At 52.1% G+C, this 142601-nt stretch overlaps 3 protein-coding genes across 4 annotated transcripts; 1 reads left to right on the top strand and 2 right to left on the bottom strand.

Moving 5' to 3' along the window:
- Positions 1-26716: 26716 nt before the first annotated feature.
- Positions 26717-119217, bottom strand: LOC132390339 (uncharacterized). The gene is made up of 2 exons (XM_059962948.1): positions 118773-119217; positions 26717-28134 (listed from the first exon to the last, which is right to left on the bottom strand). The coding sequence occupies exons 1-2, from the start codon at positions 119215-119217 to the stop codon at positions 27842-27844; spliced, it is 738 nt and encodes a 245-aa protein (XP_059818931.1). The 3' UTR covers positions 26717-27841.
- LOC132390341 (gamma-aminobutyric acid receptor-associated protein-like) lies at positions 118899-139427 on the top strand. 2 transcript variants are annotated; one of them, XM_059962950.1, is made up of 5 exons: positions 119069-119305; positions 122172-122250; positions 123174-123292; positions 138050-138134; positions 139409-139427. In XM_059962950.1, the coding sequence occupies exons 1-4, from the start codon at positions 119216-119218 to the stop codon at positions 138113-138115; spliced, it is 354 nt and encodes a 117-aa protein (XP_059818933.1). In that variant the 5' UTR covers positions 119069-119215; the 3' UTR covers positions 138116-138134; positions 139409-139427. The 2 variants fall into 2 exon arrangements, with proteins under 2 accessions (XP_059818934.1, XP_059818933.1); XM_059962951.1 differs by lacking the exon at positions 139409-139427 and having other exon boundaries at positions 118899-119305; positions 138050-139383.
- LOC132390340 (uncharacterized) lies at positions 123299-133552 on the bottom strand. The gene is made up of 2 exons (XM_059962949.1): positions 133300-133552; positions 123299-133159 (listed from the first exon to the last, which is right to left on the bottom strand). Exon 2 carries the CDS (start codon positions 124529-124531, stop codon positions 123620-123622), a length of 912 nt encoding a protein of 303 aa, XP_059818932.1. The 5' UTR covers positions 124532-133159; positions 133300-133552; the 3' UTR covers positions 123299-123619.
- Positions 139428-142601: the final 3174 nt, after the last annotated feature.

Here is a 142601-nt window from a genome sequence, read left to right as displayed (position 1 = left end):
AGAGGATGTTTCCTGTAGTGTGGGAGTCTAGGACCAGAGGACACAGATAGAGTGGATGTGGAGAGGATGTTTCCTATAGTGGGGGAGTCTAAGACAAGTGGATACAGACAGAGTGGATGTGGAGAGGATGTTTCCTGTAGTGGGGGAGTCTAGGACCAGAGGACACAGATAGAGTGGATGTGGAGAGGATGTTTCCTATAGTGAGGGAGTCTAGGACCAGAGGACACAGATAGAGTGGATGTGGAATGGACGTTTCCTATACTGGGGAGTCTGGGACCAGAGGACACCGATAGACTGGATGTGGAGAGGATGTTTCCTTTAGTGGGGGAGTCTAGGACCAGAGATCACAGATAGAGTGGATGTGGTGAGGATGTTTCCTATAGTGGGGGAGTCTAGGACCAGAGGACACAAATAGAGTGGATTTGGAGAGGATGTTTCCTTTAGTGGGGAGTCTAGGACCAGAGGACACAGATAGAGTGGATGTGTTGAGGATGTTTCCTGTAGTGGGGGAGTCTAGGACCAGAGGACACAGATAGAGTGGATGTGGAGAGGATGTTTCCTATAGTGGAGGAGTCTAGGACCGGACGTCACAGATAGAGTGGATGTGGAATGGACGTTTCCTATACTGGGGAGTCTGGGACCAGAGGACACCGATAGACTGGATGTGGAGAGGATGTTTCCTTTAGTGGGGGAGTCTAGGACCAGAGATCACAGATAGAGTGGATGTGGTGAGGATGTTTCCTATAGTGGGGGAGTCTAGGACCAGAGGACACAAATAGAGTGGATTTGGAGAGGATGTTTCCTTTAGTGGGGAGTCTAGGACCAGAGGACACAGATAGAGTGGATGTGGTGAGGATGTTTCCTGTAGTGGGGGAGTCTAGGACCAGAGGACACAGATAGAGTGGGTGTGGAGAGGATGTTTCCTATAGTGGAGGAGTCTAGGACCGGACGTCACAGATAGAGTGGATGTGGAATGGACGTTTCCTATACTGGGGAGTCTAGGACCAGAGGACACAGATAGAGTGGATGTGGAGAGGATGTTTCCTATAGTGGGGTAGTCTAGGACCAGAGGACTCAGATAGAGTGGATGTGGAGAGGATGCTTCCTGTAGTGGGGGAGTCTAGGACCAGAGGACACAGATAGAGTGGATGTGGAGAGGATGCTTCCTGTAGTGGGGGTGTCTAGGACCAGAGGACACAGATAGAGTGGATGTGGAGAGGATGTTTCCTATAGTGGAGGAGTCTAGGACCGGACGTCACAGATAGAGTGGATGTGGAATGGACGTTTCCTATACTGGGGAGTCTGGGACCAGAGGACACCGATAGACTGGATGTGGAGAGGATGTTTCCTTTAGTGGGGGAGTCTAGGACCAGAGATCACAGATAGAGTGGATGTGGTGAGGATGTTTCCTATAGTGGGGGAGTCTAGGACCAGAGGACACAAATAGAGTGGATTTGGAGAGGATGTTTCCTTTAGTGGGGAGTCTAGGACCAGAGGACACAGATAGAGTGGATGTGGTGACGATTTTTCCTATAGCAGGGGAGTCTAGGTCCAGGGGGCACAGATAGAGTGGATGTGGAGAGGATGTTTCCTATAGTGGTGGAGTCTAGGACCAGAGGACACAGATAGAGTGGATGTGGTGACGATTTTTCCTGTAGTGGGGGAGTCTAGGACCAGAGGACACAGATAGAGTGGATGTGGAGAGGATGTTTCCTATGGTGGGGGAGTCTAGGACCAGAGTACACAGATTGAGTGGATGTGGAGAGGATGTTTCCTGCAGTGGGGGAGTCTAGGACCAGAGGACACAGATAGAGTGGATGTGGAGAGGATGTTTCCTGAGTTGGGGGAGTCTAGGACCAGAGGACACAGAGAGAGTGGATGTGGAGAGGATGTTTCCTGTAGTGGGGGAGTCTAGGACCAGAGGACACAGATAGAGTGGATGTGGAGAGGATGTTTCCTATAGTGAGGGAGTCTAGGACCAGAGGACACAGATAGAGTGGATGTGGAATGGACGTTTCCTATACTGGGGAGTCTGGGACCAGAGGACACCGATAGACTGGATGTGGAGAGGATGTTTCCTTTAGTGGGGGAGTCTAGGACCAGAGATCACAGATAGAGTGGATGTGGTGAGGATGTTTCCTATAGTGGGGGAGTCTAGGACCAGAGGACACAAATAGAGTGGATTTGGAGAGGATGTTTCCTTTAGTGGGGAGTCTAGGACCAGAGGACACAGATAGAGTGGATGTGGTGAGGATGTTTCCTGTAGTGGGGGAGTCTAGGACCAGAGGACACAGATAGAGTGGATGTGGAGAGGATGTTTCCTATAGTGGAGGAGTCTAGGACCGGACGTCACAGATAGAGTGGATGTGGAGAGGATGCTTCCTGTAGTGGGGGAGTCTAGGACCAGAGGACACAGATAGAGTGGATGTGGAGAGGATGCTTCCTGTAGTGGGGGTGTCTAGGACCAGAGGACACAGATAGAGTGGATGTGGAGAGGATGTTTCCTATAGTGGAGGAGTCTAGGACCGGACGTCACAGATAGAGTGGATGTGGAATGGACGTTTCCTATACTGGGGAGTCTGGGACCAGAGGACACCGATAGACTGGATGTGGAGAGGATGTTTCCTTTAGTGGGGGAGTCTAGGACCAGAGATCACAGATAGAGTGGATGTGGTGAGGATGTTTCCTATAGTGGGGGAGTCTAGGACCAGAGGACACAAATAGAGTGGATTTGGAGAGGATGTTTCCTTTAGTGGGGAGTCTAGGACCAGAGGACACAGATAGAGTGGATGTGGTGACGATTTTTCCTATAGCAGGGGAGTCTAGGTCCAGGGGGCACAGATAGAGTGGATGTGGAGAGGATGTTTCCTATAGTGGTGGAGTCTAGGACCAGAGGACACAGATAGAGTGGATGTGGTGACGATTTTTCCTGTAGTGGGGGAGTCTAGGACCAGAGGACACAGATAGAGTGGATGTGGAGAGGATGTTTCCTATGGTGGGGGAGTCTAGGACCAGAGTACACAGATTGAGTGGATGTGGAGAGGATGTTTCCTGCAGTGGGGGAGTCTAGGACCAGAGGACACAGATAGAGTGGATGTGGAGAGGATGTTTCCTGAGTTGGGGGAGTCTAGGACCAGAGGACACAGAGAGAGTGGATGTGGAGAGGATGTTTCCTATAGTGGGGGAGTCTAGGACCAGAGGACACAGATAGAGTGGATGTGGTGACGATTTTTCCTATAGCAGGGGAGTCTAGGTCCAGGGGGCACAGATAGAGTGGATGTGGAGAGGATGTTTCCTATAGTGGTGGAGTCTAGGACCAGAGGACACAGATAGAGTGGATGTGGTGACGATTTTTCCTGTAGTGGGGGAGTCTAGGACCAGAGGACACAGATAGAGTGGATGTGGAGAGGATGTTTCCTATGGTGGGGGAGACTAGGACCAGAGTACACAGATTGAGTGGATGTGGAGAGAGTGTTTCCAGTAGTGGGGGATTCAAGGACCAGAGGACACAGATAGAGTGTATGTGGAGAGGATGTTTCCTATACTGGGGAGTCTAGGACCAGAGGACACAGATAGAGTGGATGTGGAGAGGATGTTCCCTGTAGTGGGGGAGTCTAGGACCAGAGGACACAGTTAGAGTGGATGTGGAGAGGATGTTTCCTATAGCAAGGGAGTCTAGGACCAGGGGACACAGATAGAGTGGATGTGGAGAGGATGTTTCCTATAGTGGTGGAGTCTAGGACCAGAGGACACAGATAGAGTGGATGTGGAGAGGGTGTTTCCTATAGTGGGGGAGTCTAGGACCAGAGGACACAGATAGTGTGGATGTGGAGAGGATGTTTCCTGTAGTTGGGGAGTCTAGGACCAGAGGACACAGATAGCGTGGATGTAGAGAGGATGTTTCCTTTAGTGGGGGAGTCTAGGACCAGAGAACACAGATAGAGTGGATGTGGTGAGGATGTTTCCTATAGTGGGGGAGTCTAGGACCAGAGGACACAGATAGAGTGGATGTGGAGAGGATGTTTCCTGTAGTGGGGGAGTCTAGGACCAAAGGACACAGGTAGAGTGGATGTGCAGAGGATGTTTCTTGTAGTGGGGGAGTCGAGGACCAGAGGACACAGAGAGAGTGGATGTGGAGAGTATGTTTCCTGTAGTGGGGGATTCTAGGACCAGAGGACACAGATAGAGTGGATGTGGAGAGGATGTTTCCTATAGTGGGGGAGTCTAGGACCAGAGGACACCGATAGAGTGGATGTGGAAAGTATGTTTCCTGTAGTGGGGGAGTCTAGGACCAGAGAACACAGATAGAGTGGATGTGGAGAGGATGTTTCCTATAGTGGGGGAGTCTAGGACCAGAGGACACAGATAGAGTGGATGTGGAGAGAGTGTTTCCAGTAGTGGGGGAGTCAAGGACCAGAGGACACAGATAGAGTGTATGTGGAGAGGATGTTTCCTATACTGGGGAGTCTCGGACCAGAGGACACAGATAGAGTGGATGTGGAGAGGATATTTCTTATAGTGGGGGAGTCAAGGTCCAGAGTACACAGATAGAGTGGATGTGGAGATGATGTTTCCTATAGTGGGCGAGTCTAGGACCAGAGGACAGAGATAGAGTGGATGTGGAGAGGATGTTTCCTATACTGGGGAGTCTAGGACCACAGGACACAGATAGAGTGGATGTGGAGAGGATGTTTCCTGTAGTGGGGGAGTCTAGGACCAGAGGACACTGATAGAGTGGATGTGGAGAGGATGTTTCCTGTAGTGGGGGAGTCTAGGACCAGAGGACACAGATAGAGTGGATGTGGAGAGGATGTTTCCTGTAGTGGGGGAGTCTAGGACCAGAGGACACAGATAGAGTGGATGTAGAGAGGATGTTTCCTGATTTGGGGGAGTCTAGGACCAGAGGACACAGATAGAGTGGATGTGGAGAGGATGTTTCCTATAGTGGTGGAGTCTAGGACCAGAGGACACAGATAGAGTGGATGTGGAGAGGATTTTTCCTGTAGTGGGGAGTCTAGGACCAGAGGACAGAGATAGAGCGGATGTGGAAAGGATATTTCCTATAGTGGGGGAGTCTAGGACCAGAGTACACAGATAGAGTGGATGTGGAGAGGGTGTTTCCTATAGTGGGGGAGTCTAGGACAAGAGGACACAGATAGAATGGATGTGGAGAGGATGTTTCCTATAGTGGGGGAGTCTAGGACCAGAGGACACCGATAGTGTGGATGTGGAGAGGATGTTTCCTGTAGTTGGGGAGTCTAGGACCAGAGGACACAGATAGCGTGGATGTAGAGAGGATGTTTCCTTTAGTGGTGGAGTCTAGGACCAGAGAACACAGATAGAGTGGATGTGGTGAGGATGTTTCCTATGGTGGGGGAGTCTAGGACCAGAGTACACAGATAGAGTGGATGTGGAGAGAGTGTTTCCAGTAGTGGGGGAGTCAAGGACCAGAGGACACAGATAGAGTGTATGTGGAGAGGATGTTTCCTATACTGGGGAGTCTACGACCAGAGGACACAGATAGAGTGGATGTGGAGAGGATGTTTCCTGTAGTGGGGGAGTCTAGGACCAGAGGACACTGATAGAGTGGATGTGGAGAGGATGTTTCCTGTAGTGGGGGAGTCTAGGACCTGAGGACACAGATAGAGTGGATGTGGAGAGGATGTTTCCTATAGTGGGGGAGTCTAAGACAAGTGGACACAGACAGAGTGGATGTGGAGAGGATGTTTCCTGTAGTGGGGGAGTCTAGGACCAGAGGACACAGATAGAGTGGATGTGGAGAGGATGTTTCCTGAGTTGGGGGAGTCTAGGACCAGAGGACACAGACAGAGTGGACGTGGAGAGGATGTTTCCTATAGCAGGGGAGTCTAGGACCAGGGGACACAGATAGAGTGGATGTGGAGAGGATGTTTCCTATAGTGGTGGAGTCTAGGACCAGAGGACACAGATAGAGTGGATGTGGAGAGGATTTTTCCTGTAGTGGGGAGTCTAGGACCAGAGGACAGAGATAGAGCGGATGTGGAAAGGATATTTCCCATAGCCGGGGAGTCTAGGACCAGAGTACACAGATAGAGTGGATGTGGAGAGGGTGTTTCCTATAGTGGGGGAGTCTAGGACAAGAGGACACAGATAGGGTGGATGTGGAGAGGATGTTTCCTATAGTGGGGGAGTCTAGGACCAGAGGACACAGATAGTGTGGATGTGGAGAGGATGTTTCCTGTAGTTGGGGAGTCTAGGACCAGAGGACACAGATAGCGTGGACGTAGAGAGGATGTTTCCTTTAGTGGGGGAGTCTAGGACCAGAGAACACAGATAGAATGGATGTGGTGAGGATGTTTCCTATGGTGGGGGAGTCTAGGACCAGAGTACACAGATAGAGTGGATGTGGAGAGAGTGTTTCCTATACTGGGGAGTCTAGGACCAGAGGACACAGATAGAGTGGATGTGGAGAGGATGTTTCTTATAGTGGGGGAGTCAAGGTCCAGAGTACACAGATAGAGTGGATGTGGAGATGATGTTTCCTATAGTGGGCGAGTCTAGGACCAGAGGACAGAGATAGAGTGGATGTGGAGAGGATGTTTCCTATACTGGGGAGTCTAGGACCAGGGGACACAGATAGAGTGGATGTGGAGAGGATGTTTCCTATAGTGGTGGAGTCTAGGACCAGAGGACACAGATAGAGTGGATGTGGAGAGGATTTTTCCTGTTGTGGGGAGTCTAGGACCAGAGGACAGAGATAGAGCGGATGTGGAAAGGATATTTCCTATAGTGGGGGAGTCTAGGACCAGAGTACACAGATAGAGTGGATGTGGAGAGGGTGTTTCCTGTCATGGGGGAGTCTAGGACCAGAGGACAGAGATAGAGTGGATGTGGAGAGGATGTTTCCTATAGTGGGGGAGTCTAGGACCAGAGGACACAGATAGTGTGGATGTGGAGAGGATGTTTCCTGTAGTTCGGGAGTCTAGGACCAGAGGACACAAATAGCGTGGATGTAGAGAGGATGTTTCCTTTAGTGGGGGAGTCTAGGACCAGAGAACACAGATAGAGTGGATCTGGAGAGAATGTTTCCTGTAGTGGGGGAGTCTAGGACCAAAGGACACAGGTAGAGTGGATGTGCAGAGGATGTTTCTTGTAGTGGGGGAGTCGAGGACCAGAGGACACAGAGAGAGTGCATGTGGAGAGGGTGTTTCCTGTAGTGAGGGAGTCTAGGACCAGAGGGCACCGATAAAGTGGATGTGGAGAGTATGTTTCCTATAGTGGGGGAGTCTAAGACAAGAGGACACAGACAGAGTGGATGTGGAGAGGATGTTTCCTGCAGTGGGGGAGTCTAGGACCAGAGGACACAGATAGAGTGGATGTGGAGAGGATGTTTCCTGAGTTGGGGGAGTCTAGGACCAGAGGACACAGTTAGAGTGGATGTGGTGAGGATGTTTCCTATAGCAGGGGAGTCTAGGACCAGGGGACACAGATAGAGTGGATGTGGAGAGGATGTTTCCTATAGTGGTGGAGTCTAGGACCAGAGGACACAGATAGAGTGGATGTGGAGAGGATTTTTCCTGTAGTGGGGAGTCTAGGACCAGAGGACAGAGATAGAGCGGATGTGGAAAGGATATTTCCTATAGTGGGGAAGTCTAGGACCAGAGTACACAGATAGAGTGGATGTGGAGAGGGTGTTTCCTGTCATGGGGGAGTCTAGGACCAGAGGACACAGATAGAGTGGATGTGGAGAGGATGTTTCCTATAGTGGGGGAGTCTAGGACCAGAGGACACAGATAGTGTGGATGTGGAGAGGATGTTTCCTGTAGTGGGGGAGTCTAGGACCAGAGGACACAGATAGAGTGGATGTGGAGAGGATGTTTCCTGTAGTGGGGCAGTCTAGGACCAGAGGACACAGATAGAGTGGATGTGGAGAGGATGTTTCCTGTAGTGGGGGAGTCTAGGACCAGAGGACACAGATAGAGTGGATGCGGAGAGGATGTTTCCTATAGTGGGGGAGTCTAGGACCAGAGGACAGAGATAGAGTGGATGTGGAGAGGATGTTTCCTATACTGGGGAGTCTAGGACCAGAGGACACAGATAGAGTGGATGCGGAGAGGATATTTCCTGTAGTGGGGGAGTCTAGGACAAGAGGACACAGATAGAGTGGATGCGGAGAGGATGTTTCCTGTAGTGGGGTGTCTAGGACCAGAGGACACAGATAGAGTGGATGTGGAGAGGATGTTTCCTATAGTGGGGGAGTCTAGGACCAGAGGACAGAGATAGAGTGGATGTGGAGAGGATGTTTCCTATACTGGGGAGTCTAGGACCAGAGGACACAGATAGAGTGGATGTGGAGAGGATGTTTCCTTTAGTGCTGGTGTCTAGGACCAGAGGACACAGAGTGGATGTGGAGAGGATGTTTCCTATAGTGGGGGAGTCTAAGAATAGAGGACACAGACAGAGTGGATGTGGAGAGGATGTTTCCTGTAGTAGGGGAGTCTAGGACCAGAGGACACAGATAGAGTGGATGTGGAGAGGATGTTTCCTCAGTTGGGGGAGTCTAGGACCAGAGTACACAGATAGAGTGAATGTGGAGAGGATGTTTCCTGTCGTGGGGGAGTCTAGGACCAGAGGACACAGGTAGAGTGGATGCGCAGAGGATGTTTCTTGTAGTGGGGGAGTCGAGGACCAGAGGACACAGAGATAGTGGATGTGGAGAGGGTGTTTCCTGTAGTGAGGGAGTCTAGGACCAGAGGACACCGATAGAGTGGATGTGGAGAATATGTTTCCGGTAGTGGGGAGTCTAGGACCAGAGGACACAGATAGAGTGGATGTGGAGAGAGTGTTTCCAGTAGTGGGGGAGTCAAGGACCAGAGGACAGAGATAGAGTGTATGTGGAGAGGATGTTTCCTATACTGGGGAGTCTAGGACCAGAGGACACAGATAGAGTGGATGTGGAGAGGATGTTTCTTATAGTGGGGGAGTCAAGGTCCAGAGTACACAGATAGAGTGGATGTGGAGATGATGTTTCCTATAGTGGGCGAGTCTAGGACCAGAGGACAGAGATAGAGTGGATGTGGAGAGGATGTTTCCTATACTGGGGAGTCTAGGACCAGGGGAGACAGATAGAGTGGATGTCGAGAGGATGTTTCCTATAGTGGTGGAGTCTAGGACCAGAGGACACAGATAGAGTGGATGTGGAGAGAATTTTTCCTGTTGTGGGGAGTCTAGGACCAGAGGACAGAGATAGAGCGGATGTGGAAAGGATATTTCCTATAGTGGGGGAGTCTAGGACCAGAGTACACAGATAGAGTGGATGTGGAGAGGGTGTTTCCTGTCATGGGGGAGTCTAGGACCAGAGGACAGAGATAGAGTGGATGTGGAGAGGATGTTTCCTATAGTGGGGGAGTCTAGGACCAGAGGACACAGATAGTGTGGATGTGGAGAGGATGTTTCCTGTAGTTCGGGAGTCTAGGACCAGAGGACACAAATAGCGTGGATGTAGAGAGGATGTTTCCTTTAGTGGGGGAGTCTAGGACCAGAGAACACAGATAGAGTGGATCTGGAGAGAATGTTTCCTGTAGTGGGGGAGTCTAGGACCAAAGGACACAGGTAGAGTGGATGTGCAGAGGATGTTTCTTGTAGTGGGGGAGTCGAGGACCAGAGGACACAGAGAGAGTGCATGTGGAGAGGGTGTTTCCTGTAGTGAGGGAGTCTAGGACCAGAGGGCACCGATAAAGTTGATGTGGAGAGTATGTTTCCTATAGTGGGGGAGTCTAAGACAAGAGGACACAGACAGAGTGGATGTGGAGAGGATGTTTCCTGCAGTGGGGGAGTCTAGGACCAGAGGACACAGATAGAGTGGATGTGGAGAGGATGTTTCCTGAGTTGGGGGAGTCTAGGACCAGAGGACACAGTTAGAGTGGATGTGGTGAGGATGTTTCCTATAGCAGGGGAGTCTAGGACCAGAGGACACAGTTAGAGTGGATGTGGTGAGGATGTTTCCTATAGCAGGGGAGTCTAGGACCAGAGGACACAGATAGAGTGGATGTGGAGAGGATTTTTCCTGTAATGGGGAGTCTAGGACCAGAGGACAGAGATAGAGCGGATGTGGAAAGGATATTTCCTATAGTGGGGAAGTCTAGGACCAGAGTACACAGATAGAGTGGATGTGGAGAGGGTGTTTCCTGTCATGGGGGAGTCTAGGACCAGAGGACACAGATAGAGTGGATGTGGAGAGGATGTTTCCTATAGTGGGGGAGTCTAGGACCAGAGGACACAGATAGTGTGGATGTGGAGAGGATGTTTCCTGTAGTTGGGGAGTCTAGGACCAGAGGACACAGATAGCGTGGATGTAGAGAGGATGTTTCCTTTAGTAGGGGAGTCTAGGACCAGAGAACACAGATAGAGTGGATGTGGTGAGGATGTTTCCTATAGTGGGGGAGTCTAGGACCAGAGGACACAGATAGAGTGGATGTGGAGAGGATGTTTCCTGTAGTGGGGGAGTCTAGGATCAAAGGACACAGGTAGAGTGGATGTGCAGAGGATGTTTCTTGTAGTGGGGGAGTCTAGGACCAGAGGACACCGATAGAGTGGATGTGGAGAATATGTTTCCTGTAGTGGGGGATTCTAGGACCAGAGGACACAGATAGAGTGGATGTGGAGAGGATGTTTCCTGTAGTGGGGGAGTCTAGGACCAGAGGACACAGATAGAGTGGATGTGGAGAGGATGTTTCCTGTAGTGTGGCAGTCTAGGACCAGAGGACACAGATAGAGTGGATGTGGAGAGAATGTTTCCTGTAGTGGGGGAGTCTAGGACCAGAGGACACAGATAGAGTGGATGCGGAGAGGATGTTTCCTATAGTGGGGGAGTCTAGGACCAGAGGACAGAGATAGAGTGGATGTGGAGAGGATGTTTCCTATACTGGGGAGTCTAGGACCAGAGGACACAGATAGAGTGGATGCGGAGAGGATATTTCCTGTAGTGGGGGAGTCTAGGAAAAGAGGACACAGATAGAGTGGATGTGGAGAGGATGTTTCCTGTAGTTCGGGAGTCTAGGACCAGAGGACACAAATAGCGTGGATGTAGAGAGGATGTTTCCTTTAGTGGGGGAGTCTAGGACCAGAGAACACAGATAGAGTGGATCTGGAGAGAATGTTTCCTGTAGTGGGGGAGTCAATGACCAAAGGACACAGGTAGAGTGGATGTGCAGAGGATGTTTCTTGTAGTGGGGGAGTCGAGGACCAGAGGACACAGAGAGAGTGCATGTGGAGAGGGTGTTTCCTGTAGTGAGGGAGTCTAGGACCAGAGGGCACCGATAAAGTGGATGTGGAGAGTATGTTTCCTATAGTGGGGGAGTCTAAGACAAGAGGACACAGACAGAGTGGATGTGGAGAGGATGTTTCCTGCAGTGGGGGAGTCTAGGACCAGAGGACACAGATAGAGTGGATGTGGAGAGGATGTTTCCTGAGTTGGGGGAGTCTAGGACCAGAGGACACAGTTAGAGTGGATGTGGTGAGGATGTTTCCTATAGCAGGGGAGTCTAGGACCAGAGGACACAGTTAGAGTGGATGTGCTGAGGATGTTTCCTATAGCAGGGGAGTCTAGGACCAGAGGACACAGATAGAGTGGATGTGGAGAGGATTTTTCCTGTAGTGGGGAGTCTAGGACCAGAGGACAGAGATAGAGCGGATGTGGAAAGGATATTTCCTATAGTGGGGAAGTCTAGGACCAGAGTACACAGATAGAGTGGATGTGGAGAGGGTGTTTCCTGTCATGGGGGAGTCTAGGACCAGAGGGTACAGATAGAGTGGATGTGGAGAGGATGTTTCCTATAGTGGGGGAGTCTAGGACCAGAGGACACAGATAGTGTGGATGTGGAGAGGATGTTTCCTGTAGTTGGGGAGTCTAGGACCAGAGGACACAGATAGCGTGGATGTAGAGAGGATGTTTCCTTTAGTAGGGGAGTCTAGGAACAGAGAACACAGATAGAGTGGATGTGGTGAGGATGTTTCCTATAGTGGGGGAGTCTAGGACCAGAGGACACAGATAGAGTGGATGTGGAGAGGATGTTTCCTGTAGTGGGGGAGTCTAGGATCAAAGGACACAGGTAGAGTGGATGTGCAGAGGATGTTTCTTGTAGTGGGGGAGTCTAGGACCAGAGGACACCGATAGAGTGGATGTGGAGAATATGTTTCCTGTAGTGGGGGATTCTAGGACCAGAGGACACAGATAGAGTGGATGTGGAGAGGATGTTTCCTGTAGTGGGGGAGTCTAGGACCAGAGGACACAGATAGAGTGGATGTGGAGAGGATGTTTCCTGTAGTGGGGCAGTCTAGGACCAGAGGACACAGATAGAGTGGATGTGGAGAGGATGTTTCCTGTAGTGGGGGAGTCTAGGACCAGAGGACACAGATAGAGTGGATGCGGAGAGGATGTTTCCTATAGTGGGGGAGTCTAGGACCAGAGGACAGAGATAGAGTGGATGTGGAGAGGATGTTTCCTATACTGGGGAGTCTAGGACCAGAGGACACAGATAGAGTGGATGTGGAGAGGATGTTTCCTTTAGTGCTGGTGTCTAGGACCAGAGGACACAGAGTGGATGTGGAGAGGATGTTTCCTATAGAGGGGGAGTCTAAGAATAGAGGACACAGACAGAGTGGATGTGGAGAGGATGTTTCTTGTAGTAGGGGAGTCTAGGACCAGAGGACACAGATAGAGTGGATGTGGAGAGGATGTTTCCTCAGTTGGGGGAGTCTAGGACCAGAGTACACAGATAGAGTGAATGTGGAGAGGGTGTTTCCTGTCGTGGGGGAGTCTAGGACCAGAGGACACAGGTAGAGTGGATGCGCAGAGGATGTTTCTTGTAGTGGGGGAGTCGAGGACCAGAGGACACAGAGATAGTGGATGTGGAGAGGGTGTTTCCTGTAGTGAGGGAGTCTAGGACCAGAGGACACCGATAGAGTGGATGTGGAGAATATGTTTCCGGTAGTGGGGAGTCTAGCACCAGAGGACACAGATAGAGTGGATGTGGAGAGGATGTTTCCTATAGTGGGGGAGTCTAGGACCAGAGGACAGAGATAGAGTGGATGTGGAGAGGATGTTTCCTATACTGGGGAGTCTAGGACCAGAGTACACAGATAGAGTGGATGTGGAGAGGATGTTTCCTTTAGTGTTGGTGTCTAGGACCAGAGGACACAGAGTGGATGTGGAGAGGATGTTTCCTATAGTGGGGGAGTCTAGGACCAGAGGACACAGATAGAGTGGATGTGGAGAGGATGTTTCCTGTAGTGGGGGAGTCTAGGACCAGAGGACACAGATAGAGTGGATGTGGAGAGGATGTTTCCTATAGTGGGGGAGTCTAAGACTAGAGGACACAGACAGAGTGGATGTGGAGAGGATGTTTCCTGTAGTGGGGGAGTCTAGGACCAGAGGACACAGATAGAGTGGATGTGGAGATGATGTTTCCTGCAGTGGGGGAGTCTAGGACCAGAGGACACAGATAGAGTGGATGTGGAGAGGATGTTTCCTGTAGTGGGGGAGTCTAGGACCAGAGGACACAGAGAGAGTGGATGTGGAGAGGATGTTTCCTATAGTGGGGGAGTCTAGGACCAGAGGACACAGATAGAGTGGATGTGGTGACGATTTTTCCTGTAGTGGGGGAGTCTAGGACCAGAGGACACAGATAGAGTGGATGTGGAGAGGATGTTTCCTATGGTGGGGGAGTCTAGGACCAGAGTACACAGATTGAGTGGATGTGGAGAGAGTGTTTCCAGTAGTGGGGGATTCAAGGACCAGAGGACACAGATAGAGTGTATGTGGAGAGGATGTTTCCTATAGTGGGGGAGTCTAGGACCAGAGGACACTGATAGAGTGGATGTGGAGAGGATGTTTCCTATAGTGGGGGAGTCTTGGACCAGAGGACACAGATAGAGTGGATGTGGAGAGGATGTTTCCTGTAGTGGGGGAGTCTAGGACCAGAGGACACAGATAGAGTGGATGTGGAGAGGATGTTTCCTGTAGTGGGGGAGTCTAGGACCAGAGGACACTGATAGAGTGGATGTGGAGAGGATGTTTCCTATAGTGGGGGAGTCTAGGACCAGAGGACACAGATAGAGTGGATGTGGAGAGGATGTTTCCTGCAGTGGGGGAGTCTAGGACCAGAGGACACAGATAGAGTGGATGTGGAGAGGATGTTTCCTATAGTGCGGGAGTCTAAGACAAGAGGACACAGACAGAGTGGACGTGGAGAGGATGTTTCCTGTAGTGGGGGAGTCTAGGACCAGAGGACACAGATAGAGTGGATGTGGAGAGGATGTTTCCTGAGTTGGGGGAGTCTAGGACCAGAGGACACAGTTAGAGTGGATGTGGAGAGGATGTTTCCTATAGCAAGGGAGTCTAGGACCAGGGGACACAGATAGAGTGGATGTGGAGAGGATGTTTCCTATAGTGGTGGAGTCTAGGACCAGAGGACACAGATAGAGTGGATGTGGAGAGGGTGTTTCCTGTCATGGGGGAGTCTAGGACCAGAGGACACAGATAGAGTGGATGTGGAGAGGATGTTTCCTATAGTGGGGGAGTCTAGGACCAGAGGACACAGATAGTGTGGATGTGGAGTGGATGTTTCCTGTAGTTGGGGAGTCTAGGACCAGAGGACACAGATAGCGTGGATGTAGAGAGGATGTTTCCTTTAGTGGGGGAGTCTAGGACCAGAGAACACAGATAGAGTGGATGTGGTGAGGATGTTTCCTATAGTGGGGGAGTCTAGGACCAGAGGACACAGATAGAGTGGATGTGGAGAGGATGTTTCCTGTAGTGGGGGAGTCTAGGACCAAAGGACACAGGTAGAGTGGATGTGCAGAGGATGTTTCTTGTAGTGGGGGAGTCGAGGACCAGAGGACACAGAGAGAGTGGATGTGGAGAGTATGTTTCCTGTAGTGGGGGATTCTAGGACCAGAGGACACAGATAGAGTGGATGTGGAGAGGATGTTTCCTATAGTGGGGGAGTCTAGGACCAGAGGACACCGATAGAGTGGATGTGGAAAGTATGTTTCCTGTAGTGGGGGAGTCTAGGACCAGAGAACACAGATAGAGTGGATGTGGAGAGGATGTTTCCTATGGTGGGGGAGTCAAGGACCAGAGTACACAGATAGAGTGGATGTGGAGAGAGTGTTTCCAGTAGTGGGGGAGTCAAGGACCAGAGTACACAGATAGAGTGGATGTGGAGAGAGTGTTTCCAGTAGTGGGGGAGTCAAGGACCACAGATAGAGTGGATGTGGAGAGGATATTTCTTATAGTGGGGGAGTCAAGGTCCAGAGTACACAGATAGAGTGGATGTGGAGATGATGTTTCCTATAGTGGGCGAGTCTAGGACCAGAGGACAGAGATAGAGTGGATGTGGAGAGGATGTTTCCTATACTGGGGAGTCTAGGACCACAGGACACAGATAGAGTGGATGTGGAGAGGATGTTTCCTGTAGTGGGGGAGTCTAGGACCAGAGGACACTGATAGAGTGGATGTGGAGAGGATGTTTCCTGTAGTGGGGGAGTCTAGGACCAGAGGACACAGATAGAGTGGATGTGGAGAGGATGTTTCCTGTAGTGGGGGAGTCTAGGACCAGAGGACACAGATAGAGTGGATGTAGAGAGGTTGTTTCCTGATTTGGGGGAGTCTAGGACCAGAGGACACAGATAGAGTGGATGTGGAGAGGATGTTTCCTATAGTGGTGGAGTCTAGGACCAGAGGACACAGATAGAGTGGATGTGGAGAGGATTTTTCCTGTAGTGGGGAGTCTAGGACCAGAGGACAGAGATAGAGCGGATGTGGAAAGGATATTTCCTATAGTGGGGGAGTCTAGGACCAGAGTACACAGATAGAGTGGATGTGGAGAGGGTGTTTCCTATAGTGGGGGAGTCTAGGACAAGAGGACACAGATAAAGTGGATGTGGAGAGGATGTTTCCTATAGTGGGGGAGTCTAGGACCAGAGGACACCGATAGTGTGGATGTGGAGAGGATGTTTCCTGTAGTTGGGGAGTCTAGGACCAGAGGACACAGATAGCGTGGATGTAGAGAGGATGTTTCCTTTAGTGGTGGAGTCTAGGACCAGAGAACACAGATAGAGTGGATGTGGTGAGGATGTTTCCTATGGTGGGGGAGTCTAGGACCAGAGTACACAGATAGAGGTGATGTGGAGAGAGTGTTTCCAGTAGTGGGGGAGTCAAGGACCAGAGGACACAGATAGAGTGTATGTGGAGAGGATGTTTCCTATACTGGGGAGTCTACGACCAGAGGACACAGATAGAGTGGATGTGGAGAGGATGTTTCCTGTAGTGGGGGAGTCTAGGACCAGAGGACACTGATAGAGTGGATGTGGAGAGGATGTTTCCTGTAGTGGGGGAGTCTAGGACCAGAGGACACAGATAGAGTGGATGTGGAGAGGATGTTTCCTATAGTGGGGGAGTCTAAGACAAGTGGATACAGACAGAGTGGATGTGGAGAGGATGTTTCCTGTAGTGGGGGAGTCTAGGACCAGAGGACACAGATAGAGTGGATGTGGAGAGGATGTTTCCTATAGTGAGGGAGTCTAGGACCAGAGGACACAGATAGAGTGGATGTGGAATGGACGTTTCCTATACTGGGGAGTCTGGGACCAGAGGACACCGATAGACTGGATGTGGAGAGGATGTTTCCTTTAGTGGGGGAGTCTAGGACCAGAGATCACAGATAGAGTGGATGTGGTGAGGATGTTTCCTATAGTGGGGGAGTCTAGGACCAGAGGACACAAATAGAGTGGATTTGGAGAGGATGTTTCCTTTAGTGGGGAGTCTAGGACCAGAGGACACAGATAGAGTGGATGTGGTGAGGATGTTTCCTGTAGTGGGGGAGTCTAGGACCAGAGGACACAGATAGAGTGGATGTGGAGAGGATGTTTCCTATAGTGGAGGAGTCTAGGACCGGACGTCACAGATAGAGTGGATGTGGAATGGACGTTTCCTATACTGGGGAGTCTAGGACCAGAGGACACAGATAGAGTGGATGTGGAGAGGATGTTTCCTATAGTGGGGTAGTCTAGGACCAGAGGACTCAGATAGAGTGGATGTGGAGAGGATGCTTCCTGTAGTGGGGGAGTCTAGGACCAGAGGACACAGATAGAGTGGATGTGGAGAGGATGCTTCCTGTAGTGGGGGAGTCTAGGACCAGAGGACACTGATAGAGTGGATGTGGAAAGGATGTTTCCTATAGTGGAGGTCTAGGACCAGAGAACACATATAGAGTGGAAGTGGAGAGGATGTTTCCTGTAGTGGGGGAGTCTAGGACCACAGATAGAGCGGATGTGGAAAGGATATTTCCTATAATGGGGGAGTCTAGGACCAGAGTACACAGATAGAGTGGATGTGGAGAGGGTGTTTCCTGTTGTGGGGAGTCTAGGACCAGAGGACACAGAGAGAGTGTATGTGGAGAGGATGTTTCCTATAGTTGTGGAGTCTAGGACCAGAGGACACAGATAGAGTGGATGTGGAGAGGATTTTTCCTGTAGTGGGGAGTCTAGGACCAGAGGACACAGAGAGAGTGGATGTGGAGAGGATGTTTCCTATAGTGGGTGAGTCTAGGACCAGAGGACACAGATAGAGTGGATGTGGTGAGGATTTTTCCTGTAGTGGGGGAGTCTAGGACCAGAGGACACAGATAGAATGGATGTGGAGAGGATGTTTCCTATGGTGGGGGAGTCTAGGACCAGAGGACACAGATAGAGTGGATGTGGAGAGGATGTTTCTTATAGTGGGGGAGTCAAGGTCCAGAGTACACAGATAGAGTGGATGCAGAGAGGATGTTTCCTGTAGTGGGGGAGTCTAGGACCAAAGGACACAGATAGAGTGGATGCAGAGAGGATGTTTCCTGTAGTGGGGTGTCTAGGACCAGAGGATACAGATAGAGTGGATGTGGAGAGGATTTTTCCTATAGTGAGGGAGTCTAGGACCATAGGACAGAGATAGAGTGGATGTGGAGAGGATGTTTCCTATACTGGGGAGTCTAGGACCAGAGGACACAGATAGAGTGGATGTGGAGAGGATGTTTCCTTTAGTGCTGGTGTCTAGGACCAGAGGACACAGAGTGGATGTGGAGAGGATGTTTCCTATAGTGGGGGAGTCTAGGACCAGAGGACACAGATAGAGTGGATGTGGCGAGGATGTTTCCTGTAGTGGGGGAGTCTAGGACCAGAGAACACAGATAGAGTGGATGTGGAGAGGATGATTCCTGTAGTGGGGGAGTCTAGGACCAGAGGACACAGATAGAGTGGATGTGGAGAGGATGTTTCCTGAGTTGGGGGAGTCTAGGACCAGAGGACACAGTTAGAGTGGATGTGGAGAGGATGTTTCCTATAGCAGGGAAGTCTAGGACCAGGGGACACAGATAGTGGATGTGGAGAGGATGTTTCCTATAGTGGTGGAGTCTAGGACCAGAGGACACAGATAGAGTGGATGTGGAGAGGACTTTTCCTGTAGTGGGGAGTCTAGGACCAGAGGACAGAGATAGAGCGGATGTGGAAAGGATATTTCCTATAGTGGGGGAGTCTAGGACCAGAGTACACAGATAGAGTGGACGTGGAGAGGGTGTTTCCTGTCGTGGCGGAGTCTAGGACCAGAGGACACAGATAGAGTGGATGTGGAGAGGATGTTTCCTATAGTGGGGGAGTCTAGGACCAGAGGACACAGATAGTGTGGATGTGGAGAGGATGTTTCCTGTAGTTGGGGAGTCTAGGACCAGAGGACACAGATGGAGTGGATGTGGAGAGGATGTTTCCTTTAGTGGGGGAGTCTAGGACCAGAGGACACAGATAGAGTGGATGTGGAGAGGATGTTTCCTGTAGTGGGGGAGTCTAGGACCAAAGGACACAGGTAGAGTGGATGCGCAGAGGATGTTTCTTGTAGTGGGGGAGTCGAGGACCAGAGGACACAGAGATAGTGGATGTGGAGAGGGTGTTTCCTGTAGTGAGGGAGTCTAGGACCAGAGGACACCGATAGAGTGGATGTGGAGAATATGTTTCCTGTAGTGGGGGATTCTCGGACCAGAGGACACAGATAGAGTGGATGTGGAGAGGATGTTTCCTATAGTGGGGGAGTCTAGGACCAGAGAACACAGAGAGAGTGGATGTGATGAGGATGTTTCCTATAGTGAGGGAGTCTAGGACCAGAGGACACAGATAGAGTGGATGTGGAATGGACGTTTCCTATACTGGGGAGTCTGGGACCAGAGGACACCGATAGACTGGATGTGGAGAGGATGTTTCCTATAGTGGAGGAGTCTAGGACCGGACGTCACAGATAGAGTGGATGTGGAATGGACGTTTCCTATACTGGGGAGTCTAGGACCAGAGGACACAGATAGAGTGGATGTGGAGAGGATGTTTCCTATAGTGGGGTAGTCTAGGACCAGAGGACACAGATAGAGTGGATGTGGAGAGGATGCTTCCTGTAGTGGGGGAGTCTAGGAGCAGAGGACACTGATAGAGTGGATGTGGAGAGGATGTTTCCTATAGTGGGGGAGTCTAGGACCAGAGAACACATATAGATTGGAAGTGGAGAGGATGTTTCCTGTAGTGGGGGAGTCTAGGACCAGAGGACACAGAGAGAGTGGATGTGGAGAGGATGTTTCCTATAGTGGGGGAGTCTAAGACCAGAGGACACAGTTAGAGTGGATGTGGAGAGGATGTTTCTTGTAGTGGGGGAGTCGAGGACCAGAGGACTCAGATAGAGTGGATGTGGAGAGGTTGTTTCCTGTAGTGGGGGAGTCTAGGACCAGAGGACACCGATAGAGTGGATGTGGAGAGGATGTTTCCTGTAGTGGGGGATTCTAGGACCAGAGGACACAGATAGAGTGGATGTGGAGAGGTTGTTTCCTGTAGTGGGGGAGTCTAGGACCAGAGGACACCGATAGAGTGGATGTGGAGAGGATGTTTCCTGTAGAGAGGGAGTCTAGGACCAGAGGACACAGATAGAGTGGATGTGGAGAGGATGTTTCCTGTAGTGGGGGAGTCTAGGACCAGAGGACACAGATAGAGTGGATGTGGAGAGGATGTTTCCTGTAGTGGGGGAGAACAACGGTTCAGAATGAAAGGACATGAGGAGGAATTTCTTAATGCGGAGGCTGGTTAACGTGTGGACTCTGCTGCCACCGACGGTGTGGAATCCGAGTGACTGGGTCTGTTTAAAGTGGCGGTTGACAGGTTTTCGATTAGTAAGCGGTTATACGTCTCGGGACGACGGCAAGAGAGGGGAAAATAAGTCAGCGTTGACGGAAGGGAGTCGACGGTCTGATTCTGCTCCCGTCTGATGATGTCTGACATCAATGCAGGGACAAGCACAACCTCCATCCCTCTCTCAACTCCAAATGAGTGGAGTGAGCAGATCCCTCCGTGCGCCTCCTCCCTCTGCTCAGCTCGCACCCTCTGCCTCGAGTCCAGCGGCCTGAACTGAACGCGGTCATAATCCAGAAATGATTGTCTCTCCCTCTCTCTCCGTTTCCCCATCCCTCCCTTTCACTCTCTCCTTCTCTCCCTCCCATTTTCCATCTGTCTCTCCCTCTCTGCCTCTCCCTCCATTTCTGTTCTCTCAATCTCTCTTGAACTCTTACTGTCTCTTTCTCCCTCTGTCTCTCTCCCATCTCTCCCCCCCTCTCTCTATTTCATTCTCCACACTCTCTCTGTCTCTCTGATTCACTCTGTTTTTCTCCATCTGTACCTATCTCTCTCGCTCTTTCTCCCTCTTTCTCTCCCTCTCCCTTTCTCTCTAATTCATTCTCCACACTCTCTATATCTCTGTCTCTCGTCTCTCTCATTCACTCTGTTTTTCTCCCTGTACCTGTCTCTCTCCCTCGCTCTTTCTCCCTCTTTCTCTCCCTCTCCCTCTCTCTCTATTTCATTCTCCACTCTCTATACCTCTCTCTGTCTCTCTTTCACTCTGTTTTTCTCCATCTGTACCTGTCTCTCTCCCTCGCTCTTTCTCCCTCTCCCTCTCTCTCTATTTGATTCTCCACTCTCTACACCTCTCTCTGTCTCTCTTTCACTCTGTTTTTCTCCATCTGTACCTGTCTCTCTCCCTCGCTCTTTCTCCCTCTCCCTCTCTCTCTATTTCATTCTCCACTCTCTATACCTCTCTCTGTCTCTCTTTCACTCTGTTTTTCTCCATCTGTACCTGTCTCTCTCCCTCGCTCTTTCTCCCTCTCCCTCTCTCTCTATTTCATTCTCCACTCTCTATACCTCTCTCTGTCTCTCTCATTCACTCTTTCTCCATCAGTACCCGTCTCTCTCCCTCGCTCTTTCTCCCTCTCTCTCGCTCACTCTGTCTCTCTCCATCTTTGCCTCCCCTCTCTCTATCTCGTTTTCACTCCCTCCTTCTCCTCTCTCCCTCTGTCCACCCTGACTCTGTTTCTCACTCTCTGTATCTTCCTCTCTGCCCTTCTCATTCTCACTGGCTCTCCCCCCCTCTCCCCTCTCCTCTCTCCCTTTCCCCACCCTGACTCTCGACCTCACTCCCTGTACCTCTCTCTTTCACTCCAACTCTGTCACTCTTATTGTCAATGTCTCTCCATATAACCATATACCAATCACAGCATGGAAACAAGACATCTCGGCCCTTCTAGTCCGTGCCGAACGCTTACTCTCACCTAGTCCCACTGGCCCATATAACCATATCACAATTACAGCACGGAAACAGGCCGTCTCGGCCCTTCTAGTCCGTGCCGAACGCTTACTCTCACCTAGTCCCACTGGCCCATATAACCATATCACAATTACAGCACGGAAACAGGCCGTCTCGGCCCTTCTAGTCCGTGCCGAACGCTTACTCTCACCTAGTCCCACTGGCCCATATAACCATATCACAATTACAGCACGGAAACAGGCCGTCTCGGTCCTTCTAGTCCATGCCGAACGCTGACTCTCACCTAGTCCCACTGGCCCATATAACCATATCACAATTACAGCTCGGAAACAGGCCATCTCAGCCCTTCTAGTCCGTGCCGAACTCTGACTCTCACCTAGTCCCACTGGCCCATATAACCATATCACAATTACAGCTCGGAAACAGGCCATCTCAGCCCTTCTAGTCCGTGCCGAACTCTGACTCTCACCTAGTCCCACTGGCCCATATAACCATATCACAATTACAGCACGGAAACAGGCCATCTCGGCCTTTCTAGTCCGTGCCAAACGCTTACTCTCACCTAGTCCCACTGGCCCATATAACCATATTACAATTACAGCACGGAAACAGGCCATCTCGGCCTTTCTAGTCCGTGCCAAACGCTTACTCTCACCTAGTCCCACTGGCCCATATTACCATATCACAATTACACACGGAAACAGGCCATCTCGGCCCTTCTAGTCCGTGCCGAACGCTGACTCTCACCTAGTCCCACCGACCCGCACTCAGCCCATAACCCTCCATTCCTTTCCTGTCCATATACCTATCCAATTTTACTTTATATGACAATACCGACCCTGCCTCTGCCACTTCTACTGGAAGCTCGTTCCACACAGCTATCACTCTCTGAGTGAAGAAACTCCCCCTCGTGTTACCCCTAAACCTTTGCCCCCTAACTCTAATCTCATGTCCTCTTGTTTGAATCTCCCCTACTCTCAATGGAAAAAGCCAATCCACATCAACTCTATCCATCCCCCTCATAATTTTAAATACCTCTGTCAAGTCCCCCCTCAACCTTCTACGCTCCAAAGAATAAAGACCTAACTTGTTCAACCTTTCCCTGTAACTTCGGTGCTGAAACCCAGGTAACGTTCTAGTAAATCTCCTCTGTACTCTCTCAATTTTGTTGACATCTTTCCTATAAATCAGTGACCAGAACTGTACAAAATACTCCAAATTCAGCCTCACCAATGCCTTGTACAATTTTAACGTTACATCCCAACTCCTATACTCAATGCTCTGATTTATAAAGGCCAGCATACCAAAAGCTTTCTTCACCACCCTATCCACATGGGATTCCACCTTCAGGGAACTATGCACCATTATTCCGAGATCACTCTGTTCTTCAATGCCCTACCATCTACCATTGTATGTCATATTTTGATCAGTCCTACCAAAATGTAGCACCTCACACTTATCAGCATTAAACTCCATCTGCCATCGTTCAGCCCACTCCTCTAACTGGTCCAAATTTCTCTGGGGTTCTCCAACCCTACCACCTTAAATTCCTCCATATACCTGTCTAGTAGTCTCTTAAACTTCACTAGTGTATCTGCCTCCACCACTGAGTCAGGCAGTGCATTCCACGCACCAACCACTCTCTGAGTGAAAAACCTTCCTCTAATATCCCCCTTGAACTTCCCTCCCCTCACCTTACAGCCACGTCCTCTTGTACTGAGCAGTGGTGCCCTGGGGAAGAGGTGCTGGCTGTCCACTCTATCTATTCCTCTTAATATCTTGTACACCTCTACCATGTCTCCTCTCGTCCTCCTTCTCTCCAGAGAGTAAAGCCCTAGCTCCCTTAATGTCTGATCATCATGCACACTCTCTAAACCAGGCAGCATCCTGGTAAACCTCCTCTGTTCCCTTTCCAATACTTCCACATTGAGGCGACCAGAACTGGACACAGTACTCCAAGTGTGGCCCAACCAGAGTTTTATAGAGCTGCATCATTACCCCGTGACTCGTAAACTCTATCCATTGACTTATGAAAGCTAACACCCCATAAGCTGTCGTAACTACCCTATCTACCTGTGAGGCAACTTTCAGGGATCTGTGGACATGTACCCCCAGATCCCTCTGCTCCTCCACACTACCCAGTATCCTGCCATTTACTTTGTACTCTGCCTTGGAGTTTGTCCTTCCAAAATGAACCACCTCACACTTCTCCGGGTTGAACTCCATCTGCCACTTCTCAGCCCACTTCTACATCCTATCAATGTCTCTCTGCCATCTTCGACAATCGTCTACACTCTCCACAACACCAACAACCTTTGTGTCGTCTGCTAACATCCTTCTAACCACACGTCCGGGTCGTTAACTTCTGCATCTTCTCCCCAGAGAGTAAAGCCCCTGTGTACCCTTCCAGGTTCCTGCTGGCCCTCTCCCTCTCGCTGGTGGCGTGCGGAGGAGCTCTGAGGTGCGTAAGGTGCTGTGTGAGGCAGGGGGCCGAGGCAGGAGGGCGAGGCTCACGCCCCCTCGAGGTGACCGTCATCACGCTGGAGCAAGACAACACCATCCACAGCAGCATGCAGAACACCATCTCCTGTGAGTGTGTGATGGGACGGTGTGGAGGGAGTTTCACTCTGTGTCTGACCCCAGGAGTGTGTGATGGGACGGTGTGGGGGGAGATTCACTCTGTGTCTGACCCCGGGAGTGTGTGATGGGACGGTGTGGAGGGAGATTCACTCTGTGTCTGACCCCGGGAGTGTGTGATGCGACGGTGTGGAGGGAGTTTCACTCTGTGTCTGACCCCGGGAGTGTGTGATGGGACAGTGTGGAGGGAGATTCACTCTGTGTCTGACCCCGGGAGTGTGTGATGGGATGGTGTGGAGGGAGATTCACTCTATGTCTGACCCCGGGAGTGTGTGATGGGACAGTGTGGAGGGAGATTCACTCTGTGTCTGACCCCGGGAGTGTGTGATGCGACGGTGTGGAGGGAGATTCACTCTGTGTCTGACCCCGGGACGGTGTGGACGGAGATTCACTCTGTGTCTGACCCCGGGAGTGTGTGATGGGACAGTGTGGAGGGAGATTCACTCTGTGTCTGACCCCCGGAGTGTGTGATGGGACGGTGTGGAGGGAGATTCACTCTGTGTCTGACCCCGTGAGTGTGTGATGGGACGGTGAGGAGGGAGATTCACTCTGTGTCTGACCCCGGGAGTGTGTGATGGGACGGTGCGGAGGGAGATTCACTCTTAGTCTGACCCCGGGAGTGTGTGACGGGACGGTGAGGAGGGAGATTCACTCTGTGTCTGACCCGGGAGTGTGTGATGGGACGGTGTGGAGGGAGATTCACTCTGTGTCTGACACTAGGAGTGTGTGATGGGACGGTGGGGAGGGAGATTCACTCTGTCTGACCCTGGGAATGTGTGATGGGACAGTGTGGAGGGAGCCCCCGGGTGTGTGTGACGGGGCAGAGTGGACCCTGTGCCTCACCTCCTCCGTTCTCCTGCAGCCATCCAGTCTCTGTTCCTGCCGAACAGCCGGCGTCTCTTCACGGTGACCCGGTGCCAGAACCCTCTGCCCGGGAGCGAGGCCCCGCCCTGCCACGAGAACTCCCCGGCCGCGTCCACGTAGCCGGGCTCGCGGGGAGCGCCTCCCTCCTCGTCACTGCAGGATGGAAGTGGAATTTGAATCGGCAGTTGAGACCGCCAAGCAGGTCCAGTCTGCGGACGAGAGATCCGGGGTTAAGGATTAGCGGGGTCGTGCGAAGCGATGAAATCAATCTCACATGTTATAAATCAGTAAATAAAGCTTTGCTGTCTAAAGATTCGGAGATGCGAGGGGGGTATTCTTGAACCGGTGAGGGTGCGTGCCCTGAGGCCCACAAGATGGCAGTGAAGATGAGCAGAAGGCACGTGCCTGGAAGGTGAGGGACGTCGGCACCCAAGGACGCCCCCTCAGTGCTGGGCAGACTCAAGGCCATGGAACCGTACAGTGATGGCGCACTCCGTGAATTGGGAGATCGGCGCCCAGGGCGTTCGGACACGCGGAGGTGGAGGGGAGCGGGCTGTCCCTCAATCGTTGAGTGTGGCTCTTTAAGCTTGCTGGATGGGCCTTAATAACAACAGTAAAACGTGGAAAAGACCGTGCACAATACCCTATCCGCCCCACAGGTGGTTTTCTACTCCTGCACTCCATAGTGGGGCCACACGTATCCCTCTAAACCTTTCCTATCCATGTCCCTGTCCGAGTGTCGTTAACGTACCCGCCTCGACCACTTCCTCCGGCAGCTCCTTCCACAGACGGACCACCCGTATCCCTCTAAACCTTTCCTATCCGTGTCCCTGTCCGAGTGTCGTTAATGTACCCGCCTCGACCACTTCCTCCGGCAGCTCCTTCCACAGACGGACCACCCGTATCCCTCTGAACCTTTCCTATCCGCGTCCCTGTCCGAGTGTCGTTAATGTACCCGCCTCGACCACTTCCTCCGGCAGCTCCTTCCACAGACGGACCACCCGTATCCCTCTAAACCTTTCCTATCCGTGTCCCTATCCGAGTGTCGTTAATGTACCTGCCTCGACCACTTCCTCCGGCAGCTCCTTCCACAGACGGACCACCCGTATCCCTCTAAACCTTTCCTCTCCGTGTCCCTGTCCGAATGTCGTTAATGTACCCGCCTCGACCACTTCCTCCGGCAGCTCCTTCCACAGACGGACCACCTGTATCCCTCTGAACCTTTCCTATCCGTGTCCCAGTCCGAGTGTCGTTAATGTACCCGCCTCGACCACTTCCTCCGGCAGCTCCTTCCACAGACGGACCACTCGTATCCCTCTGAACCTTTCCAATCCGTGTCCATGTCCGAGTGTCGTTAATGTACCCGCCTCGACCAATTCCTCCAGCAGCTCCTTCCACAGACGGACCACCTGTATCCCTCTAAACCTTTCCTCTCTGTGTCCCTGTCCGAGTGTCGTTAATGTACCCGCCTCGACCACTTCCTCCGGCAGCTCCTTCCACAGACGGACCACCCGTATCCCTCTAAACCTTTCCTATCCGTGTCCCTGTCTGAGTGTCGTTAATGTACCCGCCTCGACCAGTTCCTCCGGCAGCTCCTTCCACAGACGGACCACCCGTATCCCTCTAAACCTTTTCTATCCGTGTCCCTGTCCGAGTGACGTTAATGTACCCGCCTCGACCACTTCCTCCGGCAGCTCCTTCCACAGACGGACCACTCGTATCCCTCTGAACCTTTCCAATCCGTGTCCCTGTCCGAGTGTCGTTAATGTACCCGCCTCGACCACTTCCTCCGGCAGCACCTTCCACAGACGGAACAGCTGTATCCCTCCAAACCTTTCCTACCCGTGTCCCTGACGAAGTGTCGTTAATGTACCCACCTCGACCACTTCCACAGACGGACCACCCTCTGCGGGAAACAGTTGCCCCTCGGGTCCCTATTAAATCCCTGACCCCCTCTCACCTTAAACCTGTGTCCTCTGATTCACGATTCCCCGACCCTGGGGAAAAGACTGTGTACATTCAACCTGTCTGTGCCCCTGGTGGTTTTATACCCCTCTGTCAGGTCACCCCTACCCTCCAATAAACTCCCTACCCGCCCAACCTCCCTCCGTAACTCCGTCCCTCAACATCCTGGTAAATCTCCACTTTCAGGGAACCATGTCCCTGTACCCCAGGGTACCTCTGTCCCACAACACTCCCCAGGGTCCCCGTCTACCCGTGACTCCACTTTCAGGGAACCGTGTCCCTGTACCCCTGGGTCCCTGTTCCACAACACTCCCCGGGGTCCCCGTCTACCCATGACTCCACTTACAGGGAACCGTGTCCCTTTACCCCTGGGTCCCTCTGTCCCAGAACACTCCCCGGGGTCCCCGTCTACCCGTGACTCCACTTTCAGGGAACCGTGTCCCTGTACCCCTGGGTCCCTCTGTCCCACAAAACGCCCCAGGGTCCCCGTCTCCCCGTGACTCCACTTTCAGGGAACCGTGTCCCTGTACCCCGGGTCCCTCTGTCCCACAACACTCCCCAGGGTCTGTGTCTACCCATGACTCCACTTTCAGGGAACAATGTCCCTGTACCCCTGGGACCCTCAGTCCCACAACACTCCCAAGGGTCCCCGTCTACCCGTGACTCCACTTTCAGGGAACCGTGTCCCTGTATCCCTGGGTCCCTCTGTTCCACAACATTCCCCAGGATCCTACTCTACACTGTGAAAGTCCAACCCTGCTGTGTGCTCCCAAAACGCGACACCTGGAACTTAGCAGAATTAAACTGCATTTGCCACTGCTTGGCCCACTTTCCCAGCTGAATGAGATTCCCCCGTAAATCCTGATTACTACCTTCAGTGTAAACAGAGCCACCAAAATCCTCGTAAATCTCCCTCCGCACTCCCTCCAGCTCAGGGGCATCTTTCCTGCGGGACAGAACACCTGCCACGGCCTGTAACGAGTGGTGTATTCTCCTTGTCGCCCTGTCTCCAGGTAACGGTTGACGATCTTCCGAAAGGAGAGAAAAAAAAATTAAAAATGCACGGCAAATGGACTCGGTAGGGGGTGGGCGGGGGGGGGAGCAGATGTGCAGGTTAACTTGCAGCTCGAGTTGGTGGTGAGGAAGGCAAAGGGACACAGATAGAGTGGATGCGGAGAGGATGTTTCCAGTAGTGGGGGAGTCTAGGACCAGAGGACACAGATAGAGTGGATGTGGAGAGGATGTTTCCTAAAGTGGGGGTCTAGGACCAGAGGACACAGATAGAGTGGATGTGGAGAGGATGTTTCCTGCAGTGGGGAGTCTCGGACCAGAGGACACCGATAGAGTGGATGTGGAGAGGATGTTTCCTGTAGTGGGGGAGTCTAGGAACCAGAGGACACAGACTGTGTGGATGTGGAGAGGATGTTTCCTTTCGTGCGGGAGTCTAGGAACAGAGGGCACAGACAGAGTGGATGTGCAGAGGATGTTTCCTATAGTGGGGGAGTCTAGGACCAGAGAACACAGATAGAGTGGATGTGGAGAGGATGTTTCCTGTAGTGGGGGAGTCTAGGACCAGAGGACACAGAGAGAGTGGATGTGGAGAGGATGTTTCCTGTAGTGGGGGAGTCTAGGACCAGAGGACACAGATAGAGTGGATGTGGACAGGATGTTTCCTGTAGTGGGGGAGTCTAGGACCAGAGGACACAGATAGAGTGGATGTGGAGAGGATGTTTCCTGTAGTGGGGGAGTCTAGGACCAGAGAACACATATAGAGTGGACGTGGAGAGGATGTTTCCTATAGTGGGGGAGTCTGAAACCAGAGGACACTGATAGAATGGATGTGGAGAGCATGTTTCCTGTAGTGGGAAAATCTAGGACCAGGGGACACAGAGTGTATGTGGAGAGGATGTATCCTATAGTGGGGGAGTCTAAGACCAGAGGACACAGACAGAGTGGATGTCGAGAGGATGTTTCCTATAGTGGGAAAGTCTAGGACCATAGGACACATATATAGCGGATGTGGAGAGGTTGTTTACTGTAGTGGGGGAGTCTAGGACCAGTGGACACAGATAGAATGGATGTGGAAAGGATGTTTCCTGTAGTCGGGGAGTCTCGGACCAGAGGACACAGACTGTGTGGATGTGGAGAGGATGTTTCCTGTACTGGGGGTGTCTCAGACCAGAGGACACATATAGAGTGGATGTGGAGAGGATGTTTCCTGTAGTGGGGGAGTCTAGGACCAGAGGACACAGATAGAGTGGATGTGGAGAGGATGTTTCCTGTAGTGGGGGAGTCTGGGACCAGAGGACACAGATAGAGTGGATGTGGAGAGGATGTTTCCTATAGTGGGTGAGTCTAGGACCAGAGGACACAGATAGAGTGGATGTGGAGAGGATGTTTCCTGTAGGTGGGGAGTCTAGGAGCAGAGGACACCGATAGAGTGGATGTGGAGAGGATGTTTCCTGTAGTGGGGGAGTCTAGGAACAGAGGACACAGATAGAGTAGATGTGGAGAGGATGTTTCCTGTAGTGGGGGAATCTACGACCAGAGGACACAGACAGAGTGGATGTGGAGAGGATGTTTCCTATCATGCGGGAGACTAGGACCAGAGGACACAGATAGAGTGGATGTGGAGAGGATGTTTCCTATCGTGAGGGAGTCTAGGACCAGAGGACACAGACAGAGTGGATGTGGAGAGGATGTTTCCTATCGTGAGGGAGTCTAGGACCAGAGGACACAGATAGAGTGGATGTGGAGAGGATGTTTCCTGCAGTGGGGGAGTCTAGGACCAGAGGACACAGATAGAGTGGATGTCGACAGGAAGTTTCCTGCAGTGCGGGAGTCAAGGACCAGAGGACACAGATAGAGTGGATATGGAGAGGATTTTCCTATAGTGGGGGAGTCTGAAACCAGAGGACACTGATAGAATGGATGTGGAGATGATGTTTCCTGTAGTTGGGAAATTTAGGACCAGAGGACACAGAGTGAATGTGGAGAGGATGTTTCCTATAGTGGGGGAGTCTAGGAACAGAGGGCACAGACAGAGTGGATGTGCAGAGGATGTTTCCTATAGTGGGGGAGTCTAGGACCAGAGAACACAGATAGAGTGGATGTGGAGAGGATGTTTCCTGAAGTGGGGGAGTCTAGGACCAGAGGACACAGAGAGAGTGGATGTGGAGAGGATGTTTCCTGTAGTGGGGGAGTCTAGGACCAGAGGACACAGATAGAGTGGATGTGGACAGGATGTTTCCTGTAGTGGGGGAGTCTAGGACCAGAGCACACAGATAGAGTGGATGTGGAGAGGATGTTTCCTGTAGTGGGGGAGTCTAGGACCAGAGAACACATATAGAGTGGACGTGGAGAGGATGTTTCCTATAGTGGGGGAGTCTGAAACCAGAGGACACTGATGGAATGGATGTGGAGAGCATGTTACCTGTAGTGGGAAAATCTAGGACCAGGGGACACAGAGTGTATGTGGAGAGGATGTTTCCTATAGTGGGGGAGCCTAGGACCAGAGAACACAGATAGAGTGGACGTGGAGAGGATGTTTCATGTAGTGGGGGAGTCTAGGACCAGAGGACACAGATAGAATGGATGTGGAGAGGACGTTTCCTGTAGAGGGGAAAACTAGGACCAGAGGACACAGAGTGTATGTGGAGAGGATGTTTCCTATAGTGGGGGAGTCTAGGACCAGAGTACGCAGATAGCGTGGATGTGAAGAGGATGTTCCCTATAGTGGGGGAGTCTAGGACCAGAGTACGCAGATAGCGTGGATGTGAAGAGGATGTTTCCTATAGTGGGGGAGTCTGAAACCAGAGGACACTGATAGAATGGATGTGGAGAGCATGTTTCCTGTAGTGGGAAAATCTAGGACCAGGGGACACAGAGTGTATGTGGAGAGGATGTATCCTATAGTGGGGGAGTCTAAGACCAGAGGACACAGACAGAGTGGATGTCGAGAGGATGTTTCCTATAGTGGGAAAGTCTAGGACCATAGGACACATATATAGCGGATGTGGAGAGGTTGTTTACTGTAGTGGGGGAGTCTAGGACCAGTGAACACAGATAGAATGGATGTGGAAAGGATGTTTCCTGTAGTCGGGGAGTCTTGGACCAGAGGACACAGACTGTGTGGATGTGGAGAGGATGTTTTCTGTAGTGGGGGTGTCTCAGACCAGAGGACACATATAGAGTGGATGTGGAGAGGATGTTTCCTGTAGTGGGGGAGTCTAGGACCAGAGGACACAGATAGAGTGGATGTGGAGAGGATGTTTCCTGTAGGTGGGGAGTCTAGGAGCAGAGGACACCGATAGAGTGGATGTGGAGAGGATGTTTCCTGTAGTGGGGGAGTCTAGGACCAGAGGACACAGATAGAGTGGATGTGGAGAGGATGTTTCCTGTAGTGGGGGAGTCTAGGACCAGAGGACACAGATAGAGTGGATGTGGAGAGGATGTTTCCTGTAGTGGGGGAATCTACGACCAGAGGACACAGACAGAGTGGATGTGGAGAGGATGTTTCCTATCGTGCGGGAGACTAGGACCAGAGGACACAGATAGAGTGGATGTGGAGAGGATGTTTCCTATCGTGAGGGAGTCTAGGACCAGAGGACACAGACAGAGTGGATGTGGAGAGGGTGTTTCCTATCGTGTGGGAGACTAGGACCAGAGGACACAGATAGAGTGGATGTGGAGAGGATGTTTCCTATCGTGAGGGAGTCTAGGACCAGAGGACGCAGATAGAGTGGATGTGGAGAGGATGTTTCCTGCAGTGGGGGAGTCTAGGACCAGAGGACACAGATAGAGTGGATGTCGACAGGAAGATTCCTGCAGTGCGGGAGTCAAGGACCAGAGGACACAGATAGAGTGGATGTGGAGAGGATTTTCCTATAGTGGGGGAGTCTGAAACCAGAGGACACTGATAGAATGGATGTGGAGATGATGTTTCCTGTAGTTGGGAAATTTAGGACCAGAGGACACAAAGTGAATGTGGAGAGGATGTTTCCTATAGTGGGGGAGTCTAGGAACAGAGGGCACAGACAGAGTGGATGTGCAGAGGATGTTTCCTATAGTGGGGGAGTCTAGGACCAGAGAACACAGATAGAGTGGATGTGGAGAGGATGTTTCCTGAAGTGGGGGAGTCTAGGACCAGAGGACACAGAGAGAGTGGATGTGGAGAGGATGTTTCCTGTAGTGGGGGAGTCTAGGACCAGAGGACACAGATAGAGTGGATGTGGACAGGATGTTTCCTGTAGTGGGGGAGTCTAGGACCAGAGCACACAGATAGAGTGGATGTGGAGAGGATGTTTCCTGTAGTGGGGGAGTCTAGGACCAGAGGACACAGTTAGAGTGGATGTGGAGAGGATGTTTCCTGTAGTGGGGGAGTCTAGGACCAGAGAACAAATATAGAGTGGATGTGGAGAGGAGGTTTCCTGTAGTGGGGGAGTCGAAGACCAGTGGACACAAAGAGAGTGGATGTGGAGAGGATGTTTCCTATAGTGGGGAGTCTAAGACCAGAGGACACAGATAGAGTGGAAGTGGAGAGGATGTTTCCTGTAGTGGGGGAGTCTAGGACCAGAGGATACAGATAGAGTGGACGTGGAGAGGATGTTTCCTATAGTGGGGGAGTCTGAAACCAGAGGACACTGATAGAATGGATGTGGAGAGCATGTTTCCTGTTGTGGGAAAATCTAGGACCAGAGAACACATATAGAGTGGAAGTGGAGCGGATGTTTCCTGCAGTGGGGGAGTCTATGACCAGAGGACACAGATATAGTGGATGTGGAGAGGTTGTTTCCTGTAGTGGGGGAGTCTGGGACCAGAGGACACAGATAGAGTGGATGTGGAGAGGATGTTTCCTATAGTGGGGGAGTCTAGGACCATAGGACACAGATATAATGGATGTGGAGAGGATGTTTCCTTTCGTCCGGGAGTCTAGGAACAGAGGGCACAGACAGAGTGGACGTGGAGAGGATGTTTCCTATAGTGGGGAAGTCTAGGACCATAGGACACAGATATAGTGGATGTGGAGAGGTTGTTTCCTGTAGTGGGGGAGTCTAGGACCAGTGGACACAGATAGAGTGGATGTGAGAGGATGTATCCTATAGTGGGGGAGTCTAGGAACAGAGAGCACAGATAGAGTGGATGTGGAGAGGATGTTTCCTGTAGTGGGGGGGGGGGGGCTCTGGGACCAGAGGACACAGATAGAATGGATGTGGAGAGGATGTTTCCTGTAGAGGGGAAAACTAGGACTAGTGGACACAGAGTGTATGTGGAGAGGATGTTTCCTATAGTGGGGGAGTCTAGGACCATAGGACACAGATATAATGGATGTGGAGAGGATGTTTCCTTTCGTCCGGGAGTCTAGGACCAGTGGACACATATAGAATGGATGTGGAAAGGATGTTTCCTGTAGTCGGGGAGTCTGGGACCAGAGGACACAGATAGAGTGGATGTGGAGAGGATGTTTCCTATAGTGGGGGAGTCTAGGACCAGAGGACACAGATAGAGTGGATGTGGAGAGGATGTTTCCTGTAGTGGGGGAGTCTAGGACCAGAGGACACAGATAGTGTGGATGTGGAGAGGATGTTTCCTTTAGTGGGGGAGTCTAGGACCACAGGACACAGATAGAATGGATGTGGAGAGGATGTTTCCTGTAGTGGGGGTGTCTCAGACCAGAGGACACATATAGAGTGGATGTGGAGAGGATGTTTCCTGTAGTGGGGGAGTCTAGGACCAGAGGACACAGATAGAGTGGAAGTGGAGAGGATGTTTCCTGTAGTGGGGGAGTCTAGGACCAGAGGACACAGATAGAGTGGATGTGGAGAGGATGTTTCCTATGGTGAGCGAGTCTAGGACCAGAGGACACAGATAGAGTGGATGTGGAGAGGATGTTTCCTGTAGTGGGGGAGTCTAGGACCAGAGGACACAGATAGAGTGGATGTGGAGAGGATGTTTCCTGTAGTGGGGGAGTCTAGGACCAGAGGACACAGATAGAGTGGATGTGGAGAGGATGTTTCTTATGGTGGGGGAAACTAGGACCAGAGGACACAGATAGAGTGGATGTGGAGAGGATGTTTCCTATCGTGAGGGAGTCTAGGACCAGAGGACACAGATAGAGTAGATTTGGAATGCATGTTTCCTATCGTGAGCGAGTCTAGGACCAGAGGACACAGATAGAGTGGATGTGGAGAGGATTTTCCTATAGTGGGGGAGTCTGAAACCAGAGGACACTGATAGAATGGATGTGGAGATGATGTTTCCTGTAGTTGGGAAATTTAGGACCAGAGGACACAGAGTGAATGTGGAGAGGATGTTTCCTATAGTGGGGGAGTCTAGGACCAGTGAACACATATACAGTGGATGTGGAGAGGATGTTTCCTATCGTGCGGGAGACTAGGACCAGAGGACACAGAGAGAGTGGATGCGGAGAGGATGTTTCCTACAGTGGGGAGTCTAAGACCAGAGGACACAGACAGAGTGGATGTCGAGAGGATGTTTCCTATAGTGGGGAAGTCTAGGACCATAGGACACAGATATAGTGGATGTGGAGAGGTTGTTTCCTGTAGTGGGGGAGTCTAGGACCAGTGGACACAGATAGAGTGGATGTGGAGAGGATGTATCCTATACTGGGGAGTCTAGGACCAGAGAACACAGATAGAGTGGATGTGGAGAGGATGTTTCCTGCAGTGGGGGAGTCTATGACCAGAGGACACAGAGAGAGTGGATGTGGAGAGCATGTTTCCTACAGTGGGGAGTCTAAGACCAGAGGACACAGACAGAGTGGAAGTGGAGAGGATGTTTCCTGTAGTGGGGGAGTCTAGGACCATAGGACACAGATATAGTGGATGTGGAGAGGTTGTTTCCTGTAGTGGGGGAGTCTAGGACCAGTGGACACAGATAGAGTGGATGTGGAGAGGATGTATCCTATACTGGGGAGTCTAGGACCAGAGGACACAGACACAGTGGATGTGGAGAGGATGTTTCCTATAGTGGGGGAGTCTAGGAACAGAGAGCACAGATAAAGTGGATGTGGAGAGGATGTTTCCTGTAGAGGGGAAAACTAGGACTAGGGGACACAGAGTGCATGTGGAGAGGATGTTTCCTATAGTGGGGGAGTCTAGGACCATAGGACACAGATATAATGGATGTGGAGAGGATGTTTCCTTTCGTGCGGGAGTCTAGGAACAGAGGGCACAGACAGAGTGGATGTGGAGAGGATGTTTCCTATAGTGGGGGAGTCTAGGACCATAGGACACAGATATAATGGATGTGGAGAGGATGTTTCCTGTAGTGGGGGAGTCTAGGACCAGTGGACACATATAGAATGGATGTGGAAAGGATGTTTCCTGTAGTCGGGGAGTCTAGGACCAGAGGACACAGATAGGGTGGATGTGCAGAGGATGTTTCCTGTAGTGGGGGAGTCTAGGACCAGAGGACACAGATAGAGTGGATGTGGAGAGGATGTTTCCTTTAGTGGGGGAGTCTAGGACCAGAGGACACAGATAGAATGGATGTGGAGAGGTTGTTTCCTGTAGTGGGGGTGTCTCAGACCAGAGGACAAATATAGAGTGGATGTGGAGAGGATGTTTCCTGTAGTGGGGGAGTCTAGGACCAGAGGACACATATAGAGTGGATGTGGAGAGGATGTTTCCTGTAGTGGGGGAGCCTAGGACCAGAGGACACAGATAGAGTGGATGTGGAGAGGATGTTTCCTATGGTGAGCGAGTCTAGGACCAGAGGACACAGATAGAGTGGATGTGGAGAGGATGTTTCCTGTAGGTGGGGAGTCTAGGAGCAGAGGACACCGATAGAGTGGATGTGGAGAGGATGTTTCCTGTAGTGGGGGAGTCTAGGACCAGAGGACACAGCTAGAGTGGATGTGGAGACGATGTTTCCTACAGTGGGGGAGTCTAGGACCAGAGGAAACAGACAGAGTGGATGTGAGAGGATGTTTCCTGTAGTGGGGGAGTGTAGGACCAGAGGACACAGACAGAGTGGATGTGGAGAGGATGTTTCCTGTAGTGTGGGGTGTCTAGGACCAGAGGACACAGATAGAATGGATGTGGAGAGGATGTTTCCTATCATGGGGGAGTCTAGGACAAGAGGACTCAGATAGAGTGGATGTGGAGAGGATTTTCCTATAGTGGGGGAGTCTGAAACCAGAGGACACTGATAGAATGGATGTGGAGATGATGTTTCCTGTAGTTGGGAAATTTAGGACCAGAGGACACAGAGTGAATGTGGAGAGGATGTTTCCAATAGTGGGGGAGTCTAGGAACAGAGGGCACAAACAGAGTGGATGTGCAGAGGATGTTTCCTATAGTGGGGGAGTCTAGGACCAGAGGACACAGATAGAGTAGATTTGGAATGCATGTTTCCTATCGTGAGCGAGTCTAGGACCAGAGGACACAGATAGAGTGGATGTGGAGAGGATGTTTCCTATAGTGGGGGAGTCTGAAACCAGAGGACACTGATAGAATGGATGTGGAGATGATGTTTCCTGTAGTTGGGAAATTTAGGACCAGAGGACACAGAGTGAATGTGGAGAGGATGTTTCCTATAGTGGGGGAGTCTAGGACCAGTGAACACATATACAGTGGATGTGGAGAGGATGTTTCCTATCGTGCGGGAGACTAGGACCAGAGGACACAGATAGAGTGGATGTGGAGAGGATGTTTCCTATCGTGAGGGAGTCTAGGACCAGAGGACACAGACAGAGTGTATGTGGTGAGGATGTTTCCTATAGTGGGGGAGTCTAGGACCAGAGAACACAGATAGAGTGGATGTGGAGAGGATGTTTCCTGCAGTGGGGGAGTCTATGACCAGAGGACACAGAGAGAGTGGATGTGGAGAGGATGTTTCCTATAGTGGGGGAGTCTAGGAACAGAGAGCACAGATAAAGTGGATGTGGAGAGGATGTTTCCTGTAGAGGGGAAAACTAGGACTAGGGGACACAGAGTGTATGTGGAGAGGATGTTTCCTATAGTGGGGGAGTCTAGGACCATAGGACACAGATATGATGGATGTGGAGAGGATGTTTCCTTTCGTGCGGGAGTCTAGGAACAGAGGGCACAGACAGAGTGGATGTGGAGAGGATGTTTCCTATAGTGGGGGAGTCTAGGACCATAGGACACAGATATAATGGATGTGGAGAGGATGTTTCCTGTAGTGGGGGAGTCTAGGACCAGTGGACACATATAGAATGGATGTGGAAAGGATGTTTCCTGTAGTCGGGGAGACTAGGACCAGAGGACACAGATAGGGTGGATGTGGAGAGGATGTTTCCTGTAGTGGGGGAGTCTAGGACCAGAGGACACAGATAGAGTGGATGTGGAGAGGAAGTTTCCTTTAGTGGGGGAGTCTAGGACCAGAGGACACAGATAGAATGGATGTGGAGAGGATGTTTCCTGTAGTGGGGGTGTCTCAGACCAGAGGAGACATATAGAGTGGATGTGGAGAGGATGTTTCCTGTAGTGGGGGAGTCTAGGACCAGAGGACACATATAGAGTGGATGTGGAGAGGATGTTTCCTGTAGTGGGGGAGCCTAGGACCAGAGGACACAGATAGAGTGGATGTGGAGAGGATGTTTCCTATGGTGAGCGAGTCTAGGACCAGAGGACACAGATAGAGTTGATGGGGAGAGGATGTTTCCTGTAGTGGGGGAATCTAGGACCAGAGGACACAGACAGAGTGGATGTGGAGAGGATGTTTCCTGTAGAGAGGGCGTGTAGGACCAGAGGACACAGATAGAGTGGATGTGGTGAGGATGTTTCCTGTAGTGGGGGAGGCTAGGACCAGAGGACACAGACAGAGTGGATGTGGAGAGGATGTTTCCTGTAGAGAGGGAGTGTAGGACCAGAGGACACAGATAGAGTGGATGTGGTGAGGATGTTTCCTGTAGTGGGGGAGTCTAGGACCAGAGGACACAGACAGAGTGGATGTGGAGAGGATGTTTCCTGTAGTGGGGGAGTCTAGGACCAGAGGACACAGCTAGAGTGGATGTGGAGACGATGTTTCCAACAGTGGGGGAGTCTAGGACCAGAGGAAACAGACAGAGTGGATGTGAGAGGATGTTTCCTGTAGTGGGGGAGTGTAGGACCAGAGGACACAGACAGAGTGGATGTGGAGAGGATGTTTCCTGTAGTGTAGGGTGTCTAGGACCAGAGGACACAGATAGAATGGATGTGGAGAGGATGTTTCCTATCATGGGGGAGTCTAGGACAAGAGGACTCAGATAGAGTGGATGTGGAGAAGATTTTCCTATAGTGGGGGAGTCTGAAACCAGAGGACACTGATAGAATGGATGTGGAGATGATGTTTCCTGTAGTTGGGAAATTTAGGACCAGAGGACACAGAGTGAATGTGGAGAGGATGTTTCCTATAGTTGTGGAGTCTAGGAACAGAGGGCACAGACAGAGTGGATGTGCAGAGGATGTTTCATATAGTGGGGGAGTCCAGGACCAGAGAACACAGATAGAGTGGATGTGGAGAGGATGTTTCCTGTAGTGGGCGAGTCTAGGACCAGAGGACACAGAGAGAGTGGATGTGGAGAGGATGTTTCCTATAGTGGGGAAGTCCAGGACCAGTGGACACAGATAGAGTGGATGTGGAGAGGATGTTTCCTGTAGTGGGGGAGTCTAGGACCAAAGGACACAGATAGAGTGGATGTGGACAGGATGTTTCCTGTAGTGTGGGAGTCTAGGACCAGAGCACACAGATAGAGTGGATGTGGAGAGGATGTTTCCTGTAGTGGGGGAGTCTAGGACCAGAGGACACAGTTAGAGTGGATGTGCAGAGGATGTTTCCTGTAGTGGGGGAGTCTAGGACCAGAGAACAAATATAGAGTGGATGTGGAGAGGAGGTTTCCTGTAGTGGGGGAGTCGAAGACCATAGGATACAGATAGAGTGGACGTGGAGAGGATGTTTCCTATAGTGGGGGAGTCTGAAACCAGAGGACACTGATGGAATGGATGTGGAGAGCATGTTTCCTGTAGTGGGAAAATCTAGGACCAGGGGACACAGAGTGTATGTGGAGAGGATGTTTCCTATAGTGGGGTAGTCAAGGACCAGAGTACGCAGATAGCGTGGATGTGAAGAGGATGTTTCCTATAGTGGGGGAGTCTGAAACCAGAGGACACTGATAGAATGGATGTGGAGAGCATGTTTCCTGTAGTGGGAAAATCTAGGACCAGAGAACACATATAGAGTGGAAGTGGAGCGGATGTTTCCTGCAGTGGGGGAGTCTATGACCAGAGGACACAGAGAGAGTGGATGTGGAGAGGATGTTTCCTATCTTGAGCGAGTCTAGGACCAGAGAACACAGATAGAGTGGACGTGGAGAGGATGTTTCATGTAGTGGGGGAGTCTAGGACCAGAGGACACAGATAGAATGGATGTGGAGAGGATGTTTCCTGTAGAGGGGAAAACTAGGACCAGAGGACACAGAGTGTATGTGGAGAGGATGTTTCCTATAGTGGGGGAGTCTAGGACCAGAGTACGCAGATAGCGTGGATGTGAAGTGGATGTTCCCTATAGTGGGGGAGTCTAGGACCAGAGTACGCAGATAGCGTGGATGTGAAGAGGATGTTTCCTATAGTGGGGGAGTCTGAAACCAGAGGACACTGATAGAATGGATGTGGAGAGCATGTTTCCTGTAGTGGGAAAATCTAGGACCAGGGGACACAGAGTGTATGTGGAGAGGATGTATCCTATAGTGGGGGAGTCTAAGACCAGAGGACACAGACAGAGTGGATGTCGAGAGGATGTTTCCTATAGTGGGAAAGTCTAGGACCATAGGACACATATCTAGCGGATGTGGAGAGGTTGTTTACTGTAGTGGGGGAGTCTAGGACCAGTGGACACAGATAGAATGGATGTGGAAAGGATGTTTCCTGTAGTAGGGGAGTCTCGGACCAGAGGACACAGACTGTGTGGATGTGGAGAGGATGTTTCCTTTCGTGGGGGAGTCTAGGACCAGAGGACACAGATAGAGTGGATGTGGAGAGGATGTTTCCTGTAGTGGGGGAGTCTAGGACCAGAGGACACAGATAGAGTGGATATGGAGAGGATGTTTCCTCTCGTGAGGGAGTCTAGGACCAGAGGACACAGACAGAGTGGATGTGGAGAGGATGTTTCTTATGGTGGGGGAAACTAGGACCAGAGGACACAGATAGAGTGGATGTGGAGAGGATGTTTCCAATCGTGAGGGAGTCTAGGACCAGAGGACACAGATAGAGTAGATTTGGAATGCATGTTTCCTATCGTGAGCGAGTCTAGGACCAGAGGACACAGATAGAGTGGATGTGGAGAGGATGTTTCCTATCGTGAGGGAGTCTAGGACCAGAGGACACAGATAGAGTAGATTTGGAATGCATGTTTCCTATCGTGAGCGAGTCTAGGACCAGAGGACACAGATAGAGTGGATGTGGAGAGGATTTTCCTATAGTGGGGGAGTCTGAAACCAGAGGACACTGATAGAATGGATGTGGAGATGATGTTTCCTGTAGTTGGGAAATTTAGGACCAGAGGACACAGAGTGAATGTGGAGAGGATGTTTCCTATAGTGGGGGAGTCTAGGACCAGTGAACACATATACAGTGGATGTGGAGAGGATGTTTCCTATCGTGAGGGAGTCTAGGACCAGAGGACACAGACAGAGTGTATGTGGTGAGGATGTTTCCTATAGTGGGGGAGTCTAGGACCAGAGAACACAGATAGAGTGGATGTGGAGAGGATGTTTCCTGCAGTGGGGGAGTCTATGACCAGAGGACACAGAGAGAGTGGATGTGGAGAGGATGTTTCCTATAGTGGGGAGTCTAAGACCAGAGGACACAGACAGAGTGGATGTCGAGAGGATGTTTCCTATAGTGGGGAAGTCTAGGACCATTGGACACAGATATAATGGATGTGGAGAGGTTGTTTCCTGTAGTGGGGGAGTCTAGGACCAGTGGACACAGATAGAGTGGATGTGGAGAGGATGTATCCTATACTGGGGAGTCTTGGACCAGAGGACACAGACAGAGTGGATGTGGAGAGGATGTTTCCTATAGTGGGGGAGTCTAGGAACAGAGAGCACAGATAAAGTGGATGTGGAGAGGATGTTTCCTGTAGAGGGGAAAACTAGGACTAGGGGACACAGAGTGTATGTGGAGAGGATGTTTCCTATAGTGGGGGAGTCTAGGACCATAGGACACAGATATAATGGATGTGGAGAGGATGTTTCCTGTAGTGGGGGTGTCTCAGACCAGAGGAGACATATAGAGTGGATGTGGAGAGGATGTTTCCTATAGTGGGGGAGTCTAGGACCATAGGACACAGATATAATGGATGTGGAGAGGATGTTTCCTGTAGTGGGGGACTCTAGGACCAGTGGACACATATAGAATGGATGTGGAAAGGATGTTTCCTGTAGTCGGGGAGTCTAGGACCAGAGGACACAGATAGGGTGGATGTGGAGAGGATGTATCCTGTAGTGGGGGAGTCTAGGACCAGAGGACACAGATAGACTGGATGTGGAGAGGAAGTTCCCTTTAGTTGTGGAGTCTAGGACCAGAGGACACAGATAGAATGGATGTGGAGAGGATGTTTCCTGTAGTGGGGGTGTCTCAGACCAGAGGACACATATAGAGTGGATGTGGAGAGGATGTTTCCTGTAGTGGGGGAGTCTAGGACCAGAGGACACATATAGAGTGGATGTGGAGAGGATGTTTCCTGTAGTGGGGGAGCCTAGGACCAGAGGACACAGATAGAGTGGATGTGGAGAGGATGTTTCCTATGGTGAGCGAGTCTAGGACCAGAGGACACAGATAGAGTGGATGGGGAGAGGATGTTTCCTGTAGTGGGGGAATCTAGGACCAGAGGACACAGACAGAGTGGATGTGGAGAGGATGTTTCCTGTAGAGAGGGAGTGTAGGACCAGAGGACACAGATAGAGTGGATGTGGTGAGGATGTTTCCTGTAGTGGGGGAGTCTAGGACCAGAGGACACAGCTAGAGTGGATGTGGAGACGATGTTTCCAAAAGTGGGGGAGTCTAGGACCAGTGGAAACAGACAGAGTGGATGTGAGAGGATGTTTCCTGTAGTGGGGGAGTGTAGGACCAGAGGACACAGACAGAGTGGATGTGGAGAGGATGTTTCCTGTAGTGTGGGGTGTCTAGGACCAGAGGACACAGATAGAATGGATGTGGAGAGGATGTTTCCTATCATGGGGGAGTCTAGGACAAGAGGACTCAGATAGAGTGGATGTGGAGAGGATTTTCCTATAGTGGGGGAGTCTGAAACCAGAGGACACTGATAGAATGGATGTGGAGATGATGTTTCCTGTAGTTGGGAAATTTAGGACCAGAGGACACAGAGTGAATGTGGAGAGGATGTTTCCTATAGTGGGGGAGTCTAGGAACAGAGGGCACAGACAGAGTGGATGTGCAGAGGATGTTTCCTATAGTGGGGGAGTCCAGGACCAGAGAACACAGATAGAGTGGATGTGGAGAGGATGTTTCCTGTAGTGGGCGAGTCTAGGACCAGAGGACACAGAGAGAGTGGATGTGGAGAGGATGTTTCCTATAGTGGGGAAGTCCAGGACCAGTGGACACAGATAGAGTGGATGTGGAGAGGATGTTTCCTGTAGTGGGGGAGTCTAGGACCAGAGGACACAGATAGAGTGGATGTGGACAGGATGTTTCCTGTAGTGTGGGAGTCTAGGACCAGAGCACACAGATAGAGTGGATGTGGAGAGGATGTTTCCTGTAGTGGGGGAGTCTAGGACCAGAGGACACAGTTAGAGTGGATGTGCAGAGGATGTTTCCTGTAGTGGCGGAGTCTAGGACCAGAGAACAAATATAGAGTGGATGTGGAGAGGAGGTTTCCTGTAGTGGGGGAGTCGAAGACCATAGGATACAGATAGAGTGGACGTGGAGAGGATGTTTCCTATAGTGGGGGAGTCTGAAACCAGTGGACACTGATGGAATGGATGTGGAGAGCATGTTTCCTGTAGTGGGAAAATCTAGGACCAGGGGACACAGAGTGTATGTGGAGAGGATGTTTCCTATAGTGGGGTAGTCTAGGACCAGAGTACGCAGATAGCGTGGATGTGAAGAGGATGTTTCCTATAGTGGGGGAGTCTGAAACCAGAGGACACTGATAGAATGGATGTGGAGAGCATGTTTCCTGTAGTGGGAAAATCTAGGACCAGAGAACACATATAGAGTGGAAGTGGAGCGGATGTTTCCTGCAGTGGGGGAGTCTATGACCAGAGGACACAGAGAGAGTGGATGTGGAGAGGATGTTTCCTATCGTGAGCGAGTCTAGGACCAGAGAACACAGATAGAGTGGACGTGGAGAGGATGTTTCATGTAGTGGGGGAGTCTAGGACCAGAGGACACAGATAGAATGGATGTGGAGAGGATGTTTCCTGTAGAGGGGAAAACTAGGACCAGAGGACAGAGAGTGTATGTGGAGAGGATGTTTCCTATAGTGGGGGAGTCTAGGACCAGAGGACACAGATAGAGTGGATGTGGAGTGGATGTTTCCTGTAGTGGGGGAGTCTAGGACCAGAGGACACAGATAGAGTGGATGTGGAGAGGATGTTTCCAGTAGTGGGGGAGTCTAGGACCAGAGGACACAGATAGAGTGGATGTGGAGAGGATGTTTCCTGTAGTGGGGGAATCTACGACCAGAGGACACAGACAGAGTGGATGTGGAGAGGATGTTTCCTATCGTGCGGGAGACTAGGACCAGAGGACACAGATAGAGTGGATGTGGAGAGGATGTTTCCTATCGTGAGGGAGTCTAGGACCAGAGGACACAGACAGAGTGGATGTGGAGAGGATGTTTCCTATCGTGGGGGAGACTAGGACCAGAGGACACAGATAGAGTGGATGTGGAGAGGATGTTTCCTATCGTGAAGGAGTCTAGGACCAGAGGACACAGATAGAGTGGATGTGGAGAGGATGTTTCCTATGGTGAGCGAGTCTAGGACCAGAGGACACAGATAGAGTGGATATGGAGAGGATGTTTCCTGTAGGTGGGGAGTCTAGGAGCAGAGGACACCGATAGAGTGGATGTGGAGAGGATGTTTCCTGTAGTGGGGGAGTCTAGGACCAGAGGACACAGATAGAGTGGATGTGGAGAGGATGTTTCCTGTAGTGGGGGAGTCTAGGACCAGAGGACACAGATAGAGTGGATGTGGAGAGGATGTTTCCTGTAGTGGGGGAATCTAGGACCAGAGGACACAGACAGAGTGGATGTGGAGAGGATGTTTCCTATCATGCGGGAGACTAGGACCAGAGGACACAGATAGAGTGGATATGGAGAGGATGTTTCCTCTCGTGAGGGAGTCTAGGACCAGAGGACACAGACAGAGTGGATGTGGAGAGGATGTTTCTTATGGTGGGGGAAACTAGGACCAGAGCACACAGATAGAGTGGATGTGGAGAGGATGTTTCCTATCGTGAGGGAGTCTAGGACCAGAGGACACAGATAGAGTAGATTTGGAATGCATGTTTCCTATCGTGAGCGAGTCTAGGACCAGAGGACACAGATAGAGTGGATGTGGAGAGGATGTTTCCTGTAGTGGGGGAGTCTAGGACCAGAGGACACAGATAGAGTGGATGTGGAGAGGATGTTTCCTATAGTGGGGAAGTCTAGGACCATAGGACACAGATATAGTGGATGTGGAGAGGTTGTTTCCTGTAGTGGGGGAGTCTAGGACCAGTGGACACAGATAGAGTGGATGTGGAGAGGATGTTTCCTATAGTGGGGGAGTCTAGGAACAGAGAGCACAGATAAAGTGGATGTGGAGAGGATGTTTCCTGTAGTGGGGGAGTCTAGGACCAGTGGACACATATAGAATGGATGTGGAAAGGATGTTTCCTGTAGTCGGGGAGTCTAGGACCAGAGGACACAGATAGGGTGGATGTGGAGAGGATGTTTCCTGTAGTGGGGGTGTCTCAGACCAGAGGACACATATAGAGTGGATGTGGAGAGGATGTTTCCTGTAGTGGGGGAGTCTAGGACCAGAGGACACAGATAGAGTGGATGTGGAGAGGATGTTTCCTATGGTGAGCGAGTCTAGGACCAGAGGACACAGATAGAGTGTATGTGGAGAGGATGTTTCCTGTAGTGGGGGAGTCTAGGAGCAGAGGACACCGATAGAGTGGATGTGGAGAGGATGTTTCCTGTAGTGGGGGAGTCTAGGACCAGAGGACACAGATAGAGTGGATGTGGAGAGGATGTTTCCTGTAGTGGGGGAGTCTAGGACCAGAGGACACAGATAGAGTGGATGTGGAGAGGATGTTTCCTGTAGTGGGGGAATCTAGGACCAGAGGACACAGATAGAGTCGATGTGGAGAGGAGGTTTCCTGTAGTGGGGGAGTCTAGGACCAGTGGACACAGATAGAGTGGATGTGGAGAGGATGTATCCTATACTGGGGAGTCTTGGACCAGAGGACACAGACAGAGTGGATGTGGAGAGGATGTTTCCTATAGTGGGGGAGTCTAGGAACAGAGAGCACAGATAAAGTGGATGTGGAGAGGATGTTTCCTGTAGAGGGGAAAACTAGGACTAGGGGACACAGAGTGTATGTGGAGAGGATGTTTCCTATAGTGGGGGAGTCTAGGACCATAGGACACAGATATAATGGATGTGGAGAGGATGTTTCCTGTAGTGGGGGTGTCTCAGACCAGAGGAGACATATAGAGTGGATGTGGAGAGGATGTTTCCTATAGTGGGGGAGTCTAGGACCATAGGACACAGATATAATGGATGTGGAGAGGATGTTTCCTGTAGTGGGGGACTCTAGGACCAGTGGACACATATAGAATGGATGTGGAAAGGATGTTTCCTGTAGTCGGGGAGTCTAGGACCAGAGGACACAGATAGAGTGGATGTGGAGAGGAAGTTCCCTTTAGTTGTGGAGTCTAGGACCAGAGGACACAGATAGAATGGATGTGGAGAGGATGTTTCCTGTAGTGGGGGTGTCTCAGACCAGAGGACACATATAGAGTGGATGTGGAGAGGATGTTTCCTGTAGTGGGGGAGTCTAGGACCAGAGGACACATATAGAGTGGATGTGGAGAGGATGTTTCCTGTAGTGGGGGAGCCTAGGACCAGAGGACACAGATAGAGTGGATGTGGAGAGGATGTTTCCTATGGTGAGCGAGTCTAGGACCAGAGGACACAGATAGAGTGGATGGGGAGAGGATGTTTCCTGTAGAGGGGAAAACTAGGACCAGAGGACAGAGAGTGTATGTGGAGAGGATGTTTCCTATAGTGGGGGAGCCTAGGACCAGAGGACACAGATAGAGTGGATGTGGAGAGGATGTTTCCTGTAGTGGGGGAGTCTAGGACCAGAGGACACAGATAGAGTGGATGTGGAGAGGATGTTTCCAGTAGTGGGGGAGTCTAGGACCAGAGGACACAGATAGAGTGGATGTGGAGAGGATGTTTCCTGTAGTGGGGGAATCTACGACCAGAGGACACAGACAGAGTGGATGTGGAGAGGATGTTTCCTATCGTGCGGGAGACTAGGACCAGAGGACACAGATAGAGTGGATGTGGAGAGGATGTTTCCTATCGTGAGGGAGTCTAGGACCAGAGGACACAGACAGAGTGGATGTGGAGAGGATGTTTCCTATCGTGGGGGAGACTAGGACCAGAGGACACAGATAGAGTGGATGTGGAGAGGATGTTTCCTATCGTGAAGGAGTCTAGGACCAGAGGACACAGATAGAGTGGATGTGGAGAGGATGTTTCCTATGGTGAGCGAGTCTAGGACCAGAGGACACAGATAGAGTGGATGTGGAGAGGATGTTTCCTGTAGGTGGGGAGTCTAGGAGCAGAGGACACCGATAGAGTGGATCTGGAGAGGATGTTTCCTGTAGTGGGGGAGTCTAGGACCAGAGGACACAGATAGAGTGGATGTGGAGAGGATGTTTCCTGTAGTGGGGGAGTCTAGGACCAGAGGACACAGATAGAGTGGATGTGGAGAGGATGTTTCCTGTAGTGGGAGAATCTAGGACCAGAGGACACAGACAGAGTGGATGTGGAGAGGATGTTTCCTATCATGCGGGAGACTAGGACCAGAGGACACAGATAGAGTGGATATGGAGAGGATGTTTCCTCTCGTGAGGGAGTCTAGGACCAGAGGACACAGACAGAGTGGATGTGGAGAGGATGTTTCTTATGGTGGGGGAAACTAGGACCAGAGCACACAGATAGAGTGGATGTGGAGAGGATGTTTCCTATCGTGAGGGAGTCTAGGACCAGAGGACACAGATAGAGTAGATTTGGAATGCATGTTTCCTATCGTGAGCGAGTCTAGGACCAGAGGACACAGATAGAGTGGATGTGGAGAGGATGTTTCCTGTAGTGGGGGAGTCTAGGACCAGAGGACACAGATAGAGTGGATGTGGAGAGGATGTTTCCTATAGTGGGGAAGTCTAGGACCATAGGACACAGATATAGTGGATGTGGAGAGGTTGTTTCCTGTAGTGGGGGAGTCTAGGACCAGTGGACACAGATAGAGTGGATGTGGAGAGGATGTTTCCTATAGTGGGGGAGTCTAGGAACAGAGAGCACAGATAAAGTGGATGTGGAGAGGATGTTTCCTGTAGTGGGGGAGTCTAGGACCAGTGGACACATATAGAATGGATGTGGAAAGGATGTTTCCTGTAGTCGGGGAGTCTAGGACCAGAGGACACAGATAGGGTGGATGTGGAGAGGATGTTTCCTGTAGTGGGGGTGTCTCAGACCAGAGGACACATATAGAGTGGATGTGGAGAGGATGTTTCCTGTAGTGGGGGAGTCTAGGACCAGAGGACACAGATAGAGTGGATGTGGAGAGGATGTTTCCTATGGTGAGCGAGTCTAGGACCAGAGGACACAGATAGAGTGTATGTGGAGAGGATGTTTCCTGTAGTGGGGGAGTCTAGGAGCAGAGGACACCGATAGAGTGGATGTGGAGAGGATGTTTCCTGTAGTGGGGGAGTCTAGGACCAGAGGACACAGATAGAGTGGATGTGGAGAGGATGTTTCCTGTAGTGGGGGAGTCTAGGACCAGAGGACACAGATAGAGTGGATGTGGAGAGGATGTTTCCTGTAGTGGGGGAATCTAGGACCAGAGGACACAGATAGAGTCGATGTGGAGAGGAGGTTTCCTGTAGTGGGGGAGTCTAGGACCAGTGGACACAGATAGAGTGGATGTGGAGAGGATGTATCCTATACTGGGGAGTCTTGGACCAGAGGACACAGACAGAGTGGATGTGGAGAGGATGTTTCCTATAGTGGGGGAGTCTAGGAACAGAGAGCACAGATAAAGTGGATGTGGAGAGGATGTTTCCTGTAGAGGGGAAAACTAGGACTAGGGGACACAGAGTGTATGTGGAGAGGATGTTTCCTATAGTGGGGGAGTCTAGGACCATAGGACACAGATATAATGGATGTGGAGAGGATGTTTCCTGTAGTGGGGGTGTCTCAGACCAGAGGAGACATATAGAGTGGATGTGGAGAGGATGTTTCCTATAGTGGGGGAGTCTAGGACCATAGGACACAGATATAATGGATGTGGAGAGGATGTTTCCTGTAGTGGGGGACTCTAGGACCAGTGGACACATATAGAATGGATGTGGAAAGGATGTTTCCTGTAGTCGGGGAGTCAAGGACCAGAGGACACAGATAGGGTGGATGTGGAGAGGATGTATCCTGTAGTGGGGGAGTCTAGGACCAGAGGACACAGATAGAGTGGATGTGGAGAGGAAGTTCCCTTTAGTTGTGGAGTCTAGGACCAGAGGACACAGATAGAATGGATGTGGAGAGGATGTTTCCTGTAGTGGGGGTGTCTCAGACCAGAGGACACATATAGAGTGGATGTGGAGAGGATGTTTCCTGTAGTGGGGGAGTCTAGGACCAGAGGACACATATAGAGTGGATGTGGAGAGGATGTTTCCTGTAGTGGGGGAGCCTAGGACCAGAGGACACAGATAGAGTGGATGTGGAGAGGATGTTTCCTATGGTGAGCGAGTCTAGGACCAGAGGACACAGATAGAGTGGATGGGGAGAGGATGTTTCCTGTAGTGGGGGAATCTAGGACCAGAGGACACAGACAGAGTGGATGTGGAGAGGATGTTTCCTGTAGAGAGGGAGTGTAGGACCAGAGGACACAGATAGAGTGGATGTGGTGAGGATGTTTCCTGTAGTGGGGGAGGCTAGGACCAGAGGACACAGACAGAGTGGATGTGGAGAGGATGTTTCCTGTAGTGGGGGAGTCTAGGACCAGAGGACACAGATAGAGTGGATGTGGAGAGGAGGTTTCCTGTAGTGGGGGAGTCTAGGACCAGAGGACACAGATAGTGTGGATTTGGAGAGGATGTTTCCTGTAGAGAGGGAGTGTAGGACCAGAGGACACAGATAGAGTGGATGTGGTGAGGATGTTTCCTGTAGTGGGGGAGTCTAGGACCAGAGGACACAGACAGAGTGGATGTGGAGAGGATGTTTCCTGTAGTGGGGGAGTCTAGGACCAGAGGACACAGCTAGAGTGGATGTGGAGACGATGTTTCCAAAAGTGGGGGAGTCCAGGACCAGAGGAAACAGACAGAGTGGATGTGAGAGGATGTTTCCTGTAGTGGGGGAGTGTAGGACCAGAGGACACAGACAGAGTGGATGTGGAGAGGATGTTTCCTGTAGTGTGGGGTGTCTAGGACCAGAGGACACAGATAGAATGGATGTGGAGAGGATGTTTCCTATCATGGGGGAGTCTAGGACAAGAGGACTCAGATAGAGTGGATGTGGAGAGGATTTTCCTATAGTGGGGGAGTCTGAAACCAGAGGACACTGATAGAATGGATGTGGAGATGATGTTTCCTGTAGTTGGGAAATTTAGGACCAGAGGACACAGAGTGAATGTGGAGAGGATGTTTCCTATAGTGGGGGAGTCTAGGAACAGAGGGCACAGACAGAGTGGATGTGCAGAGGATGTTTCCTATAGTGGGGGAGTCCAGGACCAGAGAACACAGATAGAGTGGATGTGGAGAGGATGTTTCCTGTAGTGGGCGAGTCTAGGACCAGAGGACACAGAGAGAGTGGATGTGGAGAGGATGTTTCCTATAGTGGGGAAGTCCAGGACCAGTGGACACAGATAGAGTGGATGTGGAGAGGATGTTTCCTGTAGTGGGGGAGTCTAGGACCAGAGGACACAGATAGAGTGGATGTGGACAGGATGTTTCCTGTAGTGTGGGAGTCTAGGACCAGAGCACACAGATAGAGTGGATGTGGAGAGGATGTTTCCTGTAGTGGGGGAGTCTAGGACCAGAGGACACAGTTAGAGTGGATGTGCAGAGGATGTTTCCTGTAGTGGCGGAGTCTAGGACCAGAGAACAAATATAGAGTGGATGTGGAGAGGAGGTTTCCTGTAGTGGGGGAGTCGAAGACCATAGGATACAGATAGAGTGGACGTGGAGAGGATGTTTCCTATAGTGGGGGAGTCTGAAACCAGTGGACACTGATGGAATGGATGTGGAGAGCATGTTTCCTGTAGTGGGAAAATCTAGGACCAGGGGACACAGAGTGTATGTGGAGAGGATGTTTCCTATAGTGGGGTAGTCTAGGACCAGAGTACGCAGATAGCGTGGATGTGAAGAGGATGTTTCCTATAGTGGGGAGTCTGAAACCAGAGGACACTGATAGAATGGATGTGGAGAGCATGTTTCCTGTAGTGGGAAAACCTAGGACCAGAGAACACATATAGAGTGGAAGTGGAGCGGATGTTTCCTGCAGTGGGGGAGTCTATGACCAGAGGACACAGAGAGAGTGGATGTGGAGAGGATGTTTCCTATCGTGAGCGAGTCTAGGACCAGAGAACACAGATAGAGTGGACGTGGAGAGGATGTTTCATGTAGTGGGGGAGTCTAGGACCAGAGGACACAGATAGAATGGATGTGGAGAGGATGTTTCCTGTAGAGGGGAAAACTAGGACCAGAGGACAGAGAGTGTATGTGGAGAGGATGTTTCCTATAGTGGGGGAGTCTAGGACCAGAGGACACAGATAGAGTGGATGTGGAGAGGATGTTTCCTGTAGTGGGGGAGTCTAGGACCAGAGGACACAGATAGAGTGGATGTGGAGAGGATGTTTCCAGTAGTGGGGGAGTCTAGGACCAGAGGACACAGATAGAGTGGATGTGGAGAGGATGTTTCCTGTAGTGGGGGAATCTACGACCAGAGGACACAGACAGAGTGGATGTGGAGAGGATGTTTCCTATCGTGCGGGAGACTAGGACCAGAGGACACAGATAGAGTGGATGTGGAGAGGATGTTTCCTATCGTGAGGGAGTCTAGGACCAGAGGACACAGACAGAGTGGATGTGGAGAGGATGTTTCCTATCGTGGGGGAGACTAGGACCAGAGGACACAGATAGAGTGGATGTGGAGAGGATGTTTCCTATGGTGAGCGAGTCTAGGACCAGAGGACACAGATAGAGTGGATGTGGAGAGGATGTTTCCTGTAGGTGGGGAGTCTAGGAGCAGAGGACACCGATAGAGTGGATGTGGAGAGGATGTTTCCTGTAGTGGGGGAGTCTAGGACCAGAGGACACAGATAGAGTGGATGTGGAGAGGATGTTTCCTGTAGTGGGGGAGTCTAGGACCAGAGGACACAGATAGAGTGGATGTGGAGAGGATGTTTCCTGTAGTGGGGGAATCTAGGACCAGAGGACACAGACAGAGTGGATGTGGAGAGGATGTTTCCTATCATGCGGGAGACTAGGACCAGAAGACACAGATAGAGTGGATATGGAGAGGATGTTTCCTCTCGTGAGGGAGTCTAGGACCAGAGGACACAGACAGAGTGGATGTGGAGAGGATGTTTCTTATGGTGGGGGAAACTAGGACCAGAGCACACAGATAGAGTGGATGTGGAGAGGATGTTTCCTATCGTGAGGGAGTCTAGGACCAGAGGACACAGATAGAGTAGATTTGGAATGCATGTTTCCTATCGTGAGCGAGTCTAGGACCAGAGGACACAGATAGAGTGGATGTGGAGAGGATGTTTCCTGTAGTGGGGGAGTCTAGGACCAGAGGACACAGATAGAGTGGATGTGGAGAGGATGTTTCCTATAGTGGGGAAGTCTAGGACCATAGGACACAGATATAGTGGATGTGGAGAGGTTGTTTCCTGTAGTGGGGGAGTCTAGGACCAGTGGACACAGATAGAGTGGATGTGGAGAGGATGTTTCCTATAGTGGGGGAGTCTAGGAACAGAGAGCACAGATAAAGTGGATGTGGAGAGGATGTTTCCTGTAGTGGGGGAGTCTAGGACCAGTGGACACATATAGAATGGATGTGGAAAGGATGTTTCCTGTAGTCGGGGAGTCTAGGACCAGAGGACACAGATAGGGTGGATGTGGAGAGGATGTTTCCTGTAGTGGGGGTGTCTCAGACCAGAGGACACATATAGAGTGGATGTGGAGAGGATGTTTCCTGTAGTGGGGGAGTCTAGGACCAGAGGACACAGATAGAGTGGATGTGGAGAGGATGTTTCCTATGGTGAGCGAGTCTAGGACCAGAGGACACAGATAGAGTGTATGTGGAGAGGATGTTTCCTGTAGTGGGGGAGTCTAGGAGCAGAGGACACCGATAGAGTGGATGTGGAGAGGATGTTTCCTGTAGTGGGGGAGTCTAGGACCAGAGGACACAGATAGAGTGGATGTGGAGAGGATGTTTCCTGTAGTGGGGGAGTCTAGGACCAGAGGACACAGATAGAGTGGATGTGGAGAGGATGTTTCCTGTAGTGGGGGAATCTAGGACCAGAGGACACAGATAGAGTCGATGTGGAGAGGAGGTTTCCTGTAGTGGGGGAGTCTAGGACCAGAGGACACAGTTAGTGTGGATTTGGAGAGGATGTTTCCTGTAGAGAGGGAGTGTAGGACCAGAGGACACAGATAGAGTGGATGTGGTGAGGATGTTTCCTGTAGTGGGGGAGTCTAGGACCAGAGGACACAGACAGAGTGGATGTGGAGAGGATGTTTCCTGTAGTGGGGGAGTCTAGGACCAGAGGACACAGCTAGAGTGGATGTGGAGACGATGTTTCCTACAGTGGGGGAGTCTAGGACCAGAGGAAACAGACAGAGTGGATGTGAGAGGATGTTTCCTGTAGTGGGGGAGTGTAGGACCAGAGGACACAGACAGAGTGGATGTGGAGAGGATGTTTCCTGTAGTGTGGGGTGTCTAGGACCAGAGGACACAGATAGAATGGATGTGGAGAGGATGTTTCCTATCATGGGGGAGTCTAGGACAAGAGGACTCAGATAGAGTGGATGTGGAGAGGATTTTCCTATAGTGGGGGAGTCTGAAACCAGAGGACACTGATAGAATGGATGTGGAGATGATGTTTCCTGTAGTTGGGAAATTTAGGACCAGAGGACACAGAGTGAATGTGGAGAGGATGTTTCCTATAGTGGGGGAGTCTAGGAACAGAGGGCACAGACAGAGTGGATGTGCAGAGGATGTTTCCTATAGTGGGGGAGTCTAGGACCAGAGAACACAGATAGAGTGGATGTGGAGAGGATGTTTCCTGTAGTGGGGGAGTCTAGGACCAGAGGACACAGAGAGAGTGGATGTGGAGAGGATGTTTCCTATAGTGGGGGAGTCTCAGACCAGAGGACACATATAGAATGGATGTGGAGAGCATGTTTCCTGTAGTGGGAAAATCTAGGACCAGAGGACACAGATAGAGTGGAAGTGGAGCGGATGTTTCCTGTAGTGGGGGAGCCTAGGACCAGAGGACACAGAGCGAGTGGATGTGGAGAGGATGTTTCCTGTAGTGGGGGAGTCTAAGACCAGAGGACACAGATAGAGTGGATGTCGAGAGGATGTTTCCTATAGTGGGGACGTCTAGGGCCATAGGACACAGATATAGTGGATGTGGAGAGGATGTATCCTATACTGGGGAGTCTAGGACCAGAGGACACAGACAGAGTGGATGTGGAGAGGATGTTTCCTATAGTGGGGGAGTCTAGGAACAGAGAGCACAGATAGAGTGGATGTGGTGAGGATGTTTCCTGTAGTGGGGGGGGGGGGGGGGCTCTGGGACCAGAGGACACAGATAGAATTGATGTGGAGAGGATGTTTCCTGTAGAGGGGAAAACTAGGACTAGTGGACACAGAGTGTATGTGGAGAGGATGTTTCCTATAGTGGGGGAGTCTAGGACCATAGGACACAGATATAATGGATGTGGAGAGGATGTTTCCTTTCGTCCGGGAGTCTAGGAACAGAGGGCACAGATAGAGTGGATGTGGAGAGGATGTTTCCTATAGTGGGGGAGTCTAGGACCATAGGACACAGATATAATGGATGTGGAGAGGATGTTTCCTATAGTGGGGGAGTCTAGGACCAGAGGACACAGATAGAATGGATGTGGAGAGGAGGTTTGCTGTAGTGGGGGTGTCTCAGACCAGAGGACACATATAGAGTGGATGTGGAGAGGATGTTTCCTGTAGTGGGGGAGTCTAGGACCAGAGGACACAGATAGAGTGGAAGTGGAGAGGATGTTTCCTGTAGTGGGGGAGTCTAGGACCAGAGGACACAGATAGAGTGGATGTGGAGAGGATGTTTCCAATGGTGAGCGAGTCTAGGACCAGAGGACACAGATAGAGTGGATGTGGAGAGGATGTTTCCTGTAGGTGGGGAGTCTAGGAGCAGAGGACCCCGATAGAGTGGATGTGGAGAGGATGTTTCCTGTAGTGGGGGAGTCTAGGACCAGAGGACACAGATAGAGTGGATGTGGAGAGGATGTTTCCTGTAGTGGGGGGAGTCTAGGACCAGAGGACACAGATAGAGTGTGTGTGGAGAGGATGTTTCCTTTCGTGGGGGAGTCTAGGACCAGAGGGCACAGATAGAGTGGATGTGGAGAGGATGTTTCCTGTAGTGCGGAGTCTAGGACCAGAGGGCACAGATAGAGTGGATGTGGAGAGGAGGTTTCCGAAAGTAGGGGAGTCTAGGACCAGAGGACACAGATAGAGTGGATGTGGAGACGATGTTTCCTGTAATGGTGGAGTCTAGGACCAGAGGACACAGAGTGAATGTGGAGAGGATGTTTACTGTAGTGGGGGAGTCTAGGACCAGAGTACACAGATAGAGTGGATGTGGAGAGGATGTTTCCTGTAGAGAGGGAGTGTAGGACCAGAGGACACAGACAGAGTGGATGTCGAGAGGATGTTTCCTATAGTGGGGAAGTCTAGGACCATAGGACACAGATATAGTGGATGTGGAGAGGATGTTTCCTGTAGTGGGGGAGTCTAGGACCAGAGGACACCGATAGAGTGGATGTGGAGAGGATGTTTCCGTTCGTGGGGGAGTCTAGGACCAGAGGACACAGATAGAGTGGATGTGGAGAGGATGTTTCCTGTAGTGAGGGAGTCTAGGACCAGAGGACACAGACAGAGTGGATGTGGAGAGGATGTTTCCTGTAGGTGGGGAGTCTAGGAGCAGAGGACACAGATAGAGTGGATGTGGAGAGGATGTTTCCTGTAGTGGGGGAGCTTAGGACCAGAGGACACAGATAGAGTGGATGTGGAGACGATGTTTCCTGTAATGGTGGAGTCTAGGACCAGAGGACACAGAGTGGATGTGGAGATGATGTTTACTGTAGTGGGGGAGTCTAGGACCAGAGGACACAGATAGAGTGGATGTGGAGAGGATGTTTCCTGTAGTGGGGGAGTCTAGGACCAGAGGACACAGATAGAGTGGATGTGGAGAGGATGTTTCCTGTAGTGAGGGAGTCTAGGACCAGAGGACACAGACAGAGTGGATGTGGAGAGGATGTTTCCTGTAGGTGGGGAGTCTAGGAGCAGAGGACAAAGATAGAGTGGATGTGGAGAGGATGTTTCCTGTAGTGGGGGAGTTTAGGACCAGAGGACACAGATAGAGTGGATGTGGAGACGATGTTTCCGACAGTGGAGGAGCCTAGGACCAGAGGACACAGATGGAGTGGATGTGGAGAGGATGTTTCCTGTAGTGGGGGGAGTCTAGGACCAGAGGACACAGATAGAGAGGATGTGGAGAGGATGTTTCCTGTAGTGCGGGAGTCTAGGACCAGAAGACACAGATAGAGTGGATGTGGAGAGGATGTTTCCTTTAGTGGGGGGGGTCTAGGACCAGAGGACACAGATAGAATGGATGTGGAGAGGATGTTTCCTGTAGTGGGGGTGTCTCAGACCAGAGGACACATATAGATTGGATGTGGAGAGGATGTTCCCTGTAGTGGAGTAGTCTAGGAGCAGAGGACACAGATAGAGTGGATGTGGAGAGGATGTTTCCTGTAGTGGGGGAGTCTAGGATCAGAGGACACAGATAGGGTGGATGTCGAGAGGATGTTTCCTGTAGTGGGGGAGTCTAGGACCCGAGAACACAGATAGAGTGGATTTGGAGAGGATGTTTCCTGTAGAGAGGGAGTGTAGGACCAGAGGACACAGATAGAGTGGATGTGGAGAGGATGTTTCCTGTAGTATGGGAGTCTAGGACCAGAGGACACAGATAGAGTGGATGTGGAGACGATGTTTCCTACAATGGAGGAGCCTAGGACCAGAGGACACAGATGGAGTGGATGTGGAGAGGATGTTTCCTGTAGTGGGGGGAGTCTAGGACCAGAGGACACAGATAGAGTGTGTGTGGAGAGGATGTTTCCTTTCGTGGGGGAGTCTAGGACCAGAGGGCACAGATAGAGTGGATGTGGAGAGGATGTTTCCTGTAGTGCGGAGTCTAGGACCAGAGGGCACAGATAGAGTGGATGTGGAGAGGAGGTTTCCGAAAGTAGGGGAGTCTAGGACCAGAGGACACAGATAGAGTGGATGTGGAGACGATGTTTCCTGTAATGGTGGAGTCTAGGACCAGAGGACACAGAGTGAATGTGGAGAGGATGTTTACTGTAGTGGGGGAGTCTAGGACCAGAGTACACAGATAGAGTGGATGTGGAGAGGATGTTTCCTGTAGAGAGGGAGTGTAGGACCAGAGGACACAGACAGAGTGGATGTCGAGAGGATGTTTCCTATAGTGGGGAAGTCTAGGACCATAGGACACAGATATAGTGGATGTGGAGAGGATGTTTCCTGTAGTGGGGGAGTCTAGGACCAGAGGACACCGATAGAGTGGATGTGGAGAGGATGTTTCCGTTCGTGGGGGAGTCTAGGACCAGAGGACACAGATAGAGTGGATGTGGAGAGGATGTTTCCTGTAGTGAGGGAGTCTAGGACCAGAGGACACAGACAGAGTGGATGTGGAGAGGATGTTTCCTGTAGGTGGGGAGTCTAGGAGCAGAGGACACAGATAGAGTGGATGTGGAGAGGATGTTTCCTGTAGTGGGGGAGCTTAGGACCAGAGGACACAGATAGAGTGGATGTGGAGACGATGTTTCCTGTAATGGTGGAGTCTAGGACCAGAGGACACAGAGTGGATGTGGAGATGATGTTTACTGTAGTGGGGGAGTCTAGGACCAGAGGACACAGATAGAGTGGATGTGGAGAGGATGTTTCCTGTAGTGGGGGAGTCTAGGACCAGAGGACACAGATAGAGTGGATGTGGAGAGGATGTTTCCTGTAGTGAGGGAGTCTAGGACCAGAGGACACAGACAGAGTGGATGTGGAGAGGATGTTTCCTGTAGGTGGGGAGTCTAGGAGCAGAGGACAAAGATAGAGTGGATGTGGAGAGGATGTTTCCTGTAGTGGGGGAGTTTAGGACCAGAGGACACAGATAGAGTGGATGTGGAGACGATGTTTCCGACAGTGGAGGAGCCTAGGACCAGAGGACACAGATGGAGTGGATGTGGAGAGGATGTTTCCTGTAGTGGGGGGAGTCTAGGACCAGAGGACACAGATAGAGAGGATGTGGAGAGGATGTTTCCTGTAGTGCGGGAGTCTAGGACCAGAAGACACAGATAGAGTGGATGTGGAGAGGATGTTTCCTTTAGTGGGGGGGGTCTAGGACCAGAGGACACAGATAGAATGGATGTGGAGAGGATGTTTCCTGTAGTGGGGGTGTCTCAGACCAGAGGACACATATAGATTGGATGTGGAGAGGATGTTCCCTGTAGTGGAGTAGTCTAGGAGCAGAGGACACAGATAGAGTGGATGTGGAGAGGATGTTTCCTGTAGTGGGGGAGTCTAGGATCAGAGGACACAGATAGGGTGGATGTCGAGAGGATGTTTCCTGTAGTGGGGGAGTCTAGGACCCGAGAACACAGATAGAGTGGATTTGGAGAGGATGTTTCCTGTAGAGAGGGAGTGTAGGACCAGAGGACACAGATAGAGTGGATGTGGAGAGGATGTTTCCTGTAGTATGGGAGTCTAGGACCAGAGGACACAGATAGAGTGGATGTGGAGACGATGTTTCCTACAATGGAGGAGCCTAGGACCAGAGGACACAGATGGAGTGGATGTGGAGAGGATGTTTCCTGTAGTGGGGGAGTCTAGGACCAGAGGGCACAGATAGAGTGGATGTGGAGAGGATGTTTCCTGTAGTGCGGAGTCTAGGACCAGAGGGCACAGATAGAGTGGAAGTGGAGAGGAGGTTTCCGAAAGTAGGGGAGTCTAGGACCAGAGGACACAGATAGAGTGGATGTGGAGACGATGTTTCCTGTAATGGTGGAGTCTAGGACCAGAGGACACAGAGTGAATGTGGAGAGGATGTTTACTGTAGTGGGGGAGTCTAGGACCAGAGTACACAGATAGAGTGGATGTGGAGAGGATGTTTCCTGTAGGTGGGGAGTCTAGGAGCAGAGGACACAGATAGAGTGGATGTGGAGAGGATGTTTCCTGTAGTGGGGGAGTTTAGGACCAGAGGACACAGATAGAGTGGATGTGGAGACGATGTTTCCGACAGTGGAGGTGCCTAGGACCAGAGGACTCAGATGGAGTGGATGTGGAGAGGATGTTTCCTGTAGTGGGGGAGTCTAGGACCAGAAGACACAGATAGAGTGGATGTGGAGATGATGTTTCCTACAGTGGGGGAGTCTAGGACCAGAGGACACAGATAGAGTGGATGTGGAGAGGATGTTTCCTTTTGTGGGGGAGTCTAGGACCAGAGGACACAGATAGAATGGATGTGGAGAGGACGTTTCCTGTAGTGGGGGTGTCTCAGACCAGAGGACACATATAGAGTGGATGTGGAGAGGATGTTCCCTGTAGTGGAGTAGTCTAGGACCAGAGGACACAGATAGAGTGGATGTGGAGAGGATGTTTCCTGTAGTGGGGGAGTCTAGGACCAGAGGACACAGATAGAGTGGATGTGGAGAGGATGTTTCCTGTAGGTTGGGAGTCTAGGAGCAGAGGACACAGATAGAGTGGATGTGGAGAGGATGTTTCCTGTAGGTGGGGAGTCTAGGACCAGAGGACACAGATAGAGTGGATGTGGAGAGGATGTTTCCTGTAGTGGGGGAATCTAGGACCCGTGAACACAGATGGAGTGGATTTGGAGAGGATGTTTCCTGTAGAGAGGGAGTCTAGGACCAGAGGAAACAGACAGAGTGGATGTGGAGAGGATGTTTCCTGTAGTGGGGGAGTCTAGGACCAGAGGACACAGATAGAGTGGATGTGGAGAGGATGTTTCCTGTAGTGGGGGAGTCTAGGACCAGAGGACACAGATAGAGTGGATGTGGAGAGGATGTTTCCTACAGTGGGGGAGTCTAGGACCAGAGGACACAGATACAGTGGATGTGGAGAGGATGTTTCCTGTAGTGGGGGAGCCTAGGACCAGAGGACACAGAGAGAGTGGATGTGGTGAGGATGTTTCCTGTAGTAGGGGAGTCTAGGACCAGAGGACACAGATAGAGTGGATGTGGAATGGATGATTCCTATCGTGAGCGAGTCTAGGACCAGAGGACACAGATAGAGTGGATGTGGAGAGGATGTTTCCTGTAGGCGGGGAGTCTAGGAGCAGAGGACACCGATAGAGTGGATGTGGAGAGGATGTTTCCTGTAGTGGGGGAGTCTAGGACCAGAGGACACAGATAGAGTGGATGTGGAGAGGATGTTTCCTGTAGTGGGGGAGTCTCAGAACAGAGGACACATATAGAGTGGATGTGGAGAGGATGTTTCCTGTAGTGGGGGAGTCTAGGACCAGAGGACACAGATAGGGTGGATGTGGAGATGATGTTTCCTACAGTGGTGGAGTCTAGGACCAGAGGACACAGATCGAGTGGATGTGGAGAGGATGTTTCCTGTAGAGAGGGAGTGTAGGACCAGAGGACACAGATAGAGTGGATGTGGAGACGATGTTTCCTGTAGTGGGGGAGTCAAGGACCAGAGGAAACAGACAGAGTGGATGTGGAGAGGAGGTTTCCTGTAGTGGGGGAGTCTAGGACCAGAGGACACAGATAGAGTGGATGTGGAGAGGATGTTTCCTTTAGTGGGGGGGGGTCTAGGACCAGAGGACACAGATAGAATGGATGTGGAGAGGATGTTTCCTGTAGTTGGGGTGTCTCAGACCAGAGGACACATATAGATTGGATGTGGAGAGGATGTTCCCTGTAGTGGAGTAGTCTAGGAGCAGAGGACACAGATAGAGTGGATGTGGAGAGGATGTTTCCTGTAGTGGGGGAGTCTAGGACCAGAAGACACAGATAGAGTGGATGTGGAGATGATGTTTCCTACAGTGGGGGAGTCTAGGACCAGAGGACACAGATAGAGTGGATGTGGAGAGGATGTTTCCTTTTGTGGGGGAGTCTAGGACCAGAGGACACAGATAGAATGGATGTGGAGAGGACGTTTCCTGTAGTGGGGGTGTCTCAGACCAGAGGACACATATAGAGTGGATGTGGAGAGGATGTTCCCTGTAGTGGAGTAGTCTAGGACCAGAGGACACAGATAGAGTGGATGTGGAGAGGATGTTTCCTGTAGTGGGGGAGTCTAGGACCAGAGGACACAGATAGAGTGGATGTGGAGAGGATGTTTCCTGTAGGTTGGGAGTCTAGGAGCAGAGGACACAGATAGAGTGGATGTGGAGAGGATGTTTCCTGTAGGTGGGGAGTCTAGGACCAGAGGACACAGATAGAGTGGATGTGGAGAGGATGTTTCCTGTAGTGGGGGAATCTAGGACCCGTGAACACAGATGGAGTGGATTTGGAGAGGATGTTTCCTGTAGAGAGGGAGTCTAGGACCAGAGGAAACAGACAGAGTGGATGTGGAGAGGATGTTTCCTGTAGTGGGGGAGTCTAGGACCAGAGGACACAGATAGAGTGGATGTGGAGAGGATGTTTCCTGTAGTGGGGGAGTCTAGGACCAGAGGACACAGATAGAGTGGATGTGGAGAGGATGTTTCCTGTAGTGGGGGAGTCTAGGACCAGAGGACACAGATACAGTGGATGTGGAGAGGATGTTTCCTGTAGTGGGGGAGCCTAGGACCAGAGGACACAGAGAGAGTGGATGTGGTGAGGATGTTTCCTGTAGTAGGGGAGTCTAGGACCAGAGGACACAGATAGAGTGGATGTGGAATGGATGATTCCTATCGTGAGCGAGTCTAGGACCAGAGGACACAGATAGAGTGGATGTGGAGAGGATGTTTCCTGTAGGCGGGGAGTCTAGGAGCAGAGGACACCGATAGAGTGGATGTGGAGAGGATGTTTCCTGTAGTGGGGGAGTCTAGGACCAGAGGACACAGATAGAGTGGATGTGGAGAGGATGTTTCCTGTAGTGGGGGAGTCTCAGAACAGAGGACACATATAGAGTGGATGTGGAGAGGATGTTTCCTGTAGTGGGGGAGTCTAGGACCAGAGGACACAGATAGGGTGGATGTGGAGATGATGTTTCCTACAGTGGTGGAGTCTAGGACCAGAGGACACAGATCGAGTGGATGTGGAGAGGATGTTTCCTGTAGAGAGGGAGTGTAGGACCAGAGGACACAGATAGAGTGGATGTGGAGACGATGTTTCCTGTAGTGGGGGAGTCTAGGACAAGAGGAAACAGACAGAGTGGATGTGGAGAGGATGTTTCCTGTAGTGGGGGAGTCTAGGACCAGAGGACACAGATAGAGTGGATGTGGAGAGGATGTTTCCTTTAGTGGGGGGGGTCTAGGACCAGAGGACACAGATAGAATGGATGTGGAGAGGATGTTTCCTGTAGTTGGGGTGTCTCAGACCAGAGGACACATATAGATTGGATGTGGAGAGGATGTTCCCTGTAGTGGAGTAGTCTAGGAGCAGAGGACACAGATAGAGTGGATGTGGTGAGGATGTTTCCTGTAGTAGGGGAGTCTAGGACCAGAGGACACAGATAGAGTGGATGTGGAATGGATGATTCCTATCGTGAGCGAGTCTAGGACCCGAGAACACAGATAGAGTGGATTTGGAGAGTATGTTTCCTGTAGAGAGGGAGTGTAGGACCAGAGGACACAGATAGAGTGGATGTGGAGAGGATGTTTCCTGTAGTATGGGAGTCTAGGACCAGAGGACACAGATAGCGTGGATGTGGAGACGATGTTTCCTACAGTGGAGGAGCCTAGGACCAGAGGACACAGATGGAGTGGATGTGGAGTGGATGTTTCCTGTAGTGGGGGGAGTCTAGGACCAGAGGTCACAGATAGAGTGGATGTGGAGAGGATGTTTCCTGTAGTGCGGGAGTCTACGACCAAAGGACACAGATAGAATGGATGTGGAGAGGATGTTTCCTGTAGTGGGGGAGTCTCAGAACAGAGGACACATATAGAGTGGATGTGGAGAGGATGTTTCCTGTAGTGGGGGAGTCAAGGACCAGAGGACACAGATAGAGTGGATGCGGAGAGGATGTATCCCGTAGTGGGGGAGCCTAGGACCAGAGGACACAGATAGCGTGGATGTGGAGATGATGTTTCCTACAGTGGGGGAGTCTAGGACCAGAGGACACAGATAGAGTGGATGTGGAGAGGATGTTTCCTGTAGAGAGGGAGTGTAGGACCAGAGGACACATATAGAGTGGATGTGGAGACGATGTTTCCTGTAGTGGGGGAGTCTAGGACCAGAGGACACAGATAGAGTGGATGTGGAGAGGATGTTTCCTGTAGTGGGGGAATCTAGGACCCGTGAACACAGATGGAGTGGATTTGGAGAGGATGTTTCCTGTAGAGAGGGAGTCTAGGACCAGAGGAAACAGACAGAGTGGATGTGGAGAGGATGTTTCCTGTAGTGGGGGAGTCTAGGACCAGAGGACACAGATAGAGTGGATGTGGAGAGGATGTTTCCTGTAGTGCGGGAGTCTACGACCAAAGGACACAGATAGAATGGATGTGGAGAGGATGTTTCCTGTAGTGGGGGAGTCTAGGACCAGAGGACACAGATACAGTGGATGTGGAGAGGATGTTTCCTGTAGTGGGGGAGCCTAGGACCAGAGGACACAGAGAGAGTGGATGTGGTGAGGATGTTTCCTGTAGTAGGGGAGTCTAGGACCAGAGGACACAGATAGAGTGGATGTGGAATGGATGATTCCTATCGTGAGCGAGTCTAGGACCAGAGGACACAGATAGAGTGGATGTGGAGAGGATGTTTCCTGTAGGCGGGGAGTCTAGGAGCAGAGGACACCGATAGAGTGGATGTGGAGAGGATGTTTCCTGTAGTGGGGGAGTCTAGGACCAGAGGACACAGATAGAGTGGATGTGGAGAGGATGTTTCCTGTAGTGGGGGAGTCTCAGAACAGAGGACACATATAGAGTGGATGTGGAGAGGATGTTTCCTGTAGTGGGGGAGTCTAGGACCAGAGGACACAGATAGGGTGGATGTGGAGATGATGTTTCCTACAGTGGTGGAGTCTAGGACCAGAGGACACAGATCGAGTGGATGTGGAGAGGATGTTTCCTGTAGAGAGGGAGTGTAGGACCAGAGGACACAGATAGAGTGGATGTGGAGACGATGTTTCCTGTAGTGGGGGAGTCTAGGACAAGAGGAAACAGACAGAGTGGATGTGGAGAGGATGTTTCCTGTAGTGGGGGAGTCTAGGACCAGAGGACACAGATAGAGTGGATGTGGAGAGGATGTTTCCTTTAGTGGGGGGGGTCTAGGACCAGAGGACACAGATAGAATGGATGTGGAGAGGATGTTTCCTGTAGTTGGGGTGTCTCAGACCAGAGGACACATATAGATTGGATGTGGAGAGGATGTTCCCTGTAGTGGAGTAGTCTAGGAGCAGAGGACACAGATAGAGTGGATGTGGAGAGGATGTTTCCTGTAGTGGGGGAGTCTAGGACCAGAGGACACAGATAGGGTGGATGTCGAGAGGATGTTTCCTGTAGTGGGGGAGTCTAGGACCCGAGAACACAGATAGAGTGGATTTGGAGAGTATGTTTCCTGTAGAGAGGGAGTGTAGGACCAGAGGACACAGATAGAGTGGATGTGGAGAGGATGTTTCCTGTAGTATGGGAGTCTAGGACCAGAGGACACAGATAGCGTGGATGTGGAGACGATGTTTCCTACAGTGGAGGAGCCTAGGACCAGAGGACACAGATGGAGTGGATGTGGAGAGGATGTTTCCTGTAGTGGGGGGAGTCTAGGACCACAGGTCACAGATAGAGTGGATGTGGAGAGGATGTTTCCTGTAGTGCGGGAGTCTACGACCAAAGGACACAGATAGAATGGATGTGGAGAGGATGTTTCCTGTAGTGGGGGAGTCTCAGAACAGAGGACACATATAGAGTGGATGTGGAGAGGATGTTTCCTGTAGTGGGGGAGTCAAGGACCAGAGGACACAGATAGAGTGGATGCGGAGAGGATGTATCCCGTAGTGGGGGAGCCTAGGACCAGAGGACACAGATAGCGTGGATGTGGAGATGATGTTTCCTACAGTGGGGGAGTCTAGGACCAGAGGACACAGATAGAGTGGATGTGGAGAGGATGTTTCCTGTAGAGAGGGAGTGTAGGACCAGAGGACACATATAGAGTGGATGTGGAGACGATGTTTCCTGTAGTGGGGGAGTCTAGGACCAGAGGAAACAGACAGAGTGGATGTGGAGAGGATGTTTCCTGTAGTGGGGGAGTCTAGGACCAGAAGACACAGATAGAGTGGATGTGGAGATGATGTTTCCTACAGTGGGGGAGTCTAGGACCAGAGGACACAGATAGAGTGGATGTGGAGAGGATGTTTCCTTTAGTGGGGGAGTCTAGGACCAGAGGACACAGATAGAATGGATGTGGAGAGGACGTTTCCTGTAGTGGGGGTGTTTCAGACCAGAGGACACATATAGAGTGGATGTGGAGAGAATGTTCCCTGTAGTGGAATAGTCTAGGACCAGAGGACACAGATAGAGTGGATGTGGAGAGGATGTTTCCTGTAGTGGGGGAGTCTAGGACCAGAGGACACAGATAGAGTGGATGTGGAGAGGATGTTTCCTGTAGGTTGGGAGTCTAGGAGCAGAGGACACAGATAGAGTGGATGTGGAGAGGATGTTTCCTGTAGGTGGGGAGTCTAGGACCAGAGGACACAGATAGAGTGGATGTGGAGAGGATGTTTCCTGTAGTGGGGGAATCTAGGACCCGTGAACACAGATGGAGTGGATTTGGAGAGGATGTTTCCAGTAGGTGGGGAGTCTAGGACCAGAGGACACAGATAGAGTGGATATGGAGAGGATGTTTCCTGTAGTGAGGGAGTCTAGGACCAGAGGAAACAGACAGAGTGGATGTGGAGAGGATGTTTCCTGTAGAGAGGGAGTGTAGGACCAGAGGACACAGATAGAGTGGATGTGGAGAGGATGTTTCCTATAGTGGGGGAGTCTAGGACCAGAGGACACAGACAGAGGGGATGTGGAGAGGATGTTTCCTGTAGTGGGGGAGTCTAGGACCAGAGGGCACAGATAGAGTGGATGTGGTCAGGATATTTCCTGTAGTGGGGGAGTCTAGGACCAGAGGACACAGATAGAGTGGATGTGGAGAAGATGTTTCCTATAGTGGGAGAGTCTAGGACCAGAGGACACAGATAGAGTGGATGTGGAGAGGGTGTTTCCTGGAGTGGGGGAGTCTAGGACAAGAGGACAGATAGAGTGGATGTGGAGAGGTTGTTTCCTGTAGTGGGGAGTCTAGGACCAGAGGACACAGATAGAGTGGATGTGGAGAGGATGTTTCCTGTAGTGGGGGAATCTAGGACCCGTGAACACAGATGGAGTGGATTTGGAGAGGATGTTTCCTGTAGGTGGGGAGTCTAGGACCAGAGGACACAGATAGAGTGGATATGGAGAGGATGTTTCCTGTAGTGAGGGAGTCTAGGACCAGAGGAAACAGACAGAGTGGATGTGGAGAGGATGTTTCCTGTAGAGAGGGAGTGTAGGACCAGAGGACACAGATAGAGTGGATGTGGAGAGGATGTTTCCTGTAGTATTGGAGTCTAGGACCAGAGGACACAGATAGAGTGGATGTGGAGACGATGTTTCCTACAGTGGAGGAGCCTAGGACCAGAGGACACAGATGGAGTGGATGTGGAGAGGATGTTTCCTGTAGTGGGGGGAGTCTAGGACCAGAGGACACAGATAGAGTGGATGTGGAGAGGATGTTTCCTGTAGTGCGGGAGTCTACGACCAAAGGACACAGATAGAATGGATGTGGAGAGGATGTTTCCTGTAGTGGGGGAGTCTCAGAACAGAGGACACATATAGAGTGGATGTGGAGAGGATGTTTCCTGTAGTGGGGGAGTCTAGGATCAGAGGACACAGATAGAGTGGATGTGGAGAGGATGTATCCCGTAGTGGGGGAGCCTAGGACCAGAGGACACAGATAGCGTGGATGTGGAGATGATGTTTCCTACAGTGGGGGAGTCTAGGACCAGAGGACACAGATAGAGTGGATGTGGAGAGGATGTTTCCTGTAGAGAGGGAGTGTAGGACCAGAGGACACATATAGAGTGGATGTGGAGACGATGTTTCCTGTAGTGGGGGAGTCTACGACCAGAGGAAACAGACAGAGTGGATGTGGAGAGGATGTTTCCTGTAGTGGGGGAGTCTAGGACCAGAAGACACAGATAGAGTGGATGTGGAGATGATGTTTCCTACAGTGGGGGAGTCTAGGACCAGAGGACACAGATAGAGTGGATGTGGAGAGGATGTTTCCTTTAGTGGGGGAGTCTAGGACCAGAGGACACAGATAGAATGGATGTGGAGAGGACGTTTCCTGTAGTGGGGGTGTCTCAGACCAGAGGACACATATAGAGTGGATGTGGAGAGGATGTTCCCTGTAGTGGAGTAGTCTAGGACCAGAGGACACAGATAGATTGGATGTGGAGAGGATGTTTCCTGTAGTGGGGGAGTCTAGGACCAGAGGACACAGATAGAGTGGATGTGGAGAGGATGTTTCCTGTAGGTTGGGAGTCTAGGAGCAGAGGACACAGATAGAGTGGATGTGGAGAGGATGTTTCCTGTAGGTGGGGAGTCTAGGACCAGAGGACACAGATAGAGTGGATATGGAGAGGATGTTTCCTGTAGTGAGGGAGTCTAGGACCAGAGGAAACAGACAGAGTGGATGTGGAGAGGATGTTTCCTGTAGTGGGGGAGTCTAGGACCAGAAGACACAGATAGAGTGGATGTGGAGATGATGTTTCCTACAGTGGGGGAGTCTAGGACCAGAGGACACAGATAGAGTGGATGTGGAGAGTATGTTTCCTTTAGTGGGGGAGTCTAGGACCAGAGGACACAGATAGAATGGATGTGGAGAGGACGTTTCCTGTAGTGGGGGTGTCTCAGACCAGAGGACACATATAGAGTGGATGTGGAGAGGATGTTCCCTGTAGTGGAGTAGTCTAGGACCAGAGGACACAGATAGAGTGGATGTGGAGAGGATGTTTCCTGTAGTGGGGGAGTCTAGGACCAGAGGACACAGATAGAGTGGATGTGGAGAGGATGTTTCCTGTAGGTTGGGAGTCTAGGAGCAGAGGACACAGATAGAGTGGATGTGGAGAGGATGTTTCCTGTAGGTGGGGAGTCTAGGACCAGAGGACACAGATAGAGTGGATGTGGAGAGGATGTTTCCTGTAGTGGGGGAATCTAGGACCCGTGAACACAGATGGAGTGGATTTGGAGAGGATGTTTCCTGTAGGTGGGGAGTCTAGGACCAGAGGACACAGATAGAGTGGATATGGAGAGGATGTTTCCTGTACTGAGGGAGTCTAGGACCAGAGGAAACAGACAGAGTGGATGTGGAGAGGATGTTTCCTGTAGTGGGGGAGTCTAGGACCAGAGGACACAGATAGAGTGGATGTGGAGAGGATGTTTCCTGTAGTGGGGGAGTCTAGGACCAGAGGACACAGATAGAGTGGATGTGGAGAGGATGTTTCCTGTAGTGGGGGAGCCTAGGACCAGAGGACACAGAGAGAGTGGATGTGGTGAGGATGTTTCCTGTAGTGGGGGAGTCTAAGACCAGAGGACACAGATAGAGTGGATGTGGAATGGATGATTCCTATCGTGAGCGAGTCTAGGACCAGAGGACACAGATAGAGTGGATGTGGAGAAGATGTTTCCTGAATGGCGGGGAGTCTAGGAGCAGAGGACACCGATAGACTGGATGTGGAGAGGATGTTTCCTGTAGTGGGGGAGTCTAGGACCAGAGGACACAGATAGAGTGGATCTGGAGAGGATGTTTCCTGTAGTGGGGGAGTCTAGGACCAGAGGACACAGATAGAGTGGATGTGGAGAGGATGTTTCCTGTAGTGGGGGAGTCTAGGACCAGAGGACACAGACAGAGTGGATGTGGAGAGGATGTTTCCTATCGTGGGGGAGTCTAGGACCAGAGGACACAGATAGAGTGGATGTGGAGAGGATGTTTCCTATCGTGAGGGAGTCTAGGACCAGAGGACACAGATAGAGTGGATGTGGAGAGGATGTTTCCTGTAGTGGGGGAGTCTAGGACCAGAGGACACAGATAGAGTGGATGTGGAATGCATGTTTCCTATCGTGAGCGAGTCTAGGACCAGAGGACACAGATAGAGTGGATGTGGAGAGGATGTTTCCTGCTGTGGGGGAGTTTAGGACCAGAGGACACAGATAGAGTGGATGTGGAGAGGAGGTTTCCTGTAGTGGGGGAGTCTAGGACCAGAGGACACAGATAGTGTGGATTTGGAGAGGATGTTTCCTGTAGAGAGGGAGTGTAGGACCAGAGGACACAGATAGAGTGGATGTGGTGAGGATGTTTCCTGTAGTGGGGGAGTCTAGGGGCAGAGGACACAGCTGGAGTGGATGTGGAGACAATGTTTCCTACAGTGGGGGAGTCTAGGACCAGAGGAAACAGACAGAGTGGATGTGAGAGGATGTTTCCTGTAGTGGGGGAGTCTAGGACCAGAGGGCACAGAGAGAGTGGATGTGGAGAGGATGTTTCCTGTAGTGTGGGGTGTCTAGGACCAGAGGACACAGATAGAATGGATGTGGAGAGGATGTTTCCTATCATGGGGGAGTCTAGGAACAGAGGACACAGATAGAGTGGATGTGGAGAGGATGTTTCCTACAGTGGGGGAGTCTAGGACCAGAGGACACAGATAGAGTGGATGTGGAGAGGATGTTTCCTGTAGTGGGGGAGTCTAGGACCAGAGGACACAGATAGAGTGGATCTGGAGAGGATGTTTCCTGTAGTGGGGGAGTCTAGGACCAGAGGACACAGATAGAGTGGATGTGGAGAGGATGTTTCCTGTAGTGGGGGAGTCTAGGACCAGAGGACACAGATAGAATGGATGTGGAGAGGACGTTTCCTGTAGTGGGGGTGTTTCAGACCAGAGGACACATATAGAGTGGATGTGGAGAGAATGTTCCCTGTAGTGGAATAGTCTAGGACCAGAGGACACAGATAGAGTGGATGTGGAGAGGATGTTTCCTGTAGTGGGGGAGTCTAGGACCAGAGGACACAGATAGAGTGGATGTGGAGAGGATGTTTCCTGTAGGTTGGGAGTCTAGGAGCAGAGGACACAGATAGAGTGGATGTGGAGAGGATGTTTCCTGTAGGTGGGGAGTCTAGGACCAGAGGACACAGATAGAGTGGATGTGGAGAGGATGTTTCCTGTAGTGGGGGAATCTAGGACCCGTGAACACAGATGGAGTGGATTTGGAGAGGATGTTTCCAGTAGGTGGGGAGTCTAGGACCAGAGGACACAGATAGAGTGGATATGGAGAGGATGTTTCCTGTAGTGAGGGAGTCTAGGACCAGAGGAAACAGACAGAGTGGATGTGGAGAGGATGTTTCCTGTAGAGAGGGAGTGTAGGACCAGAGGACACAGATAGAGTGGATGTGGAGAGGATGTTTCCTATAGTGGGGGAGTCTAGGACCAGAGGACACAGACAGAGGGGATGTGGAGAGGATGTTTCCTGTAGTGGGGGAGTCTAGGACCAGAGGGCACAGATAGAGTGGATGTGGTCAGGATATTTCCTGTAGTGGGGGAGTCTAGGACCAGAGGACACAGATAGAGTGGATGTGGAGAAGATGTTTCCTATAGTGGGAGAGTCTAGGACCAGAGGACACAGATAGAGTGGATGTGGAGAGGGTGTTTCCTGGAGTGGGGGAGTCTAGGACAAGAGGACAGATAGAGTGGATGTGGAGAGGTTGTTTCCTGTAGTGGGGAGTCTAGGACCAGAGGACACAGATAGAGTGGATGTGGAGAGGATGTTTCCTGTAGTGGGGGAATCTAGGACCCGTGAACACAGATGGAGTGGATTTGGAGAGGATGTTTCCTGTAGGTGGGGAGTCTAGGACCAGAGGACACAGATAGAGTGGATATGGAGAGGATGTTTCCTGTAGTGAGGGAGTCTAGGACCAGAGGAAACAGACAGAGTGGATGTGGAGAGGATGTTTCCTGTAGAGTGGGAGTGTAGGACCAGAGGACACAGATAGAGTGGATGTGGAGAGGATGTTTCCTGTAGTATTGGAGTCTAGGACCAGAGGACACAGATAGAGTGGATGTGGAGACGATGTTTCCTACAGTGGAGGAGCCTAGGACCAGAGGACACAGATGGAGTGGATGTGGAGAGGATGTTTCCTGTAGTGGGGGGAGTCTAGGACCAGAGGACACAGATAGAGTGGATGTGGAGAGGATGTTTCCTGTAGTGCGGGAGTCTACGACCAAAGGACACAGATAGAATGGATGTGGAGAGGATGTTTCCTGTAGTGGGGGAGTCTCAGAACAGAGGACACATATAGAGTGGATGTGGAGAGGATGTTTCCTGTAGTGGGGGAGTCTAGGATCAGAGGACACAGATAGAGTGGATGTGGAGAGGATGTATCCCGTAGTGGGGGAGCCTAGGACCAGAGGACACAGATAGCGTGGATGTGGAGATGATGTTTCCTACAGTGGGGGAGTCTAGGACCAGAGGACACAGATAGAGTGGATGTGGAGAGGATGTTTCCTGTAGAGAGGGAGTGTAGGACCAGAGGACACATATAGAGTGGATGTGGAGACGATGTTTCCTGTAGTGGGGGAGTCTACGACCAGAGGAAACAGACAGAGTGGATGTGGAGAGGATGTTTCCTGTAGTGGGGGAGTCTAGGACCAGAAGACACAGATAGAGTGGATGTGGAGATGATGTTTCCTACAGTGGGGGAGTCTAGGACCAGAGGACACAGATAGAGTGGATGTGGAGAGGATGTTTCCTTTAGTGGGGGAGTCTAGGACCAGAGGACACAGATAGAATGGATGTGGAGAGGACGTTTCCTGTAGTGGGGGTGTCTCAGACCAGAGGACACATATAGAGTGGATGTGGAGAGGATGTTCCCTGTAGTGGAGTAGTCTAGGACCAGAGGACACAGATAGATTGGATGTGGAGAGGATGTTTCCTGTAGTGGGGGAGTCTAGGACCAGAGGACACAGATAGAGTGGATGTGGAGAGGATGTTTCCTGTAGGTTGGGAGTCTAGGAGCAGAGGACACAGATAGAGTGGATGTGGAGAGGATGTTTCCTGTAGGTGGGGAGTCTAGGACCAGAGGACACAGATAGAGTGGATATGGAGAGGATGTTTCCTGTAGTGAGGGAGTCTAGGACCAGAGGAAACAGACAGAGTGGATGTGGAGAGGATGTTTCCTGTAGTGGGGGAGTCTAGGACCAGAAGACACAGATAGAGTGGATGTGGAGATGATGTTTCCTACAGTGGGGGAGTCTAGGACCAGAGGACACAGATAGAGTGGATATGGAGAGGATGTTTCCTTTAGTGGGGGAGTCTAGGACCAGAGGACACAGATAGAATGGATGTGGAGAGGACGTTTCCTGTAGTGGGGGTGTCTCAGACCAGAGGACACATATAGAGTGGATGTGGAGAGGATGTTCCCTGTAGTGGAGTAGTCTAGGACCAGAGGACACAGATAGAGTGGATGTGGAGAGGATGTTTCCTGTAGTGGGGGAGTCTAGGACCAGAGGACACAGATAGAGTGGATGTGGAGAGGATGTTTCCTGTAGGTTGGGAGTCTAGGAGCAGAGGACACAGATAGAGTGGATGTGGAGAGGATGTTTCCTGTAGGTGGGGAGTCTAGGACCAGAGGACACAGATAGAGTGGATGTGGAGAGGATGTTTCCTGTAGTGGGGGAATCTAGGACCCGTGAACACAGATGGAGTGGATTTGGAGAGGATGTTTCCTGTAGGTGGGGAGTCTAGGACCAGAGGACACAGATAGAGTGGATATGGAGAGGATGTTTCCTGTACTGAGGGAGTCTAGGACCAGAGGAAACAGACAGAGTGGATGTGGAGAGGATGTTTCCTGTAGTGGGGGAGTCTAGGACCAGAGGACACAGATAGAGTGGATGTGGAGAGGATGTTTCCTGTAGTGGGGGAGTCTAGGACCAGAGGACACAGATAGAGTGGATGTGGAGAGGATGTTTCCTGTAGTGGGGGAGCCTAGGACCAGAGGACACAGAGAGAGTGGATGTGGTGAGGATGTTTCCTGTAGTGGGGGAGTCTAAGACCAGAGGACACAGATAGAGTGGATGTGGAATGGATGATTCCTATCGTGAGCGAGTCTAGGACCAGAGGACACAGATAGAGTGGATGTGGAGAAGATGTTTCCTGAATGGCGGGGAGTCTAGGAGCAGAGGACACCGATAGACTGGATGTGGAGAGGATGTTTCCTGTAGTGGGGGAGTCTAGGACCAGAGGACACAGATAGAGTGGATCTGGAGAGGATGTTTCCTGTAGTGGGGGAGTCTAGGACCAGAGGACACAGATAGAGTGGATGTGGAGAGGATGTTTCCTGTAGTGGGGGAGTCTAGGACCAGAGGACACAGACAGAGTGGATGTGGAGAGGATGTTTCCTATCGTGGGGGAGTCTAGGACCAGAGGACACAGATAGAGTGGATGTGGAGAGGATGTTTCCTATCGTGAGGGAGTCTAGGACCAGAGGACACAGATAGAGTGGATGTGGAGAGGATGTTTCCTGTAGTGGGGGAGTCTAGGACCAGAGGACACAGATAGAGTGGATGTGGAATGCATGTTTCCTATCGTGAGCGAGTCTAGGACCAGAGGACACAGATAGAGTGGATGTGGAGAGGATGTTTCCTGCTGTGGGGGAGTTTAGGACCAGAGGACACAGATAGAGTGGATGTGGAGAGGAGGTTTCCTGTAGTGGGGGAGTCTAGGACCAGAGGACACAGATAGTGTGGATTTGGAGAGGATGTTTCCTGTAGAGAGGGAGTGTAGGACCAGAGGACACAGATAGAGTGGATGTGGTGAGGATGTTTCCTGTAGTGGGGGAGTCTAGGGGCAGAGGACACAGCTGGAGTGGATGTGGAGACAATGTTTCCTACAGTGGGGGAGTCTAGGACCAGAGGAAACAGACAGAGTGGATGTGAGAGGATGTTTCCTGTAGTGGGGGAGTCTAGGACCAGAGGACACAGAGAGAGTGGATGTGGAGAGGATGTTTCCTGTAGTGTGGGGTGTCTAGGACCAGAGGACACAGATAGAATGGATGTGGAGAGGATGTTTCCTATCATGGGGGAGTCTAGGAACAGAGGACACAGATAGAGTGGATGTGGAGAGGATGTTTCCTACAGTGGGGGAGTCTAGGACCAGAGGACACAGATAGAGTGGATGTGGAGAGGATGTTTCCTGTAGTGGGGGTGTCTAGGACCAGAGGACACAAATAGAGTGGATGTGGAATGGATGTTTCCTATCGTGAGCGAGTCTAGGACCAGAGGACACAGATAGAGTGGATGTGGAGAGGATGTTTCCTGTAGTGGGGGAGTCTAGGACCAGATGACACAGATAGAGTGGATGTGGAGAGGATGTTTCCTGTAGAGAGGGAGTGTAGGACCAGAGGGCACAGATAGAGTGGATGTGGTGAGGATGTTTCCTGTAGTGGGGGAGTCTAGGACCAGAGGACACAGATAGAGTGGATGTGGAGACGATGTTTCCTACAGTGGGGGAGCCTAGGACCAGAGGAAACAGACAGAGTGGATGTGGAGAGGATGTTTCCTGTAGTGGGGGAGTCTAGGACCAGAGGACACAGACAGAGTGGATGTGGAGAGGTTGTTTCCTATCGTGAGGGAGTCTAGGACCAGAGGACACAGATAGAATGGATGAGGAGAGGATGTTTCCTATCATGGGGGAGTCTAGGACCAGAGGACACAGATAGAGTGGATGTGGAGAGGATGTTTCCTGTAGTGGGGGAGTCTAGGACCAGAGGACACAGATAGAGTGGATGTGGAGAGGATGTTTCCTGTAGTGGGGGAGTCTAGGACCAGAGGACACAGACAGAGTGGATGTGGAGAGTATGTTTCCTATCGTGAGGGAGTCTAGGACCAGAGGACACAGAGTGAGTGGATGTGGAGAGGATGTTTCCTGTAGTGGAGGAGTCTTGGACCAGAGGAGACAGATAGAGTGGATGTGGAGAGGATGTTTCCTGTAGTGGGGGAGTCTAGGACCAGAGGACGCAGATAGAGTGGATGTGGAGAGGATGTTTCCTGTAGTGGGGGAGTCTAGGACCAGAGGACACAGATAGAGTGGATCTGGAGAGGATGTTTCCTGTAGTGGGGGAGTCTAGGACCAGAGGACACAGATAGAGTGGATGTGGAGAGGATGTTTCCTGTAGTGGGGGAGTCTAGGACCAGAGGACACAGACAGAGTGGATGTGGAGAGGATGTTTCCTATCGTGGGGGAGTCTAGGACCAGAGGACACAGATAGAGTGGATGTGGAGAGGATGTTTCCTATCGTGAGGGAGTCTAGGACCAGAGGACACAGATAGAGTGGATGTGGAGAGGATGTTTCCTGTAGTGGGGGAGTCTAGGACCAGAGGACACAGATAGAGTGGATGTGGAATGCATGTTTCCTATCGTCAGCGAGTCTAGGACCAGAGGACACAGATAGAGTGGATGTGGAGAGGATGTTTCCTGTAGTGGGGGAGTCTAGGACCAGAGGACACAGAGAGAGTGGATGTGGAGAGGATGTTTCCTGTAGTGTGGGGTGTCTAGGACCAGAGGACACAGATAGAATGGATGTGGAGAGGATGTTTCCTATCATGGGGGAGTCTAGGAACAGAGGAAACAGATAGAGTGGATGTGGAGAGGATGTTTCCTACAGTGGGGGAGTCTAGGACCAGAGGACACAGATAGAGTGGATGTGGAGAGGATGTTTCCTGTAGTGGGGGTGTCTAGGACCAGAGGACACAAATAGAGTGGATGTGGAATGGATGTTTCCTATCGTGAGCGAGTCTAGGACCAGAGGACACAGATAGAGTGGATGTGGAGAGGATCTTTCCTGTAGTGGGGGAGTCTAGGACCAGATGACACAGATAGAGTGGATGTGGAGAGGATGTTTCCTGTAGAGAGGGAGTGTAGGACCAGAGGGCACAGATAGAGTGGATGTGGTGAGGATGTTTCCTGTAGTGGGGGAGTCTAGGACCAGAGGACACAGATAGAGTGGATGTGGAGACGATGTTTCCTACAGTGGGGGAGCCTAGGACCAGAGGAAACAGACAGAGTGGATGTGGAGAGGATGTTTCCTGTAGTGGGGGAGTCTAGGACCAGAGGACACAGACAGAGTGGATGTGGAGAGGTTGTTTCCTATCGTGAGGGAGTCTAGGACCAGAGGACACAGATAGAATGGATGAGGAGAGGATGCTTCCTATCATGGCGGAGTCTAGGACCAGAGGACACAGATAGAGTGGATGTGGAGAGGATGTTTCCTGTAGTGGGGGAGTCTAGGACCAGAGGACACAGATAGAGGGGATGTGGAGAGGATGTTTCCTGTAGTGGGGGAGTCTAGGACCAGAGGACACAGACAGAGTGGATGTGGAGAGGATGTTTCCTATCGTGAGGGAGTCTAGGACCAGAGGACACAGAGTGAGTGGATGTGGAGAGGATGTTTCCTGTAGTGGAGGAGTCTTGGACCAGAGGAGACAGATAGAGTGGATGTGGAGAGGATGTTTCCTGTAGTGGGGGAGTCTAGGACCAGAGGACACAGATAGAGTGGATGTGGAGAGGATGTTTCCTGTAGTGGGGGAGTCTTGGACCAGAGGAGACAGATAGAGTGGATGTGGAGAGGATGTTTCCTATCGTGAGGGAGTCTAGGACCAGAGGACACAGATAGAGTGGATGTGGAGAGAATGTTTCCTGTAGTGGGGGAGTCTAGGACCAGAGGACACAGATAGAGTGGATGTGGAGAGGATGTTTCCTGCTGTGGGGGAGTCTAGCACCAGAGGACACAGATAGAGTGGATGTGGAGAGGAGGTTTCCTGTAGTGGGGGAGTCTAGGACCAGAGGACACAGATAGTGTGGATTTGGAGAGGATGTTTCCTGTAGAGAGGGAGTGTAGGACCAGAGGACACAGATAGAGTGGATGTGGTGAGGATGTTTCCTGTAGTGGGGGAGTCTAGGACCAGAGGACACAGACAGAGTGGATATGGAGAGGATGTTTCCTGTAGTGGGGGAGTCTAGGACCAGAGGACACAGCTAGAGTGGGTGTGGAGACGATGTTTCCTACAGTGGGGGAGTCTAGGACCAGAGGAAACAGACAGAGTGGATTTGAGAGGATGTTTCCTGTAGTGGGGGAGTCTAGGACCAGAGGACACAGACAGAGTGGATGTGGAGAGGATGTTTCCTGTAGTGTGGGGTGTCTAGGACCAGAGGACACAGATAGAATGGATGTGGAGAGCATGTTTCCTGTAGTGGGGGAGTCTAGGACCAGAGGACACAGATAGACTGGATGTGGAGACGATGTTTCCTACAGTGGAGGAGCCTAGGACCAGAGGACACAGCTGGAGTGGATGTGGAGAGGATGTTTCCTGTAGTGCGGGAGTCTACGACCAAAGGACACAGATAGAATGGATGTGGAGAGGATGTTTCCTGTAGTGGGGGAGTCTCAGAACAGAGGACACATATAGAGTAGATGTGGAGAGGATGTTTCCTACAGTGGGGGAGTCTAGGACCAGAGGACACAGATAGAGTGGATGTGGAGAGGATGTTTCCTGTAGTGGGGGAGTTTAGGACCAGAGGAAACAGACAGAGTGGATGTGGAGAGGATGTTTCCTGTAGTGGGGGAGTCTAGGACCAGAAGACACAGATAGAGTGGATGTGGAGATGATGTTTCCTACAGTGGGGGAGTCTAGGACCAGAGGACACAGATAGAGTGGATGTGGAGAGGATGTTTCCTTTAGTGGGGGAGTCTAGGACCAGAGGACACAGATAGAATGGATTTGGAGAGGATGTTTCCTGTAGTGGGGGTGTCTCAGACCAGAGGACACATATAGAGTGGATGTGGAGAGGATGTTCCCTGTAGTGGAGTAGTCTAGGACCAGAGGACACAGATAGAGTGGATGTGGAGAGGATGTTTCCTGTAGTGGGGGAGTCTAGGACCAGAGGACACAGATAGAGTGGATGTGGAGAGGATGTTTCCTGTAGGTGGGGAGTCTAGGAGCAGAGGACACAGATAGAGTGGATGTGGAGAGGATGTTTCCTGTAGGTGGGGAGTCTAGGACCAGAGGACACAGATAGAGTGGATGTGGAGAGGATGTTTCCTGTAGTGGGGGAATCTAGGACCCGTGAACACAGATGGAGTGGATTTGGAGAGGATGTTTCCTGTAGAGAGGGAGTCTAGGACCAGAGGAAACAGACAGAGTGGATGTGGAGAGGATGTTTCCAGTAGTGGGGGAGTCTAGGACCAGAGGACACAGATAGAGTGGATGTGGAGAGGAAGTTTCCTGTAGTGGGGGAGCCTAGGACCAGAGGACACAGAGAGAGTGGATGTGGAGAGGATGTTTCCTGTAGTAGGGGAGTCTCGGACCAGAGGACACCGATAGAGTGGATGTGGAATGGATGATTCCTATCGTGAGCGAGTCTAGGACCAGAGGACACAGATAGAGTGGATGTGGAGAGGATGTTTCCTGTAGGCGGGGAGTCTAGGAGCAGAGGACACCGATAGAGTGGATGTGGAGAGGATGTTTCCTGTAGTGGGGGAGTCTAGGACCAGAGGACACAAATAGAGTGGATGTGGAGAGGATGTTTCCTGTAGTGGGGGAGTCTAGGACCAGAGGGCACAGATAGAGTGGATGTGGAGAGGATGTTTCCTGTAGTGGGGGAGTCTAGGACCAGAGGACACAGACAGAGTGGATGTGGAGAGGATGTTTCCTATAGTGGGGGAGTCTAGGACCAGAGGACACAGATAGAGTGGATGTGGAGAGGATGTTTCCTATCGTGAGGAAGTCTAGGACCAGAGGACACAGATAGAGTGGATGTGGAGAGGATGTTTCCTGTAGTGGGGGAGTCTAGGACCAGAGGACACAGATAGAGTGGATGTGGAATGCATGTTTCCTATCGTGAGCGAGTCTAGGACCAGAGGACACAGATAGAGTGGATGTGGAGAGGATGTTTCCTGCTGTGGGGGAGTTTAGGACCAGAGGACACAGATAGAGTGGATGTGGAGAGGATGTTTCCTGTAGTGGGGGAGTCTAGGACCAGAGGACACAGATAGTGGATGTGGAGAGTATGTTTCCTATAGTGGGGGAGTCTAGGACCAGAGGACACAGACAGAGTGGATGTGGAGAGGATGTTTCCTGTAGTGGGGGAGTCTAGGACCAGAGGACACAGATAGAATGGATGTGGAGAGGATGTTTCCTATCATGGGGGAGTCTAGGAACAGAGGACACAGATAGAGTGGATGTGGAGAGGATGTTTCCTGTAGTGGGGGAGTCTAGGACCAGAGGACACAGATAGAGTGGATGTGGAGAGGATGTTTCCTGTAGTGGGGGAGTCTAGGACCAGAGGACACAGACAGAGTGGATGTGGAGAGGATGTTTCCTGTAGTGTGGGGTGTCTAGGACCAGAGGACACAGATAGAATGGATGTGGAGAGCATGTTTCCTGTAGTGGGGGAGTCTAGGACCAGAGGACACAGATAGACTGGATGTGGAGACGATGTTTCCTACAGTGGAGGAGCCTAGGACCAGAGGACACAGCTGGAGTGGATGTGGAGAGGATGTTTCCTGTAGTGCGGGAGTCTACGACCAAAGGACACAGATAGAATGGATGTGGAGAGGATGTTTCCTGTAGTGGGGGAGTCTCAGAACAGAGGACACATATAGAGTAGATGTGGAGAGGATGTTTCCTACAGTGGGGGAGTCTAGGACCAGAGGACACAGATAGAGTGGATGTGGAGAGGATGTTTCCTACAGTGGGGGAGTCTAGGACCAGAGGGCACAGATAGAGTGGATGTGGAGAGGATGTTTCCTTTAGTGGGGGAGTCTAGGACCAGAGGACACAGATAGAATGGATGTGGAGAGGATGTTTCCTGTAGTGGGGGTGTCTCAGACCAGAGGACACATATAGAGTGGATGTGGAGAGGATGTTCCCTGTAGTGGAGTAGTCTAGGACCAGAGGACACAGATAGAGTGGATGTGGAGAGGATGTTTCCTGTAGTGGGGGAGTCTAGGACCAGAGGACACAGATAGAGTGGATGTGGAGAGGATGTTTCCTGCAGGTGGGGAGTCTAGGAGCAGAGGACACAGATAGAGTGGATGTGGAGAGGATGTTTCCTGTAGGTGGGGAGTCTAGGACCAGAGGACACAGATAGAGTGGATGTGGAGAGGATGTTTCCTGTAGTGGGGGAATCTAGGACCCGTGAACACAGATGGAGTGGATTTGGAGAGGATGTTTCCTGTAGAGAGGGAGTCTAGGACCAGAGGAAACAGACAGAGTGGATGTGGAGAGGATGTTTCCTGTAGTGGGGGAGTCTAGGACCAGAGGACACAGATAGAGTGGATGTGGAGAGGATGTTTCCTGTAGTGGGGGAGCCTAGGACCAGAGGACACAGAGAGAGTGGATGTGGAGAGGATGTTTCCTGTAGTAGGGGAGTCTCGGACCAGAGGACACCGATAGAGTGGATGTGGAATGGATGATTCCTATCGTGAGCGAGTCTAGGACCAGAGGACACAGATAGAGTGGATGTGGAGAGGATGTTTCCTGTAGGCGGGGAGTCTAGGAGCAGAGGACACCGATAGAGTGGATGTGGAGAGGATGTTTCCTGTAGTGGGGGAGTCTAGGACCAGAGGACACAGATAGAGTGGATGTGGAGAGGATGTTTCCTGTAGTGGGGGAGTCTAGGACCAGAGGGCACAGATAGAGTGGATGTGGAGAGGATGTTTCCTGTAGTGGGGGAGTCTAGGACCAGAGGACACAGACAGAGTGGATGTGGAGAGGATGTTTCCTATAGTGGGGGAGTCTAGGACCAGAGGACACAGATAGAGTGGATGTGGAATGCATGTTTCCTATCGTGACCGAGTCTAGGACCAGAGGACACAGACAGAGTGGATGTGGAGAGGATGTTTCCTGTAGTGTGGGGTGTCTAGGACCAGAGGACACAGATAGAATGGATGTGGAGAGCATGTTTCCTGTAGTGGGGGAGTCTAGGACCAGAGGACACAGATAGACTGGATGTGGAGACGATGTTTCCTACAGTGGAGGAGCCTAGGACCAGAGGATACAGCTGGAGTGGATGTGGAGAGGATGTTTCCTGTAGTGCGGGAGTCTACGACCAAAGGACACAGATAGAATGGATGTGGAGAGGATGTTTCCTGTAGTGGGGGAGTCTCAGAACAGAGGACACATATAGAGTAGATGTGGAGAGGATGTTTCCTACAGTGGGGGAGTCTAGGACCAGAGGACACAGATAGAGTGGATGTGGAGAGGATGTTTCCTGAAGTGGGGGAGTTTAGGACCAGAGGAAACAGACAGAGTGGATGTGGAGAGGATGTTTCCTATAGTGGGGGAGTCTAGGACCAGAAGACACAGATAGAGTGGATGTGGAGATGATGTTTCCTACAGTGGGGGAGTCTAGGACCAGAGGACACAGATAGAGTGGATGTGGAGAGGATGTTTCCTTTAGTGGGGGAGTCTAGGACCAGAGGACACAGATAGAATGGATGTGGAGAGGATGTTTCCTGTAGTGGGGGTGTCTCAGACCAGAGGACACATATAGAGTGGATGTGGAGAGGATGTTCCCTGTAGTGGAGTAGTCTAGGACCAGAGGACACAGATAGAGTGGATGTGGAGAGGATGTTTCCTGTAGTGGGGGAGTCTAGGACCAGAGGACACAGATAGAGTGGATGTGGAGAGGATGTTTCCTGCAGGTGGGGAGTCTAGGAGCAGAGGACACAGATAGAGTGGATGTGGAGAGGATGTTTCCTGTAGGTGGGGAGTCTAGGACCAGAGGACACAGATAGAGTGGATGTGGAGAGGATGTTTCCTGTAGTGGGGGAATCTAGGACCCGTGAACACAGATGGAGTGGATTTTGGAGAGGATGTTTCCTGTAGAGAGGGAGTCTAGGACCAGAGGAAACAGACAGAGTGGATGTGGAGAGGATGTTTCCTGTAGTGGGGGAGTCTAGGACCAGAGGACACAGATAGAGTGGATGTGGAGAGGATGTTTCCTGTAGTGGGGGAGCCTAGGACCAGAGGACACAGAGAGAGTGGATGTGGAGAGGATGTTTCCTGTAGTAGGGGAGTCTCGGACCAGAGGACACCGATAGAGTGGATGTGGAATGGATGATTCCTATCGTGAGCGAGTCTAGGACCAGAGGACACAGATAGAGTGGATGTGGAGAGGATGTTTCCTGTAGGCGGGGAGTCTAGGAGCAGAGGACACCGATAGAGTGGATGTGGAGAGGATGTTTCCTGTAGTGGGGGAGTCTAGGACCAGAGGACACAGATAGAGTGGATGTGGAGAGGATGTTTCCTGTAGAGGGGGAGTCTAGGACCAGAGGGCACAGATAGAGTGGATGTGGAGAGGATGTTTCCTGTAGTGGGGGAGTCTAGGACCAGAGGACACAGACAGAGTGGATGTGGAGAGGATGTTTCCTATAGTGGGGGAGTCTAGGACCAGAGGACACAGATAGAGTGGATGTGGAGAGGATGTTTCCTGTAGTGGGGAGTCTAGGACCAGAGGACACAGATAGAGTGGATGTGGAGAGGATGTTTCCTATCGTGAGGAAGTCTAGGACCAGAGGACACAGATAGAGTGGATGTGGAGAGGATGTTTCCTGTAGTGGGGGAGTCTAGGACCAGAGGACACAGATAGAGTGGATGTGGAATGCATGTTTCCTATCGTGAGCGAGTCTAGGACCAGAGGACACAGATAGAGTGGATGTGGAGAGGATGTTTCCTGCTGTGGGGGAGTTTAGGACCAGAGGACACAGATAGAGTGGATGTGGAGAGGATGTTTCCTGTAGTGGGGGAGTCTAGGACCAGAGGACACAGATAGAGTGGATGTGGAGAGTATGTTTCCTGTAGTGGGGGAGTCTAGGACCAGAGGACACAGACAGAGTGGATGTGGAGAGGATGTTTCCTGTAGTGGGGGAGTCTAGGACCAGAGGACACAGATAGAATGGATGTGGAGAGGATGTTTCCTATCATGGGGGAGTCTAGGAACAGAGGACACAGATAGAGTGGATGTGGAGAGGATGTTTCCTGTAGTGGGGGAGTCTAGGACCAGAGGACACAGATAGAGTGGATGTGGAGAGGATGTTTCCTGTAGTGGGGGTGTCTAGGACCAGAGGACACAAATAGAGTGGATGTGGAATGGATGTTTCCTAACGTGAGCGAGTCTATGACCAGAGGACACAGATAGAGTGGATGTGGAGAGGATGTTTCCTGTAGTGGGGGAGTCTAGGACCAGAGGACACAGATAGAGTGGATGTGGAGAGGATGTTTCCTGTAGAGAGGGAGTGTAGGACCAGAGGGCACAGATAGAGTGGATGTGGTGAGGATGTTTCCTGTAGTGGGGGAGTCTAGGACCAGAGGACACAGATAGAGTGGATGTGGAGACGATGTTTCCTACAGTGGGGGAGCCTAGGACCAGAGGAAACAGACAGAGTGGATGTGGAGAGGATGTTTCCTGTAGTGGGGGAGTCTAGGACCAGAGGACACTGACAGAGTGGATGTGGAGAGGTTGTTTCCTGTAGTGGGGGGTGTCTAGGACCAGAGGACACAGATAGAGTGGATGTGGAGAGGATGTTTCCTGTAGTGGGGGAGTCTAGGACCAGAGGACACAGATAGAGTGGATGTGGAGAGGATGTTTCCTGTAGTGGGGGAGTCTAGGACCAGAGGACACAGATAGAGTGGATGTGGAATGCATGTTTCCTATCGTGAGCGAGTCTAGGACCAGAGGCCACAGATAGAGTGGATGTGGACAGGATGTTTCCTGCTGTGGGGGAGTTTAGGACCAGAGGACACAGATAGAGTGGATGTGGAGAGGATGTTTCCTGTAGTGGGGGAGTCTAGGACCAGAGGACACAGATAGTGGATGTGGAGAGTATGTTTCCTATAGTGGGGGAGTCTAGGACCAGAGGACACAGACAGAGTGGATGTGGAGAGGATGTTTCCTGTAGTGGGGGAGTCTAGGACCAGAGGACACAGATAGAATGGATGTGGAGAGGATGTTTCCTATCATGGGGGAGTCTAGGAACAGAGGACACAGATAGAGTGGATGTGGAGAGGATGTTTCCTGTAGTGGGGGAGTCTAGGACCAGAGGACACAGATAGAATGGATGTGGAGAGGATGTTTCCTATCATGGGGGAGTCTAGGAACAGAGGACACAGATAGAGTGGATGTGGAGAGGATGTTTCCTGTAGTGGGGGAGTCTAGGACCAGAGGACACAGATAGAGTGGATGTGGAGAGGATGTTTCCTGTAGTGGGGGAGTCTAGGTCAAGAGGACACAGACAGAGTGGATGTGGAGAGGATGTTTCCTGTAGTGGGGGTGTCTAGGACCAGAGGACACAAATAGAGTGGATGTGGAATGGATGTTTCCTAACGTGAGCGAGTCTATGACCAGAGGACACAGATAGAGTGGATGTGGAGAGGATGTTTCCTGTAGTGGGGGAGTCTAGGACCAGAGGACACAGATAGAGTGGATGTGGAGAGGATGTTTCCTGTAGAGAGGGAGTGTAGGACCAGAGGGCACAGATAGAGTGGATGTGGTGAGGATGTTTCCTGTAGTGGGGGAGTCTAGGACCAGAGGACACAGATAGAGTGGATGTGGAGACGATGTTTCCTACAGTGGGGGAGCCTAGGACCAGAGGAAACAGACAGAGTGGATGTGGAGAGGATGTTTCCTGTAGTGGGGGAGTCTAGGACCAGAGGACACTGACAGAGTGGATGTGGAGAGGTTGTTTCCTGTAGTGGGGGGTGTCTAGGACCAGAGGACACAGATAGAGTGGATGTGGAGAGGATGTTTCCTGTAGTGGGGGAGTCTAGGACCAGAGGACACAGATAGAGTGGATGTGGAGAGGATGTTTCCTGTAGGCGGGGAGTCTAGGAGCAGAGGACACCGATAGAGTGGATGTGGAGAGGATGTTTCCTGTAGTGGGGGAGTCTAGGACCAGAGGACACAGATAGAGTGGATGTGGAGAGGATGTTTCCTGTAGTGGGGGAGTCTAGGACCAGAGGGCACAGATAGAGTGGATGTGGAGAGGATGTTTCCTGTAGTGGGGGAGTCTAGGACCAGAGGACACAGACAGAGTGGATGTGGAGAGGATGTTTCCTATAGTGGGGGAGTCTAGGACCAGAGGACACAGATAGAGTGGATGTGGAATGCATGTTTCCTATCGTGAGCGAGTCTAGGACCAGAGGACACAGACAGAGTGGATGTGGAGAGGATGTTTCCTGTAGTGTGGGGTGTCTAGGACCAGAGGACACAGATAGAATGGATGTGGAGAGCATGTTTCCTGTAGTGGGGGAGTCTAGGACCAGAGGACACAGATAGACTGGATGTGGAGACGATGTTTCCTACAGTGGAGGAGCCTAGGACCAGAGGATACAGCTGGAGTGGATGTGGAGAGGATGTTTCCTGTAGTGCGGGAGTCTACGACCAAAGGACACAGATAGAATGGATGTGGAGAGGATGTTTCCTGTAGTGGGGGAGTCTCAGAACAGAGGACACATATAGAGTAGATGTGGAGAGGATGTTTCCTACAGTGGGGGAGTCTAGGACCAGAGGACACAGATAGAGTGGATGTGGAGAGGATGTTTCCTGAAGTGGGGGAGTTTAGGACCAGAGGAAACAGACAGAGTGGATGTGGAGAGGATGTTTCCTATAGTGGGGGAGTCTAGGACCAGAAGACACAGATAGAGTGGATGTGGAGATGATGTTTCCTACAGTGGGGGAGTCTAGGACCAGAGGACACAGATAGAGTGGATGTGGAGAGGATGTTTCCTTTAGTGGGGGAGTCTAGGACCAGAGGACACAGATAGAATGGATGTGGAGAGGATGTTTCCTGTAGTGGGGGTGTCTCAGACCAGAGGACACATATAGAGTGGATGTGGAGAGGATGTTCCCTGTAGTGGAGTAGTCTAGGACCAGAGGACACAGATAGAGTGGATGTGGAGAGGATGTTTCCTGTAGTGGGGGAGTCTAGGACCAGAGGACACAGATAGAGTGGATGTGGAGAGGATGTTTCCTGCAGGTGGGGAGTCTAGGAGCAGAGGACACAGATAGAGTGGATGTGGAGAGGATGTTTCCTGTAGGTGGGGAGTCTAGGACCAGAGGACACAGATAGAGTGGATGTGGAGAGGATGTTTCCTGTAGTGGGGGAATCTAGGACCCGTGAACACAGATGGAGTGGATTTTGGAGAGGATGTTTCCTGTAGAGAGGGAGTCTAGGACCAGAGGAAACAGACAGAGTGGATGTGGAGAGGATGTTTCCTGTAGTGGGGGAGTCTAGGACCAGAGGACACAGATAGAGTGGATGTGGAGAGGATGTTTCCTGTAGTGGGGGAGCCTAGGACCAGAGGACACAGAGAGAGTGGATGTGGAGAGGATGTTTCCTGTAGTAGGGGAGTCTCGGACCAGAGGACACCGATAGAGTGGATGTGGAATGGATGATTCCTATCGTGAGCGAGTCTAGGACCAGAGGACACAGATAGAGTGGATGTGGAGAGGATGTTTCCTGTAGGCGGGGAGTCTAGGAGCAGAGGACACCGATAGAGTGGATGTGGAGAGGATGTTTCCTGTAGTGGGGGAGTCTAGGACCAGAGGACACAGATAGAGTGGATGTGGAGAGGATGTTTCCTGTAGTGGGGGAGTCTAGGACCAGAGGGCACAGATAGAGTGGATGTGGAGAGGATGTTTCCTGTAGTGGGGGAGTCTAGGACCAGAGGACACAGACAGAGTGGATGTGGAGAGGATGTTTCCTATAGTGGGGGAGTCTAGGACCAGAGGACACAGATAGAGTGGATGTGGAGAGGATGTTTCCTGTAGTGGGGAGTCTAGGACCAGAGGACACAGATAGAGTGGATGTGGAGAGGATGTTTCCTATCGTGAGGAAGTCTAGGACCAGAGGACACAGATAGAGTGGATGTGGAGAGGATGTTTCCTGTAGTGGGGGAGTCTAGGACCAGAGGACACAGATAGAGTGGATGTGGAATGCATGTTTCCTATCGTGAGCGAGTCTAGGACCAGAGGACACAGATAGAGTGGATGTGGAGAGGATGTTTCCTGCTGTGGGGGAGTTTAGGACCAGAGGACACAGATAGAGTGGATGTGGAGAGGATGTTTCCTGTAGTGGGGGAGTCTAGGACCAGAGGACACAGATAGAGTGGATGTGGAGAGTATGTTTCCTGTAGTGGGGGAGTCTAGGACCAGAGGACACAGACAGAGTGGATGTGGAGAGGATGTTTCCTGTAGTGGGGGAGTCTAGGACCAGAGGACACAGATAGAATGGATGTGGAGAGGATGTTTCCTATCATGGGGGAGTCTAGGAACAGAGGACACAGATAGAGTGGATGTGGAGAGGATGTTTCCTGTAGTGGGGGAGTCTAGGACCAGAGGACACAGATAGAGTGGATGTGGAGAGGATGTTTCCTGTAGTGGGGGAGTCTAGGTCAAGAGGACACAGACAGAGTGGATGTGGAGAGGATGTTTCCTGTAGTGGGGGTGTCTAGGACCAGAGGACACAAATAGAGTGGATGTGGAATGGATGTTTCCTAACGTGAGCGAGTCTATGACCAGAGGACACAGATAGAGTGGATGTGGAGAGGATGTTTCCTGTAGTGGGGGAGTCTAGGACCAGAGGACACAGATAGAGTGGATGTGGAGAGGATGTTTCCTGTAGAGAGGGAGTGTAGGACCAGAGGGCACAGATAGAGTGGATGTGGTGAGGATGTTTCCTGTAGTGGGGGAGTCTAGGACCAGAGGACACAGATAGAGTGGATGTGGAGACGATGTTTCCTACAGTGGGGGAGCCTAGGACCAGAGGAAACAGACAGAGTGGATGTGGAGAGGATGTTTCCTGTAGTGGGGGAGTCTAGGACCAGAGGACACTGACAGAGTGGATGTGGAGAGGTTGTTTCCTGTAGTGGGGGGTGTCTAGGACCAGAGGACACAGATAGAGTGGATGTGGAGAGGATGTTTCCTGTAGTGGGGGAGTCTAGGACCAGAGGACACAGATAGAGTGGATGTGGAGAGGATGTTTCCTGTAGTGGGGGAGTCTAGGACCAGAGGACACAGATAGAGTGGATGTGGAATGCATGTTTCCTATCGTGAGCGAGTCTAGGACCAGAGGACACAGATAGAGTGGATGTGGACAGGATGTTTCCTGCTGTGGGGGAGTTTAGGACCAGAGGACACAGATAGAGTGGATGTGGAGAGGATGTTTCCTGTAGTGGGGGAGTCTAGGACCAGAGGACACAGATAGTGGATGTGGAGAGTATGTTTCCTATAGTGGGGGAGTCTAGGACCAGAGGACACAGACAGAGTGGATGTGGAGAGGATGTTTCCTGTAGTGGGGGAGTCTAGGACCAGAGGACACAGATAGAATGGATGTGGAGAGGATGTTTCCTATCATGGGGGAGTCTAGGAACAGAGGACACAGATAGAGTGGATGTGGAGAGGATGTTTCCTGTAGTGGGGGAGTCTAGGACCAGAGGACACAGATAGAATGGATGTGGAGAGGATGTTTCCTATCATGGGGGAGTCTAGGAACAGAGGACACAGATAGAGTGGATGTGGAGAGGATGTTTCCTGTAGTGGGGGAGTCTAGGACCAGAGGACACAGATAGAGTGGATGTGGAGAGGATGTTTCCTGTAGTGGGGGAGTCTAGGTCAAGAGGACACAGACAGAGTGGATGTGGAGAGGATGTTTCCTGTAGTGGGGGTGTCTAGGACCAGAGGACACAAATAGAGTGGATGTGGAATGGATGTTTCCTAACGTGAGCGAGTCTATGACCAGAGGACACAGATAGAGTGGATGTGGAGAGGATGTTTCCTGTAGTGGGGGAGTCTAGGACCAGAGGACACAGATAGAGTGGATGTGGAGAGGATGTTTCCTGTAGAGAGGGAGTGTAGGACCAGAGGGCACAGATAGAGTGGATGTGGTGAGGATGTTTCCTGTAGTGGGGGAGTCTAGGACCAGAGGACACAGATAGAGTGGATGTGGAGACGATGTTTCCTACAGTGGGGGAGCCTAGGACCAGAGGAAACAGACAGAGTGGATGTGGAGAGGATGTTTCCTGTAGTGGGGGAGTCTAGGACCAGAGGACACTGACAGAGTGGATGTGGAGAGGTTGTTTCCTGTAGTGGGGGGTGTCTAGGACCAGAGGACACAGATAGAGTGGATGTGGAGAGGATGTTTCCTGTAGTGGGGGAGTCTAGGACCAGAGGACACAGATAGAGTGGATGTGGAGAGGATGTTTCCTGTAGTGGGGGAGTCTAGGACCAGAGGACACAGATAGAGTGGATGTGGAATGCATGTTTCCTATCGTGAGCGAGTCTAGGACCAGAGGACACAGATAGAGTGGATGTGGACAGGATGTTTCCTGCTGTGGGGGAGTTTAGGACCAGAGGACACAGATAGAGTGGATGTGGAGAGGATGTTTCCTGTAGTGGGGGAGTCTAGGACCAGAGGACACAGATAGTGGATGTGGAGAGTATGTTTCCTATAGTGGGGGAGTCTAGGACCAGAGGACACAGACAGAGTGGATGTGGAGAGGATGTTTCCTGTAGTGGGGGAGTCTAGGACCAGAGGACACAGATAGAATGGATGTGGAGAGGATGTTTCCTATCATGGGGGAGTCTAGGAACAGAGGACACAGATAGAGTGGATGTGGAGAGGATGTTTCCTGTAGTGGGGGAGTCTAGGACCAGAGGACACAGATAGAGTGGATGTGGAGAGGATGTTTCCTGTAGTGGGGGAGTCTAGGACCAGAGGACACAGACAGAGTGGATGTGGAGAGGATGTTTCCTGTAGTGTGGGGTGTCTAGGACCAGAGGACACAGATAGAATGGATGTGGAGAGCATGTTTCCTGTAGTGGGGGAGTCTAGGACCAGAGGACACAGATAGACTGGATGTGGAGACGATGTTTCCTACAGTGGAGGAGCCTAGGACCAGAGGACACAGCTGGAGTGGATGTGGAGAGGATGTTTCCTGTAGTGCGGGAGTCTACGACCAAAGGACACAGATAGAATGGATGTGGAGAGGATGTTTCCTGTAGTGGGGGAGTCTCAGAACAGAGGACACATATAGAGTAGATGTGGAGAGGATGTTTCCTACAGTGGGGGAGTCTAGGACCAGAGGACACAGATAGAGTGGATGTGGAGAGGATGTTTCCTGTAGTGGGGGAGTTTAGGACCAGAGGAAACAGACAGAGTGGATGTGGAGAGGATGTTTCCTGTAGTGGGGAAGTCTAGGACCAGAAGACACAGATAGAGTGGATGTGGAGATGATGTTTCCTACAGTGGGGGAGTCTAGGACCAGAGGACACAGATAGAGTGGATGTGGAGAGGATGTTTCCTTTAGTGGGGGAGTCTAGGACCAGAGGACACAGATAGAATGGATGTGGAGAGGATGTTTCCTGTAGTGGGGGTGTCTCAGACCAGAGGACACATATAGAGTGGATGTGGAGAGGATGTTCCCTGTAGTGGAGTAGTCTAGGACCAGAGGACACAGATAGAGTGGATGTGGAGAGGATGTTTCCTGTAGTGGGGGAGTCTAGGACCAGAGGACACAGATAGAGTGGATGTGGAGAGGATGTTTCCTGCAGGTGGGGAGTCTAGGAGCAGAGGACACAGATAGAGTGGATGTGGAGAGGATGTTTCCTGTAGGTGGGGAGTCTAGGACCAGAGGACACAGATAGAGTGGATGTGGAGAGGATGTTTCCTGTAGTGGGGGAATCTAGGACCCATGAACACAGATGGAGTGGATTTGGAGAGGATGTTTCCTGTAGAGAGGGAGTCTAGGACCAGAGGAAACAGACAGAGTGGATGTGGAGAGGATGTTTCCTGTAGTGGGGGAGTCTAGGACCAGAGGACACAGATAGAGTGGATGTGGAGAGGATGTTTCCTGTAGTGGGGGAGCCTAGGACCAGAGGACACAGAGAGAGTGGATGTGGAGAGGATGTTTCCTGTAGTAGGGGAGTCTCGGACCAGAGGACACCGATAGAGTGGATGTGGAATGGATGATTCCTATCGTGAGCGAGTCTAGGACCAGAGGACACAGATAGAGTGGATGTGGAGAGGATGTTTCCTGTAGGCGGGGAGTCTAGGAGCAGAGGACACCGATAGAGTGGATGTGGAGAGGATGTTTCCTGTAGTGGGGGAGTCTAGGACCAGAGGACACAGATAGAGTGGATGTGGAGAGGATGTTTCCTGTAGTGGGGGAGTCTAGGACCAGAGGGCACAGATAGAGTGGATGTGGAGAGGATGTTTCCTGTAGTGGGGGAGTCTAGGACCAGAGGACACAGACAGAGTGGATGTGGAGAGGATGTTTCCTATAGTGGGGGAGTCTAGGACCAGAGGGCACAGATAGAGTGGATGTGGAGAGGATGTTTCCTATCGTGAGGAAGTCTAGGACCAGAGGACACAGATAGAGTGGATGTGGAGAGGATGTTTCCTGTAGTGGGGGAGTCTAGGACCAGAGGACACAGATAGAGTGGATGTGGAATGCATGTTTCCTATCGTGAGCGAGTCTAGGACCAGAGGACACAGATAGAGTGGATGTGGAGAGGATGTTTCCTGCTGTGGGGGAGTTTAGGACCAGAGGACACAGATAGAGTGGATGTGGAGAGGATGTTTCCTGTAGTGGGGGAGTCTAGGACCAGAGGACACAGATAGAGTGGATGTGGAGAGTATGTTTCCTGTAGTGGGGGAGTCTAGGACCAGAGGACACAGACAGAGTGGATGTGGAGAGGATGTTTCCTGTAGTGGGGGAGTCTAGGACCAGAGGGCACAGATAGAATGGATGTGGAGAGGATGTTTCCTATCATGGGGGAGTCTAGGAACAGAGGACACAGATAGAGTGGATGTGGAGAGGATGTTTCCTGTAGTGGGGGAGTCTAGGACCAGAGGACACAGATAGAGTGGATGTGGAGAGGATGTTTCCTGTAGTGGGGGAGTCTAGGTCAAGAGGACACAGACAGAGTGGATGTGGAGAGGATGTTTCCTGTAGTGGGGGTGTCTAGGACCAGAGGACACAAATAGAGTGGATGTGGAATGGATGTTTCCTAACGTGAGCGAGTCTAGGACCAGAGGACACAGATAGAGTGGATGTGGAGAGGATGTTTCCTGTAGTGGGGGAGTCTAGGACCAGAGGACACAGATAGAGTGGATGTGGAGAGGATGTTTCCTGTAGAGAGGGAGTGCAGGACCAGAGGGCACAGATAGAGTGGATGTGGTGAGGATGTTTCCTGTAGTGGGGGAGTCTAGGACCAGAGGACACAGATAGAGTGGATGTGGAGACGATGTTTCCTACAGTGGGGGAGCCTAGGACCAGAGGAAACAGACAGAGTGGATGTGGAGAGGATGTTTCCTGTAGTGGGGGAGTCTAGGACCAGAGGACACTGACAGAGTGGATGTGGAGAGGTTGTTTCCTGTAGTGGGGGGTGTCTAGCACCAGAGGACACAGATAGAGTGGATGTGGAGAGGATGTTTCCTGTAGTGGGGGAGTCTAGGACCAGAGGACACAGATAGAGTGGATGTGGAGAGGATGTTTCCTGTAGTGGGGGAGTCTAGGACCAGAGGACACAGATAGAGTGGATGTGGAGAGGATGTTTCCTGTAGTGGGGGAGTCTAGGACCAGAGGACACAGACAGAGTGGATGTGGAGAGGATGTTTCCTATCGTGAGGGAGTCTTGGACCAGAGGAGACAGATAGAGTGGATGTGGAGATGATGTTTCCTGTAGTGGGGGAGTCTAGGACCAGAGGACACAGATAGAGTGGATGTGGAGAGGATGTTTCCTGTAGTGGGGGAGTCTAGGACCAGAGGACACAGATAGAGTGGATGTGGAGAGGATGTTTCCTGTAGTGGGGGAGTGTAGGACCAGAGGACACAGACAGAGTGGATGTGGAGAGGATGTTTCCTATCGTGAGGGAGTCTAGGACCAGAGGACACAGAGAGAGTGGATGTGGAGAGGATGTTTCCTGTAGTGGGGGAGTCTTGGACCAGAGGAGACAGATAGAGTGGATGTGGAGAGGATGTTTCCTATCGTGAGGGAGTCTAGGACCAGAGGACACAGATAGAGTGCATGTGGAGAGGATGTTTCCTGTAGTGGGGGAGTCTAGGACCAGAGGACACAGATAGAGTGGATGTGGAGAGGATGTTTCCTGCTGTGGGGGAGTCTAGGACCAGAGGACACAGATAGAGTGGATGTGGACAGGAGGTTTCCTGTAGTGGGGGAGTCTAGGACCAGAGGACACAGATAGTGTGGATTTGGAGAGGATGTTTCCTGTAGAGAGGGAGTGTAGGACCAGAGGACACAGATAGAGTGGATGTGGTGAGGATGTTTCCTGTAGTGGGGGAGTCTAGGACCAGAGGACACAGACAGAGTGGATGTGGAGAGGATGTTTCCTGTAGTGGGGGAGTCTAGGACCAGAGGACACAGCTAGAGTGGGTATGGAGATGATGTTTCCTACAGTGGGGGAGTCTAGGACCAGAGGAAACAGACAGAGTGGATGTGAGAGGATGTTTCCTGTAGTGGGGGAGTCTAGGACCAGAGGACACAGACAGAGTGGATGTGGAGAGGATGTTTCCTGTAGTGTGGGAGCCTATGTCAAGAGGACACAGACAGAGTGGATGTGGAGAGGATGTTTCCTGTAGTGGGGGTGTCTAGGACCAGAGGACACAAATAGAGTGGATGTGGAATGGATGTTTCCTATCGTGAGCGAGTCTAGGACCAGAGGACACAGATAGAGTGGATGTGGAGAGGATGTTTCCTGTAGTGGGGGAGTCTAGGACCAGAGGACACAGATAGAGTGGATGTGGAGAGGATGTTTCCTGTAGAGAGGGAGTGTAGGACCAGAGGACACAGATAGAGTGGATGTGGTGAGGATGTTTCCTGTAGTGGGGGAGTCTAGGACCAGAGGACACAGATAGAGTGGATGTGGAGACGATGTTTCCTACAGTGGGGGAGCCTAGGACCAGAGGAAACAGACAGAGTGGATGTGGAGAGGATGTTTCCTGTAGTGGGGGAGTCTAGGACCAGATGACACAGATAGAGTGGATGTGGAGAGGATGTTTCCTGTAGAGAGGGAGTGTAGGACCAGAGGGCACAGATAGAGTGGATGTGGTGAGGATGTTTCCTGTAGTGGGGGAGTCTAGGACCAGAGGACACAGATAGAGTGGATGTGGAGACGATGTTTCCTACAGTGGGGGAGCCTAGGACCAGAGGAAACAGACAGAGTGGATGTGGAGAGGATGTTTCCTGTAGTGGGGGAGTCTAGGACCAGAGGACACAGACAGAGTGGATGTGGAGAGGTTGTTTCCTATCGTGAGGGAGTCTAGGACCAGAGGACACAGATAGAATGGATGAGGAGAGGATGTTTCCTATCATGGGGGAGTCTAGGACCAGAGGACACAGATAGAGTGGATGTGGAGAGGATGTTTCCTGTAGTGGGGGAGTCTAGGACCAGAGGACACAGATAGAGTGGATGTGGAGAGGATGTTTCCTGTAGAGGGGGAGTCTAGGACCAGAGGACACAGACAGAGTGGATGTGGAGAGGATGTTTCCTATCGTGAGGGAGTCTAGGACCAGAGGACACAGAGAGAGTGGATGTGGAGAGGATGTTTCCTGTAGTGGAGGAGTCTTGGACCAGAGGAGACAGATAGAGTGGATGTGGAGAGGATGTTTCCTGTAGTGGGGGAGTCTAGGACCAGAGGACGCAGATAGAGTGGATGTGGAGAGGATGTTTCCTGTAGTGGGGGAGTCTAGGACCAGAGGACACAGATAGAGTGGATGTGGAGAGGATGTTTCCTGTAGTGGGGGAGTCTTGGACCAGAGGAGACAGATAGAGTGGATGTGGAGAGGATGTTTCCTGCTGTGGGGGAGTTTAGGACCAGAGGACACAGATAGAGTGGATGTGGAGAGGATGTTTCCTGTAGTGGGGGAGTCTAGGACCAGAGGACACAGATAGAGTGGATGTGGAGAGTATGTTTCCTGTAGTGGGGGAGTCTAGGACCAGAGGACACAGACAGAGTGGATGTGGAGAGGATGTTTCCTGTAGTGGGGGAGTCTAGGACCAGAGGACACAGATAGAATGGATGTGGAGAGGATGTTTCCTATCATGGGGGAGTCTAGGAACAGAGGACACAGATAGAGTGGATGTGGAGAGGATGTTTCCTGTAGTGGGGGAGTCTAGGACCAGAGGACACAGATAGAGTGGATGTGGAGAGGATGTTTCCTGTAGTGGGGGAGTCTAGGTCAAGAGGACACAGACAGAGTGGATGTGGAGAGGATGTTTCCTGTAGTGGGGGTGTCTAGGACCAGAGGACACAAATAGAGTGGATGTGGAATGGATGTTTCCTAACGTGAGCGAGTCTATGACCAGAGGACACAGATAGAGTGGATGTGGAGAGGATGTTTCCTGTAGTGGGGGAGTCTAGGACCAGAGGACACAGATAGAGTGGATGTGGAGAGGATGTTTCCTGTAGAGAGGGAGTGTAGGACCAGAGGGCACAGATAGAGTGGATGTGGTGAGGATGTTTCCTGTAGTGGGGGAGTCTAGGACCAGAGGACACAGATAGAGTGGATGTGGAGACGATGTTTCCTACAGTGGGGGAGCCTAGGACCAGAGGAAACAGACAGAGTGGATGTGGAGAGGATGTTTCCTGTAGTGGGGGAGTCTAGGACCAGAGGACACTGACAGAGTGGATGTGGAGAGGTTGTTTCCTGTAGTGGGGGGTGTCTAGGACCAGAGGACACAGATAGAGTGGATGTGGAGAGGATGTTTCCTGTAGTGGGGGAGTCTAGGACCAGAGGACACAGATAGAGTGGATGTGGAGAGGATGTTTCCTGTAGTGGGGGAGTCTAGGACCAGAGGACACAGATAGAGTGGATGTGGAGAGGATGTTTCCTGTAGTGGGGGAGTCTAGGACCAGAGGACACAGATAGAGTGGATGTGGAATGCATGTTTCCTATCGTGAGCGAGTCTAGGACCAGAGGACACAGATAGAGTGGATGTGGACAGGATGTTTCCTGCTGTGGGGGAGTTTAGGACCAGAGGACACAGATAGAGTGGATGTGGAGAGGATGTTTCCTGTAGTGGGGGAGTCTAGGACCAGAGGACACAGATAGTGGATGTGGAGAGTATGTTTCCTATAGTGGGGGAGTCTAGGACCAGAGGACACAGACAGAGTGGATGTGGAGAGGATGTTTCCTGTAGTGGGGGAGTCTAGGACCAGAGGACACAGATAGAATGGATGTGGAGAGGATGTTTCCTATCATGGGGGAGTCTAGGAACAGAGGACACAGATAGAGTGGATGTGGAGAGGATGTTTCCTGTAGTGGGGGAGTCTAGGACCAGAGGACACAGATAGAGTGGATGTGGAGAGGATGTTTCCTGTAGTGGGGGAGTCTAGGACCAGAGGACACAGACAGAGTGGATGTGGAGAGGATGTTTCCTGTAGTGTGGGGTGTCTAGGACCAGAGGACACAGATAGAATGGATGTGGAGAGCATGTTTCCTGTAGTGGGGGAGTCTAGGACCAGAGGACACAGATAGACTGGATGTGGAGACGATGTTTCCTACAGTGGAGGAGCCTAGGACCAGAGGACACAGCTGGAGTGGATGTGGAGAGGATGTTTCCTGTAGTGAGGGAGTCTACGACCAAAGGACACAGATAGAATGGATGTGGAGAGGATGTTTCCTGTAGTGGGGGAGTCTCAGAACAGAGGACACATATAGAGTAGATGTGGAGAGGATGTTTCCTACAGTGGGGGAGTCTAGGACCAGAGGACACAGATAGAGTGGATGTGGAGAGGATGTTTCCTGTAGTGGGGGAGTTTAGGACCAGAGGAAACAGACAGAGTGGATGTGGAGAGGATGTTTCCTGTAGTGGGGAAGTCTAGGACCAGAAGACACAGATAGAGTGGATGTGGAGATGATGTTTCCTACAGTGGGGGAGTCTAGGACCAGAGGACACAGATAGAGTGGATGTGGAGAGGATGTTTCCTTTAGTGGGGGAGTCTAGGACCAGAGGACACAGATAGAATGGATGTGGAGAGGATGTTTCCTGTAGTGGGGGTGTCTCAGACCAGAGGACACATATAGAGTGGATGTGGAGAGGATGTTCCCTGTAGTGGAGTAGTCTAGGACCAGAGGACACAGATAGAGTGGATGTGGAGAGGATGTTTCCTGTAGTGGGGGAGTCTAGGACCAGAGGACACAGATAGAGTGGATGTGGAGAGGATGTTTCCTGCAGGTGGGGAGTCTAGGAGCAGAGGACACAGATAGAGTGGATGTGGAGAGGATGTTTCCTGTAGGTGGGGAGTCTAGGACCAGAGGACACAGATAGAGTGGATGTGGAGAGGATGTTTCCTGTAGTGGGGGAATCTAGGACCCATGAACACAGATGGAGTGGATTTGGAGAGGATGTTTCCTGTAGAGAGGGAGTCTAGGACCAGAGGAAACAGACAGAGTGGATGTGGAGAGGATGTTTCCTGTAGTGGGGGAGTCTAGGACCAGAGGACACAGATAGAGTGGATGTGGAGAGGATGTTTCCTGTAGTGGGGGAGCCTAGGACCAGAGGACACAGAGAGAGTGGATGTGGAGAGAATGTTTCCTGTAGTAGGGGAGTCTCGGACCAGAGGACACCGATAGAGTGGATGTGGAATGGATGATTCCTATCGTGAGCGAGTCTAGGACCAGAGGACACAGATAGAGTGGATGTGGAGAGGATGTTTCCTGTAGGCGGGGAGTCTAGGAGCAGAGGACACCGATAGAGTGGATGTGGAGAGGATGTTTCCTGTAGTGGGGGAGTCTAGGACCAGAGGACACAGATAGAGTGGATGTGGAGAGGATGTTTCCTGTAGTGGGGGAGTCTAGGACCAGAGGGCACAGATAGAGTGGATGTGGAGAGGATGTTTCCTGTAGTGGGGGAGTCTAGGACCAGAGGACACAGACAGAGTGGATGTGGAGAGGATGTTTCCTATAGTGGGGGAGTCTAGGACCAGAGGGCACAGATAGAGTGGATGTGGAGAGGATGTTTCCTATCGTGAGGAAGTCTAGGACCAGAGGACACAGATAGAGTGGATGTGGAGAGGATGTTTCCTGTAGTGGGGGAGTCTAGGACCAGAGGACACAGATAGAGTGGATGTGGAATGCATGTTTCCTATCGTGAGCGAGTCTAGGACCAGAGGACACAGATAGAGTGGATGTGGAGAGGATGTTTCCTGTAGTGGGGGAGTCTAGGACCAGAGGACACAGATAGAGTGGATGTGGAGAGTATGTTTCCTGTAGTGGGGGAGTCTAGGACCAGAGGACACAGACAGAGTGGATGTGGAGAGGATGTTTCCTGTAGTGGGGGAGTCTAGGACCAGAGGGCACAGATAGAATGGATGTGGAGAGGATGTTTCCTATCATGGGGGAGTCTAGGAACAGAGGACACAGATAGAGTGGATGTGGAGAGGATGTTTCCTGTAGTGGGGGAGTCTAGGACCAGAGGACACAGATAGAGTGGATGTGGAGAGGATGTTTCCTGTAGTGGGGGAGTCTAGGTCAAGAGGACACAGACAGAGTGGATGTGGAGAGGATGTTTCCTGTAGTGGGGGTGTCTAGGACCAGAGGACACAAATAGAGTGGATGTGGAATGGATGTTTCCTAACGTGAGCGAGTCTAGGACCAGAGGACACAGATAGAGTGGATGTGGAGAGGATGTTTCCTGTAGTGGGGGAGTCTAGGACCAGAGGACACAGATAGAGTGGATGTGGAGAGGATGTTTCCTGTAGAGAGGGAGAGCAGGACCAGAGGGCACAGATAGAGTGGATGTGGTGAGGATGTTTCCTGTAGTGGGGGAGTCTAGGACCAGAGGACACAGATAGAGTGGATGTGGAGACGATGTTTCCTACAGTGGGGGAGCCTAGGACCAGAGGAAACAGACAGAGTGGATGTGGAGAGGATGTTTCCTGTAGTGGGGGAGTCTAGGACCAGAGGACACTGACAGAGTGGATGTGGAGAGGTTGTTTCCTGTAGTGGGGGGTGTCTAGCACCAGAGGACACAGATAGAGTGGATGTGGAGAGGATGTTTCCTGTAGTGGGGGAGTCTAGGACCAGAGGACACAGATAGAGTGGATGTGGAGAGGATGTTTCCTGTAGTGGGGGAGTCTAGGACCAGAGGACACAGATAGAGTGGATGTGGAGAGGATGTTTCCTGTAGTGGGGGAGTCTAGGACCAGAGGACACAGACAGAGTGGATGTGGAGAGGATGTTTCCTATCGTGAGGGAGTCTTGGACCAGAGGAGACAGATAGAGTGGATGTGGAGATGATGTTTCCTGTAGTGGGGGAGTCTAGGACCAGAGGACACAGATAGAGTGGATGTGGAGAGGATGTTTCCTGTAGTGGGGGAGTCTAGGACCAGAGGACACAGATAGAGTGGATGTGGAGAGGATGTTTCCTGTAGTGGGGGAGTGTAGGACCAGAGGACACAGACAGAGTGGATGTGGAGAGGATGTTTCCTATCGTGAGGGAGTCTAGGACCAGAGGACACAGAGAGAGTGGATGTGGAGAGGATGTTTCCTGTAGTGGGGGAGTCTTGGACCAGAGGAGACAGATAGAGTGGATGTGGAGAGGATGTTTCCTATCGTGAGGGAGTCTAGGACCAGAGGACACAGATAGAGTGCATGTGGAGAGGATGTTTCCTGTAGTGGGGGAGTCTAGGACCAGAGGACACAGATAGAGTGGATGTGGAGAGGATGTTTCCTGCTGTGGGGGAGTCTAGGACCAGAGGACACAGATAGAGTGGATGTGGACAGGAGGTTTCCTGTAGTGGGGGAGTCTAGGACCAGAGGACACAGATAGTGTGGATTTGGAGAGGATGTTTCCTGTAGAGAGGGAGTGTAGGACCAGAGGACACAGATAGAGTGGATGTGGTGAGGATGTTTCCTGTAGTGGGGGAGTCTAGGACCAGAGGACACAGACAGAGTGGATGTGGAGAGGATGTTTCCTGTAGTGGGGGAGTCTAGGACCAGAGGACACAGCTAGAGTGGGTATGGAGATGATGTTTCCTACAGTGGGGGAGTCTAGGACCAGAGGAAACAGACAGAGTGGATGTGAGAGGATGTTTCCTGTAGTGGGGGAGTCTAGGACCAGAGGACACAGACAGAGTGGATGTGGAGAGGATGTTTCCTGTAGTGTGGGGTGTCTAGGACCAGAGGACACAGATAGAATGGATGTGGAGAGGATGTTTCCTATCATGGGGGAGTCTAGGACCAGAGGACACAGATAGAGTGGATGTGGAGAGGATGTTTCCTGTAGTGGGGGAGTCTAGGACCAGAGGACACAGATAGAGTGGATGTGGAGAGGATGTTTCCTGTAGTGGGGGAGCCTATGTCAAGAGGACACAGACAGAGTGGATGTGGAGAGGATGTTTCCTGTAGTGGGGGTGTCTAGGACCAGAGGACACAAATAGAGTGGATGTGGAATGGATGTTTCCTATCGTGAGCGAGTCTAGGACCAGAGGACACAGATAGAGTGGATGTGGAGAGGATGTTTCCTGTAGTGGGGGAGTCTAGGACCAGAGGACACAGATAGAGTGGATGTGGAGAGGATGTTTCCTGTAGAGAGGGAGTGTAGGACCAGAGGACACAGATAGAGTGGATGTGGTGAGGATGTTTCCTGTAGTGGGGGAGTCTAGGACCAGAGGACACAGATAGAGTGGATGTGGAGACGATGTTTCCTACAGTGGGGGAGCCTAGGACCAGAGGAAACAGACAGAGTGGATGTGGAGAGGATGTTTCCTGTAGTGGGGGAGTCTAGGACCAGATGACACAGATAGAGTGGATGTGGAGAGGATGTTTCCTGTAGAGAGGGAGTGTAGGACCAGAGGGCACAGATAGAGTGGATGTGGTGAGGATGTTTCCTGTAGTGGGGGAGTCTAGGACCAGAGGACACAGATAGAGTGGATGTGGAGACGATGTTTCCTACAGTGGGGGAGCCTAGGACCAGAGGAAACAGACAGAGTGGATGTGGAGAGGATGTTTCCTGTAGTGGGGGAGTCTAGGACCAGAGGACACAGACAGAGTGGATGTGGAGAGGTTGTTTCCTATCGTGAGGGAGTCTAGGACCAGAGGACACAGATAGAATGGATGAGGAGAGGATGTTTCCTATCATGGGGGAGTCTAGGACCAGAGGACACAGATAGAGTGGATGTGGAGAGGATGTTTCCTGTAGTGGGGGAGTCTAGGACCAGAGGACACAGATAGAGTGGATGTGGAGAGGATGTTTCCTGTAGAGGGGGAGTCTAGGACCAGAGGACACAGACAGAGTGGATGTGGAGAGGATGTTTCCTATCGTGAGGGAGTCTAGGACCAGAGGACACAGAGAGAGTGGATGTGGAGAGGATGTTTCCTGTAGTGGAGGAGTCTTGGACCAGAGGAGACAGATAGAGTGGATGTGGAGAGGATGTTTCCTGTAGTGGGGGAGTCTAGGACCAGAGGACGCAGATAGAGTGGATGTGGAGAGGATGTTTCCTGTAGTGGGGGAGTCTAGGACCAGAGGACACAGATAGAGTGGATGTGGAGAGGATGTTTCCTGTAGTGGGGGAGTCTTGGACCAGAGGAGACAGATAGAGTGGATGTGGAGAGGATGTTTCCTATCGTGAGGGAGTCTAGGACCAGAGGACACAGATAGAGTGGATGTGGAGAGAATGTTTCCTGTAGTGGGGGAGTCTAGGACCAGAGGACACAGATAGAGTGGATGTGGAGAGGATGTTTCCTGCTGTGGGGGAGTCTAGCACCAGAGGACACAGATAGAGTGGATGTGGAGAGGAGGTTTCCTGTAGTGGGGGAGTCTAGGACCAGAGGACACAGATAGTGTGGATTTGGAGAGGATGTTTCCTGTAGAGAGGGAGTGTAGGACCAGAGGACACAGATAGAGTGGATGTGGTGAGGATGTTTCCTGTAGTGGGGGAGTCTAGGACCAGAGGACACAGACAGAGTGGATATGGAGAGGATGTTTCCTGTAGTGGGGGAGTCTAGGACCAGAGGACACAGCTAGAGTGGGTGTGGAGACGATGTTTGCTACAGTGGGGGAGTCTAGGACCAGAGGAAACAGACAGAGTGGATTTGAGAGGATGTTTCCTGTAGTGGGGGAGTCTAGGACCAGAGGACACAGACAGAGTGGATGTGGAGAGGATGTTTCCTGTAGTGTGGGGTGTCTAGGACCAGAGGACACAGATAGAATGGATGTGGAGAGCATGTTTCCTGTAGTGGGGGAGTCTAGGACCAGAGGACACAGATAGACTGGATGTGGAGACGATGTTTCCTACAGTGGAGGAGCCTAGGACCAGAGGACACAGCTGGAGTGGATGTGGAGAGGATGTTTCCTGTAGTGCGGGAGTCTACGACCAAAGGACACAGATAGAATGGATGTGGAGAGGATGTTTCCTGTAGTGGGGGAGTCTCAGAACAGAGGACACATATAGAGTAGATGTGGAGAGGATGTTTCCTACAGTGGGGGAGTCTAGGACCAGAGGACACAGATAGAGTGGATGTGGAGTGGATGTTTCCTGTAGTGGGGGAGTTTAGGACCAGAGGAAACAGACAGAGTGGATGTGGAGAGGATGTTTCCTGTAGTGGGGGAGTCTAGGACCAGAAGACACAGATAGAGTGGATGTGGAGATGATGTTTCCTACAGTGGGGGAGTCTAGGACCAGAGGACACAGATAGAGTGGATGTGGAGAGGATGTTTCCTTTAGTGGGGGAGTCTAGGACCAGAGGACACCGATAGAATGGATGTGGAGAGGATGTTTCCTGTAGTGGGGGTGTCTCAGACCAGAGGACACATATAGAGTGGATGTGGAGAGGATGTTCCCTGTAGTGGAGTAGTCTAGGACCAGAGGACACAGATAGAGTGGATGTGGAGAGGATGTTTCCTGTAGTGGGGGAGTCTAGGACCAGAGGACACAGATAGAGTGGATGTGGAGAGGATGTTTCCTGTAGGTGGGGAGTCTAGGAGCAGAGGACACAGATAGAGTGGATGTGGAGAGGATGTTTCCTGTAGGTGGGGAGTCTAGGACCAGAGGACACAGATAGAGTGGATGTGGAGAGGATGTTTCCTGTAGTGGGGAATCTAGGACCCGTGAACACAGATGGAGTGGATTTGGAGAGGATGTTTCCTGTAGAGAGGGAGTCTAGGACCAGAGGAAACAGACAGAGTGGATGTGGAGAGGATGTTTCCTGTAGTGGGGGAGTCTAGGACCAGAGGACACAGATAGAGTGGATGTGGAGAGGATGTTTCCTGTAGTGGGGGAGCCTAGGACCAGAGGACACAGAGAGAGTGGATGTGGAGAGGATGTTTCCTGTAGTAGGGGAGTCTCGGACCAGAGGACACCGATAGAGTGGATGTGGAATGGATGATTCCTATCGTGAGCGAGTCTAGGACCAGAGGACACAGATAGAGTGGATGTGGAGAGGATGTTTCCTGTAGGCGGGGAGTCTAGGAGCAGAGGACACCGATAGAGTGGATGTGGAGAGGATGTTTCCTGTAGTGGGGGAGTCTAGGACCAGAGGACACAGATAGAGTGGATGTGGAGAGGATGTTTCCTGTAGTGGGGGAGTCTAGGACCAGAGGGCACAGATAGAGTGGATGTGGAGAGGATGTTTCCTGTAGTGGGGGAGTCTAGGACCAGAGGACACAGACAGAGTGGATGTGGAGAGGATGTTTCCTATAGTGGGGGAGTCTAGGACCAGAGGACACAGATAGAGTGGATGTGGAGAGGATGTTTCCTATCGTGAGGAAGTCTAGGACCAGAGGACACAGATAGAGTGGATGTGGAGAAGATGTTTCCTGTAGTGGGGGAGTCTAGGACCAGAGGACACAGATAGAGTGGATGTGGAATGCATGTTTCCTATCGTGAGCGAGTCTAGGACCAGAGGACACAGATAGAGTGGATGTGGAGAGGATGTTTCCTGCTGTGGGGGAGTTTAGGACCAGAGGACACAGATAGAGTGGATGTGGAGAGGATGTTTCCTGTAGTGGGGGAGTCTAGGACCAGAGGACACAGATAGTGGATGTGGAGAGTATGTTTCCTATAGTGGGGGAGTCTAGGACCAGAGGACACAGACAGAGTGGATGTGGAGAGGATGTTTCCTGTAGTGGGGGAGTCTAGGACCAGAGGACACAGATAGAATGGATGTGGAGAGGATGTTTCCTATCATGGGGGAGTCTAGGAACAGAGGACACAGATAGAGTGGATGTGGAGAGGATGTTTCCTGTAGTGGGGGAGTCTAGGACCAGAGGACACAGATAGAGTGGATGTGGAGAGGATGTTTCCTGTAGTGGGGGAGTCTAGGACCAGAGGACACAGACAGAGTGGATGTGGAGAGGATGTTTCCTGTAGTGTGGGGTGTCTAGGACCAGAGGACACAGATAGAATGGATGTGGAGAGCATGTTTCCTGTAGTGGGGGAGTCTAGGACCAGAGGACACAGATAGACTGGATGTGGAGACGATGTTTCCTACAGTGGAGGAGCCTAGGACCAGAGGACACAGCTGGAGTGGATGTGGAGAGGATGTTTCCTGTAGTGCGGGAGTCTACGACCAAAGGACACAGATAGAATGGATGTGGAGAGGATGTTTCCTGTAGTGGGGGAGTCTCAGAACAGAGGACACATATAGAGTAGATGTGGAGAGGATGTTTCCTACAGTGGGGGAGTCTAGGACCAGAGGACACAGATAGAGTGGATGTGGAGAGGATGTTTCCTGTAGTGGGGGAGTTTAGGACCAGAGGAAACAGACAGAGTGGATGTGGAGAGGATGTTTCCTGTAGTGGGGAAGTCTAGGACCAGAAGACACAGATAGAGTGGATGTGGAGATGATGTTTCCTACATTGGGGGAGTCTAGGACCAGAGGACACAGATAGAGTGGATGTGGAGAGGATGTTTCCTTTAGTGGGGGAGTCTAGGACCAGAGGACACAGATAGAATGGATGTGGAGAGGATGTTTCCTGTAGTGGGGGTGTCTCAGACCAGAGGACACATATAGAGTGGATGTGGAGAGGATGTTCCCTGTAGTGGAGTAGTCTAGGACCAGAGGACACAGATAGAGTGGATGTGGAGAGGATGTTTCCTGTAGTGGGGGAGTCTAGGACCAGAGGACACAGATAGAGTGGATGTGGAGAGGATGTTTCCTGCAGGTGGGGAGTCTAGGAGCAGAGGACACAGATAGAGTGGATGTGGAGAGGATGTTTCCTGTAGGTGGGGAGTCTAGGACCAGAGGACACAGATAGAGTGGATGTGGAGAGGATGTTTCCTGTAGTGGGGGAATCTAGGACCCGTGAACACAGATGGACTGGATTTGGAGAGGATGTTTCCTGTAGAGAGGGAGTCTAGGACCAGAGGAAACAGACAGAGTGGATGTGGAGAGGATGTTTCCTGTAGTGGGGGAGTCTAGGACCAGAGGACACAGATACAGTGGATGTGGAGAGGATGTTTCCTGTAGTGGGGGAGCCTAGGAACAGAGGACACAGAGAGAGTGGATGTGGAGAGGATGTTTCCTGTAGTAGGGGAGTCTCGGACCAGAGGACACCGATAGAGTGGATGTGGAATGGATGATTCCTATCGTGAGCGAGTCTAGGACCAGAGGACACAGATAGAGTGGATGTGGAGAGGATGTTTCCTGTAGGCGGGGAGTCTAGGAGCAGAGGACACCGATAGAGTGGATGTGGAGAGGATGTTTCCTGTAGTGGGGGAGTCTAGGACCAGAGGACACAGATAGAGTGGATGTGGAGAGGATGTTTCCTGTAGTGGGGGAGTCTAGGACCAGAGGGCACAGATAGAGTGGATGTGGAGAGGATGTTTCCTGTAGTGGGGGAGTCTAGGACCAGAGGACACAGACAGAGTGGATGTGGAGAGGATGTTTCCTGTAGTGGGGGAGTCTAGGACCAGAGGACACAGATAGAATGGATGTGGAGAGGATGTTTCCTGTAGTGGGGGTGTCTCAGACCAGAGGACACATATAGAGTGGATGTGGAGAGGATGTTCCCTGTAGTGGAGTAGTCTAGGACCAGAGGACACAGATAGAGTGGATGTGGAGAGGATGTTTCCTGTAGTGGGGGAGTCTAGGACCAGAGGACACAGATAGAGTGGATGTGGAGAGGATGTTTCCTGCAGGTGGGGAGTCTAGGAGCAGAGGACACAGATAGAGTGGATGTGGAGAGGATGTTTCCTGTAGGTGGGGAGTCTAGGACCAGAGGACACAGATAGAGTGGATGTGGAGAGGATGTTTCCTGTAGTGGGGGAATCTAGGACCCGTGAACACAGATGGACTGGATTTGGAGAGGATGTTTCCTGTAGAGAGGGAGTCTAGGACCAGAGGAAACAGACAGAGTGGATGTGGAGAGGATGTTTCCTGTAGTGGGGGAGTCTAGGACCAGAGGACACAGATACAGTGGATGTGGAGAGGATGTTTCCTGTAGTGGGGGAGCCTAGGACCAGAGGACACAGAGAGAGTGGATGTGGAGAGGATGTTTCCTGTAGTAGGGGAGTCTCGGACCAGAGGACACCGATAGAGTGGATGTGGAATGGATGATTCCTATCGTGAGCGAGTCTAGGACCAGAGGACACAGATAGAGTGGATGTGGAGAGGATGTTTCCTGTAGGCGGGGAGTCTAGGAGCAGAGGACACCGATAGAGTGGATGTGGAGAGGATGTTTCCTGTAGTGGGGGAGTCTAGGACCAGAGGACACAGATAGAGTGGATGTGGAGAGGATGTTTCCTGTAGTGGGGGAGTCTAGGACCAGAGGGCACAGATAGAGTGGATGTGGAGAGGATGTTTCCTGTAGTGGGGGAGTCTAGGACCAGAGGACACAGACAGAGTGGATGTGGAGAGGATGTTTCCTATAGTGGGGGAGTCTAGGACCAGAGGACACAGATAGAGTGGATGTGGAGAGGATGTTTCCTATCGTGAGGAAGTCTAGGACCAGAGGACACAGATAGAGTGGATGTGGAGAGGATGTTTCCTGTAGTGGGGGAGTCTAGGACCAGAGGACACAGATAGAGTGGATGTGGAATGCATGTTTCCTATCGTGAGCGAGTCTAGGACCAGAGGACACAGATAGAGTGGATGTGGAGAGGATGTTTCCTGCTGTGGGGGAGTTTAGGACCAGAGGACACAGATAGAGTGGATGTGGAGAGGATGTTTCCTGTAGTGGGGGAGTCTAGGACCAGAGGACACAGATAGAGTGGATGTGGAGAGTATGTTTCCTGTAGTGGGGGAGTCTAGGACCAGAGGACACAGACAGAGTGGATGTGGAGAGGATGTTTCCTGTAGTGGGGGAGTCTAGGACCAGAGGACACAGATAGAATGGATGTGGAGAGGATGTTTCCTATCATGGGGGAGTCTAGGAACAGAGGACACAGATAGAGTGGATGTGGAGAGGATGTTTCCTGTAGTGGGGGAGTCTAGGACCAGAGGACACAGATAGAGTGGATGTGGAGAGGATGTTTCCTGTAGTGGGGGAGTCTAGGTCAAGAGGACACAGACAGAGTGGATGTGGAGAGGATGTTTCCTGTAGTGGGGGTGTCTAGGACCAGAGGACACAAATAGAGTGGATGTGGAATGGATGTTTCCTAACGTGAGCGAGTCTAGGACCAGAGGACACAGATAGAGTGGATGTGGAGAGGATGTTTCCTGTAGTGGGGGAGTCTAGGACCAGAGGACACAGATAGAGTGGATGTGGAGAGGATATTTCCTGTAGAGAGGGAGTGTAGGACCAGAGGGCACAGATAGAGTGGATGTGGTGAGGATGTTTCCTGTAGTGGGGGAGTCTAGGACCAGAGGACACAGATAGAGTGGATGTGGAGACGATGTTTCCTACAGTGGGGGAGCCTAGGACCAGAGGAAACAGACAGAGTGGATGTGGAGAGGATGTTTCCTGTAGTGGGGGAGTCTAGGACCAGAGGACACTGACAGAGTGGATGTGGAGAGGTTGTTTCCTGTAGTGGGGGGTGTCTAGGACCAGAGGACACAGATAGAGTGGATGTGGAGAGGATGTTTCCTGTAGTGGGGGAGTCTAGGACCAGAGGACACAGATAGAGTGGATGTGGAGAGGATGTTTCCTGTAGTGGGGGAGTCTAGGACCAGAGGACACAGATAGAGTGGATGTGGAGAGGATGTTTCCTGTAGTGGGGGAGTCTAGGACCAGAGGACACAGACAGAGTGGATGTGGAGAGGATGTTTCCTATCGTGAGGGAGTCTTGGACCAGAGGAGACAGATAGAGTGGATGTGGAGATGATGTTTCCTGTAGTGGGGGAGTCTAGGACCAGAGGACACAGATAGAGTGGATGTGGAGAGGATGTTTCCTGTAGTGGGGGAGTCTAGGACCAGAGGACACAGATAGAGTGGATGTGGAGAGGATGTTTCCTGTAGTGGGGGAGTGTAGGACCAGAGGACACAGACAGAGTGGATGTGGAGAGGATGTTTCCTATCGTGAGGGAGTCTAGGACCAGAGGACACAGAGAGAGTGGATGTGGAGAGGATGTTTCCTGTAGTGGGGGAGTCTTGGACCAGAGGAGACAGATAGAGTGGATGTGGAGAGGATGTTTCCTATCGTGAGGGAGTCTAGGACCAGAGGACACAGATAGAGTGGATGTGGAGAGGATGTTTCCTGTAGTGGGGGAGTCTAGGACCAGAGGACACAGATAGAGTGGATGTGGAGAGGATGTTTCCTGCTGTGGGGGAGTCTAGGACCAGAGGACACAGATAGAGTGGATGTGGACAGGAGGTTTCCTGTAGTGGGGGAGTCTAGGACCAGAGGACACAGATAGTGTGGATTTGGAGAGGATGTTTCCTGTAGAGAGGGAGTGTAGGACCAGAGGACACAGATAGAGTGGATGTGGTGAGGATGTTTCCTGTAGTGGGGGAGTCTAGGACCAGAGGACACAGACAGAGTGGATGTGGAGAGGATGTTTCCTGTAGTGGGGGAGTCTAGGACCAGAGGACACAGCTAGAGTGGGTATGGAGATGATGTTTCCTACAGTGGGGGAGTCTAGGACCAGAGGAAACAGACAGAGTGGATGTGAGAGGATGTTTCCTGTAGTGGGGGAGTCTAGGACCAGAGGACACAGACAGAGTGGATGTGGAGAGGATGTTTCCTGTAGTGTGGGGTGTCTAGGACCAGAGGACACAGATAGAATGGATGTGGAGAGGATGTTTCCTATCATGGGGGAGTCTAGGACCAGAGGACACAGATAGAGTGGATGTGGAGAGGATGTTTCCTGTAGGGGGGAGTCTAGGACCAGAGGACACAGATAGAGTGGATGTGGAGAGGATGTTTCCTGTAGTGGGGGAGTCTATGTCAAGAGGACACAGACAGAGTGGATGTGGAGAGGATGTTTCCTGTAGTGGGGGTGTCTAGGACCAGAGGACACAAATAGAGTGGATGTGGAATGGATGTTTCCTATCGTGAGCGAGTCTAGGACCAGAGGACACAGATAGAGTGGATGTGGAGAGGATGTTTCCTGTAGAGAGGGAGTGTAGGACCAGAGGACACAGATAGAGTGGATGTGGTGAGGATGTTTCCTGTAGTGGGGGAGTCTAGGACCAGAGGACACAGATAGAGTGGATGTGGAGACGATGTTTCCTACAGTGGGGGAGCCTAGGACCAGAGGAAACAGACAGAGTGGATGTGGAGAGGATGTTTCCTGTAGTGGGGGAGTCTAGGACCAGAGGACACAGACTGAGTGGATGTGGAGAGGTTGTTTCCTGTAGTAGGGGGTGTCTAGGACCAGAGGACACAGATAGAATGGATGAGGAGAGGATGTTTCCTATCATGGGGGAGTCTAGGACCAGAGGACACAGATAGAGTGGATGTGGAGAGGATGTTTCCTGTAGTGGGGGAGTCTTGCACCAGAGGAGACAGATAGAGTGGATGTGGAGAGGATGTTTCCTGTAGTGGGGGAGTCTAGGACCAGAGGACACAGATAGAGTGGATGTGGAGAGGATATTTCCTATAGTGGGGGAGTCTAGGACCAGAGGACACAGATAGAGTGGATGTGGAGAGGATGTTTCCTGTAGTGGGGGAGTCTATGACCAGCGGACCCTCAGAATAGAGTGATGTCCATTTAGAAAGTAGACGAGGCAGAATTACTTTACCCAGCGCGTGGTCAATCTGTGGAATGACCTGTGGAGACAGGTGATTTACGGAAGGCAGAGATGACGGATTATTGGTAGGTCAGAGCATGAAGGAGACAGGATGCGGGGCCGAGACGGGAAATGCATCGGCCCGGGTGAAATGGTGGAGGAAAGCTCGATGGGCCAAACGGCCTGAGCCGCTGCCGTTCTGCCTCCGGATGAGCCTCGGCCGCCGGACCAGGGGGTGGGGGAGACGTCTGTGAGGGGCTGCTGGGCTCCGCTCCCAGATCCCAAGCTGCTGCCGTTTTGTCTGCGGATCAGCCTCGGCTGCTGTGCTTGGGCCCCCTCTCTCGCAGCCGCTCCCTCCTCCCTCCCAACCCCGGCCAGCGGAAGCCAGCCAGACCTCGTCGGGCCATTACCCGCGACCTTCAGCCGCTCTCCATGCAGGCAACGCGCCCCGGGCAGCTCTCTCCCTCCCAGCCGCCGACCTCCCTCCCCGCCTGCCCGGGCAGGTGAGAATTAATGGAGCGAGGAGAGGGAAGTGCCTCGGGGAGGAATTCTCCCAGCTGGGTCCGGTCTGCGAGTACGTGCTTCGCTCACGTCTGTGAGTGAACAGAGGGCGGTGCGTTCAGCCTTTTAAATTCCTCTGATATCGAGATAACTTCTCCTTCTCACATATCCCTTGTATTGTCCATCGTCTGTCTGCCTACCTGAATGAATCTGCCCGACAGGTCCCCACTCAATCGCTCTCCCACTCTCACCTTAACCCTGTGCCCTCTGGTTCTCGATTCCCCAACCGTGGGGAAAAGACTGCGCACGTTCACCCTATCTGTGCCACTCATGGTTTTATACCCCTCTGTTAGGCCACCCCTACCCTCCAAGGAATAAAGTCCCTACCTGCCCGACACACCTCCGTAACTCAGTCCCCCGAGTCCCGGCAACATCCTCGTAAATCTCCCTCCAGCTCAGGGGCATCTCTCCCCCAGCAGGGTGACCCGAACAGGACACCAGACTCAACGACGTCTTGTACAACTGGGACGTGACCCCCCGACTCCCGTACTCAGTGTCCCGAATGATGAAGGCCCGCGTGTAGAACGCCTTCTTCACCGTCCCGTCTACCTGTGACTCCACTTTCAGGGAACCGTGTCCCTGTACCCCTGGGTCTCTCGGTTTTACAATACTCCCCGGGGTCCCCGTCTACCCGTGACTCCACTTTCAGGGAACCGTGTCCCTGTACGGCTGGGTCCCTCTGTTCCACAACACTCCCCAGGGTCACCGTCTACCCGTGACTCCATTTTCAGGGAAAGGTGTCCCTGTACGGCTGGGTCCCTCTGTTCCACAACACTCTCCAGGGTTCCCGTCTACCCGTGACTCCACTTTCAGGGAACCGTGACCCTGTACCCCAGGGACCCTCTGTTCCACAACACTCCCCAGGGTCCCCGTCTACCCGTGACTCCACTTTCAGGGAACAGTGTCCCTGTACCCCTGGGACCCTCTGCCCCACAACACTCCCCAGGTTCCCCGTCTACCCGTGACTCCACTTTCAGGGAACCGTGTCCCTGTACCCCTGGGTCCCTCTGTTCCACAATACTCCCCAGGGTCCCCGTCTACCCGTGACTCCACTTTCAGGGAACCGTCCCTGTACCCCTGGGTCCCTCTGTTCCACAATACTCCCCAGGGTCCCCGGCTACCCGTGACTCCACTTTCAGGGAACCGTGTCCCTGTACCCCTGGGTCCCTCTGTCCCACAACACTCCCCAGGGTCCCCGTCTACCCGTGACTCCATTTTCAGGGAAAGGTGTCCCTGTACCCCTGGGCCCCTCTGTCCCACAACACTCCCCAGGGGCCCCGTCTACCCGTGACTCCACTTTCAGGGAACCGTGTCCCTGTACCCCTGGGTCCCTCTGTCCCACAACACTCCCCAGGCTCCCCGTCTACCCGTGACTCCACTTTCAGGGAACCGTGTCCCTGTACCCCAGGGTACCTCTGTCCCACAACACTCCCCAGGGTCCCCGTCTACCCGTGACTCCACTTTCAGGGAACAGTGTCCCTGTACCCCTTGGTCCCTCTGTTCCACAACACTCCCTAAGGTCCCCGTCTACCTGTGTCTCCACTTTCAGGGAACCGTGTCCCTGTACCCCTGGGTCCCTCTGTCCCACAACACTCCCCAGGGGACCCGTCTACCCGTGACTCCACTCTCAGGGAACTGTGTCCCTGTCCCTCTGACCTACCTGTCATTCCTGGGTCCCCGTTAACTGTGAAAGTTCGTCCCTGGTTTGTCATCCCAAAATACAACGCCTCACGCTTATCTGAATTAAACTGCATTTGCCTCTGCTTGGCCCACTTTCCTTGCCGATTGGTATCCCTTTTACAAATTGTGATAGCTGTCATCACTGTTAACAACGACACTATAACTTTAACCTGGTCCAAAATCGAGCTAAGCACAGTTCCCTGAATGTGGAATCCCATGTGGATAGGGTGGTGAAGAAAGCTTTTGGTATGCTGGCCTTTATAAATCACAGCACTGAATATAGTTGGGATGTAATGTTAAAATCCTTCAAGGCATTTGTGAGGCCGAATTTGGAGTATTGTGTACAGTTCTGGACACAGAATTATAGGAAAGATGTCAACAAAATAGAGAGAGTACAGAGGAGATTTACTAGAATGTTACCTGGGTTTCAGCTCCGAAGTTACAGGGAAAGGTTGAACAAGTTAGGTCTTTATTCGTTGCAGCGTAGAAGGTTGAGGGGGGACTTAATAGATGTATTTAAAATTATGAGGGGGATAGATAGAGTTGACGTGGATAGGCTTTTCCCATTGAGGGTATGGGAGATTCAAACAAGAGGACATGAGTTGAGAGATAGAGGGCAAAAGTTTCGGGATAAGAGGTGGGGTTTCTTTACTCAGAGAGTGGTAGCTGTGTGGAACGAGCTTCAGGTAGAAGTGGTAGAGGCAGGCTCGGTATTGTCATTTAAAGTAAAATTGGATAGGAGTCTGGACAGGAAAGGAATGGAAGGTTATGGGCTGAGTGCGGGTCGGTGGGACTAGGTGAGAGTAAGCGTTCGGCACGGACTAGAAGTGCCGAGATGACCTGTTTCCTTGCTGTAATTGTGATATGGTTATACGGGCCATTGGGTCTAGGTGAGAGTAAGATTTTGGCACGGACTAGAAGGGCCGAGATGGCCTGTTTCCGTGTGTAATTGTGATATGGTTATATGGGCCAGTGGGACTAGGTGAGAGGTAGCATTCGGCACTGACTAGAAGGGCCGAGATGGCCTGTTTCCGTGCTGTAATTGTTATATGGTTATATGGGCCAGTGGGACTAGGTGAGAGGTAGCATTCGGCACTGACTAGAAGGGCCGAGATGGCCTGTTTCCGTGCTGTAATTGTTATATGGTTATATGGGCCAGTGAGACTAGGTGAGAGTAAGCGTTCGGCACGGACTAGAAGGGCCGAGACGGCCTGTTTCCGTGCTGTAATTGTGATATGCTTATATGGGCCAGTGAGACTAGGTGAGAGTAAGCATTCGGCACGGACTAGAAGGGCCGAGACGGCCTGTTTCCGTGCTGTAATTGTGATATGGTTATATGGGCCAGTGGGACTAGGTGAGAGTAAGCGTTCGGCACGGACTGGAAGGGCCGAGATGGCCTGTTTCCGTGCTGTAATTGTGATATGGTTTTATGGGCCAGTGGGACTAGGTGAGAGTCAGCGTTGGGCACGAACTAGAAGGGCCGAGACGGCCTGTTTCCGTGCTGTAATTGTTATATGGTTATATGGCCAGTGGGACTAGGTGAGAGTAAGCGTTCGACACGGACTAGAAGGACCAAGACGGCCTGTTTCCATGCTGTAATTGTGATATGGTTATATGGGCCAGTGGGACTAGGTGAGAGTAAGCGTTCGGCACGGACTAGAAGGGCTGAGACGGCCTGTTTCCGTGCTGTAATTGTTATATGGTTATATGGCCAGTGGGACTAGGTGAGAGTAAGCGTTCGACACGGACTAGAAGGACCGAGACGGCCTGTTTCCATGCTGTAATTGTGATATGGTTATATGGGTCAGTGGGACTAGGTGAGAGTAACCGTTCGGCACGGACTAGAAGGGCCGAGATGGCCTGTTTCCGTGCTGTAATTGTTATATGGTTATATGGCCAGTGGGACTAGGTGAGAGTAAGCGTTCGACACGGACTAGAAGGACCGAGACGGCCTGTTTCCATGCTGTAATTGTGATATGGTTATATGGGCCAGTGGGACTAGGTGAGAGTAAGCGTTCAGCACGGACTAGAAGGACCGAGACGGCCTGCTTCCGTGCTGTAATTGTTATATGGTTATATGGCCAGTGGGACTAGGTGAGAGTAAGCGTTCAGCACGGACTAGAAGGGCCGAGATGGCCTGTTTCCGTCTGTAATTGTGATATGGTTTTATGGGCCAGTGGGACTAGGTGAGAGTAAGGGTTCGGCACGGACTACAAAGGCCGAGACGGCCTGTTTCCGTGCTGAAATTGTGATATGATTATATGGGCCAGTGGGACTAGGTGAGAGTAAGCGTTCGGCACGGACTAGAAGGGCCGAGATGGCCTGTTTCCGTGCTGTAATTGTAATATGGTTATATGGGCCAGTGGGACTAGGTGAGAGTAAGCGTTCGACACGGACTAGAAGGGCCGAGATGTCTTGTTTCCGGGCTGTAATTGTGATATGGTTATCTGGGCCATATAACTGCGAGAGGGCAGGAGCACGGGGTTCGTGAGGGATAGTAAATCAGCTGTGGCGAGGTAGAGCCGATGGGCTGAACAGCCTCATTCTGCCCTCTGAACCACATCAGAGGCTCATTTCTCTCAGCTCTTTCATCTTCCCGCCCAAACTCCCTCCCCCTCTGGACCCCTCTTTCCCCTCTTCACAGCACCCTTCCTTTCGTCTATCCTCTTCCTAGCCCTCTCCCATCCCCCCTCCTTCCCATCACTTTCTCCTCCAACCCCGCCTCTCTCCCCCTCACTTTTTTCACCATCCCCACCCTCGCCCCTCTCTTTCCCCACCTCCTCCCCTCGCCTCCACTCCCAGCCTCAAGGTCCCTGAGGGGGTATCAGATCCCCTGCCATATCCCTTACACCCCAGTAGAGGGCAAACACAGACAGAGTCACTCCAGCGATACCAAAAGCTCTTGCAAAGGAAGGAGGGGTGTAGCGGAGGGAGGGGTGACGGAGACGGGGATGGGTGTGGGGGGGAGGGGGTGACGGAGACGGGGAGGGGTGTAGGGGAGGGAGGGGTGACGGAGACGGGGAGGGGTGTAGGAGAGGGAGGGGGTGACGGAGACAGGGATGGGTGTGGGGGGGAGGGGGTGACGGAGACGGGGAGGGGTGTAGGGGAGGGAGGGGTGACGGAGACGGGGAGGGGTGTAGGGGTGGGAGGGGGTGACGGAGACGGGGAGGGGTGTGGGGGAGGGAGGGGGTGACGGAGACGGGGAGGGGCGTAAGTGACGGAGGGGTGACGGAGATGGGGAGGGGTGTAGGGGAGGGAGGTGGTGACGGAGACGGGGAGGGGTGTAGGGGAGGGAGGGGGTGACGGAGACGGGGAGGGGTATGGGGGGGAGGGGTGACGGAGACGGGGAGGGGTGTAGGGGAGGGAGGGGGTGACGGAGACGGGGAGGGGCGTAAGTGACGGAGGGGTGACGGAGACGGGGAGGGGTGTAGGGGAGGGAGGTGGTGACGGAGACGGGGAGGGGTGTAGGGGAGGGAGGGGGTGACGGAGACGGGGAGGGGTGTAGGGGAGGGAGGGGTGACGGAGACGGGGAGGGGTGTAGGGGTGGGAAGGGGTGACGAAGATGGGGAGGGGTATGGGGGGGAGGGGGTGACGGAGACGGGGAGGGGTGTAGGGGAGGGAGGGGTGACGGAGATTGGGAGGGGTGTAGGGGAGGGAGGGGTGACGGAGACGGGGAGGGGTGTAGGGGAGGGAGGGGTGACGGAGACGGGGAGGGGTGTAGGGGAGGGAGGGGGTGACGGAGACGGGGAGGGGTGTAGGGGTGGGAAGGGGTGACGAAGATGGGGAGTGGTATGGGGGGGAGGGGGTGACAGAGACGGGGAGGGGTGTAGGGGAGGGAGGGGTGACGGAGACGGGAAGGGGTGTAGGGGGGGAGGGGGTGACGGAGACGGGCAGGGGTGTATGGGAGGGAGGGGTGACGGAGACGGGGAGGGGTGTAGGGGAGGGAGGGGGTGACGGAGACGGGGATGGATGTAGGGGAGGGAGGGGGTGACGGAGACGGGGAGGGGTGTAGGGGAGGGAGAGGGTGACGGAGACGGGGAGGGGTGTAGGGGTGGGAGGGGGTGACGGAGATGGGGAGGGGTGTAGGGGAGGGAGGGGGTGACTGAGATGGGGAGGGGTGTAGGGGAAGAAGGGGGTGACGGAAACGGGGAAGGGTGTAGGGGAGGGAAGGGGTGACGGAGACGGGGAGGGGTGTAGGGGAGGGAGGGGGTGACAGAGACGGGGAGGGTTGTAGGGGAGGGAGGGGTGACGGAGACGGGGAGGGGTGTAGGGGTGGGAGGGGTTGAGGGGAATAGGGGTGGGAGAGGGTGACGGAGACGGGGAGGGGTGTAGGGGAGGGACAGGGTGACGGAGACGGGGAGGGGTGTAGGGGAGGGAGGTGTGACGGAGATGGGGCGGGATGTAGGGGAGGGAGGGGTTGACGGAGACGGGGATGGGTGTAGGGGAGGGAGGGGGTGACGGAGACGGGGATGGGTGTGGGAGGGAGGGGTGACGGAGACGAGGAGGGGTGTAGGGGAGGGATGGGGTGATGGAGGGGGATGGGTGTAGGGGAGGGAGGGGGTGACGGAGACGGGGAGGGGTGTAGGGGAGGGAGCGGTGACAGAGATGGGGAGGGGTGTGGGGGAGGGAGGGGGTGACGGAGACGGGGAGGGGTGTAGGGGAGGGAGGGGGTGACGGAGACGGGGAGGGGTGTAGGGGAGGGTGGGGGTAATGGTGACGGGGAGGGGTATAGGGGAGGTTGGGGGTAATGGTGACAGGGAGGGGTATAGGGGTGGGGTTAATGGTAACGGGGAGGGGTATGGGGAGGGTGGGGGTAATGGTGACGTGGAGGGGTGTAGGGGAGGGTGGGGGTAATGGTGACAGGGAGGGGTATAGGGGAGGGTGGGGGTAATGGTGACAGGGAGGGGTATAGGGGAGGTTGGGGGTAATGGTGACAGGGAGGGGTATAGGGGTGGGGTTAATGGTAACGGGGAGGGGTATGGGGAGGGTGGGGGTAATGGTGACGGGGAGGGGTATAGGGGAGGGTGGGGGTAATGGTGACGGGGAGGGGTGTAGGGGAGGGTGGGGGTAATGGTGACGGGGAGGGGTGTAGGGGAGGGTGGGGGTAATGGTGACAGGGAGGGGTATAGGGGAGGGTGGGGGTAATGGTGACAGGGAGGGGTATAGGGGAGGGTGGGGGTAATGGTGACAGGGAGGGGTATAGGGGAGGGTGGGGGTAATGGTGACGGGGAGGGGTGTAGGGGAGGGTGGGGGTAATGGTGACGGGGAGGGGTATAGGGGAGGGTGGGGGTAATGGTGACGGGGAGGGGTATGGGGAGGGTGGGGGTAATGGTGACGGGGAGGGGTGTAGGGGAGGGTGGGGGTAATGGTGACGGGGAGGGGTGTAGGGGAGGGTGGGGGTAATGGTGACGGGGAGGGGTATAGGGGAGGGTGGGGGTAATGGTGACGGGGAGGGGTGTAGGGGAGGGTGGGGGTAATGGTGACGGGGAGGGGTGTAGGGGAGGGTGGGGGTAATGGTGACGGGGAGGGGTATAGGGGAGGGTGGGGGTAATGGTGACGGGGAGGGGTATAGGGGAGGGTGGGGGTAATGGTGACGGGGAGGGGTGTAGGGGAGGGTGGGAGTAATGGTGACGGGGAGGGGTATATGGGTGTGTGGGGGTAATGGTGACGGGGAGGGGTGTAGGGGAGGGTGGGGGTAATGGTGACGTGGAGGGGTGTAGGGGAGTGTGGGGGTAATGGTGACGGGGAGGGGTATAGGGGAGGGTGGCGGTAATGGTGACGTGGAGGGGTGTAGGGGAGGGTGGGGGTAATGGTGACGGGGAGGGGTATAGGGGAGGGTGGGGGTAATGGTGACGGGGAGGGGTATAGGGGAGGGTGGGGGTAATGGTGACGGGGAGGGGTATAGTGGAGGGTGGGGGTAATGGTGACAGGGAGGGGTATAGGGGAGGGTGGGGGTAATGGTGACGGGGAGGGGTATAGGGGAGGGTGGGGGTAATGGTGACGGGGAGGGTTGCAGGGGAGGGAGAGGATGGGGAGAAGTATGTTTTTATTTACTTTTTGACTGAAATTTTCCCGAATTTGTGGGGGGTCATTCCTAATTTCCTGCTTTTTGATTGGATGGAAAGGAAATACATTCAATAATTTTTTTTTAAAAAAAGCACAAAATGCTGGCAGAACTCAGCGTCTGTGGGACTGTGGGACGACCTTTCGGCCCGAAACCCGCTGCTGTCTGGCCTGCTGAGTTCTGCCAGCATTTCTGCAGATTCAATCGCGGTTCCTTCAATAAATCACGGGCTGCAAAGTAAACCTCGATTCTATTGGCCAGCAACCCAGGAGCTCTTTGGCTATTGGTCCACTCCGGGATCAATCACGCTAAGCCCCGCCTCTGTGGGGGGGGCTGAAAGGTAATCCTTGTCCTCAATGGTCAGCAACGCCGTCAATCAGTCTACTCCCGCCCCAGCATAACCGCTGACTCACTCTGACAAGGAAACTGACTCACCCAGACGCATTCTCCCGCCCTTCCTGCGCTGGAAGTTGATTGGTCGTTCGAGACGTCCATCAAAACGGCTGTCAACAACTCCTTTCGCCACGTGGGACTCAACAACAAACCGAAGCCCACACGCAGATGGTTCCAATTGGTGGAGCCGACCCCGTAGCCGTTCAGTGATTGGACTGGACAAACGTCCTTTCCACCTTCCCCATTTGAGGGTGCAAACTGGCGGCGGCAGCACTTCTCTGATTGGCGGAAGGCAGCCATCGCTCTCATGTGATTGGTGCAGGCGGGTGTCACGCGTGAGTAGAAGGGCGGAACCCCCGCGGAGTGCGGGTGAAGGAGGAGACGCCATCTTGTTCACAGCGAAGGCGGCGTTGAGTTGTTTTGTTTCACCGTATCTGGCAGAAACGGCGGACAGGCCCGTAACCGGCGAGCGGACGGCATCGAGCATGCGGTTCCAGTACCAGAACGAACAGCCGTTTGAGCTACGGCGGGCGGAGGGCGAGAAGATACGTGCCAAGTACCCCGACAAAGTCCCGGTGCGCGTTACACGTCGTCGCGTCTGATTGGCCGCACCGTCCGTCCTTCAGAACCTGTTGCCCGGTGATTGGTGTGACGTGGCGCGACCCCAACCTGTCCGATTAGCGTCCGCCCCCTTCCCTGTGCGAGTGGACGGCAGGCCGTCAATCAATTCCAGTGCGCCAGTTCACTGGCTGCATGATCTGTCAATCTGTGGCTCCCGGCCAATCGCTCGTGGCGATTGGCGACCGGATTGTCATTGGGCTTTCCCTGCTGTCAATCAGATGGTAACTCCTGCCCTCAAATTGAGGGCTGCCCCGGCCTTGAACTCGCCACCTGTACCCCAGCCTCTACCCCTTTTCCTATCCCTCCTCTACCCCTCCACGTACCGTTCTACCCCCTCCTCCAACCCTCCCCTTACCCTTCTTCCCCCTCCCTCAACCCTCCACGTACCGTTCTACCCCCTCCTCCAACACCCATTACCCTTCTAACCCCTCCACGTACCGTTCTACCCCCTCCTCCAACCCTCCCCTTACCCTTCTACCCCCTCCCTCAACCCTCCACGTACCGTTCTACCCCCTCCTTCAACCCTCCGATTACCCTTCTACCCCCTCCCTCAACCCTCCACGTACCGTTCTACCCCCTCCAACCCTCCCCTTACCCTTCTACCCCTTCCCTCAACCCTCCACGTACCCTTCTACCCCCTCCCTCCTCTCCCTTTATCCTTCTACCCCTTCCTTCAACCTTCCCCTTACCCTTCTACTCTTTCAACCCACCACGTACCCTTCTATCCCCTCCCTTAACCCTCCCGGTACCTACCCCCTCACCCTTCCCAGTACCGCTTCTTCTACCTTCCTCCACCCCTCCCTCTATCCCACCCAGTACCCCTTCTTCTACTCCCTCCTGTTAACCCCTCCGTCTACCCCTTCCAGTACGTCTTCCAAAACCCGTCCTCTGTCCCCTTTCTAAGCCCCCCCCCCCCACCTTCCTCTTCTGGACACTGTGACACCCACCAGCTCGACAATACCCTTGCACTGAGAAGTTATATTTCCCAGAGTGTCTGGTTCCGACACAAGGGGAGATTCCTCATTCTGTAACCACACACACAAACACACACCCACAGACACAAATACACGCAGAAACACACACTCACGGACAAACACATACACAGGCACCCACACACATACTCACACACGCCTATTCACACACACATTCTCTCTCACGCACACATTCAGATACACACACACACACAGAAACACACGCAGAGTCACCACAGATATACATCACGTACACACGCAGTTGCAGACACAGGCACGTACAGTAAGACTGTACATACACACACGTACACACTCACGTGCGCGCACAGTCTCAGCCACACTGTCTCGCTCTGGGCTATGCACAGATTAGACAGACACGAAGACCCCCACACTCAAAGACGCGAGGACAAGTGCAGTGCCGGACATTCTCAGTGAAATACATAGAACTACAGCCCACAGGCACGCTGACAGATACTCCCCTACTCTGTCCCTCTCATCTCTTTTTAATGTTTTTTTAATTCAATTTTTAAGATAATTACATAGAATAATAGAGTATAAAATCAGCTCTCCCCCCCTCCCCTTAAACCTTCCCCTTTTAACATCCCCAACTTAAAAAAAAGAAAAGGGAGAAAGAAAGAAAGAGTGCCCGGATATCAGAAGATCTCCACAGGCTCCATGGAATTCAAAATAACTTTAATATATACATCTATTTCTTTCCCCAAATAACTTTATCTTCAAAGGGCCTATATATTTAATCCTGTCTTTTGTAAATAAGGATGCCAAATTTTCAGAAATGTATCATATGCATTTCTTAAATTATAAGTAATTTTTGCAAGTGGAATGCAGCTAAATTATTGTTGTTATTAAATTCAGATTATTATCTGAACGGTGGCCGATTAGGAAAAGGGGAGGTGCAACGAGACCTGGGTGTCATTGTACACCAGTCATTGAAGGTGGGCATGCAGGTACAGCAGGCGGTGAAAAAGGCAAATGGTATGTTGGCATTCATAGCAAAAGGATTTGAGTACAGGAGCAGGGAGGTTCTACTGCAGTTGTACAAGGCCTTGGTGAGACCGCACCTAGAGTATTCTGTGCAGTTTTGGTCCCCTAATCTGAGGAAAGACTTTCTTGCCATTGAGGAAGTACAGAGAAGGTTCACCAGATTGATTCCTGGGATGGCAGGACTTTCATATGAAGAAAGACTGGATCGACTAGGCTTATACTCACTGGAATTTAGAAAACTGAGGGGGGATCTTATTGAAACGTATAAAATTCTAAAGGGATTGGACAGGCTAGATGCAGGAAGATTGTTCCCGAAGTTGGGGAAGTCCAGAACGAGGGGGTCACAGTTTAAGGATAAAGGGGAAGCCTTTTAGGACGGAGATGAGGGAAAACTTCTTCACACAGAGAGTGGTGAATCTGTGGAATTCTCTGCCACAGGAAACAGTTGAGGCCGGTTCATTGGCTATATTTAAGAGGAAGTTAGATATGGCCCTTGTGGCTAAAGGGATCGGGGTATGGAGAGAAAGCAGGTACACGGTTCTGAGTTGGATGATCAGCCAGGATCATACTGAATGGCGGTGCAGGCTCGAAGGGCCGAATGGCCTACTCCTGCACCTATTTTCTATGCTTAAATATTTCATTATTCCAACGGTCCATGGTTAAGCATGAATCTGATTTCCAAGTAACTGCAATAGCCTTTTTGGCTGCTGCCAATGCGATTTTTATAAATTTTTCGTCACTCTCATCTCTCTTCCCTCCCTGTAAATCACACCACCCGCCTCTCGTCTCGTCCCTCGCAGTCCTCCCTCTCTCTCGAGTGACGCCCTCGTGCTCTCTGCCCCGCCAGGTCATTGTAGAGAAGTGCCCGAGGACCCGTCTACGCTCGTTGGACAAGAAGAAGTATCTGGTGCCCTCTGACATCACAGGTACCCTGAGGGCAGGCAGGGATCACAGAGGGAGGGTAAAGGGGGAGGCTGACAGAGAGTCGCAGGGAATCTGAGACGGGAACCGTGCACGGTGCCCCCGCTGTGTGGGTCTGACCCAGGTGGGATACGGAGTATCTGGTGCCCTCTGACATCACAGGTACCCTGAGGGCAGGGAGGGGTCACAGAGGGAGGGTAAAGGGGGGAGCTGACAGAGAGTCGCAGGGAATCAGAGACGAGAACTGTGCAGGGTGCTCCCAGTGTGTGGATCTGACCCGGGGGGGATACGGAGACAGGAACTGTGCACGGTGCTCCCGGTGTGAGGGCCTGACCCAGGGGATACGGAGACGGTAACTGTGCACGGTGCTCCCGGTGTGTGGGTCTGACCCAGGGGGATACAGAGACGGGAACTGTGCACGGTGCTCCCAGTGTGTGGGTCTGACCCAGGGGGGGATACGGAGATGGGAACTGTGCACGGTGCTCCCGGAGTGTATGTCTCTGACCCAGGGGGGGAATCAGAGACGGGAACCGTGCACGGTGCTCCCGGTGTGTGGGTCTGACCCGGGGGGGGATTGGGAGACGGGAACTGTGCATGGTGCCCCCGCTGTGTGTGGGTCTGACCCAGGGGGGAATCAAAGACGGGAACCGTGCACGGTGTTCCGGGTGTGTGTGGGTCTGACCCAGGGGGATACAGTGACGGAAACTGTGCACGGTGCTCCTGGTGTGGGTCTGACCCAGGGGGATACGGAGACGGGAACTGTGCACGGTGCTCCCGGTGTGTGGGTCTGACCCAGGGGGATACGGAGACAGGAACTGTGCACGGTGCTCCTGGTGTGTGGGTCTGACCCAGGGGGATACGGAGATGGGAACTGTGCACGGTGCTCCTGGCGTTGGTGACATTTGTCCCGTCTCTCTCTCTCCCGCAGTGGGACAATTCTGTTTCCTCATCCGGAAACGCATTCAACTGCGTCCCGAGGAGGCCCTGTTTTTCTTCGTCAATAACGTGCTCCCTCCCTCGAGTGCCACCATGGGCGAGGTTTACAAGGTGAGGAGGGGGGGGTGAGACGAAGGGAGAGAGCGAGGGAGGGAGAGGGCAGAAGTCCTGTGTATCAAGGGGGGAGAGGAGGGAAGGCGGGTTGCGTGGGCACTGGGGAGGATTCGAGAGAGAGGGCGAGAAAATTAGTTTGAAGTTGTGAAGAGGGAAGGGGAGAGTGGGCGGGGTCAGAATAAGGCTAATTTGGTGGGGATGGGAGGAGCCTGCCCCTCTCTGTCACCCACAGCACCCACACTTCTCTGTCCCCTCCCCAGACTCACCCTTGCCTCTCCTTCGAGCCAGCACTGCCATTCACTGATCATGGCTGATCATCCACAGTCAGTACCCCGTTCCTGCCCCCTCCCCATATCCCACGACTTCACTATCTTTAAGAGCTCCATCTAACTCTCTCTTGAATGCATCCAGAGACTTGGCCTCCACTGCCTTCTGGGGCAGAGCATTCCGCAGATCCACCACTCTCTGGGTGAAAAGGTTTTTCCGCATCTCTGTTGTAAATGGCCTACCCCTCATTCTTAAACTGTGGCCTCTGGTTCTGGACTCACCCATCAGCAGGAACATGCTTCCTGCCTCTAGTGTGTCCAATCCCTTAATAATCTTATATGTTTCAATCAGATCCCCTCTCATCCTTCTAAATCCCAGCGTATACAAGCCCAGTTGCTCCAATCTTTCAACATATGACAGTCCAGCCATTCCGGGAATTAACCTCGTGAACCTACGCTGCACTCCCTCAATAGCAAGAATGTCCTTCCTCAAATATGGAGACCAAAACTGCACACAATACCCCAGGTGGGGTCTCACCAGGGCCCTGTACAGCTGTAGAAGGACCTCTTTACTCCTATACTCAATTCCTCTTGTTATAAAGGCCAACATGCCATTAGTTTTCTTCACTGCCTGCTGTACCTGCATGCTTGCTTTCATTGACTGACGTACAAGAACACCTAGATCTCGTTGTACTTCCCCATTTCCTAACTTGACTCCATTTAGATAGTAATCTACCTTCCTGTTCTTGCCACCAAAGTGGATAACCTCACATTTATCCACGTTAAACTGTATCTGCCATACACTTGCCCACTCACCCAACCTGTCCAAGTCACCCTGCATTCCCATAACATCTTCCATACATTTCACCCTGCCACCCAGCTTCGTGTCATGACTTGGAGCAAGGTTCCTCTCTCCCTGAGAGGCGACCAACAATCTGGGAAGGGCTGACCGGAGCTGTCCGAGTCTCATCCTCCGCTGGCCAATGGAAACCAGGTGCTGGTGATTGAGAGGAATTGGGAACGACTGGGAATCAAGTGTGGGGATTAAGGACCAATTAGGGAGGAAATGGAAAAGGTGGGAAATTCCAACCAGGACGGGGAAGGTGTTGGAGTCGATTATTCAGGGTAACTTTGTTGCAAGGTTTAAGGGCATATGCAGTTAGGTGGAGACTGGGAGGCCATAAGACACACCAGTAAAAATAGGCCGTTCAGCCCGTCGCCTCTGCTACACCACTCCGCCATGGCTGATCGCGGGTTCCACTCAACCACGTATACCTGCCTTGTCGCCATCTCCTTTGATGCCCTGACCGATCAGGGAACTACCAGTTTCTGCTTTGAGTAGTGTTACGAATGAGGAGCAACTCTGAGGGGCCGAAGGGCGCAAAGTCGCCCCCTCCTTTTTGAGAATCGCAAGATCGCTAGTATTTCAGGTCTGGGACCCAGGAAACGAGAGAGGTACACATCATGTCAATAATGAGAGAGAGAGAGAGAGAGAGAGACGCAGAATACACAACCAGGTGGAATGTCTCCTGACTCAAGCTGAACGGAACCACTGATTACTGCTGTTGTCTCTTGGAGAAGGAATTGTGTATTGAGCACTGTACTATTGGGGAGAATGAGGGAGAGAGTTGAGAGGGGATCAGCGGAGGGAGGGAGGGAGAAGACGGGGGAGTTCTTCTAATTTACGGGGATGCAGCTCAGAATTGATCCCTCCGGCCATGAGACACCCAGAAGTCCCCCAGTACAACCCTGGCCTCACTGCAGGGCAATTGACAGCGGGCAGTGAATTTACCCGACCATCTTGTCTCCGGACTGCGGGAGAAAACCAAGTCACTTTTATTGTCATTTCGACCAGGTCCAGATGGTCTGCATCCATGAAAGGAGCCATTAGGAGGTAGTGACCATAACATGATAAGTTTTTATCTGCAATTTGAGAAGGATAAGGGCAGCTCGGAGGTGTCAGTGTTGCAGTTGAACAGGGGAAACTATGGAGCCATGAGGGAGAAGCTGGCCAAAGTTGACTGGACGGATAGCCTAGCAGAAAAGACAGTGGAACAGCAATGGCAGGTATTCTCGGGAATAATGCACAGGGTGCAAATTCAGTTCATCCCCAGAGAAGGAAGGATTCAAAGGGGGGAAAGGGGCCACAGTGGTTGACAAAGGAAGTCAGAGATTGTATAGCATTTTAAAAAAAAGGAAGTATGACAGAGCTAAGGTGAGTGGGAGGACAGATGATTGGGAAGTTTTTAAGGAACAACAGAACTTAACTAAAAAGGCAATACGGGCAGAAAAAATTAGGTACGAACGCAAGCTAGCCAGGAATATAAAGGAAGATAGCAAAAGCTTTTTTAGGTATGTGAAGAGAAAAAAGATAGTTAAGAACAATGTTAGGCCCTTGAAGAATGAATTGGGTGAAATTGTTGTGGGAAACGGAGAAATGGCAGAAGAATTTAACAAGTACTTTAGATCTGTCTTCACTCGGGAAGACACAAGCAATCTCCCAGATGTATGGATGGGCCAAGGACATAGGGTAACAGAGGAAATGAAACAGATTGACATTAGGAAGGAAACAGTGATGAGTAGACTGATGGGACTGAAGGCTGACAAATCCCCAGGTCCAGATGGTCTGCATCCTAGGGTACTAAAGGAGGTGGCTCTGGAAATTGTGGATGCATTGGTAATCATTTTCCAATGTTTCTTAGATTCAGGATCAGTTCCTGAGGATTGGAGAATAGCTAATGTTATCCCAGTTTTTAAGAAAGGAGAGAGGGAGAAAACTGAGAAATATCGACCTGTCAGCCTGACATCGGTAGTGGGGAAGATGCTGGAGTCCATTATTAAAGATGAAATAGTGGCATATCTAGATAGCAGTGATAGGATTGGGCCGAGCCAGCATGGATTTACCATGGGCAAATCATGCTTGACTAATCTGTTGGAGTTTTTCGAGGATGTAACCAGGAAGTTAGACGGGGGAGATCCAGTGGATGTAGTGTACCTCGATTTTCAGAAGGCATTTGATAAGGTCCCACATTGGTGGGTAAAATCAGAGCTCATGGCATTGGGGGGAAGGCATTGACATGGATAGAAAACTGGTTGGCAGATAGAAAGCAAAGGGTAGCAGTGAATGGGTGTTTCTCGGAATGGCAGGTGGTGACTTGCGGGGTGCCACAGTGCTCGGTATTGGGACCACAGCTGTTTACGATTTACGTCAACAATTTAGATGAAGGCATTGAGAACAACATCAGCAAATTTGCTGATGATACTAAGCTGGGTGGCAGTGTGACATGTGATGAGGATGTTAGGAGAATTCAGGGTGACTTGGATAGGCTGGGTGAGTGGGCAGATACTTGGCAGATGACGTTTAATGTGAATAAGTGACGTTATCCACTTTGGGAGTAAGAACAGGAAGGCAGATTATTATCTGAATGGTGTAGAGTTAGGTAAGGGAGAAATACAAAGAGATCTAGGAGTCCTTGTTCATCGGTCACTGAAGGTGAATGAGCAAGTGCAGCAGGCAGTGCAGAAGGCTAATGGAATGGTGGCCTTTATTACAAAGGGAATTGAGTACAAGAGCAAGGAAATCCTCTTGCATTTGTACAGGGCCCTGGTGAGACCACACCTGGAGTATTGTATACAGTTTTGGTCTCCAGGGTTAAGGAAGGACATCCTGGCTGCAGAGGAAGTGCAGCGTAGATTCACGAGGTTAATTCCTGGGATGTCCGGACTGTCTTACGGAGAGGGGTTAGAGAGTCTGGGCTTGTACACGCTAGAATTAAGGAGACTGAGAGGGAATCTGATTGAAACATATAAGATTATTAAGGGATTAGACAAGATAAAGGCAAGAAATATGTTCCAGATGCTGGGAGAGTCCGGTACCAGAGGGCATGGTTTGAGAATAAGGGGTAGGTCATTTAGGACAGAGTTAGGAAAAACTTCTCCCAGAGAGTTGTGGGGGTCTGGAATGCACTGCCTCGGAAGGCAGTGGAGGCCAATTCTCTGGATGCTTTCAAGAAGGAGCTAGATAGATATCTTATGGATAGGGGAATCAAGGGATATGGGGACAAGGCAGGAACCGGGTATTGATAGTAGATGATCAGCCATGATCTCAAAATGGCGGTGCAGGCTCGAAGGGCCAAATGGTCTACTTCTGCACCTATTGTCTATAACTGCTGGTACAGTACACAGTAAAAACGAGACAAAGTTTTTCAGGACCATGATGTTACATGACACAGTACAAAAACTAGACTGAACTACATAAAAACAACACAGAAAAAAACTACGCTAGACTACATACCTACCCAGGACTACATAAAGTGCACAGAACAGTGCAGGCATTACAATAAATAATAAACATGACAATAGGACAGTAAGGTGTCAGTCCAGGCTCTGGGTATTGAGGAGTCTGATGGCTTGGGGGAAGAAACTGTTACACAGTCTGGTCATGAGAGCCCGAATGCTTCGGAGCCTTTACCCAGACGGCAGGAGGGAGAAGAGTTTGTATGAGGGGTGCGTGGGGTCCTTCATAATGCTGTTTGCTTTGCGGATGCAGCGACTCGTGTAAATGACCGTGATGGCGGGAAGAGAGACCCCGGTGATCTTCTCAGCTGACCTCACTATCCGCTGCAGGGTCTTGCGATCCGAGACGGTGCAATTTCCGAACCAGGCAGTGATGCAGCTGCTCAGGATGCTCTCAATACAACCCCTGTAGAATGTGATGAGGATGGGGGGGTGTGGTGGGAGATGGACTTTCCTCAGCCTTCGCAGAAAGTAGAGACGCTGCTGGGCTTTCTTTGCTGTGGAGCTGGTGTTGAGGGACCGGGTGAGATTCTCCGCCAGGTGAACGCCAAGAAATTTGGTGCTGTTCACGATCTCTACCGAGGAGCCGTCGATGTTCAGCGGGGAGTGGTCGCTCCGTGCCCTCCTGAAGTCAACAACCGTCTCTTTTGTTCACATTCAGAGACAGGTTGTTTTCTCTGCACCAGTCCGTTAGCCTCTGCCCCTCCTCTCCGTAAGCCGACTCGTCGTTCTCGCTGATGAGACCCACCATGGTCGTGTCATCGGCGAACTCGATGATGTGGATCGAGCTGTGTGTTGTAGCACAGTCGTGGGTCAGCAGAGTGAACAGCAGTGGACTGAGCACGCGGCCCTGGGGGGGGCCCCCGCGCTCAGTGTCACAGGAGAGAACGTACAAACTCCTTACAGGCAGCAGCGAAAATTGAACGCGGGTCGCCGGTACCCTAAAGCGTTGTGCTAACCAGTACGCTACCCAAGGAAGGAGGGAGGGGATGACGAGAGAGGGAGGGGGTTTGGAGCGCTTGTGCATGAATCACTAAAGGTCGGTTTGCGGGTCCAGCGGGCTGTCGGGAAGGCAAGTGGGACGTTGGCCTTCGTTGCTGGAGGGATTGAATTCAGGAGCAGGGAGGGCACGCTGTAACTGTACAGGGTACTGGTGAGGCTGCACCGGGAGTCCTGCGTGCAGTTCCGGTCTCCTGACTCGAGGGAGGGTAGACTGGCTTAGGAGTGAGTGCAGGGGAGATTCACCAGGTTGATTCCAGGGATTGAGGGGGTTAGACTATGAGGAGAGATCGAGTCTCCTGGGACTGAACGGATCCCGACCCGGATCTGGGCCGTACCTTCCACATATCCCGACCCGTCTCTCGGGGTTTTTCCCCGCTTTTCTATTTAAATTTATGTTATATTTACTATCGATCAGTACTCCAGGGAGCACGAAGCGCAGAAACAAATATCACTGCGATGATTGTACGCTCCAGTATCGATTGTTTGGTGACAATAAAGTAATAACTCCCTGGAATTCAGAAGGATGAGGGGAGATCTTATCGAAACGTACGGAATTTTGAAGGGACGGATAAGATGGAGACAGGAAAGCTGTTTCCACTGGTGGGTGAGAGGAGAGCGAGGGGACACAGCCTGAAGATTCGGGGTGGGGGGGGAAGATTTAGGAAGAGTTTGCAGCGTGACCTCCCTGCTCCTGAATTCAATCCCTCCAGCAACTAAGGCCAACTTCCCATTTGCCTTCCCGACAGCCCGCTGGGCCCGCAAACCGACCTTTAGCAATTCATGAACAAGCGCTCCCCGGTCCCCCTGCAGGACAGCGTGCGGCAGTCTTTCACCATTTAAATAATCATCTGCTCTTCCATTATCCCTTGTACGTTGTACTCCACCTGCCAGACCCTTGCCAGCTCGCTGAACCCATCTCTATCCCTCTGCAGACTCTCCCCGTCCCGGGTACAATCTGCTTTTAGTGTCACCGGCGAACGTCGAGACGCCGCGCTCGGCCCCTCGTCCAGATCGTTAATGTATATCGTGAATAGTCGTGGACCCCGCACCGACCCCCGCTCGCCACCGATCGCCAACCCTTTCTGTTATCGAGCGGTATCAGCCCATGCCCTTCCCTTGGAGTACAGTGGGCAGTTCCGGTCTCCTTACTCGAGGAAGGGTAGACTGGCTTTGGGGGCAGTGCAGGGGAGGTTCACCAGGGTGATTCCAGGGATGAGGGGGTTGGACTGTGAGGAGAGATCGAGTCACCTGGGACTGTACTCTCTGGAATTCAGGAGGAGGAGAGGGGATCTTACAGAAACACACAACATTATGAAAGGGACGGATAAGATGGAGGTAGGAAAGTCGTTTCCACCGCTGGGTGAGACGAGAACGAGGGGACACAGCCTGAAGATTCGGGGTGGGGGGGGGGGGGGAAGATTTAGGACGGAGATGAGGAGGAACAGTTTTTTCCGGAGAGTGGTGAATCTGTGGAATTCCCTGCCCAGGGAAGCAGTGGAGGCTGCCTCAGTGAATATATTTAAGGCAAGATTGGATGGATGATTGCATAGTCGGGGAATTGAGGGTTATGGGGAAAAGGCAGGGAGGTGGAGCTGAGTTTACGGACAGATCAGCCATGATCTTATTGAATGGCGGGGCAGGCTCGATGGGCCGGATGGCTGACTCCTGCTGCTGTTTCTTACATTCCTCTCTCCCTCTTCTCTTCCCCTCACTCTCTCCTCATCCTCTTCCCTCTCCCTCTCACCATCTCACACAGTTTTGATCCGCCCTCGCTCACCCTCTCACCATCCTTCCCCCTCCTCTCAGTTTCAACCCGCCCTCACGTAGCATTAGATAATCTGGAAATGATTTAAAAGTACGGGCAGCCCCCGGGTTACGAATGAGTTCCATCCCTGAGTCCGTCTTTAAGTCGGAACAGGTACATCCGGTATTATTTAGTGTCAGTTAGCCAAACGTTTGTCTTAGTATATAGTACATATTTTAGCTTTCTATGCATTTAAAACACTTAAGAAACATACGTATTTCAATAATTAAACCACTGCGTTGCTTAGTTATAATCATAGCTTTCATCGGGGCAGGGCCTTTCACATTCTCCATTAAAATTGTTCCGATCGTTGACCGACTAGCCTAACGTTTTTCCAGTGACCGATGGCGTTTCACCTCCTTCCCATCGCTTTATTTTCAATCGCGGTCGTGATTATTTTCGTGAACAGAAACACCGCGGATTCAGAGCTGCACCGCAGGGTCCTAATGTCCGCCGCTCTGAGACGATTTAAATAAAGTCCGGGGTTCTGCTGGGTCCTAAAGACCACCGCCACTGAGCCTGCTTAAATAAGGGACTTGAGCATCCGCGTGTTTTGGTATCCGCGAGGGGGGTGTCTCGGAACCAATCCCCCGCCGATAAGACTGTCCTCGCTGGAATTCAGAAGGAGGAGAGGGGATCTTACAGAAACATACAAAATTATGAAAGGGTTAGATAAGATAGAGGCAGGAAAGTCGTTTCCACCTCTGGGTGAGACTAGAACAAGGGGACACAGCCTGAAGATTTGGGGGAGAAGATTTAGGACGGAGATGAAGAGGAACTACTTTTCCCAGAGAGTGGTGAATCTGTGGAATTCCCTGCCCCGTGAAGCAGTGGAGGCTCCCTCAGTGAATATATTTAAGGCAAGGTTGGGTAGGTTCCTGCATCATAGGGGTATTAAGGGTTATGGGGGGAAAGGCAGGTAGGTGGAGATGAGACCGTGGTCAGATCAGCCATGACCTTTTTGAATGGAGGGGCAGGATGGCTGACTCCTGCTTCCTGCTCCTGTTCTTATGAAACAATCAGGTGTACGAGGGGCGATTGATATGTTTGTGGTCTCAGGTAGAAGGAGTCAATTTTAGAGAACCGAACACATTTCTTTTTGCACGCCGTCCCCTCCTACGTTTACACACGCAGTCCAGCGGTCGTGGAGCGTACGGGTCTTGCAGGAAGTGTCCGCAGATGGGTGATTGGTATGTTTGTGGCCCAAGCCGGAAGGAGATGAGGGATACAGCTCTCATTACCTGCACTTGTGGGTCAACTCTTTGAGTGATTATGCACAAAGTTTGCAGTTTAATAACTCATCTCCTCCTACCGTAGGCCACGGACTTATCAATAACACCCCCCCCCCCCCCCCCCGATGAGTTATTAAACTTCAAACTTTCTGCAGGATCTCTCAAGGAGTTGACCTGCCCGTGAGTGTAACGAGAGCTGTGTAGCTCATCTCCTCCTACCGCAGGCCACAAACTTATCAATCACCCCTCTGTGGACACTCTCCGGAGATGCAAGACCCGTTCGCTCCACGACCGCTGGACTAAGTGTGTAAACGTAGGAGGGGACGGTGTTGGAAAAGAGATGTGCTAGGCTTTCTGAAATTGACTCCTTCGACCTCGGGTCACGAGCGTATCAATCACCCCTCGTATGTACAAATATATTGAAAACAAATCTCTGCCCCTCCCCCCTCTCTCTCTCTCGCTCTCTCTCACTCTCCCCCTACCTCCCTCCCTCCCTCTCTTTCTCTCTCTCCCTCTCCCCTCCCTCTCTCCCTCCCTCTCCATATTCTCTCTACCTCCCTCTCTCTCTCTCCCTCTACCCTCCCTCTCTCCCTCCCTCTCCCTCTCCATATTCTCTCTTCCTCCTACCTCCCTCTCTCTCCCTCCCTCTCTCCTCACCCTCCCTCTCCCTCTCCCTCCCTTACTGTTTGTGTCTCTCCCCCCTCTCCTCCTCTCTCTCCCTCCTCCTCCCTCTCCCCCTCCCTCCCCCCTCTCCCTCCCTTACTGTTTATGTCTGTCTCTCTCTCTCCCCCTCCCTCTTTCCCTTTCCCTCCCCCTCCCCCTCCCACTCTCTCTCCCCTACTGTTTATGTCTCTCAGTCTCTCTCCCTCTCCCCCTTCCCTCTCTCCCCCCGACTGTTTATGGGTCTCTCAGTCTCTCTCCCTCTCCCCCTCTCTCATTCTCATTCTCACAATCTCATTTAAGATACTTAAATAAGTTGGTCCAAAACTGAGGTATTATCAGTGGCACATGACGTGAAATTTGTCAACTTAGCAACAGCAGTTCAATGCAATACGTAGTACAGAAGAACAGAAATGTCAAAATAAAGAGATCCATTTACTGTATCTTACATTAAATAGATTAAAAATCATGCCAAAGCAGAAATAATATTTATTGGAAAAAAGTGAGGTCGTGTCCAAAGGTTCAACATCCATTCAGGAATCGGATGGCCGAGGGGAAGAAGCTGTTCCTGAATCGCTGAGTGTGTGTCTTCAGGCTCCTGTACCTCTTCCCTGATGGCAGAGGGGAAGAAGCTGTTCCTGAATCGCTGAGTGTGTGTCTTCAGGCTCCTGTACCTCCTCCCTGACGGCAGAGGGGAAGAAGCTGTTCCTGAATCGCTGAGTGTGTGTCTTCAGGCTCCTGTACCTCCTCCCTGATGGCAGAGGGGAAGCTATTCCTGAATCGCTGAGTGTGTGTCTTCAGGCTCCTGTACCTCCTCCCTGACGGCCGAGGGGAAGAAGCTGTTCCTGAATCGTCGAGTGTGGGCCTTCAGGCTCCTGTACCTCCTCCCTGATGGCAGAGGGGAAGAAGCTGTTCCTGAATCGCTGAGTGTGGGTCTTCAGGCTCCTGTACCTCCTCCCTGATGGCAGAGGGGGAGAAGCTGTTCCTGAATCGCTGAGTGTGTGTCTTCAGGCTCCCGTACCCCCTCCCTGACGGCCGAGGGGAAGAAGCTGTTCCTGAATCGTCGAGTGTGGGCCTTCAGGCTCCTGTACCCCCTCCCTGATGGCAGAGGGGAAGAAGCTGTTCCTGAATCGCTGAGTGTGTGTCTTCAGGCTCCTGTACCTCCTCCCTGATGGCAGAGGGGGAGAAGCTGTTCCTGAATCGTCGAGTGTGTGTCTTCAGGCTCCTGTACCTCCTCCCTGATGGCAGAGGGGGAGAAGCTGTTCCTGAATCGCTGAGTGTGTGCCTTCAGGCTCCTGTACCTCCTCCCTGATGGCAGAGGGGAAGAAGCTGTTCCTGAATCGCTGAGTGTGTGCCTTCAGGCTCCTGTACCTCCTCCCTGATGGCAGAGGGGAAGAAGCTGTTCCTGAATCGCTGAGTGTGTGTCTTCAGGCTCCTGTACCCCCTCCCTGATGGCAGAGGGGAAGAAGCTGTTCCTGAATCGCTGAGTGTGTGTCTTCAGGCTCCTGTACCCCCTCCCTGATGGCAAAGGGGGAGAAGCTGTTCCTGAATCGCTGAGTGTGGGTCTTCAGGCTCCTGTACCCCCTCCCTGATGGCAGAGGGGAAGAAGCTGTTCCTGAATCATTGAGTGTGTGTCTTCAGGCTCCTGTACCTCCTCCCTGATGGCAGAGGGGAAGAAGCTGTTCCTGAATCGCTGAGTGTGTGTCTTCGGGCTCCTGTGCCTCCTCGTACGAACAAGCTGGATGAACTCAGCCGGCCGGGCGGCATCTGTCGAGGTTTCGGGCCGAGACCCTCCGTCAGGGCGAAGAGAGTGCTGCCACGAGCACTGACGAGGGGTCTCGGCCCGAAACGTCGACGGATGCCGCCCGGCCGGCTGAGTTCATCCAGCTTGTTTGTACGTGTTGATTTGACCACAGCGTTTGTGTTTTCTGTACCTCCTCCCCGACGGTAACAGTGAGAAAAGGGCACGCCCTGGGTGCCGGAGGCTCCTCGGTAATGGACGCTGCCTTTCCGAGACTCCGCTCCCCGAAGATGTCCTGGGTACTCTGTAGGCCGGTGCCCAAGATGGAGCTGACTAGATTTACAACTCTCTGCGGCTTCATTCGGTCCTGTGCAGGAGCCCCTCCCCACCAGACAGTGATGCAGCCTGTCGGAACGCTCTCCACGGTACAACCACAGAAGTTTTTGAGCATGTTTGTGGACATGCCAGATCCCTTCAAACTCCTCATGAAGCACGGCCGCTGTCTCGCCTTCTTCGTAACTGCATCGATATCCCCAAATCTCGCTCGCCTCTGGTCTCGATACTCCTCGGATCCTCTCCTACCCCCTCCCCTTTCCTGCCCATCCACCACCCCCCCCCCTTTCTGCGGGAAGGGTGACCTGCAAACAGATCCACGCCCCTGGGGGGTCAACATCTCTGAAGATCTAGCCGGGGCCCGAGGCACGATCGCAGCTCAATTTCACCCTTTGCTGCTGTCTTGTGTCATGAAACGTCACGTTTCAGAAACGAACCAACGGCAATAGATTACACCTGGAGTCTGGTTTCGATGTTAAAACCACCATCTTTATTAGTAATTACTAGCCATATAGTAACTTAAGACAGACAGACTTTAACGATCCCGAGGGGAAACTGGGTTTCGTTACAGCCCAAGAATAGCGTAGAAATATAGCGATGTAAAACCGTAAATAATTAAATGATAGTAGGTAAATCACACCACGTGGAAATAAGTCCAGGACCAGCCTGTTGGCTCAGGGTGTCTGACCCTCCGAGGGAGGAGTTGTAAACTTAACCAAGATAAACAAACGTTACCAGTGTTAAGTGTATATTTGAGCCTTAATATAACTCCCAAACTATTGAGCTTGGGGGAAACAAGCCTGCGAGTCTTGGGATGGTTGTTACGAACCCCGTAACTGGGTGTCTGACCAGCAGAGAAAGAAGTATCCGTTGGGGTCTGGTGGTACTATTTTCAAACAGTGTTTATTATTAAATACACAAATGCAAATATATAGATAATACACGTTAGCAATAATAAACCTAAAAGTGTGGGAATAATAATAATCGATAATAAACACGCGGTATCGATGTCTAGGGGATAATGAATTGTCATTTATAAGTATAAAGTTCAGTTCAGTTCAGACGTGCTGAGGTAGATATTGGTTGTTGATTTGTAATTGTTGGAGAGAGAGAGAGTGAGAGAGCGAGCGAGATGTAACGGCTACAGTCAGGCGAACCTTCCTTTGCGATCTTGGTCCGTCATGTCGTTGTGGCCATTCGGTTACGACCCCTCTGTCCTGCTAGACCGTTCTTCTGTGGTGGACTCGTCACTCTGGCATGAGTGGACACACACACAAGTCCCCACCGGCCCTGCTATTAACACTGTGAGTCAAACTGACCGATCTCTTTGTTCGGTCTCCAATGCCCCGCACCTTCCCGTGGGTTCCAACACTCAATCAGTGCTCAATAGTGTGTCTCCTGGTGTATCTGAGGGGTGTCTCTCCAGACCTCACTTTTATCCCCACTCACGGGGTCTCAGTTGTCCATCAATTTTGAATGACTGTGTCCATCAAACCAGCCCACTCCGGCTGTCCACTGAGGAATTTTAATGAACAGAATGGTACAAGATAAATAACCCTCTCAGAAGTCATAATACAGTGAATCAACAAGCCTCTCTCCCCTCCATTATCTGTAGAAGATGTTCTGGCATGTTCTCTCTCTCCTGAGCAGCATAGCAACAGTAACGGTTTGCGATTCTCCCGGGGTTGGGGGGGGGGGGGGGGGATCATGGGCAACTCTGCACCCTTCTGCCCATCAGAGCTGTTCATCCTTGGTAAAGTGGGGAAATTCAGTCAGGGAGAGAGGTGTTTGTAATCCACGTTGTACAGGAGGGAGGAGGTAAGGACGAAGCATTCCGCCGGTCCCACGCCGCTGAAACGGGATAGCGGTCGTTCCGAATCCGCATGCGGATTATAGACAACAGGTGCAGGAGCAGGCCGTCCGTCCGGCCCTTCTACCCAGCACCGCCATTCACTGTGATCGTGGCTGATCATCCACAATCAGTACCCCGTTCCTGCCCTCTCCCCATATCCCTCGACTCTGCTAAGAGCTCGATCTAATGCTCTTTTGAACTGTTCTTAAACTGTGGCCTCTGTTTCAGGACTCCCCCAACATCGGGAAAATGTTTCCTGCCTCTAGCGTGTCCAATCCCTTAATAATCTTATATGTTTCAATCAGATCCCCTCTCATCCTTCTAAATTCCAGTGCATACAAGCCCAGTCGCTCCAATCTTTCAACATATGACAGTCCTGCCATTCCGGGAATTAACCTCGTGAACCTACGCCGCACTCCCTCAATAGCAAGAATGTCCCTCCTCAAATTTGGAGACCAAAACTGCACACAATACCCCAGGTGTGGTCTCACCAGGGCCCTGTACAGCTGCAGAAGGACCTCTTTACTCCTATACTCAACTCCTCTTGTTATAAAAGCCAGCATGCCATTAGCTTTCTTCACTGCCTGCTGTACCTGCATGCTTGCTTTCATTGACTGACGTACAAGAACACCTAGATCTCGTTGTACTTCCCCATTTCCTAACTTGACTCCATTTAGATAGTAATCTGCCTTCCTGTTCTTGCCACCAAAGTGGATAACCTGACATTTATCTACATTAAACTGCATCTGCCATACATCTGCCCACTCACGCAACCTGTCCAAGTCACTCTGCATTCTCATAACATCTTCCATACATTTCACACTGCCACCCAGCTTCGTGTCACCAGAAGTAACCTGCCACAGGAATATCGTCTTCAAGTGGTTCCCACACAACAGACCCAGGCAAGGGTTAACACAAGTGGTCCCACAAGATACCCCCGAAACCCACTCCTGTGGGTTATGCGAAGTGATCTGTACACATTCGTCATGCGCTGTGTGCCGACGTTTAACCCGATCCTTTGGGCTCAGAAGTTCCAAACTATCGTGGCTGGTGTGTCTCTATTCTGCCTCTCTCCCTCTCTCCCCCTCCCTCACCCCTCTCTCTCCCCTCTCCCTCTCTCTCTCCGCCTCACTTTCTCTCCCCTCTCTCTCCCCTCCCTCACCCCTCTCTCTCTCTCCCCCTCCCTCTCCCACTCCCCTCCCCACTCTCCCTCCCTCCCCACTCTCTCTCTCTCCCTCTCTCCCTCCCTCTCACTCTCTCCATCTCTCCCTCCCTCCCCCCTCTCCCCACTCTCCCTCCCTCCCTCTATCCCTCTCGACAGTCCACAGTAAAGTTCGTCACACTTGCCTTAAGATTGGAGAGGAGGAGGAGGAGGGAGAGGGTTGGGGTCCATGGAGGGAGGGTGGAAGAGGGGGCGGGGCAGGGAAGTGAGACTGACGACCTCCCGATTGCGGAGACAGTGGAAGGTTGGGGGGGTGGGGGGGGAAGAGACGGCGGCCTGGAGGGGTGTGGTGGGCAAAGAGCGAGGGATCTTCACGTCACCCCTCTCGTCTTCTGTCTCCCCGCAGGAACACCACGAGCAAGACCTGTTCATGTACCTGCTCTACAGCTGTGAGAGCGTCTATGGAAACTGAACGTCGACGGGGAGGGGAGGTGTGTGCCTGTCCCTGCACGTGGAGGGGAGGGGAGGGGTGGGGAGGGCAAGGGCCGGGCTTTTGGAATCTCCTGTCAGTGTGGAGGGGGTGGGGGGGGGGAAAGCGACGAGGGAGCAACAGCGTGTGTCCGTGTCCCTCCTCACGTCCGAGCGGGGAGTGGCGTCGGAGTACGTGAGAGGAGCAGGGGTTGGGGAAGGAGGAGGGAGATCAGTGAAGTAGGGGAGGGTAGAGGTGGGGCAAGAGTGGTTGGACCCAGAATATTGATGTTCCCAGTCACGGAGATTGGGGCTTCTTCCATCTCCCTGTCCATTTGTTCCCTCCGTGTCCCTCTTTCCCCCTCCCCTCTATCTATCCTCCCCCTCCCTCTCTCCCTCCCCTCTTTCTCTCTCTCTCCCCTTCCCCCCTCTATCTACCCTCCCCCTCCCCCTCTCCCCCCTCTCTCTCCCTCCCTCCCCTCTCTCACTCTCTCCCCCCATAGCTTATCTTATAGACAATAGGTGCAGAAGTAGACCATTCGGCCCTTTGAGCCTGCACCGCCATTCTGAGATCATGGCTGATCATCTACTATCAATACCTGGTTCCTGCCTTGTCCCCATATCCCTTGATTCCCCTATCCATAAGATACCTATCCAGCTCCTTCTTGAAAGCATCCAGAGAATTGGCCTCCACTGCCTTCCGAGGCAGTGCATTCCACACCTCCACAACTCTCTGGGAGAAGAAGTTTTTCCTTAACTCTGTCCTAAATGACCTACCCCTTATTCCCCTTATTATCTTCTCCCCATCCGGCATCCCTCCCTGTCTCACCAAACGTCTCCCCACCCCTCTATATCTTATATTCCCCTGCCCCCTCACTATCTCTCGCCAGCACTCTCTCTGTCTCCATCTCCCTCTCCCCTTTCTGCCCCTTCTCTCTCTCTCCCTCTCTCAGCTCTATCTCTCATCCACACCCCCTCCTCTCTCTGCCCCCTTTCATTCTTCCTCTTCCCTGATCCCCTCTCTCTTCCCATCCCTCCCTCTCATCCGCACTCGCTTTCTCTGTGTCCCCTCTTTATCCGCCTGTCTCTGCCCTCCCCTCCCCTCTCTCCCTCTTCCCCCATCTCCCTCACTGCCTCACTGAGGGGAAGAAGCGCCCTCAGGCTGCAGGGTCTCTGCTACACCAGTCCGGGCTGGTGCTGCGTCCATTCGTGTATATACCGGGTTAAGTTATGTTTGCCAATGCGTTCAATAAAACTGGAGTGTTAAACGTTCCACCGTCTATTCTCTTCCGAAAAGAATTGGTGCGTCTCGAAAAGGTTCTTGGAGAGATCGGTGACAGAGCGCAGGAGGATGGGAGGTAACATGATGGAAGAGTACGGGGGGGGGGGGGTGTTGAGTTAAGGAGCCGCAGGGGAATGTCGCAGCTCTGTAATGTCGCAGCTCTGTCTCGAAAAGGTGCTTGGAGAGATCGGTGACAGAGCGCAGGAGGATGGGAGGTAACATGATGGAAGAGTACGGGGGGGGGGGGGGGTGTTGAGTTAAGGAGCCGCGGGGGAATGTCGCAGCTCTGTCTCGAAAAGGTTCTTGGAGAGATCGGTGACAGAGCGCAGGAGGATGGGAGGTAACATGATGGAAGGGGGGGGGTGTTGAGTTAAGGAGCCGCGGGGGAATGTCGCAGCTCTGTCTCGAAAAGGTTCTTGGAGAGATCGGTGACAGAGCGCAGGAGGATGGGAGGTAACATGATGGAAGAGTACGGGGGGAGGGGGGGTGTTGAGTTAAGGAGCCGCGGGGGAATGTCGCAGCTCTGTCTCGAAAAGGTTCTTGGAGAGTTCGGTGATGGAGCGCAGGAGGGTGGGAGGTAACATGATGGAAGGGGGGGGGGGGTGTTGAGTTAAGGAGCCGCGGGGGAATGTCGCAGCTCTGTAAGGCCCTGGTTGGACCCACACTTGGGGTATTGTGTTCAGTTCTGGTCGCCTCATTATAGAAAGGATGTGGAAGCTTTAGAGAGGGCGCAGGGGAGATTCACTGTGACGCTGTCTGGATTAGAGAGGGTGCAGAGGAGATTCACCGGGACGCTGCCTGGATTAGAGAGGGTGCAGAGGAGATTCACTGTGACGCTGTCTGGATTAGAGAGGGTGCAGAGGAGATTCACCGGGACGCTGCCTGGATTAGAGAGGGTGCAGAGGAGATTCACCGGGACGCTGTCTGGATTAGAGAGGGTGCAGAGGAGATTCACCGGGACGCTGCCTGGATTAGAGAGGGTGCAGAGGAGATTCACCGGGACGTTGCCTGGATTAGAGAGGGTGCAGAGGAGATTCACCGGGACGCTGTCTGGATTAGAGAGGGTGCAGAGGAGAGTCACAGGGACGCTGTCTGGATTAGAGAGGGTGCAGAGGAGAGTCACCGGGACGCTGCCTGGATTAGAGAGGGCGCAGAGGAGATTCACCAGGACGCTGCCTGGATTAGAGAGGGTGCGGAGGAGACTCACCGGGACGCTGCCTGGATTAGAGAGGGTGCGGAGGAGATTCACCGGGACGCTGCCTGGATTAGAGAGGGCGCAGAGGAGACTCACCGGGACGCTGTCTGGATTAGAGAGGGTGCGGAGGAGATTCACCGGGACGCTGCCTGGATTAGAGAGGGCGCAGAGGAGACTCACCGGGACGCTGTCTGGATTAGAGAGGGTGCGGAGGAGATTCACCGGGACGCTGCCTGGATTAGAGAGGGCGCAGATGAGATTCACCGGGACGCTGCCTGGATTAGAGAGGGTGCGGAGGAGACTCACCGGGACGCTGCCTGGATTAGAGCATGTTTTATGAGGAGAGTTTGATCGAGTTTGGCCTTTTCTCTTCAGAGCGAAGGAGGATGAGAGGTGACCTGATAGAGGCGTACAAGATGGTAAAAGGCCGAGATTGAATGGACAGCCGGAGACTTTTTCCCAGGGTGGAAATGGCTGATAGGAGGGGGCGCAACTTTAAGATGATTGGGGGTGTGGGGGGGGGACGTCTGAGGTGGGTTTTGCACAGAGCGTGGTAGGTGTGTGGAACGCCTTGTCAGGGGCAGTCGAGAAAAAACAGTGTCGACGTCGGTCTGATATCCGTGGGCCAGGTCTCCTTCGGGACCCCAGGCCGGGCGACACCTCGCCCGTGAGCCTCCTGTGTCCGGTGGCACCCCTTCGCCGAGTTGGCCAGGACAGGCGGGATCTCCCGGCGGCCGCCCGTTTCAAATTCCCGCTCCCCGTCCCGATCTGCCCGTCCACTGTCGGGGCTAGGCCGCACTCCGGCCGGAGGAACGGCACCTGGTATTCCATCTGGGTGTCCTGTGGTGAACTACGCATACCTGTCTAGACACCCGCCCCCCGCTGACTGCTCCCGTGGCTCCTCCAAAAGAACCAGGCATAAAGGCGATTGGAGGCACTGCTCCCCCCTCAGTCTCCAGGATGTTGTGCGATGGTCTCTTGTTGGTCAATATTGCTCTCTCTTCCAGCTAATAACAGCCTGTCTCTCGCCTCACGTCTCCGAGAGTTATTGATGGTGCATCATCAGCCTCCAGCCCCGATGGCGTTAACAGCGAATTCTCAAACTCTCGTTAATGACCCAGAGAGAAACACAGAAAGCCTGCAGCACAATACAGGCCCTTCGGCCCACAACGCTGTGCTGAACACGTCCTTACCTTAGAAATTACCTGGGGTTACCTATAGCCCTTTATTTTTCTAAGTTCCATGTACCTGTCCAGGAGTACAGGTTGTGCTGACAAGGTAACCTACCTTAGAAGTGACCAGGATTATCCACAGCCACTCTATTTTACTAAACTCCATGTACCTGCCCAGGAGTCTCTTCAAAGACCCTATCGTATCCCCCCAAAACCACCATCGCCGGAAGCCCATTCCACACACTCTCCACACTCTGAGTGAAAAACTTACCCCTGACATCTCCTCTGTACCTGCTCCCCAGCACCTTAAACCTGTGTCCTCTTGTGGCAACCATTTCAGCCCCGGGGAAAAGCCTCTGACTATCCACACCATCAATGCCCCTCCTCATCTTGTACCCCTCTATCGGGTCACCTCTCACCTTCCGTCGCTCCGAGGAGAAAAGGCCGAGTTCATTCAACCTATTCTCACAGGGCACGCTCCCCAATCCAGGCAACATCCTTGTAAATCTCCTCCGCACCCTTTCTATGGCTTCCACGTCCTTCCTGTAGTGAGGCGACCAGAACTGAGCACAGTACTCCAAGTGGGGTCTGACCAGGGTCCTATAGAGCTGTAACATTACCTCTCGGCTCCTAAACTCAATCCAGGCAACATCCTTGTAAATCTCCTCTGCACCCTTTCTATGGTTTCCACGTCCTTCCTGTAGTGAGGCGACCAGAACTGAGCACAGTACTCCAAGTGGGGTCTGACCAGGGTCCTATAGAGCTGTAACATTACCCCTCGGCTCCTAAACTCAATCCAGGCAACATCCTTGTAAATCTCCTCCGCACCCTTTCTATGGTT

Source organism: Hypanus sabinus, unplaced genomic scaffold, assembly GCF_030144855.1.
Source record: "Hypanus sabinus isolate sHypSab1 unplaced genomic scaffold, sHypSab1.hap1 scaffold_865, whole genome shotgun sequence".
NCBI lineage: Eukaryota > Metazoa > Chordata > Chondrichthyes > Myliobatiformes > Dasyatidae > Hypanus > Hypanus sabinus.
Note: the sequence above shows the minus strand (reverse complement) of the source record. Positions and strands in the feature narration are given on the sequence as shown.

What these genes read in the sequence shown, in the direction of transcription:
- LOC132390339 (XM_059962948.1), bottom strand. Translation starts at nt 119,217, where the DNA reads ATGCTCGATGCCGTCCGCTCGCCGGTTACGGGCCTGTCCGCCGTTTCT. An exon ending in GGGCGGGAGAATGCGTCTGG is followed by an intron (nt 28,135 to 118,772) that starts GTGAGTCAGTTT and finishes TCCTTTCGGAAG; the next exon opens with ATCGTCAACCGTTACCTGGA.
- LOC132390340 (XM_059962949.1), bottom strand. Translation starts at nt 124,531, where the DNA reads ATGAGACTCGGACAGCTCCGGTCAGCCCTTCCCAGATTGTTGGTCGCC.
- LOC132390341 (XM_059962950.1), top strand. Translation starts at nt 119,216, where the DNA reads ATGCGGTTCCAGTACCAGAACGAACAGCCGTTTGAGCTACGGCGGGCG. An exon ending in AGTACCCCGACAAAGTCCCG is followed by an intron (nt 119,306 to 122,171) that starts GTGCGCGTTACA and finishes CTGCCCCGCCAG; the next exon opens with GTCATTGTAGAGAAGTGCCC. An exon ending in CCATGGGCGAGGTTTACAAG is followed by an intron (nt 123,293 to 138,049) that starts GTGAGGAGGGGG and finishes GTCTCCCCGCAG; the next exon opens with GAACACCACGAGCAAGACCT.